Source organism: Lactuca virosa, chromosome 4 (assembly GCF_052849685.1).
Source record: "Lactuca virosa cultivar CGN04683 chromosome 4, Lactuca_virosa_CGN04683_v6, whole genome shotgun sequence".
Taxonomy (NCBI): Eukaryota; Viridiplantae; Streptophyta; class Magnoliopsida; order Asterales; family Asteraceae; genus Lactuca; species Lactuca virosa.
The window spans coordinates 143,894,555-144,038,733 of NC_136429.1; positions in this window are offsets into that span (position 1 = coordinate 143,894,555).

Consider the following 144,179-nt stretch of genomic DNA (forward strand, 5'->3'; position numbering starts at 1 on the left):
CTCAGGAAATCAGTGAAACAGGAAAACATCAGCACTTTGAGGATGGGACGTTAAAGCGTCAAACAGTTTATTTTGTCATCATAATGTAATTAATTTTGAAACATGTAATCATATACTATGGTGTAACCTTTTCAATTATATTTATGATGGTTGTATTTACTTTGAGGACTATTATACTCGTTGTTGTGATACTTTACATGAAGTCCTCCACCCCCGGACGTTTCCGCCATCCTTGGTTTGGGGGTGTGACAGATTGGTATCAGAGCATTGTTTATAGTGAACTAAGTATATCGAACCACATAAGATATACAAACTATAAATGCATTGGGACTAAGGTCTCTGATGTAACATTTTCAAATGACTATACTTTTAGAAATAAATAGTTTCTTGTTAAAAGTATACATGCATGCATACATATTAAGGTCAACATCATTCTAGAACAAAACAAAAGTTGTGATTGCTGAATGGCACAAGTAGGCTTGGGGATGTATGGTCAGGTCTGGGGATGACATAGCCTGATCAACTATGCCTAACCCAGAAGTGATTAGCATATGCCCGAGAATGGTTGTGGCGTTGCAACAAGTCTAAAAACTTACCAATTCCATCTACAAACGAACGTTGAAAAACATAGATCAAACATTAAAATACTATAGGAGTATTTTATGATACTATAACCAACTTACATGAAAACTAAAGACCCCTATTAGTAGGTCTATAATGACTGAGTGCATACGCCAAGGTTATACATAATTAAAGATATTATAGACTCATAATCTATGATTATTGCTCTACTTCCTGTTCCTTGTTTGGTTGTGGACTTAGAGTAGAGTCATTTATTCGAAGGTCTATTCTATCTCAGATTACGTATAACTGGTATGCACTACGTGATTATAGACGTGAGTAATAAGAATCACCCCTATAAGTAATTATAGGATTAGGCGCCTATTAATTATCTCTTCAACCCCTATTCTCGCACGAGCAACGTGATGGGTAAATCTTAACGCCCGTACAAAACCTACTTCTACCCACCGCCATAACTCCGTCTCCGGGACGTTAGCAGAAACACCGAGAATAGTTCTGTAAAGTACGAAATTTATACGTGTGTATATAAATGGTAAGAGTATAACTGGAAGATATCAATAAAAATTGGCAAGCATTTTATTTCATTGGGAGTTTACCACATATATCATAACCTGTTATTACAAACAATTTGCTTATGGTAACTCTAAGATTACTCAATGTATACCTCAAAGTTATGTGTAATTAAAAGGCGATCGGCTTAGAAATGGTAAGTCTGCCTTAGGTCCTGTTCCTTGTTTGGTTGTGGGCTTAGGGCAGACTCATTTAGTTCAACGGCCTATCGGACCTTAATGACACACAACTGGTATACATTGGGTGATCTTAGGGGTGGATCGGGCATGGAACAAATCACAAGATTATAATCGAGTCATTTCTACTAAATTCATAAGTTTATTTATATAGACCTCTGGTATGAATTGTTTTCCACATTCGAAGAATCGGGAAATACTATACTTAAAAACTAATAACCATTACTAAATACGTCTTTGAAATTCTATAACAGAAAGATGCCGCCTCGAAGGTCTGTTAGACGCACTAGCAGAACGCAAACAAATCCACCACCGCCGCCTCCCCAATATGATCCTGTTATGTTCCAAGCTGCCGTAACCGCAGCCGTAACTGCCGCATTATCGCAAATTGGTACGAATGGTACCGGTGGTGCTGGATCTGGAGCCACAAACTCTAACCACGGGGACAGTACGGGACGTACGAGGGAATGTTCGTACAAAGACTTCACTAGTGCCAAACCCGATTCTTTCGATGCAAGCGGGGGCGTCATCACCTTGATGCAATGGTTCGAAAAGACCGAAATGGTCTTCGAAATTTGTGCATGCCCCGAAGCAAACAAGGCCAAATTTGCAACTTACACTTTCTCTGGTCGGGCCCTCACTTGGTGGAAAAACCACGTTAAGACATTAACGCTTGCAGTGGCTAACTCGTTAAGCTGGGAGGACTTAAAGACAATGATGCTGAAGGAATATTGCCCAAGAGGCGAAGTGCAAAAGCTGGAGCAAGAACTGTGGGATCTTAAGATGACAGGCTCTGACCTTGCAACTTATACCGCCCGATTCTGTGATCTAGCACTCCTTTGTCCCGCTATGGTCACCCCGGAAGACAAAAAGTTGGAGCGATACCTCTGGGGATTGTCCTCCCAAATTCAAGATAGCGTGTTGGCCTCAAGACCAACTACCTTTGAGAGTGCCAAGGAATTGGCACAACAACTCATCGACCATCGTGCCAGCCATGACACTGCGACAACCACCCCTGATCAAGCAAGAGGAGGAAACAACAAAAGGAAGTTCTGCGACAACAAGAAGGACCAACCAGCCCAGGCTTTCACTAAGAAGCAACAGATCATTGCTGTTCATGTTGCCACAACCCACGCCGCGCCAGCACCCATAAATCGTTATGCTGGAACTCTTCCGAAATGCAACAAGTGTAGCTTCCATCACACTGGGGCTTGCCGGGAGTTGCATTGCATAAATTGCAACAGGAAGGGACATACTTCCTGTTTCTGTAAGGCACCAGCACGACCCATCAAGCAGGTCCCCGGCATTGGAGCAAGCCCAGCTTGTTACGAATGCGGTGAAACGGGACACTTCAAGAGAGACTGTCCAAGGACAAGGAATGTCGGTGATGGTGGAAGGGTGCTTGCGATCACCGCAGGAGAGACCACCCCGAAACCTCCCGTAAATATCAGTACGTGCTTCTAACATCGACATTTAAATTCTAAATTCCTTTTTATTACTAAAACTATCATCGATTCAAGTATATCAACCATGAATATCGAGAACACGGCAAAACCCAAATAAGTCTTATCATCTATATAAAAACGCAGGTTTTTTAACTAGTGAATCTATGATGGCTAGTGTAAACATTATGGTCATATATCATTAAGATTCTATGGACTTAGAATGTCTGATTCCGCCTCATTTCCTGTTCCTTGTTTGGTTGTGGGCTTAAGGCGGGGTCACCCATTCGAATGCCTTTGCATTCTTAATGATATACGACTAGTTTACACCAAGCGATTATAAAAGAACTGGTAGGGCTTGTAATACAAATTTCATCACAAATTGTTGAAACATTCGTAATGCTGGAACTCGCTAACTACATTATAAAATATTCGAAGTAGTAATACCAAGTATAGAGCGGAGAGCATAAAGGCACACATTGAATACATTATCATTCCAAAACAATAACTCCTTTTAAATCGACTCAGCTCAAGTTACAATAAGAAATTCCAAGGTCGTCATGTGACATCAGGCGGGTTGTTCCTCACCGTAATCAATTTCTTGTACTACGAAAAGTTTCCCCCATATTTCCTCCGAATTCTTGAAGTCCCAGTCGAAACACTAATTTCGGGACGAAATTCTTTCTAACGGGGGGATGATGTGACAACCGTCAATTTTTAGCCAAGTCAAAGTAAACTAAAGTCAACAAGTCAAACCGGTCGACTCAATTAGCCCTTGCGTATTAGGGTTTACATTATGTAATTACTGTACAACTCGCTATGTTAATAAGAAAACATCATTTGGAAAGTTCGTGTGTTTAAAGTTCCTAAGCCTTAAATGCGGTAAACGATGAACCAAAGCGATAAAACACTATTGCACACTCATCGGGAGTATGTTGGTCACAAAAACATGGCTTAACGAGGTTTACAAACCTTGCGTTACAAAGCCAAACACTCAAAAAGGTCACAAAAGAAGTCTCTCCAAATCTCTTTCACTCTAACTCTCCCAAAACTCTCTAAGTAAGAGAAATCTCTCCAAGAAGGTGAAATCACTCCCAAATCTCTCTCTGTATGAGAAATCTCTCCAAGAATGTCAAATCTCTCCCAAATCTCTCAAAGAATGTGAAATCTCTCCCAAATCTCTCTCTGTATGAGAAATCTCTCCAAGAATGTCAAATCTCTCCCAAATCTCTCCAAGAATGTGAAATCTCTCCCAAATCTCTCTCTGTATGAGAAATCTCTCCAAGAATGTCAAATCTCTCCCAAATCTCTCCAAGTATGTGAAATCTCTCCCAAATATCTCTCTGAATGAGAAATATCTCCTAGTATGTGAAATCTCTCCCAAATCTCTCTAAGTATGCCAAATCTCTTCAAGTATGACAAATCTCTCCCAAATCTCTCTCAAAACCTCTTTTGATCTTTTTGTAATCATTTGGGGCATCCCGACACTTGACTTGGTGAAAAACCATGCGAAACGGGAAGATACCTTGGAAAATAGCCTCTTAGGGCCGGAGCCCTTCTATAGGGATCAAACCCTCCTTGAACCGGAGTCTCCTTGAGGAGCCGCGACCATCTAGCCGCAGCCGCAGCCAGCAAGCCGCAGCCAGCAGCCGCCGACCGCAGCCACCGACCGCAGCGGCATGGAGCCCGCATCCGATGTTCGCCTACGGTTCTCCTGACTTCGGACCGCAGCCTCTTAACTTCGGACCGCAGCGCCTTCCTTCTGCATCCGCGATTGAGCTCCACTTCGGGTCCACTTCAGCGACCAAGACCGGAATCACCTCCTGACTTCGGATTTTGCGTTTTTCACCCGGTTTTCGACTAGTTTTGCGTTTTAAGCCCGTTTTTAATTATTTTAACGCGGGATTTTCTCCAAAAATAATATTTTAACATATAAGACCCTAAATATTCATAATTTAAATATATTTTTATAGAAATCTTTATTTAAGAATAAAATCTAGTGGGTGAATAATTGAGGTGGAGTGTTGACTTCTCTTTAGTTTATGACACAAGCAACCACCCCATGCCCACTCCATGACCAGCTATTGTCCTTACACCATACCTGGTCATTCAAGAGTACTTTCCCCACGATTTGATCAGGCACACTATTGGTCAAGGGTTGGAAAACCCCCTCTCTCCTCACACTTCTCTCCTTTTCACACCTTCCACCAAAGATCAAACACATCTTTTCTCTCAAACTCTCTCTCTCAATTTCGAGATTTCCAAGGCATTTTTCAAGCTCTCTTCCACTCTTGGTAAGTATAATTCATTCTTCTTATGATTATTTCACTTTCTTTTTCCCAAATCATAGATTGCTTACACAAATTCCATCACATTTGTGTTAGATCTTCAAATCTTCAAAGCATCTCCCAAGTCTTCTTGAGTTGAACACTTCTTTTCCCCATCATCCATCTACTGAAAACACTCAACGTGAGTTCATAGCCCTATCTTTTCATGTTTTCTTAAGTTTTAAGGGGGGGGGGGGGGAATACAAGTTAAAACACTAAGAACACAACTAAACTCACTTAACAGCCTTCATCAGAAACGTTTAACTCCATTCACGGACTGTTTTGGTCAACTTAAACATTTTAGTTTTCAAAACTGTATTAGGTGCAAATAGTTCAGGTTCATACCTTTACAATGACTATTTGCACATCCCCATACGATTTTTCTACGATTTATGGTGATTTTTATAAAACTAGCTATCATTTCAAGAACAAATTCGGACCAGTCTGTGATTATGGACTTTTTCACACAAGTTGGAAGTCACTAAAAATCATGAGAAAATTTATGAACAAACTAGACAAATTTTCTAAACTCTCAGTATTTACGGATTTTGATTTCGACCTTTGATGATTTGTCTATAAATTTTCTAAGCACAGGAATAGAAATGTTATAACTAGAAAAATGCCATCAATTTCATTCACACCTTGTAATTTGTTGAGCAAGGTGTGTATCATTATGTGATTAAATATTATTAAATTATATGTCATTTTGCCTTGGTATGTAGACATACATCAGAAAACAAATGGGTTTTTACTATATTAAGTATGGTGAAATGATAAATTGTCATAAACAAAGTTTACATCCGTTACATACAAACGTTTAGTAAGCCATGACAAGAATAGTACTAATTGAATACATGTGAATGATAATACATATTATTTACCTTATCTTGAAGGTATGAATCGTATACCAAGGTTGCCACTACTACAAGTAATTATAATAAACTATAATAAGTGTACACTACCAACAAATACGCTAACTATAGTAGGTATAGTTAGGTTGCATTACATTACAAACAATATGATAAACTATAATAGGTATAGTTTATGTTCACTATCACTACCACTATTTGATAAACTATACTATGCATAATTCATGTTCACTATCGCTACCACTATTCGGTGAATTATGATATGTATAGTTTATGTTCACTCCCACTACCACTATTTGATAAACTATACTATGCATAATTCATGTTCACTATCGCTACCACTATTTGGTGAATTATGATATGTATAGTTTATGTTCACTCCCACTACCACTATTTGATAAACTATAATATGCATAATTCATGAGCACTATCACTACCACTATTTGGTGAATTATGATATGTATAGTTTATGTCCACTACCACTACTTGATGAATTATGATAAGCATAGTCTCGGTCTTTGGTTTTAAGACTACATTCTATCTAGCATTGTTAGTTTTCAGCCATAATTATTAAGTGTATATGCTAGAGTTATATAGAATTTAGTCATGATCGACTTAGAATTGGTGGGCCCGCCTCATCTCCTGTTCCTTGTTTGGTTGTGGACCTAGGGCAGACCCATTATATTCAACGGTTTATTTAACTTAAATTTTATACAACTTATATACACTTAGAGATTATAGAAGGAAACCATAGGAAATTCTAGCATGCACTATTTATTAATATAGAAACTTACGATTCACTCTTTAAGGAAAATATCGGATTTTCTTTAGAAACACCTTACTAGTATGAACATATTAAGTACAAAACACACACACACACACATTTTCGGTCCTAGGATTTAGGACTACATAACTTTTATAAAGAAAATATTGGATTTTCTGGAAACATACTTTGTCGCTTTTTCAAGGAAAACGGTTTCTTTCTCCAACAAAACTCTTATGAACTCACCAACTTAATTGTTGACACTTTTCAAAACTACTTGTATTCTCAGGAAATCAGTGAAACAGGAAAACATCAGCACTTTGAGGATGGGACGTTAAAGCGTCAAACAGTTTATTTTGTCATCATAATGTAATTGATTTTGAAACATGTAATCATATACTATGGTGTAACCTTTTCAATTATATTTATGATGGTTGTATTTACTCTGAGGACTATTATACTCGTTGTTGTGATACTTTACATGAAGTCCTCCACCCCCGGACGTTTCCGCCATCCTTGGTTTGGGGGTGTGACAGATTGGTATCAGAGCATTGTTTATAGTGAACTAAGTATATCGAACCACATAAGATATACAAACTATAAATGCATTGGGACTAAGGTCTCTGATGTAACATTTTCAAATGACTATACTTTTAGAAATAAATAGTTTCTTGTTAAAAGTATACATGCATGCATACATATTAAGGTCAACATCATTCTAGAACAAAACAAAAGTTGTGATTGCTGAATGGCACAAGTAGGCTTGGGGATGTATGGTCAGGTCTGGGGATGACATAGCCTGATCAACTATGTCTAACCCAGAAGTGATTAGCATATGCCCGAGAATGGTTGTGGCGTTGCAACAAGTCTAAAAACTTACCAATTCCATCTACAAACGAACGTTGAAAAACATAGATCAAACATTAAAATACTATAGGAGTATTTTGTGATACTATAACCAACTTACGTGAAAACTAAAGACCCCTATTAGTAGGTCTATAATGACTGAGTGCATACGCCAAGGTTATACATAATTAAAGATATTATAGACTCAGAATCTATGATTATTGCTCTACTTCCTGTTCCTTGTTTGGTTGTGGACTTAGAGTAGAGTCATTTATTCGAAGGTCTATTCTATCTCAGATTACGTATAACTGGTATGCACTACGTGATTATAGACGTGAGTAATAAGGATCACCCCTATAAGTAATTATAGGATTAGGCGCCTATTAATTATCTCTTCTACCCCTATTCTCGCACGAGCAACGTGATGGGTAAATCTTAACGCCCGTACAAAACCTACTTCTACCCACCACCATAACTCCGTCTCCGGGACGTTAGCAGAAACACCGAGAATAGTTCTGTAAAGTACGAAATTTATACGTGTGTATATAAATGGTAAGAGTATAACTGGAAGATATCAATAAAAATTGGCAAGCATTTTATTTCATTGGGAGTTTACCACATATATCATAACCTGTTATTACAAACGATTTGCTTATGGTAACTCTAAGATTACTCAATGTATACCTCAAAGTTATGTGTAATTAAAAGACGATCGGCTTAGAAATGGTAAGTCTGCCTTAGGTCCTGTTCCTTGTTTGGTTGTGGGCTTAGGGCAGACTCATTTAGTTCAACGGCCTATCGGACCTTAATGACACACAACTGGTATACATTGGGTGATCTTAGGGGTGGATCGGGCATGGAACAAATCACAAGATTATAATCGAGTCATTTCTACTAAATTCATAAGTTTATTTATATAGACCTCTGGTATGAATTGTTTTCCACATTTGAAGAATCGGGAAATACTATACTTAAAAACTAATAACCATTACTAAATACGTCTTTGAAATTCTATAACAGAAAGATGCCGCCTCGAAGGTCTGTTAGACGCACTAGCGGAACGCAAACAAATCCACCACCGCCGCCTCCCCAATATGATCCTATTATGTTCCAAGCTGCCGTAACCGCAGCCGTAACTGCCGCATTATCGCAAATTGGTACGAATGGTACCGGTGGTGCTGGATCTGGAGCCACAAACTCTAACCACGGGGACAGTACGGGACGTACGAGGGAATGTTCGTACAAAGACTTCACTAGTGCCAAACCCGATTCTTTCGATGCAAGCGGGGGCGTCATCACCTTGATGCAATGGTTCGAAAAGACCGAAATGGTCTTCGAAATTTGTGCATGCCCCGAAGCAAACAAGGCCAAATTTGCAACTTACACTTTCTCTGGTCGGGCCCTTACTTGGTGGAAAAACCACGTTAAGACATTAACGCTTGCAGTGGCTAACTCGTTAAGCTGGGAGGACTTAAAGACAATGATGCTGAAGGAATATTGCCCAAGAGGCGAAGTGCAAAAGCTGGAGCAAGAACTGTGGGATCTTAAGATGACAGGCTCTGACCTTGCAACTTATACCGCCCGATTCTGTGATCTAGCACTCATTTGTCCCGCTATGGTCACCCCGGAAGACAAAAAGTTGGAGCGATACCTCTGGGGATTGTCCTCCCAAATTCAAGATAGCGTGTTGGCCTCAAGACCAACTACCTTTGAGAGTGCCAAGGAATTGGCACAACAACTCATCGACCATCGTGCCAGCCATGACACTGCGACAACCACCCCTGATCAAGCAAGAGGAGGAAACAACAAAAGGAAGTTCTGCGACAACAAGAAGGACCAACCAGCCCAGGCTTTCACTAAGAAGCAACAGATCATTGCTGTTCATGCTGCCACAACCCACGCCGCGCCAGCACCCATAAATCGTTATGCTGGAACTCTTCCGAAATGCAACAAGTGTAGCTTCCATCACACTAGGGCTTGCCGGGAGTTGCATTGCATAAATTGCAACAGGAAGGGACATACTTCCCGTTTCTGTAAGGCACCAGCACGACCCATCAAGCAGGTCCCCGACATTGGAGCAAGCCCAGCTTGTTACGAATGCGGTGAAACGGGACACTTCAAGAGAGACTGTCCAAGGACAAGGAATGTCAGTGATGGTGGAAGGGTGCTTGCGATCACCGCAGGAGAGACCACCCCGAAACCTCCCGTAAATATCAGTACGTGCTTCTAACATCGACATTTAAATTCTAAATTCCTTTTTATTACTAAAACTATCATCGATTCAAGTATATTAACCATGAATATCGAGAACACGGCAAAACCCAAATAAGTCTTATCATCTATATAAAAACGCAGGTTTTTTAACTAGTGAATCTATGATGGCTAGTGTAAACATTATGGTCATATATCATTAAGATTCTATGGACTTAGAATGTCTGATTCCGCCTCATTTCCTGTTCCTTGTTTGGTTGTGGGCTTAAGGCGGGGTCACCCATTCGAATGCCTTTGCATTCTTAATGATATACGACTAGTTTACACCAAGCGATTATAAAAGAACTGGTAGGGCTTGTAATACAAATTTCATCACAAATTGTTGAAACATTCGTAATGCTGGAACTCGCTAACTACATTATAAAATATTCGAAGTAGTAATACCAAGTATAGAGCGGAGAGCATAAAGGCACACATTGAATACATTATCATTCCAAAACAATAACTCCTTTTAAATCGACTCAGCTCAAGTTACAATAAGAAATTCCAAGGTCGTCATGTGACATCAGGCGGGTTGTTCCTCACCGTAATCAATTTCTTGTACTACGAAAAGTTTCCCCCATATTTCCTCCGAATTCTTGAAGTCCCAGTCGAAACACTAATTTCGGGACGAAATTCTTTCTAACGGGGGGATGATGTGACAACCGTCAATTTTTAGCCAAGTCAAAGTCAACTAAAGTCAACAAGTCAAACCGGTCGACTCAATTAGCCCTTGCGTATTAGGGTTTACATTATGTAATTACTGTACAACTCGCTATGTTAATAAGAAAACATCATTTGGAAAGTTCGTGTGTTTAAAGTTCCTAAGCCTTAAATGCGGTAAACGATGAACCAAAGCGATAAAACACTATTGCACACTCATCGGGAGTGTGTTGGTCACTAAAACATGGCTTAACGAAGTTTACAAACCTTGCGTTACAAAGCCAAACACTCAAAAAGGTCACAAAAGAAGTCTCTCCAAATCTCTTTCACTCTAACTCTCCTAAAACTCTCTAAGTAAGAGAAATCTCTCCAAGAAGGTGAAATCTCTCCCAAATCTCTCTCTGTATGAGAAATCTCTCCAAGAATGTCAAATCTCTCCCAAATCTCTCCAAGAATGTGAAATCTCTCCCAAATCTCTTTCTATATGAGAAATCTCTCCAAGAATGTCAAATCTCTCCCAAATCTCTCCAAGAATGTGAAATCTCTCCCAAATCTCTCTCTGTATGAGAAATCTCTCCAAGAATGTCAAATCTCTCCCAAATCTCTCCAAGTATGTGAAATCTCTCCCAAATATCTCTCTGAATGAGAAATATCTCCAAGTATGTGAAATCTCTCCCAAATCTCTCTAAGTATGCCAAATCTCTCCAAGTATGACAAATCTCTCTCAAATCTCTCTCAAAACCTCTTTTGATCTTTTTGTAATCATTTGGGGCATCCCGACACTTGACTTGGTGAAAAACCATGTGAAACGGGAAGATACCTTGGAAAATAGCCTCTTAGGGCCGGAGCCCTTCTATAGGGATCAAACCCTCCTTGAACCGGAGTCTCCTTGAGGCGCCGCGGCCATCTAGCCGCAGCCACAGCCAACAAGCCGCAGCCAGCAAGCCGCAGCCAGCAGCTGCCGACCGCCGTCACCGACCGCAGCGGGATGGAGCCCACATCCGATGTTCGCCTCCGGTTCTCCTGACTTCAGACCACAGCCTCTTAACTTCGGACCGCAGCGCCTTCCTTCTGCATCCGCGATTGAGCTCCACTTCGGGTCCACTTTAGCGACCAAGACCGGAATCACCTCCTGACTTCAGATTTTGCGTTTTTCACTATTGTACACTCCTCGGGAGTGTGTTGGTCACTAAAACATGGCTTAACGAGGTTTACAAAACTTGCGTTACAATGCCAAACACTCAAAAAGGTCACAAAAGAAGTCTCTCCAAATCTCTTTCACTCTAACTCTCCCAAAACTCTCTAAGTAAGAGAAATCTCTCCAAGAAGGTGAAATCTCTCCTAAATCTCTCTCTGTATGAGAAATCTCTCCAAGAATGTCAAATCTCTCCCCAATATCTCCAAGAATGTGAAATCTCTCCCAAATCTCTCTCTGTATGAGAAATCTCTCCAAGAATGTCAAATCTCTCCCAAATCTCTCCAAGAATGTGAAATCTCTCCCAAATCTCTTTCTGTAAGACCCTAAATATTCATAATTTAAATATATTTTTATAGAAATCTTTATTTAAGAAAGTGGGTGAATAATTGAGGTGGAGTGTTGACTTCTCTTTAGTTTATGACACAAGCAACCACCCCATGCCCACTCCATGACCATCTATTGTCCTTACACCATACCTGGTCATTCAATAGTACTTTCCCCACAATTTGACCAGGCACACTATTGGTCAAGGGTTGGAAAACCCCCTCTGTCCTCACACTTCTCTCCTTTTCACACCTTCCACCAAAGATCAAACACATCTTTTCTCTCAAACTCTCTCTCTCAATTTCGAGATTTCCAAGGCATTTTTCAAGCTCTCTTCCACTCTTGGTAAGTATAATTCATTCTTCTTATGATTATTTCACTTTCTTTTTCCCAAATCATAGATTGCTTACACAAATTCCATAACATTTGTGTTAGATCTTTAAATCTTCAAAGCATCTCCCAAGTGTTCTTGAGTTGAACACTTCTTTTCCCCATCATCCATCTACTGAAAACACTCGAGGTGAGTTCATACCCCTATCTTTTCATGTTTTCGTAAGTTTTAAGGGGGGGGGAATACAAGTTAAAACACTAAGAACACAACTAAACTCACTTAACAGCCTTCATCAGAAAATTTTAACTCCATTCATGGACTGTTTTGGTCAACTTAAACATTTTAGTTTTCAAAACTGTATTAGGTGCAAATAGTTCAGGTTCATACCTTTACAATGACTATTTGCACATCTCCATACGATTTTGCTACGATTTATGGTGATTTTTACAAAACTTCCTATCATTTCAAGAACAAATCCGGACCAGTCTGTGATTATGGACTTTTTCACACAAGTTGGAAGTCACTAAAAATCATGAGAAAATTTATGAACAAACTAGACAAATTTTCTAAACTATCAGAATTTACGGATTTTGATTTCGACCTTTGATGATTTTTCTATAAATTTTCTAAACACAGGAATATAAATGTTATAACTAGAAAAATGCCATCAATTTCATTCACACCTTGTAATTTGTTGAGCAAAGTGTGTATCATTATGTGATTATATATTATTACATTATATGTCATTTTGCCTTGGTATGTAGACATACATCAGAAAACAAATGGGTTTTTACTATATTAAGTATGGTGAAATGATAAATTGTCATAAACAAAGTTTACATCCGTTACATACAAACGTTTAGTAAGCCATGACAAGAATAGTACTAATTGAATACATGTGAATGATAATACATATTATTTACCTTATCTTGAAGGTATGAATCGTATACCAAGGTTGCCACTACTACAAGTAATTATAATAAACTATAATAAGTGTACACTACCAACAAATACGCTAACTATAGTAGGTATAGTTAGGTTGCATTACATTACAAACAATATGATAAACTATAATAGGTATAGTTTATGTTCACTATCACTACCACTATTTGATAAACTATACTATGCATAATTCATGTTCACTATCGCTACCACTATTTGGTGAATTATGATATGTATAGTTTATGTTCACTCCCACTACCACTATTTGATAAACTATACTATGCATAATTCATGTTCACTATCGCTACCACTATTCGGTGAATTATGATGTGTATAGTTTATGCTCACTCCCACTACCACTATTTGATAAACTATAATATGCATAATTCATGAGCACTATCACTACCACTATTTGGTGAATTATGATATGTATAGTTTATGTCCACTACCACTACTTGATGAATTATGATAAACATAGTCTCGGTCTTTGGTTTTAAGACTACATTCTATCTAGCATTGTTAGTTTTCAGCCATAATTATTAAGTGTATATGCTAGAGTTATATAGAATTTAGTCATGATCGATTTAGAATTGGTGGGCCCGCCTCATCTCCTGTTCCTTGTTTGGTTGTGGACCTAGGGCAGACCCATTATATTCAATGGTTTATTTAACTTAAATTTTATACAACTTATATACACTTAGAGATTATAGAAGGAAACTATAGGAAATTCTAGCATGCACTATTTATTAATATAGAAACTTACGATTCACTCTTTAAGGAAAATATCGGATTTTCTTTGGAAACACCTTACTAGTATGAACATATTAAGTACAAAACACACACACACACATTTTTGGTCCTGGGATTTAGGACTACATAACTTTTATAAAGAAAATATTGGATTTTCTGGAAACATACTTTGTCGCTTTTTCAAGGAAAACGGTTTCTTTCTCCAACAAAACTCTTATGAACTCACCAACTTAATTGTTGTCACTTTTCAAAACTACTTGTATTATCAGGAAATCAGTGAAACAGGAAAACATCAGCACTTTGAGGATGGGACGTTAAAGCAACAAACATTTTATTTTGTCATCATAATGTAATTGATTTTGAAACATGTAATCATATACCATGGTGTAAACTTTTCAATTATATTTATGATGGTTGTATTTACTTTGAGCACTATTATACTCGTTGTTGTGATACTTTACATGAAGTCCTCCACCCCCGGACGTTTCCGCCATCCTTGGTTTGGGGGTGTGACAGTTGGCGTCAATCTCCACGACTCGGTCGATAGTTGCTCGACCTTGCTCGGCGTTCCGAGAAATCCTACGGACCATGATGGGCAGGACACGATCAGCTGAACCTCCCTCGGTGAGGTTGTAAAAGCTTCTATCTCCATTGTAGGGCATGGGTTGACCCTGTTCCTGACTCCATCTGTTCAAGTTTGTGGCCCACAAAGGTGTGAGTCCTTGAAATGCTGGACGAGGGTTCGGGTTTGGGGATTGAGCAGCTGGGGGTAGGTTGTTGACTTCAGGTTCTGAGTCAGAACCATCAGAAAAACCCTCAGCATAGTGATCATCCAAAGGGATTGAGTGATCATCCTCTGGCTCTTCTCCAAGCCATCCAGCATTGTCGTGGTTGGGATAGTACGGGTCTCCGGGAAGATTGAATCCAGCCATGATATCTATGCGAGAAAAGGGGTATAAGAAATAAGCACATAAGTAATTTATAGTAACACAAAATATTCCTATAGTATTTTAGGTTTATGTTCTGTTCTAATGTTTTCATTGTAGTAGTGTTGGTAAGTTTTTAGACTTGTTGCAACCTCACAACCACACTTAGGCACATGCTAGTCACTCCTCGGATAATATAGTTGATCAGGCTATATCTTCCCAGGGTTGACCATATGTCTCTAAGTCTGATTGTGTTGTCCAACAATCGTAATACTTTTGTTCTGTCCTAGTGACACTGATTTTAGTATGAATGCAGGTATGTATACTTGGTTAAATATTTCATTTTTTAAAAGTATAAACTCTTTATCAGAGTATTTTTAAATCCCGTTGTGTTTATAGTTCGTATATCTTTTATGGGTTGATATACTCAATTCACTATAAACAATGCTCTGATACCAATCTGTCACACCCCAAAACCGTTACGGCGGAATCGTTCGGGGGTGGAAGACGTCATGTTCAGTATCACAACAATGAATAGTAGTAAACAAGCAGCAACATCATCCATTGCATTAATAATATAATTTAATACAAGTGTGTTCTGTCAATTTAATAGACACCAAAAATATAAATCAAAATAAAAGATGAGTCTTCAACGAGCTCCATCTTCTCAAAACCTGGCACCGGTACCTATCTACTGGTGACCTGAGAATACAAGTTATTTTGAAAGAGTTTATTAGCTTTAAAGCTGGTGAGATCATAAGTATATTAGTGTCTATGTTTGTATGAAAGTGTTTGTAAGTATGTGATGTACAAGTTTGTAAATGTTTGTAAAGGTTTGTAAGTGTTTGAACTCTCCTAGAAAACCCTTTGTTTTCTACTAAAAGTAGCCTTCTACCAAGGCATCAACTTTTTGTATGTAAGACTCTTGTAAGAGTATGTATTTTCCCAAATCTGACTATCATTAACCAAAAATATAGTTTTTACATTACTGTTCATTGTGTGAAGGTCACAAAGTGAATGTAATGGGGAAATAAAATAGTACTGTAGTGTTGTATTAAGTAACTACTTCTGTACTAACTACCTTAAACCATGTGTTATTTAAAATACCATGTGATCAGCCTGTACTATACTACCGACTAGAAACCCGACGATGTAAGACGTCGGAAGAAATGACGTTTGGCACCCGTAGACTTGCAAGTCCCACTGTAGCGAGCAGCAAGGTGTAGGATAGTCAATCCAGTATCGATCTATACACAAACTCAACGCTCTCCACTTAAGGAGATTTTGGATACAAAACGAGCCATGACATATGATGCCATGCCTCGTTACGTGGCTCACATAACTGTAGTAGTGTTCTTGTATATGTATTGTGTGTACTAGCTGTATTGTATGTTCTCTCTCTGTCTAGTATGTGTGTATGTTCTCTCTGTTTCTCATAATAGTATGTTCTCTCTGTATGTTATCATTTGTTTCTCGTTATAGTATTCTCTATCTGTATGTTATGTTTGTTTCTCATCATAGTGTGAATTGACACATGTATGAACTGACTCATTGTATATTTCACTGTTCTAGTAATAGTATTGTAACTTCCTAAACTATACCTATTATAGTTTACTAGTGATGTTGTTTGTATGTATGAACATGTTTGGATACCTTTGCTACCCAAAGGTATTGAATAGAAAGAACGAACTTTTATATCTATATACATATACATAATATATAATTAGGATTCAAACGACCTTCAGACAAATAACCGATACCCTAAGTCCACAACCAAACAAGGAACAAGAAGCAAGGTGAGCTATCAGTCCTAAGTCCTTTCAATCCCACTTACATAACTATATCTATATAGATATACATTTGACAAAGTATAAGTTTAAAAGAGATTAAATAAAAGTATTTAGTATGTAAAAGAGTTTGTAAAAACAGTTTGAAGTAGTTTGTTTGATAACACAGTTTGAATAAGTAAGAAATCCACTTGTTTGGTAGTTATTAATCACATGTGATTGATATAATAACTATAATAGTTCAACTTGTATCCCCCCCCATAAAAGCATTTAAAATCATTTAAAAGGTTGATTAAGGGGTACGAAGTCACCTATAGTGAGTGGTTTGGATGAAAGTGTTGGATAGGATGCTAAGTGTCAAGTGAAGACTTGAGCACACACGCGGATCCTAGTTAACATATAATGATACATATATGAAAACAATTAGTGCTTATAACAACTAATTATTGAATTGGAACCACCTTAGGGACTAGTAAACACTTATTTTGAAGTGTTACAACCATATATGATTGTATATAAGGGGTATATGGCTATACAAGGGAGTGTATGGTCAAAATGCACAATATTTGTGTGTGTGCGGCCAGGGTGTGCGGCCAGGGTGTGTGTGCGGCCGCACACTCCCTATGAAATGTGCCAAAACGTATTTTAAGGCTTTAGGACTCATCTAGGAAAGTTTCTTACTTCATGCTTTAGCCTTATATGGACTTCATTGCCATTTTTGGACCTAAAAAGGGTGTGTGCGGCCACCATGATGTGTGCGGACGCACACCCTTTATGAAGATGATAAAATCGTGTTTTTCTAGTATATCATCAAGTGTTATTAGCATATAACAAGTTATGATAAGTGTATACACGTTACAGAGGCTTGAAAGGGTGATTAAGGTCCAAAACTAGTGTGTGTTCTTGGTGTTCTTGGTGTTCTTGACTAAAGATGGATGTTTTCATGGATCAAAACAAAGGGTTTTGCTAGTTAGGGTCGTCTATCAACAAATCAAAAGGAAGAATTTCTTACTTTTATGAAGATCTTGATGAAGATTTGGATGATACTTGAGAGGATTTCGAGTTCTAGTCTTGAAGAAGTGGAAAAGTGTTCAAAAATGACTAAGTGTTGAATATATAGGGGAGAGTGTGCGGTTGGGAAGGGTGTGTGGCCGCACACACCTTGTGTTGGTGTGTTTGGCTCATTTGCAAGGTGTTACACTCACAATACTCATCCCACGACTCATACCTTGATTAAACTAGGTTTTAAACACTCTAATTGACTCCAAACAGTGCTAGAAGAGAGCAAAAACGAGTCCAACCTTGATTGATTTGAAAAAGTGTACAAGATAAAAATTTCGGGTTGTCACAAGGGCCGACCATAATCACTCACAAACTCCTTTTCTTGTCAAATAGCAGAATCATGTCGTCATCTTGAGGTAATCAGCCGAACGACAAAACCCCGATCTGTGACAACCCGAAATTTCCATTTCTACAAACCCTAAAGTCAAGCACTTCAATTAAAAGTCAAATTCATTTATGCTAATTTTTAGCTCGGTTTAAAGTCCGTTTGAGTATTTTTAATATTAATTCTTCGAGAGAACCAATGAAAGGAAGTATTTTCTAGGATTATTGTGTAACAAATAAAACAATTAACACCTTAATGAGGTGTTCACGGCGAAACATGAGGGGTTTGGGCCGTCAACTCCCCTTTGGCCGTGAACTCATGCTTAAGGCATGAGTTTACTCCTTTCTTTCCTCATTTCTCACTTCCAAGCTCAAGAACACCCACATTCTCTCTCAAGTATCATAAGATCTTCTTCCAAATCTTTCAAAAATGTAAGTGTTTCTTCTCTTGATTTGTTGATACAACACTTCATCTAGTAGTTATACATGATTTCATCCCTGAAATCTTCTCTTTTTCATAGATCTTCAAAGTGTTCTTCATTTCACCAAGAACACCAAGAACACACACTAGTGTTTTTGGATCTTAAACACTCTTACAAGCTTCCTATAAGTAAGTACACCCCTCTTAACTAGTTATGTGCTTAAATTACTTGTTAAACCATTGAAAAACACCAAGAATCCCTAAGAACAAATGGGTTTACGGCCAAGGCAATCTCCTTGGACCGTAAACACCATTAGGTGGTGCATATGTGCCACCATTACTTCCTAGGGCTTGGATATTGGACTAGAACCTTTCATGCATGAGCTAAGGACCTTAAACCACGAAATGATAGGAGTTACCATGGGTTTACGGCCGTAAACCCACTAGGACCGTAAACCCTAGGCCGTAAACTCCATGGGAGTTGGTCCTTGGGCCGTAAACTCTAATAAGGGGGCCATTATGAGCCCTAGTCCCTTCTAAAGCCTTGAAACCAAGTCTAGAACCCTTCCAACACGAACTAAGGACCTTGAACATCAAAATGGTAGAAGTTACCATGGGTTTACGGCCGTAAACCCATTAGGGCCGCAAACCCTAGACCGTAAACTCATGGAGAGTTTACTCTTGGACCGTAAACTCAAAAGCAAAGCCCTACAACCCTTTGATGCAACCCTATGACCTTCTAACACTTAAACCAAAGTGTTTTTCCACATTTTAGGGTGTTTATACATGCTTAATTAGTGTTATAATCACTAATTAGATACATATATATGTCTTTATATGTTAAATAGGATCATTCTGTGTGTCCAAGTCTTCACTTGACACCTAGCACCTTGTCCAACACTTTCATCCAAACTACTCACTGCAGGTGAGTTCATACCCCTTAATCAACCTTTGAAATGATTTTAAACGCTTTATGGGGGGGGATACAAGTTGAACTATTAAGTTATTATATCAATCACATGTGATTAATAACTGTTAAGCAAATAGATTTTTGCATGTTAAACTGTTTTATCCAGCTAAAGGTTTTCAAATCTTGTTTTCAAATCTCTTTTAAAATACTAAAATATCTTTTTAAATTACTAAACTTTTATCAAAGTCTTTTAAACTTATATTCTTGTTAGATTCATGTCTATATAGATATAGTTATATAAGTAGGATTTGAAGGACTTAGGACTAATAGCCCGCTTTATTTCGTGTTCCTTGTTTGGTTGTGGACTTAGAGTATCCGATTATTTGTCCGAGTGTCGTTGAAATCCTAGTTATATATATTATGTATATCTATTTAGATATTAAAACTATTCCTCCAGTTCAGCGCCTTTGGGTAGCAAAGGTACCTAGATAACCTCTCAAGTAAACTATAATAGGTATAGTTTAGAAATCAACAATAACTTTTATGAAGAGAAACTAGCTATATCAATATTCTAAAACATGTACTTTTAGTAAAAAGAAACGTATATAGCAATCAAAACACGGGATACATCCTCATGATGCGGATTTCACCGTTGTCGAGTTGGTAACCAGAGTCTCCTGGAGGGAGAGCGGGCATTGTTTGTATAGATATATACGGGACAGACCATCCCACATTCCGACTGCTAGCTACAGTCCCGGCCGACCAAGCCAAGGGGTGACAAATGTCACCTTTATTTCGACGCCAGCAGATCGTTGTGTTTACATCCGTCAATCAGTATGGTTACGAGTATCTTCACATTTACCTTATAATTCATGGCCTTAAGGTAATTAGTACCACGATAGTTTCTACATATAAAACTACGGTACGATAATAATTTCCCTAATACATTAAACTTAGAACATTTTTGACATAAAACGATAATGTAAAACTATATTTTTATAATGATAGTAACATTGGGAAAAATGCTCTTTAAACACAAAACAGTCGGGTCTTGGTAGAAGGCTGCTTTTAGTAGAGAAAATCATTCTTGTAAACATGAAACAGTCGAGTCTTGGTAGAAGACTGCTTTTAGTAGAGAAACTCATTCTTGTAAACGTGAAACAGTCGAGTCTTGGTAGAAGGCTGCTTTTGGTAGAGAAACTCATTCTTGTAAACATGAAACTGTCGAGTCTTGGTAGAAGGCTGCTTTTAGTAGAGAAACTCATTCTTTTGAACATGAAACAGTCGAGTCTTGGTATAAGACTACTTTTAATAGAAAATATAGGATTTTCTGGAAGGAATTCAAATACTTTATAAACTTTTATCATCATCATCTAATGAGATTATTTTGAGAAAAAACATGTATTATTATCAATGTCATTAAAATACTTATGAACTCACCAGCATTAAAATGTTGATCCTCTCTTTCAAAATAACTTGTATTCTCAGGTCGTCAGTAGACAGGTACACTCCGGGAGCTTTTGCGAAGTCAGCCTTGTACCGAGCTACATATTATGTTATTCTCTATATCTACTTTTGATTTGTTGCTAAATGTAACCTATGTAAAAACTTATACTATTAATGCAATGGTTGTTGTACTTTGATTACTATACTGCATGTGTTGTGATACTTGACATGACGTCCTCCACCCCAGAACGTTTCCGTCATTCCGGTTTTCGGGTGTGACACGATCCTTCATATAGACACTGCCACCTTCCAAGCAGTGGTAACAGCTGCCGTGACAGCTGTCCTTGCACACCTCAACACTAGTAACAAAAGCAAGGATGTAAAAGGTGTTGACAGTTCAAATTGTTGTAACCACCCGGGAAATCAACAAAGGATAACTGTTACGAGCACCCAAAGCTGCAAAGCAGAGGGTAAGAAACGAAGGCGTCAAGCCTACAAGGAGCGCAAACGATTTCAAAAAGTTGCCAAGCAACAGCAACAAGTGGCAACCCCTGCCACTTGAACACCGTTCAGACCATATGAAGGAAAACTCCCGAAGTGTATAAAGTGTACTTTTCATCATACAGGAGTTTGCCGTGATCCGCAATGCATAATTTGCAATCAAATGGGGCACACTATTGATGTCTGTAGGGCGTCAGCACAAACCGTCTTCCAAATCACTAACATCGGGGTCAGCCCGGCTTGCTATGGTTGTGGTGAAACAGGGCACTATAAAAAGGATTGTCCAAAAGTGAAGAACAACATAAGCGCTCATGTCCACATAACTCCGACCCGACACTTCACATCCACCACCGATGCTGGTGCAAGCCAGATTTTCCATTTATGCGGTCAGAGAGGACATCTTAACAAGGATTGCCCAATAACAAAGAACTCTGGCGCAAATGGGAAGATACTAAGGATCACTGCTAAATGAGAGACTACTCCGGACCCACGTTGAAATTCTAAGGCGTTCTCGTTATATTAGACTTATAAACTGTTAAAAAATAGTGCAACTCGAGTCATATCTTTTGTGAGATCCTGTCAGTCAAGGGACTCTCGTGCTGCGTGTACTTGCTTTTGTAGTATACCTTGTTCACTGCAGCAGTCTTGTAAGATAAAGCTAAAGTACTGAAACTCAGTCAAGTTGCACCATTATGTTTTTGTAACACCTCTATAATCTAGTCTAACGCCTTTTATTTCGAGTAGTCCGACAGTATCATGTAACATGAGTCAAATCGATCCTCACAGTGCCGGTCTCGTGCGAAAATCCTTTTCCCCATAATCTCCTTTCTAGCGAAACCGTCGTTCCAGATCTCCGAGATACTCATGCGAAGGGTATCATATGTTTCGTATCCTTCCTGAAGAAACCTCCCCGGAATACCACTCGTGCAGTACGTCAAGTTGAATCCGAAGACCCATACAGTTAATCTATCGCTGAGGAATGTATACGCAAGGGTGGTATATAATCAAGGTTCTACAGGCTTAGAATTGATGATTCCACTTTAACTTCTTTTCCTTGTTTGGATGTGAGCTTAGAGAAGAATCAGTTATTCGACGGCATTTTCAATCTTAATTATATACGACTCATGTAGGGTTTACATAGGTTACATTCTGGGGTGGAGGACGTCATGTCAAGTATCACAACATATGCAGTATAGCAATCAAAGTACCACAACCATTGCATTAATAGTAATAAATTTACATAGGTTACATTTAGCGACAACATCAAAAGCAAATACAGAGAATAACATAAAATGCAGCTCGGTACAAGGCTGTCTTCACAAAAGCTTCCAGAGTGTACCTCTCTACTGACGACCTGAGAATACAAGTTATTTTTGAAAGAGAGTATCAAATTTTTAATGCTGGTGAGTTCATAAGTATTTAATGACATTGGTATAAATACATGTTTTACTTCAAAATAACCTCACTAGATAATATCGATTTGTGTTTATAGAGTATTAGAATTCTTTCCAGAAAATCCTATATTTTCTAATAAAAGCAGTCTTCTACCAAGACCCAATTGTTTTATGGTTAAGGAGTAATTTCCCCAAAGGTAACTATTATTATCAAATATAGTTTATACTTTAAGAAATATGTGAGAAGATCACAAGCAAAGGTAATAGGGAAAATACTATTTTACTTCAGCAGTAACGTTGCAGACTAAAAGTGAATAAAACATAGACTCCAGGTGGTATCGAATGAACCATACATCTCGGAGAGTCTAAAGGAATGAAGTATAGACTCCAGGCGGTATTAAGTGAACAATACGCCTCGGAGAGTCTAAGTGAATGAAATACAGACTCCAGGCGGTATTAAGTGAACAATACGCCTCGGAGAGTCTAAGTGAATGAAATACATACTCCAGGCGGTATTAAGTGAACAATACGCCTCAGAGAGTCTAAGTGAATAAAATACAGACTCCAGGCGGTATTAAGTGAACAATACGCCTCAGAGAGTCTAAGTGAATGAAATAAAGACTCCAGGCGGTACAAAGTGAACAATACGCCTCAGAGAGTCTAAGTGAATGAAATACAGACTCCAGGCGGTACTAAGTGAACAATACGCCTCGGAGAGTCTAAGTGAATGAAATACAGACCCCAGGCGGTATTAAGTGAACAATACGCCTCGGAGAGTCTAAGTTAACCTTTAATCCTAAGTAGGTCCGTTTAAAGGTTTAATATGAGGCCTAGTGTATAACTAGGAAAATATATTATGATGGTTTCATATGTAGAAAATACCGTGACAACACTTATTACCTTAAAGCCATGAATTATAAGGTAATTGTAAAGATACTCGTAACCATATTGATTGACGGATGTAACACGACGACCTGCTGGCGTCAAAATGAATGTGCATTTGTCACCCCTTGGCCTGGTCGGCCGGGACTGTAGCTAGCAGTCAGGATGTGGGATGGTCTGTCCCGTATAGATCTATACACACAATGCCCGCTCTCCCTCCAGGATACTCTGGTTACCACTCGACAACGGTGAAATTCGCGTCATGAGGATGTATCTCGTGTTTTGCTTTCTATATACCCTTCTTTTCTACTAAAAGTACAAGTTTTTAGAATATAGATATAACTAAGTTCTTCTTCATGAAGGTTATCGTTGGTTTCTAAACTATACCTATTATAGTTTATTCGAGAGGTTATCTAGATGCCTTTGCTACCCAAAGGTGTTGAACTGGAATAAGAGTATTAACATGTAACCAGATATACGTAATATATAACTAGGACTTCAACGACACTCGGACAAATAACCGGATGCTCTAAGTCCACAACCAAACAAGGAACAGGAAATAGAGCGGGTTATTAGTCCTAAGTCCTTCAAACCCTACTTATATAACTATATCTATATAGACATGATTCTATCAAGAATATAAGTTTAAAAGACTTTGATAAAAGCTTGGTAATTTAAAAGAGATTTTGGTACTTTAAAAGAGATTTGAAAACAAAATTTGGAAACCTTTAGCTGGATAAAGCAGTTTAACATGCAAAAATCTATTTGCTAGACAGTTATTAATCACATATGATTGATATAATAACTTATCAGTTCAACTTGTATCCCCCCTATGAAAGCATGTAAAATCATTTAAAAGGTTAATTAAGGGGTATGAACTCACCTGAAGTGAGTAACTCGAAAGAAGGATTGATATAGGATCGTCGGGTGTCGAATGAAGTTGTGAGCACAAACGGATCCTAGTTTAGCATGTAACAACACATATATGAATACACTTAGGGTATATAACCACTAATAGACACATGGACACACTTTAGGGACATGAAAACACTTAGAAATAAGTGTTACAAACACCTATTGAAGTCCCTAAATGAGTGTAGGGCATTAGATTTGAGTGTAAGGCCACCAAACTCAACCTTTGTGAGTGTGCGGCCAGGTGTGCGGCCAGAGTGTGCGGCCAGGCCTGTGTGCGGCCGTACACTCCCACCTAAATGTGCCCAAATCGATTTTCCAAGGCTTGGGGATGATCCTAAGAAGGTGTTTTGGCCGTTGCTATGCTTAAAGGAGTGTTTAAGTCCATTTTAGGGCCAAAAGAGGTGTGTACGGTCACACATGATGTGTGTGCGGACGTACACACTTGAAGACCCTCTATAATGATGATTTCATGGATCAAGTTCGAGGAAAAGGCCTTCTAATGTGTTGTATCAATGATCTAAGGATGAATACTCACTTGTTTTGCTGATTGGAGATGAAAACACGAAGGATTCTTGAGAGAGAATATTCCAGCTTTGAAGGAGTAGGAAAAAGGGGTGTAAGGTTGGCTAAGTGTTCAATATATAGGGTCGAGTGTGAGGCTGGAGGGTGTGTGCGGCTGGGTGTGCGGCTGGCTGGCCGCACACACGGGTGTGCGGCCGCACACACCTTCTTTGGTGTGTTTGGCCCGATTTTGTGATGCTACACACTTTCTAACCCTTCCTAAGGCTCATATCTAGGTTATACTAAGCCTAGGACACTCATATAGACCCACATTTTTGTTATAAGATAGCAAAACGAAGGCTGACACTCGGCTGAGGTGAATAGTTGAACTTTACAAGATAAGGATTTTCGGGTTGTCACAATAAACTACAGAGCCAATCATAAGCCTTTCCCGTCAATCGAAACAAGAGATTCAGATAGAGCAGAAAACTCCCAGGATTACCTCCGTAACGTCATGTCGAGTTCAGGGTCGACTTAGTTCCAGGGGCTACCCCAGTAACCAAATCGCCCTATCGTCTAGCACCTGCATAGATGCAGGAACTGTCCGATCAACTTAACGAACTGCTCAGCAAGGGCTTTATAAGACCAAGCTTCACACCCTGGGGAACTCCGGTCTTGTTCGTCAATAAGAAATACGTATCATTTCGAATGTGCATCGACTACAGGCAGCTCAACAAGCTAACCATCAAAAATCGTTACCTTGTTCTTAGTATAGACGATTTGTTCGACCAACTTCAAAGGGCGAACTTCTTTTCAAAAATCAACCTAAGATCCGGGTATTACCGGCTACGAGTATTAAGGGAGGATGTTCCGAAGACAGCCTTCCGAACTCGTTATGCATGCTACGAATCCGTAGTGATACCGTACGAATTATCAAACGCGCCCGCGGTATTCATGGATTTAATGAATAGGGTGTGTCGTCCTTACTTGAATCAGTTCATCATCGTCTTCATCGATGACATACTTATCTACTCTCGTAGTAAGGAGGAGCATAGCCAACATCTTCAGCAGGTCTTGGAAACATTACGATCGGAGAAGCTCTACACGAAATTCTCTTAAATGAGAGTTTTGGATTCGAAGGATCAAATTCCTGTGTCACGTTGTTAGTGAAGAGGGAATTCATGTAGACACTTCCAAAATCCAGGCGATTGAGGTCTGTCAGATCCAAAGACACCTACAGAAATTCGAAAATTTCTAGGTCTCGCAGACTACTATAGTAGGTTCTTTCAGAACTTCTCTCGACTCGCGAAGCCGCTTACAACTTTGACCCAGAAGGGCGTGGCCTTTGACTGGGAAGAGAAGCAGGAGAGAGCGTTCCAAACGCTAAAACGAGCTTTGTGCACCGCACCGATACTATCCCTCCCAAAAAGAATAGAAGGCTTTGTAATCTATTGCGATGCATCCAAATCCAGGGCACACTTGCATTTGGTGCAACGAGGTAAGGTCATTACCTAAGCCTCCCGTCAGTTTGAGACACTCAAAGCTAGCTATGAAATACACGATCTAGGGTTAGAGAGAATCGATAGAGAAGATCGTTCAGATTAGTGGACGATTGAAAGCCTCTAGAGACCGACAGAAAAGTTTCGCAGGGCTTTTCAAAATTCTCGCTAGAATCGGCCATGTAGCTTACAGACTCAACCTGCCCCGCAAACTTAGTAACGTACATTCTACTTTCCACATCTCGAACTTGAAAAAGTGTCTGTCCGACGAGACTCTTGTAATCCCACTCGACAAGATCGAGATCAACGAGAGCCTCAACTTCGTGGAAGAACCTGTAGAGATCATGGACCGAGAGGTCAAGCAAAGGAAACAAAGCCAAATCCCGATAGTGAAGGTTCGCTGGAACGCCAAGCGAGGACCTGAATTCACTTGGGAGCGCGAGGGTCAGTTAAAACTGAAATACCCTCATCTTTTTATTTAGTTATTTGTAACTACTTATTTGCTTAAACTCTAATTTCGGGACGAAATTCCCTCTAACGGGGGGATGATGTGATAACCCGAAATTTCTATCCTGTACAACCATTCACTTCAATAGAAGTCAGTCTAATTTCTGCTAACTTTTAAGTTGTTTGGTGTCAGTTTGAGTGTTCTAAAGCCTAGTACTTCAAGAGCTAATTATAGGAAGTATACTTTAGGGTTAATTGTGTGACATTTAAGTCCCAAAACTCCAAGAGTTTTGAGTTTACGGCCCAAAATAGTGTTAGGGCCGTAAACCCTAAAGGGTATATAAATGACACATAGTCATTTTTAGCCATTTTTACCATTTCCAAGTCAAGAACCATTCTTTCTCAAGTATCATCCGAATGATTGTCAAGATCTTCAAGATTGTAAGTGTTTCCTTCCTTGTTTAGTTGATCTCTTTCATTATCTAGTGATCTTACATGATTTCCTCCATGAAATCATTCCATTTTCTTAGATCTTCAAGTGTTCTTCATTTCCCCAAGAACACCAAGAACACACACTAGTGTTCTTCGGCCGTGAACCCCCTTACAAGCCTCTATATTGTAAGTACTCTTACCTTGGCTTGATATAGTCTTGTTTCACTTGTTATTCATCTAGAAAACATCAAGAAACACAATTTCATAAGGTGTTTACGGCCAAGACATTTTCTTGATCCGTAAAACCTAATAAAGGGGGCATAGTGAGCCCTAGTCCCTTCGTAAGCCTTGGATACAAGTCTAGATCACTTCCTTGAAGAGTTTAGGACCTTAAACATCAAAAAGATCAAGAACACATGGAGTTTACGGCCGTAAACTCATGGGGAAATGACCATGGGCCGTAAACTCTATAAAGTGGTGCAATTGTGCCACTATGACTTCCTATGGTTTTGACTTGATCATAGAATGCTAATCCTTGACTTATAAGACCTTTAAACACAAAATGGTACATAATACCATGAGTTTACGGCCGTAAACTCATGGGGAAATGACCATGGGCCGTAAACTCAAGTGCTATGACCATTGTGGCCATAAATTCAAATGTGAGGCCATACTCCCTTTAGATGTAACCCTTTGGTACTACTAGTACTTGAATCAAAGTGTTATCCACGTTTTAGGGTGCCTTTACTTGAAAAATTAGTTGTTAATTGACTAATTGGATACATATATGTGTTATTATATGTTAAATAGGATCCGTGTGTGTGCTCAAGTCTTCACTTGACACTTAGCATCCTATACCATCCGTTCATCCAAACCACTCACTACAGGTGAGTTCATACCCCTTAATCAACCTTTAAATGATTCTAAATGCTTTTATGGGGGGGATACAAGTAGATACATTATAGTTATTATATCAATCACATGTGATTAATAAGTATCAAACATATGGATTTTGTTACTTTTCAAACTGTATTATCAAACAAACTACTTCAGAATGTTTATCAAACTCTTTTACATGTTAAACTCTTTATCAAACTTTTTTCTTTATGCCCAACTGCTTTCAAATCGTTTTATGAAAATAACATCAAGTCATCAATGGTTATTTAAACTCTTCAAAAGGTTTTACAAAACTTCTTTGTCTTTTAAACTAATATATTGTTGTTAAATGTGTATCTATTTAGATATAGTTATATAAGTAGGATTCAAAGGACTTAGGACTGATAACTCACCCTACCTCCTGTTCCTTATTTGGTTGTGGTCTTAGGGTATCGGTTGTTTGTCCGAAGGTCATTTGAATCTTAGTTATATATTATGTATATGTATATAGATACAAAAGTTCCTTCTTCAGTTCAATACCTTTGGGTAGCAAAGGTATACAAACATGTTCATTTATACAAACAACATTGCTAGTAACTATAATAAGTATAGTTTAGGAAGTTACAAATACTATTACTAGAACAATAAAACATACAATGAGTCAGTTCATTCATGAGTCATAACATATAGTGATGAGAAACAAAAATAACATGTAGTGATGAGAAACAAAGATAACATGTAGTGATGAGAAACAAACATAACATGTAGTGATGAGAAACAAACATAACATGTAGTGATGAGAAACAAACATAACATACTAGACAGAGAGAGAACATACAATACAGCTAGTACATACTATACATTATACAAGAGAACATACTATTATGAGAAACAGAGAGAACATACATACATACTAGACAGAGAGAGAACATACAATACAACTAGTACATACAATACAATACAAACATAACATACTAGACAAAGAGAGAACATACAATACAGCTAGTACATACTATACATTATACAAGAGAACATACTATTATGAGAAACAGAGAGAACATACATACATACTAGACAGAGAGAGAACATACAATACAACTAGTACATACAATACATATACAAGAACATTACAACAGTTATGTGAGCCACGTAACGGGGCATGGCATCACTTGTTATGGCTCGTTTTGTATCCAGAGTCTCCTATAAGGAGAGCGTTGAATTTGGGTATAGATCTATACTGGATTGACTATCCTACACCTTGCTGCTAGCTACAGTGGGACTTGCAAGTCTACGGGTGCCAAATGTCATTTCTTCCGACGTCTTTCATCGTCGTGTTTTTAGTCGATAGTATGGTACAGGCATATCACATGGTACTTTAAATAACAAGTGGTTTAAGGTAGTTAGTACAGCAATAGTTACTTAATACAACACTACAGTACTATTTTATTTCCCCTTTGCATTCACTTTGTGATCTTCTCACAATGAACAGTAATGTAAAAATTATATTTTTGGTTAATGATAGTCAGAATTGGGAAAATACATACTCTTACAAGAGATACACATACAAACATTTTCATACAAACATTTGATGCCTTGGTAGAAGGCTACTTTTAGTAGAAAACATAGGGTTTTCTAGGAGATACAAACATTTAAAAACATTTACAAACATTTACACACTTATACATCTAGTACTTACAAACACTTTCATACAAACAATGACACTAAAATACTTATGATCTCACCAGCTTTAAAGCTGAAAAACTCTTTCAAAATAACTTGTATTCTCAGGTCACCAGTAGACATGTATCGGTGCCAGGTTTTGAGAAGATAGAGCTCGTTCAAGACTCATCTTTTATTTTGATTTACATTTTTAGTGTCTTATACAATTCACAGAACACACTTGTATTAAATTATATTATTAATGCAATGGATGATGTTGTTGCTTGTTTACTACTATTTATTGTTGTGATACTATACATGACGTCCTCCACCCCCGAACGTTTCCGCCGTTCTGGTTTTGGGGTGACAAAATGTGAAATCACCTATTCTGAACGAAATGTTTTAAGTTCTGATAACAAACGTCTCAATGCAAAGATAGATGCTTTGAATAATTCTATAGAATGCTTGAAGAGGACATTCAGATGACTCATAATTTTTGTCATCCATGGTCTAAAGTACCTGGTCTCGGAAGCGAGTTTCCAAAACCAATTGTTAGTCCCCTGAAGGAATTGAAAATTCTGACATTCATGGGAGAGGTTCCGAACATCAAGCATTCGGACACCCCTGTTTCTCCCTTGTCCCTGCTTCCTGAGACTACAGACCATTTTGAGTCCATAATCCCTGAGTTCAAACCAATTGTTGTCAAGTGTCCTGATTCCACGCCACTTCCGCCTCTGATAAACCTGGACCTGAATCGGACCACGGAATTTCATCACAGTGTTTCAAATTGCATAGATTATGTTCCTAGGAGTAACCCTCCCAACAACTGTGTTGTTGAAGAAATTCCTTCCCTGACAACTGAAACTGTTGCCCCTGAGTTTATATCGGCATCCTTAGATGATAAAGTTGAAGTCTCAAGTTATGTGTCCTCTGATTCTTGCGAATCGGATTCCTTAATCATCTCAAAAACAAAATTGGTTCCCATTACTCCTGAGTTTAGTAATCCATCTGTAGGACAAACCTCAAAATCCTCATCTCATCCTTAGAGAAAACCAATGCTGAATAGGAAAGATATTTAGATCCCAAAGTAGAAGCTCGAAATGCACATAAAAAGGAAGTTAAGACTAGACAAAATTCCAGGTTCATTGAAAACTCCAAACGGAGTATATCCCGGAATTCTCATGCATCAACCCATAGTCAAAATTCCTTTGTTCCCACTAAGATCCTCAAAAGACCTTCTAAATCTCCTAGTCGTGTAGAACCCAAGAAAGTAGACAGTTCTACTCAGCCTAAATCTCGTGTGAATCCCACAACAGTCCAAAATACTTCTCCTCAGACTGTTTAATCTGTTTTTATTGCAAAATCTGATGGCACAATTTTTAAACCCAATCTTTCAAAAATAAATGTGTCATCAAACAAATCCACAAATGCAAAGAAAACAAGTTTTTCAAAATCTTCAAAGAAAAGTCTTGTGTGGAAAATCAAATCTCCCATTGATGAAACAACAATTCCGGAGGTTACAAATGTTACCAACACTCCGGATGTCAAAGGTCCGAATACGACCGTTCGAAATCTCCAAGTCATTGAATATGACTACTGGATAGATGAAAAGACATTAGCCTTCTGTCTGTTTCCAAAGAATTCAAAGAATACCACCCAGAAACACAAAGTTGTTCCTAAGCCACAATCAAAGTCCAAAGCCCGTGCCTACGTCCCAAAGTCTAATTCGGAGCCTAAAAACTCCATTACTCACTAATTTTGTAGGAACTTTGTGCTTCGGAGCAAGAAACAATATGGTATGTTTTTAGTGCTTGCTTCATGCACATGACGGGGCAGAAAGATTTTCTGTGACATCTAAAGCTTTCTCCAAACGCTGGTTACGTGACATATGGCAACAACTCCAACTCTCAAATACGTGGTTATGGGATCCTCACCAATGGAAACTTCTCTATCTCACATGTGGCTTATATAGCTGATCTAAAACATAATTTTGTAAGTGTTGCTCAGCTCACTGATTCAAATCGACGTGTGGAATTTTGCAAAGAGTACAGCTACCTAATGATTGAAGACCGGAAAGAGTGCATAATCAAGTCACTGCGCAACAAGAACATGTACCCGCTCGACATTAACATGATTGTTGGCAAACCGCAACTCTGCCTTCTTACCAAAGTTGTTCATGATCTCAGTTGGTTATGGCACCGAAGGCTCGCTCATCTAAACTTCCGGTACATGAATGATCTCGTATCAGGTGAAATGGTGAGAGCTTTACCTCTTCTCAAATTCGAAAATCATCACTTGTGTGCTGCTTGTGAGTGTGGTAAGCAATCGAAGAAGGGTCATCCAGGTATCATTGAAAAATCCATTTAAGAACCATTGGAGCTTCTACACATTGATCTTTATGGACCATCCACTGTAGAAAGTCGTCATCATAAGAAATACATTCTTGTGATTGTTGATGATTTTACACGTCATCATAAGAAATACATTCCTAAGGCTGAAATCCGAAACAGCCTCAGATCTCATCAATTTTATCAAAGGAATAGAAGTTCTTATCAAACTCCCAGTTAGGAGAATCCGAAGTGATAATGGATCGGAATTCACTAATTCCACCATTGAGAAATTTCTCACTGAAAAAGGAATCAACCACAACTTCTCAGCTCCTTATACTCCACAACAAAATGGTGTAGTCGAAAGACATAATAGAACTCTTGTTGAAGTTGATCGATCCATGATGAACTTTGCAAATCTACCCCTCTATCTTTGGGCCGAAGCCGTATCCACTGTCTGCTTCACTCAAAATCGGAGTATCATCAATCGACACCTCAAGAACAACCGTGATCAGCTTACCAAGTTCCAACCTAAAGCTGATGAAGCCATCTTCCTTGGGTACTCCTCAAAATCGAGAGCTTACAGAGTTCTTAACCGGAGAACTCGTGTTCTGGAAGAAAGCTTTGACATTACTTTCGATGACAACTTCGTTCAGAATTCTGGCCCAAATCACATTATAACTCACATTATGGAGTCCGATGCTCCTCCTCCAGGATGTCCGAACCCCCAAACAATTCTTGAAGTTGACTTTGGAAGTCTCTTTGGTCCTTCCGAAACCGCTCTTGATTCGGAATCTCGAACAAGGCCAACTCTCATTCCAATCTCTCATTCGGAAGCTCCTGTTTCGCAACCTCCCTCCATTTGATTCCGAACCATTTCAACCTTCTTAGGTTCAGGGGAGAATGCGCATCCCTCTCTTGAATCAAATGTGGATGGCTTCCAAGTTGCAGCTGCTGATTTCGATGACTCCAATCCTCTCAACGTTGATGAAAATGAAAATTTATTTGAGTTCCCTTCTGATGATGATGTCAATCTCTCTGGTTCAGAAGTTCAGTGGGAGCATCATCCTCACATTCAAACCATTCAGGATTAGCAAATCAATTCCACTGTTGAGATCGGATCGACGGCTGCACAAGAACTCCCAAGGTTACATGTTTGGACAAAGGATCATCCTCCAAACCAAGTAATCCCCAATGCTGGTGTACAGACTCGTTCTGCTACAAGTATCCAAAATGAATGCCATTTTTCAACATTTATATCCATGGTTGAACCCAAATCCATTGAGGACGCATTGGAGCATGCTGACTGGATTACAACCATGCAAGAAGAACTGGCAGAATTTGACCGAAATGAAGTTTGGATTCTCGTGCCTCCTCCTCAGAATCATCCCATTGTCGGTACGAGATGGGTATTTCGCAACAAGCTAGATGACGCAGGAGTTATTATTTGACATAAAGCAAGATTGGTGGAAAAAGGATTTACACAGATTGAAGGGCTCCACTACGATGAGACATTTGCTCCCTTTGCACGTCTTGAAGCCATCAGAATCTTTCTTGCTTATGCTGCTCATAAAGGCTTCAAAGTTTACCAAATGGATGTTAAGAGTGCTTTTCATAACGGTGAACTTGACACTAAAGTGTACCTTCAACATCCCCCCAATTTTGTTCTTCTCTCCTTTCCGAACTACTGTTACAAACTCTGAAAGGCTGTCTACGGACTCAAGCAGGCTCCTCATGCATGGTACGAGACCCTCACTGATTTTCTCAAATGCTCCGATTTTCGAAGAGGAATTCTAGATCCTACCCTATTCCGAAGATAAAATGGAAAGCATCTTATGCTGGTACAAATTTATGTGGACGACATCATTTTTGGATCTATGGATTCATCTATGGTTGCTGACTTTGCTAAACTTATGGTCAATCGATTTCAAATGAGCATGAATCCAGAGTTAAGCTTCTTTCTTTGCCTTCAAGTCAAACAAACTAACAGGGGAATCTTCATTCACCAAGAGAAGTACATTTCAGAACTCCTCAAGAAATACTCACTGGGCACCTGTGCCTCAGCCAAGGTACCCATGGGCTTCGGACACAAGATCTTTGCCGATCCTTCAGGTGTTTCAGTTGATGAAAAGAAGTATCGCAGAATGATTGGATCCCTACCCTATCTCACAGCAAGTCGTCCTGATATCATGTTTTCCACATGTTTATGTGCCAAATTTCAAGTCAACCCAAAGATGTCTCATCTCTTGGCTGTGAAACAAATTTTCCGATACCTCAAAGGTACAAAGAGTCTTGGAATCTGGTACCCAGCAAACGAGAGCTTTCTACTTCCAGCCTATTCAGATTCAAACTATGGTGGTCTTCAACTCGATAGAGAAAGCACTTCAGGTGGCTGTCAATTCTTAGGTGGTCGTTTGGTCAGTGGGTCATCCAAGAAACAGAACTGCATTGCACTATCTACAGCTGAAGCCGAATACATTGCTGCTGCCAGCTGTACATCTCAGGTTCTGTGGATGAAATCTCAACTCTTGGATTATGGTTACCACTTTCAACGCATTCCTATCTATTGTGACTCTCAAATTGCCATTGCGATTTCCCATAATCCAATTCATCACCTAATGACTAAGCACATTGATATAAGGGTACCATTTCATAAAAGATCATGTACTAAATGGTAACATTGAACTCATTTTTGTTCCATCTGACGATGAGATTGCTGATGTCTTTACCAAGGCATTAGACGAAACCAAATTCAATGGTTTTCTGAACAAGAAGGGTATGATGATACCAGATCCTCAACTCTTTCAAGAGATTTGTTCTCTCTGATAGACGTACTCGAAAGAAAAATAGTTCCGATCTAAATTTTTCATCTCGGTACTACTTTCTCTCTGAATACATAGGATTATTTTACTTCTCTTTATTTCTGACCATCACTTGAGTTTTTAGCTGTACAGTTCGTCCTGATTGTTTGTTATCTAAAGTCCACATTATCATAGTGCTCAAATTTTCCTCTCAGAATATACTTCATAATGGCATCCCAGAATTCCACTTCGGAAAGGTATTACGTTCTGCACTCCGGAATTTCAAAATTCACTCCGGAAGGTTTCTCATATCTGATCCTGGAATGTTTTACAAATCTTGGTCCGGAATTTTATTTAAAATCTCACTCCGGAATGCTTTCCCAATCATGTGGAAACTTTTTCAAATTCACTCCGAAAATTCCTGAAAATCACTATTCCGGAATTTCTGCTCCGGAATCATCAACCTTTTTCAAAATCAAACAGAATTTATGTTCCGAAATCACACAATATTTCTCATTCCGGAATGAGACTAAATTTTTTACTCCGAAATCGAAACTCTCTCCAGATTATTTCTCATTCCGAACCCCTTTTCAAAACTAGCATGTTCCGGAACACATCTCCTTATCCTCCGGTTCATACTCTTTCTGGAACCGCTCATCCGGAATCCCAAAGGTTAATAAGGTGAAACGTTTGTTCAACGGTTACTTTTTAGGAATATCCTTATCCTATCTTCCTCGAATTACGTGACACGATTGCACGCCCCCATAAAGCAACCATCGAATCGCCGGTTAGGGTTTACCATTTCAAGCTACAAAACACCTCACCTTTCACCTCCCAGGTCAACTCAGCCCCCTAATCTAGTCCCTCATTTAATGCAACCCGTTTCAAACTCGGATCCTCATCATTACACCCATCGACCCGACCCACTTCCGTTACCTAAAAATACCATTTAACACCCCCTTTTACCTCTTTACGCGCCCAATACTTCCAAAACCCTCAATTTCTCTCTTAGTTCTTCGTGTTCATCAAGCATTCATCATCCTGCAACATTGGCTTCCCCTCCTTCACCACAAAAAACTCCTCCAACCGCTTCCACTCCCAAGAAATCCATTTCCAAGAAGAAATGATCAAAGGGTTCATCTTCATCAACCTCCCCTGAACCGTTTCTAATGGACACGACGCAACTGTTTTCCCTCAACCCTGAAGATTACGATGAATCGATTCGTGTTATGGTGGAGTTCATCGCAAATCATACCATCTCCATCCCTCTCACTAAAGTTCCTGAGCCACCTCTTCCACTTCATCATCTTCACAGGGCTTTCACAAGAAGCAAAGAAGTCGACAGTGCATTGGAGACGCAAATCATTGGAGATCGAATCGTTCCCATCTACAAATCAACCTTTCTCAAGGCCATCGGTGCTAAACCAAACCCCAAAGGATTCACAGTCCAAGAACCAACCACTGAAGAGTTTCAGACCTTTCTAAATCACATTGGCTACAATCAAGTTAAAGGGCCAAAGACTTCAAGAAATCAGCCGTCTCAGGAATCTGGACTGTGCTGATGCACTTCATCATTCGCGAGCTATCGGGTAAGCACGGAGGAACTGATACACTTAGCAATGACTGGCTTCATGTTGTCTATAGCATCTAGTCCGGACGTGACAACACGGTTGATCTTTCGGAGGTCTTATGGCAAGATTTCTGCAAGTTTTCCATCAAAAGGAAGGACAACGAAATTTCGAGCCCTAGATTATGGGCATCAACGATTCAACAAATCTTCAATGAGCTTTCCGAACCAATTCCGGTCTCCACAATTCCTCCGGAGGTATGTGTTTCCTTCAAAGTTGTCAAGGACTATAGAATTCCGGACCAATCCTCTTGTGGTCTGGTTAGACGACCTCCGGACCACATGTTGTCCTTCATCCCTTCCGATTCCATTTATCTAAAACAACACTTAGAGACTTCGGTTTTGTTTGACCCAACACAACTTGCCGCAATCTCAGTTGAGCCCACTTCGGAAGAGGCCAATCCTACCACATCCGGACCTAAGGTTAAGAAATCTGCCAAACGAAAGAGTTCTCCTACCAAGCCAAAGCCTAAAAAGAGAACCAAAGTCAGTTCTTCCTCTCCAAAGGAAGATGCTCATGACATTCAGGCTGACTCTGGCCGTCCGAACACCCCACCTGCCCACTCATCTGAGGTACCCCTTAATGTTTCAACATCACCTGCACACACTCACGGGGAGTCTCCACACAATCCACCCTCACCTTCCCAAAAAGGTGATGCCGGTGTTGACAATAGTTCCTTGAAGCCCCATGGAACACACCCACGAGTATCATTTGATATCCCTATCGTTTCTCACACAAGCACACACTCCGGAACCCCTGTTCCGGACCCTAAGCACTCCGGAGCTGGAGCAGTCCCTCCGATTCTGGATGCCCCAACTGGTATGATACCCGGAAGGTGTACAAGATGACCAGGTGCTAACGATCCTCAATGGGAAGACTATGTTAACAGGAATGTTTCGAGATGTCCGGATCTAACTAGAGCTCCAGTGGAGGCCACTCTCACTTCAATGTATAATAGAGCTCATCAAAGCAATGTTCTGTATGTTCCTCGTACAGATGATGATGCCAATCGGGAACTTGATTCGGAACAACCTCCCATCACCACTCACACCAACGTATTCTGAACTGATTCAGATCAAGAAATTTCCAAAGAAATAATGATCACTGATGAATGCAACTATATTTCGGACCCCAAATTCATGTCATCCATCCGTTTTCAATCCAAACCATCCACTTCCAAGTCTGCTTTTGACTTCATATCATCGTCTTCAACCACTCCGGATGGTGAACCCAACTCCAAACTACATGACGATGATGCTATCACCGAACCTGGTCCCTCCACACATACTTCATCACATCAAGCTCCTCCGTAAGACTCAGAATCTGACTCCGAATCCTCTGCTGGTGATCACATTGACCCCTTTTCTCTTCTTGACATTCAAACCAATGTGTCAGATATGATGAAAAAGGTCTCCTCAATCAAAACATCAGTCATAGAGCTCAACACAAAGCTGGATCAAAAGGTTTCCGGACTGGATTCTAAACTCGATGCCATCCTTTAGTCTCTCTGACAACAGTCCGGATCTTCAGTTGCGGAATAAGAAGCCCAACTTGATCAATTAATTTATCTCTGGATCAAGCACTCCATCGAGGAAGTTGAATCCAAATATGATGTCGTGGTTTACCTCTATCTCGACACAATCACCTCTATGATCAAAGTCCATGACGACTTGGTCTCTGCTACAAACGATCTCATCAAGAAGACCCACATTCGTCATGAGAAACAAATCCAAAGGATGGTGAAGGAGATCAAGAAGAAGGATGAAATGAACTTGATCATTCAACAAGTCATCATCAAGCTTCTTCGCTCCACTTGGAACATCGTTTATGTTCCGAATTGGAAGTTTGATGAGATGATAGTTATTCTTAGTCATTTGTTCGATCACCTTGCTGCTCAAGCCCCCACGTCCGCAGCCTACGATACCCTCACTCTTCAACTCAACACGGGCCATCAGAAAGTCTTCTCCAAATTTGACGATCTCGAGGAAGCTTTAGTACTTGCACCGGTTCCGAGATCCACCGATGCAAGAGGGGGAGAAGGTCCAAGCAAACCAGGGAAACCTGCCTCGGAGTTTACACTCCGAGATGAAGACTTGAATTCCGACGATGAAGTCCAAATTGTGTTCGGACTTCTAGGAAATTCCTCTGCTGATGATGAAGAAGACAGTGACGAAGAAAAAACAGTCACCAACGGAGTTCTAGGGCTTGAATCTCCAAAGAAAATATTTCCAAAGGTGCTGACTAAGGAAGAGAAGAGAATATGGTCCACAACCTCTTGGCCATCCTCCTTACCAAATGCTCTTCAAAAGGCCATTCAAATGGCCAAGGCAAAATCTCTCCTCACAGCAGAAGCCTTCCGAACCACTCCTTCTATACTCCCACCTATTCCGGCTCCAAAAATTGCTCCATTAGACCAGGGCTCTCCACTCCGGATCCCTGATGACATTCCGGAAGATCCTCTTCCGAATCCCACTACAGAATTTGTGGTGGATGAAAACATGAAGCTCATCTTGGGCGCTCTAAAAAGAAACAAAGGCAAAATGCCAATGACTGCTGAACAACAATCCTTCCACTCCAGACCTCATCTCAAGCAAAAACAAGGATGGTCTCATACGGAAATCAACAAGGCGTTAGAGGACAGCATCCAGATTCAAGCTCTTAAGGATAATCCTGATCCGATGCGTCGCATCTCTCCTCTTTGCCGTGAAGGCATTCTCCGGGATCACGAAATTGTTCCGTGTATGTTCTGTGATGTTCCTACCAACGATTTTCTAACAGCTCGATCTTCCTTTCTCTCCATAAAATAAGTATTACATCAAATTTGCTCCTCTTCACGCAAATGATGATCCAAAAGTGATCCTCTGGACTGAAAGAGAAAGGCTTGAGACATTCTACTCCAAGAATGCTCAACTACTTAAGGAAGTTTGGACTAGAAAGAGAATCACCAAAGTCCATGGATTTGCAAGAAAAATCCTAGTGAAATTCGAACTCAACTGCCCATTATTTCGATTTCACGTCTTCCGGAACAAGCCTAACTACCAAACCAATACTGATGCTGACTTCCCTTCCATGAATCCGAATGACATTCCGACTCTAGCTGCTCACTTTCAAGGAATGAAAAACAACGATATCGGCATGGGTGCTTTCCATACTGCTCTAAGCTTCCTCAATGATTATGTCGCGGAATTTTGCAGATGCGACTATGAGCTGGCTCATCTCTACGGAACTGAAGACTACATTGCGAAGATCACCTATGTTCTTTCGGAAGCTGATCTGCTTGAAGATGGTCCAATTGATGACCCGGTTCTAGGGTTTGTCCATACAACCAAGAAGACAAACAAGAAGGATGTTTTTCGTGTCCTTGACAAACACCTAGTCCCAACCAAAGCACTCCGGAAGTTCATCTCTCGAGCATCAAAGTCTAAAGCTTCAGAACATGTCAAAGCAAAGTTTGTAAATCAACTGACCTGGTACATTGAAGTCAGAGAATGGTTGTTCCGAGCTTTCACCTTCATCAAGGAAGAAGCAGTGTAATTGGATGGATTGCTAAGTTCACTTAGGGAGAGATTGTTGGAACCTGAAAGTGAACCTCTACCAATCCTGAGTCCGGATTTGGAAGTACTTGCATTCCAAAACAAATGATCCGGAGTGAAATGTGAAGAGTGGTCCGGAATCTGTCCGGACCAGGAAAAAAGAAGATGCGAAGCTGAAGGCATGCCGAAATGACTCTTATGTCCGGAATGGATGCTGATCCAGAGCAACTCTATTTGTCTTTGTGTATTTATTAAGTTTGTCTTTGTATTAATATTACATTTCATAGGACTCAGTCTTTTGTTGTATTAGGCAATCAGAATATCAGAAACATTTCTATTTTCCAGTCCTATGTAAGTACTCTAGTTAATTCGCTATAACCTTCACTCCTATTTATAGGAGCATTCAATACATGTCAACTACGGATCTTTCACTCAACTTTTGGCATTTCACTAAGTTTTTTTAAAACATTCTTCTTGTTCTTCATTTATTAGCTTTGCCTTGATCGTTCATTCTCATTCCCCATTTAATGACTTGATCATTTGTTGGATATATTATCTAATACTTGACTGGTCTTTCTAGGCTTGACTTTAACATCTATTAGCAAGCAGACATTGATCTTAAGCATTCACTCATGGTTTGAGTTCTCAAACCTTTTCCCTGCGCATCAGATTGATCTTGAACTCATAAAGGTTATATATAGTTGAGATTTTAAAGACATAGAATTAGTGATTTTCACTCTACTTCCTTTTCCTTGTTTGGATGTGGTTTTAGAGTAGGATCACTTATTCGAAGGTCTATTTGGTTTGAAATATATATAATCTTTATACACTAAGCGATTTAGAAAGACCTAGTAAAGATCATCCTCGTAAGAATCTATTTTTAATAAAAGAGTTTTATTAATCTCGTAGATTCTTTAGACATTTCTATTTTTGCAGAACCGATAAACCTAGACCTCGCAATCAGCCAACAGAGGAGTCGAGACTGAACCAAAAGAGGGTTTTCAGGGAGAATTCTGAGAAAGGATCGAACGAAGAGAAAAGTCCTAGAGAAATCATTATCAAACCTTACCTTATCAGGAATAAAATAGAAAGTACCGTATACAACATACTAATAAGTAAGAAACTAATTTAACTTAGTAAGTTAGTGATTACACTGCTCACATCAGGTGTTAAGTTCATCACGTATTTCATCACAACTAGTAGTTGCAAATCAAGTCACGAAACTTCCGTAAGGGTATTCCTTATTTAAAAATTCATAAGTTTATGTTCACATAGACTTCTCTATTATGAATTAATTTGTAAGCACTTTCGGAACATGATACACTCAATATTCTGGTATTATATCATTCGATTTATACTACCAATATCTTTCCAACCATTCATCTTTAAACTTACAGAAAGGTGCCACCTCGTATAAATATCAGGCGTAATAACAACACAACCACAAATCCACCACCATCACCTCCACATTATGATCCTATTATCTTCCAGGCTACGGTGACTGCCGTCGTAACAGCCGCCATGTCTCATATCCATGCAAATGGTACCAATGGAACTGGAAGTGGTGCCAACCCGTCTAACTACGGAAATATCCACGGACTCCTTAGGGAGTGTACATATAAAGACTTCCTGAATTGCAAACCCAAATCCTTTAGTGGAAATGGAGGAGTCATTGTTTTAATGCAATAGTTCGAGAAAACGAAGTCGATTTTCGAAATTTGTGCGTGCCCAGAAGGGACCAAAGTCAAATTTGTTGCCTGCACTTTCTCCGATAGAGCCCTGACATGGTGGAATGGCCATGTCAAGTCACTGACCCTTGCACTGGCTAATTCGATGAGCTGGAAGAACTTAAAGACAATAATGATGAAAGATTACTGCTCGAGAGGCGAAATATAAAATCTAGAGGAAGAGCTTTGGGTCTCACCATGACGGGCTCAGACATAGTGACCTACACTAATAGATTTAGTGACCTAGCGGTATAATGCCCCGAAATGGTTACCCCGGAGAGCAAGAAGATAGAGAGGTACATCTGGGGATTATCTTCCCAGATTCAAGCAAGTGTTTTAGCCTCCAAATCAACTACTTTCGATAGCGCCGACCAATTGGCACAGAGTCTTATGGACCATGGGGTTCACCAAGGAATAATGACCCCCATTCCTGAGCCAACAAAAGAGGGCAACAATAAGAGGAAATATGGGAACAAGAAGAAAGGACAGCCAAGACAAGAGGTTTCGAAAAGACAACAAATTGTAGCTGTTCATGTTGTTACAACACCTGGAATGCCAACGCCAGCACGACAATATGCGGGGAATCGCCCAAAATGCAATAACTGTAACTTCCATCATTATTGAGCATGCCGAGAGTTACACTGTAGAAATTGCAACAGAAAGGGGCACACTGCCCGTTTCTGTAGGGCACCAGCACAACCCCTTAACCAAGTCCCCGATATTGGAGTAGACCCGACTTGTTACCAGTGCGGTGAAGTTGGACACTTCAAGAGGGATTGCCCAATAAGTAAGAATGTTGGCGGGGATGGAAGAGTATTGATCATTACCGCAGGAGAGACTGTCCCGAAACCCCTGTGAACAGTGGTATGTTTTCCCAATGAAAATATTTTTTAAACTTAAGACTTTTTATAAATAACTATAAATAATTGAACAAAATACATCATTCATAAAAGAAACTAAAAACCCTTTGCAGGTAAGCTATGATGGCTTAGTGTATACATTAGGGTCAATTATAATTATGATTTGTAGGCCTAGAGTGAGTAATTCTGCCTTATTTCTTGTTGCTTGTTTGGTTGTGGATTTAGGGCAAAATTGCTCATTCAACTGTCTTTCCAATCTTAATTATACATGACTTGTATACATCAAGCGATTATAGAGAGATCTGTTAGGGATTATCTTATGAAAATTAATCAGTCTCGAATATCAGAACACTCATACAGCTAGTACTCGCTTAATGCAATACAAATTGTTCACAGTAATAATAACAAGGATAAAAACGGAGGGCACTGAAAACACATACATAGAATAGTACGTCATTCTATTCGACTTAACAAGCTGTCACGATAAGAAGTTTCGATGTCGTCTTTACAAATATATTGATTTGGTCCATACCATACCAATTTCTTGTGCTACATAAAGACGCTTCGCTTTAATCATCTGTCTAACAAAATCCTTTCAATCTATAACAACAAACTTGACACGAACCTTCGTATCATTTCTTGTTTCAAAAATCAGAATTACCCATGCGAGGGGTACCACGTCTTTCTAGTTTACTCCATAGACAAGGAGCTTGAAGGGAGACACGGAAGATATTCTGAAAATCTCCATTTCTTCCACAGTATTTCAATAGATCTCCTACGAACGCAACTTATACAGCAAGTCAAGTTCAAGCACAGAGGCTATGGACAAATACGGTTAACCTACCACTGTTAAGTATATACGCGAGAGTGGTATATAATTAAGATTCTATAGACCTAGGATGTGTGTTTCCGCCCTATCTCTTGTTCCTTGTTTTGTTGTGGACCTGGGACAGAGTCGCACATCTGACCATCTTACTAATCTTAATTATATACGACTTATATACAAGAGATGATGATGGATGAACCAAGTATGATTCTTACCATGAACTTCAGGACAAAGCTATCTAGAACTACGAGTAGACATCCTACCAGTTGGATAAACGTAGTCAAGCAAGCCAAACCCGCACACTCTCTACCATTTAGAACAGAAGATCAGATAGAACCAAAGTACCCATCTTTTTCCCAAATTCATGAGTAAGCACTTAGAATTTTGAATTGCGGGACAATTTCCCTTTAACGGGAGGATAATGTGACAAACCAAAAATTTTATTCTTGAAAAATTTCTGTTTGGTCAAACTCATTCCTTCCAATATTCTAAAATTTTGATGGGTTATAAGTATTGAAGCCTAGTTAAATAGGTGTGTTATTGTTTGGAAGAGAAAACCAAAAGGAATTGAGAAGCTTCGCATGGCCGCAAACAACTTCGGACCGTGAACCCTCAGTTCACGTCCGTGAACGAGGCTTCAGCCGTAAACAAATCTTCGGCCACAAACGAAGCTCTAGTCGTGAACGAAGCTTCGGCCGTGAACCATTTGCCGACTTCGGACCGTAAACCCCTCCTGGCCGTGAACCCTCGCATATATATATATATATATATATATATATATATATATATATATATATATATATATATATATATATATATATATATATATATATATATATATATATATATATATGTTTCAGCTAGTTTTTACTTCATTTCTTCACTTTCACACGAGATTACAACCAATTCTCTCTCAAGTATCATCTTCCAAACCTTCAAATCTTCTTAGATTATTGTATGGATCTTTAAGGTATTCTTCATTCCTTCAAGAACACCAAGAACACACACGAATCTCCAGCCTAAAACATTTGAATCCTCATCATCCTTTAAGAACAGCTGGCCGTAAACTCAAGAACACTTGGTGCTCTTGGGCCGTGAACCCTCCTTAGGGCCGTAAACACCTGCAGGTGACTGTGAACTTGATGGGTTTTGAGCATTCTGTGACAACCCGAAATTTCTATCTTGTAAAGCCATTCAATTGAATCAAAAGTCAGACTTGTTTCTGCTATCTTCTAGCATTGTTAAGGGTCTGTTTTTTGTGTTCTAAGCCTAGTACATTAAAGGATTGGGTGTTAGGAAGTATCTACTAGAGTTCATTATGTAAAATTCAAGCCCGAAAACTCCATGACATGGAGTTTACTGCCACAAACTAGAGTTTACGGCTGTAAACTCTTATTGGTCGTGAACTCTTCTCCTTAAGTATGATTTTCCTTCATTTTTCTTCACTTCTCACATCTCCAAATCAAGAGCTCTCATTTCTCTCTCAAGTATCATCAAGATCACTTCCATTTCTCGACAAAGTTGTAAGTGATTCTTTCTTTATTAGTTGATATCCTTCTTGATCTAGTAAAACCCTATGATTTCATCGGTGAATTCATCTCTTTTGGGTTAGATCTTCAAATCATCAAGAACACCAAGAACACACACTAGTTCTTGAATTACAACCAAAAATTAACCACTTTAGCATGAACATCAAGATTTTACGGCCGTAAACTCTCCCTTAGGTCGTAAACCCTTCTTAAGATCATGATTTTGGCCGTGAACCTTCTTAAGAGCAAGATTAGGAACGCAAAAACTTCATAGACGCAAGTTAGGGCTGCAAACCTTTCTCAAGATTAAGTACTTTGGCCGTAAACACACCTTTGGCTGTAAACACTTAAGGTGTGGCCGTGAACTCCCTTAAACCAATCATATGTGATTAATACACTCCATTGTGAGTGATTCCTAGTTCCTAGGGATGTTTCCAAAACATGATTAGTTGTTATGTACACTAATTATATACATAAATGTGTTATTATGTGCTTATTAGGATCTGTTTGTGCTCGGGACTTCACTTGACACTTAGCATCCTATATCGATCTTACATTCGAATCACTCACTGTAGATGAGTTCATACCCTGAACTTATCTTTTAAATGATTTTAAATGATTTTATGGGGGGGGGGGAATACAAGTAGAAAACATTATAGTTATTGTATCAATCACATGTGATTAATAACTATCAAACAAGTGGATTTCTTATACTTCAAAACTGTGTTATCAAACAAACTATTTCAAAACATTTTATAAACTGACATCAAGTCATATAACCATTCAAATGGTTAAAACTCTTTTATATGCTAAACTATTTATCAAAGTCTTTTAAACTTATATATTGTCAAAATCATGTCTATATAGATATAGTTATATAAATAAGGTTGAAAGGGCTTAGGGCTGATAACTCGCTTTATTTTACAGTTCCTTGTTTGGTTGTGGACTTAGAGTATCGGTTGTTTTTCTGAGTGTCGTTTAAATATTAGATATATATTATGTATATGTGTATAGATATAAAAGTTCTTCCATCAGTTCAATCCCTTTGGGTAGCAAAGGTGTACAAACATGATCAGTCATTCAAACAACAGTACTAGTAAACTATAATAGGTATAGTTTAGAGGATTACTACTCACTATTTCTAGAACAATGAAACATACAAGAATCAGTTCATACATGAGTCAGTTCAAACATAATATAACGAGAAATAGAAAGAACATACTATAACGAGAAACAGAAAGAACATAATATACACTAGAACAGAGAGAGCATACTATACACTAGAACAGAGAGAACATACTATACAAATACAAGCACAATATAACATTAATGTGAGCCACTCCTTCATGGCACGGCAATGTACTGCTGTGTCACGTTTTGTAACCAGAGTCTACTGGAGGGAGAGCGTGAATTTGTGTATAGATCTATACGGGATTGACCATCCTACACCTTGCTACTAGCTACAGTGGGACCTGCAGGTCTACGGGTGACGAATGTCATACCATTTCGACGTTTTTGATCGTCGTGTTTACTAGTCAATCAAGTATGGTTATAATCTCATCACATTTTACCTTAATTAAACAATTGGTTTAAGATAGTTAGTACATCTGTAGTTACTATATACAATACTACGGTACATCGTCATTTTCCCATTACATTCATATTGTGATCTTCTCACATAAACGGTTATGTAAACTATTTTCTAGTAATGATAGTCATACTTGGGAAAACACTCACTTTTACAAAAGAACAAACATACAGAACAGTCGAGTCTTCGTAGAAGACTACATTTCATTATAAGTAGAAAATATAGGATTTTATATGAGATACAAACATTTACATCAAACTTATACAAACATTCACACTAAAATACTTATGAACTCACCAACTTAAATGTTGATCTACTCTTTCAAAATAACTTGTATTCTCAGGTCACCAGTAGACAGGTACCGATGACCAGGTTTTGAGAAGACGGAGCATGTTCAAGACTCGTCTTTTATTTTGATTCCTATTTTGGTGTCTTTCAAACTTTACACAAAACACACTTGTATTAAATTATATTATTAATGCAATGGATGATGTTGTTGCTTGTTTTACTATTATGCATTGTTATGATACTGTACATGACGTCCTCCGCCCCCGAATGTTTCCGCCGTTCTGGTTTGGGGGTGTGACACATTGTAACACTCCTAAGGTGTACATGCAACCCTAGAAACCTTGGATCTATGTTTTCTCTAATATTCATGCAAATAAGAATTTTCGAAGCTTTACATCCTAACTAGCTTGGCATGGGATAGTTGTAATATAAAACTAGTAGAATGACATACCTTTGTAGTTGCTTGGATTCCTTAAGACCTTGTGAGCCTAGCACCCGAAATGTGATGCCTCAAATGTTTCACACAACACCCACAACTCTTGGAATAACTTGAGATATGAATACTTTGATCACAAAATCGGCTAGCCCTCCTTGTCTTGTAATAGTGGCCGACTTTTCTAGCTATGGAGCTCTTTATATAGTGTGCCACATGTAGGGTTACACCATGTAAACCCTAATGTGCATGACTTTTCATTTCCTCCATTATACATGGGTTATAACCTCCATGGATCATCCATGGAGCACCCAATGGGTCCTAGCCCAATCTAGTGAATCATGAACCATACATAAGAATGAATGATTTACAAATCAATCCCCATATATTTAATTAGTTATGGACTTATACACCTTATCCAACAGTCTCCCACTTGGATAAGTCTAATAACTATAGTTACAGGTATGACTTCAGGAATCGACCAGCAATCGTAGCTCTTTCAAAGTCTCGTGGAACTGAGATGATGATGCACCATTTAAGATAAGTGATCATATAATACTTTGTTCTAGATATCAGTCGGACAAATACATGGAACAATGTCGTACATATTGTCTAGCAGTTTGTTTCCCGATTTCCGATTTTTTTGACATAAAACTAAACTGAACACATCAATTTGGTTCTGACCGGGTCCAGTACATGGGTCAAAACAAAATCATCGAGGGGACCAGATATCGCTTCTAATCCTCCAAGGGCAAGAAGGAACAGATAAACTTCGACTCATATACTTGTACTAACCACTTGTTGAATCATACACAAAAGCACGTTTTATAACATCGAGTTACCAATGCATTTTCATACAATCAATGCACAACCAACTCGTAATCAATAACTCATATCTATAGGTTTGAAGACTTATATGATATTACCGTCTCACGATCACTCGAGATAAATTCCATGACGTGATACAAGTGAGCGTGGGTTGAATCTAATACTTAGAACTTATGAGCACTCATAAATGTTGTAGCAACCATTTGCTATGTCTAGCACCTTAGACATCTACAAACCCAATTCATGACAGTCTTGATTCATATCTACTTCCAACATATGACTGACTGTGGAGAGTTTGAATAAAGTAATTATTCTGGAAGTCAAAACATGCAAAGTTGAAACAATAGTAAATAATTGACACAAGATAGCAACACTTTACTTAAAAATAAACAACAACTTTTATTTAATCATCAAATGTCAATTTACATTTTACAAGTTTCAGAAATAACTATCTAATCTGTAAAACTAATATCATCCTTCAGCCCGATGTGCCTCGCATGCTGCAAATGCTTAACCCTACACATTCCCTTCGCGAGGGGATCTGTTGGGGTCTCATCCGATGATACCCTCTTTACCACGAGGATTCCTTCTTCTATCCGATGTCTAATGAAATAGTATTTTCTGCCGATGTACATCGATCTCCCGTGATCCCTAGGTTCCTTAGCTAAGGCAACTGCACGCTCATTGACACAGAAAATCTCCGTAGGCTTCTTAATAGCTGGTACATCTCCAAGGTCTCCAGTGAAGTTCTTTAGCCATATTGCCTCCTTTGTTGCCTCGCTTGCCCTTATATACTCTGATTCGCAAGTTGAATCAGCCAATGTTTCATGTTTGGAACTTTTCCAAGTGATTCCTCCTCCATTTAGGGTAAAGACCCTGCCCGACTGAGAGCGGAATTTATCCCTATCAGTTTGGAAACCAACATCACTATACCCCAATACTCTCAAGTCATCACTCCCACCAATGGTAAGGACCCAATCCCTAGTCCTCCCTATGTACTTGAGAATATTCTTCACCACAGTCCAGTGAGCCTTGTCCAGATTCCCTTGATATCTGCTGACCATTCTCAAAGCAATGGCCACATCAGGTCGAGTACAAGTCATAGCATACATGATTGAGCCCATAGCGGAAGCATATTGTACATGAATGATCTCAGCTATCTCAGCCTCTGTACTCAGACTCTTAGTCTTACTCAGTTTGGCATTGCTCTGGATTGGTAAGTCACCTTTCTTGGAATCCTGCATGCTGAACCTTTTCGGCACCTTATCCAAGTAGGTACTTTAACTAAGTCGAATTAGTCTCTTACTACTTTCTCTCAATATTCTTATGCCTAGGATATAGGAAGCTTCTCCAAGGTCCTTCATAGCGAAACACTTCCCAAGCTAGGACTTAACTTCCTGTAGGGTTTGGATGTCATTTCCTATGAGTAGTATGTCATCCACATACAATTCCAAAAAGATAACTATACTCCCACTAGCCTTAACATATACACATGACTTATCTTCGCTCCTCGAAAAACCAAACCCTTTGACTTTCTCATCGAAACAAAGATTCCATTTGCGAGGTGCCTGTTTCAATCCATAGATGGATTTCTCAAGCTTACACACTCTATTAGGGTGCTTTGCATCGACAAAACCCTCTGGCTGACTCATGTAAACATCCTCAACCAACTTTCCACTAAGGAAAGCGGTTTTGACATCTATTTGCCATATTTCATAATCATGAAATGCAACTATGGCTAGCAAAACCCTATTAGACTTAATCTTCGCTACTGGTGAGAAGGTCTCACCATAGTCAACTCCTGGAGTTTGAGTAAAGCCCTTCGCAACCAGTCGTGCTTTATAAGTGTGTACATTTCCATCCATGTCGGTCTTCTTGATGATCCATTTGCACCCGACCGTCTTACGACCTGATACATTGTCAACCAAGTTCCAAACTTGATTGTAATACATGGACTGAATCTCGCTGTCCACAGCCTCTTTCCATTTGGCGGACTCAGGGTCTGCCATGGCTTCCTTAAAGTTGTTAGGCTCATCCAAATTTACCAGTGTCCTATCACTGATAAATTCATCACCTTCCGCAGTAATATGAAAACCATAGTAACGCTCAGGCGGATTCCTAACTCTTGTGGAACGCCTTAGAGGTACGGACTCATCAACATGAGTTTCCTCCTCAGGTTGATCGATAGGGTTTCAGGTTCCTTCATCGCTTGACTCTTGAAGTTCTTCAAGGTCAATTTGCCTCCCACTGTTTCCTTGGCTTATGAATTCTCTCTCACGAAAGACCCCTCTTCTTTCCATAAAGACAACATTCTCACTGGGTCAGTAGAAGAGATAACCAAAGGAATTATGTGGGTAGCCGATGAAAATACATCGCTCACTTCAAGGTTCGAGCTTATCCTGAGTCTCACGTCTTACGAAAGCCTTGCAACCCCAAATCTTGATGTGGTCTAAATTGGGAACTTTCCCAATCCACATTTCGTGAGGTTTTTTGGCAACCTTTTTAGTAGGGACTAGATTAAGGATATGGGCGGGAGTCTCTAAGGCATACCCCTAGAATGAGATTGGTAACAAAGCTCGAATCATCATGGAACAAACCATATCCAACAAGGTTCGATTACGCCTCTCAGACACACCATTAAGTTGTGGTGTTTTGGGAGGTGTCAATTGTGAGACAATCCCACATTCCTTAAGATAGTCAAGGAACTTTGTACTAAGATACACACCATCTCGATCAGATTGAAGCATCTTAATGTTCCTGCCCGACTGATTCTCCACTTCCTGTTTAAACTCTATTAATATTTTCAAAGGTTTCTGACTTATGCTTGATTAAGTAGACATAACCATATCTACTATAATCATCAGTAAAAGTCACATAGAAGCGGTTAGCATCTCTTGTGGCGGTCCTGAAGGGTCCACACAGATCTGTGTTCATGAGGTCCAACAAACCTTCACCCCTTGCACAAGTACCAGTGAAGGGTGACTTTGTCATTTTACCAAGCAAACAAGACTCGCAACTATCATCTGACTTTAAGTCAAATGACTCCAAGACTCCAGCCTTCTGGAGTTGGTGTATGCACTTCTTGTTAACATGTCGAAGACGACAATGCCACAAAGATGCTTTATCCAACTACTGGAAGAATGGATATGTAATACATTATTTCCTAAGTTGTCTACAACCGACATTGTTTCATATACACCATCACAAGGTAATGATTTAAAATAAAGAACATTATTATGAAAAGCATTAATACCACCAATTTCATTATCAAATGGAAAAGTAAATCCTTGTTTTTACAAGCCATGAAAGGAAATAATATTTTTCGCCATTTCAGACGAGTAACAACACTTATTCAAATCTAACACAAACCCACTATTTAGCAACAAATAATAAACTCCAATCTTTGTGACAGGAAAAGCTTTCCTATTACCCATGATCAAGTTTATCTTTCCATGCTCCACATCCTCACTTCTTCTTATGCCCTGCAAATCAGAACATATATGAATACCACAACCTGTATCAAGAACCCAAGAAGTAGAATGTGATGAGTTATTATACAATATAGTGTAAAATCCTGGATGCGTAGGTTTGACCTTCCCATCCTTAACATCTTGCAGGTACTTGGGGCAGTTTCGTTTCCAGTGCCCTTTTTACTGAGAATAGAAGCACGAGCTTCTTTTGGGTTGGAAGAAGGAGTGGCAGAACCACCTTTGGTTCCACTTAAAGAGGAGCCATCAAGAGACTTTCCCTTGGTACCCTTCGAAGGGTTCTTCCTCTTCTTCCCTCTACTTTGCCCAATTGCCAGAAAAGGGGCGGCGGTAGGAGTAGGAGTAGTAACAACCAATTTGCCCTTAAGACCAGTTTCAGCAGTCTTCAAGAGCCATTGAAGTTTTCTTAGTGTGACCTCCTCCTTGTTCATGTGATATGTCATTCGGAATTGATCATAACAAGTAGGTAAGGAGTGCAGTATGATATCAATAGCCAAATCCTCGGGAAAGTTCACATTCAACTTGAGCAAACGGTCCACAAATCTTTTCATTTTCTGCATGAGGCCCGTGATGGGTTCACCATCCTTCATCCGGGTTGTTATCATGGAAGAGATGATTTCATACCTCTCTTGACGAGCACTTTGATGGTAGCGGTCCATCAGGTCCATGTGCATCTCAAAAGGGTAAAAGCCAACATGATACATGCCACCTTGGTAGCATCTCTCTCATGTGCCCTAAAGTCAGCGATCTCATATGGATTAGCGGTAGACTCATCTATTTCCTTCAGCTCCTTGTCGAGGACATATTCCTTGTCCTCGTAACGAGTGACCATCCTGATGTTCCTGATCTAATCATTAAAGTTTGAACCATCAAAGATGACTCTCCCACAAAGGTTCATGAGATAGAAGGAGCCGATAGGGATTGAGCCAGAAGCAGCATTGTTGGAAGACATCTGAAAAGAAGAAAGACACGTTTAGATTAGATATAGAATCCTTAATAAGACACTCAAATGTAATATTAAGTCTAGGACCCAACACTATACTTCATAACTCGGAAGAGGGATGCCGTAATCGAAGCTATGAAATATTTGAAGATAGTTTAATGACTATTCACCAATTTACACCATGAAAAACAAAATGAATTATTAGGTTTTAATTGGATTGAAACTCCTAGATTCTTTTGAGATTCAATGAAGTTTTCAATGGCATGTTTAAATCTCGATTGTGCCCTCTCATGTTTGTGACTGGGATGCCGAGGATCACAAACAAGGTGTGAATAACCATGCAAATTTACTTGGTACCCTTATACTTTATCACCTAATCGATGTGCCGGTTACCCACATGCGCTCCACCGATCTATGATAAATATTAAGTCATCCTTTGCCACTCTTACTAGTCCATGTTAGTGTGTCGGTTACCCACACACGCTCCACCAACGACTTGGTAAGGTACAAAGTGTAAATTCATGGGTTAGCACCAATTTCACATTTTCCTAAAGTAACTAAGATCAGGAATTTATAGAAGGTTTAGTTTCTTTATTATTTATCATTTTACTTTTAATGAGAATTATAGTCCTTGTCCTACCCGTTCGGCTAACGACCCTCCACCAGTCAAGGAAGCGGTGGGTGAGAGTAGACACCCATTAACTTTTAAAACTCTAGGGTTTGGAATTAAAGTTTTAAAAAAGACTTTACAAATTCCAAAACTTGAGGGCAAGTTTTGAAACTATTCAAAACCTTTCATGTTCATAACTTATGGGTTTAATGGTTTATCCAAATGAGGACTCTTCGTATTATGTAACTTATGGCTCTTTAATGACATTTTAAAGAAGTGACTTTTGGTAATCCATAACTTGAGGACAAATTATGGACACCATCAATAGGCATCAAGATCAAGAATTACACTAACAAACAATTTGCAAATCATTCCTATGATCTTCTAAAACTCATAAGCACGAACATTCATATCAACAATTTCAAGAATTATATAAACACATATAAAACTTAAAATTTTGATAATAACCATTGTAAATACAAAGAAAACAAGCCTAGGCTCTGATACCAATGATGGGTTTTGAGCATTCTAACACTCCTAAGGTGTACATGCAACCCTGAAACCTTAGACACCCATTAACTTTTAAAACTCTAGGGTTTGGAATTAAAGTTTTAAAAAAGACTTTACAAATTCCAAAACTTGAGGGCAAGTTTTGAAACTATTCAAAACCTTTCATGTTCATAACTTATTGGTTTAATGGTTTATCCAAATGAGGACTCTTCGTATTATGTAACTTATGGCTCTTTAATGACATTTTAAAGAAGTGACTTTTGGTAATCCATAACTTGAGGACAAATTATGGACACCATCAATAGGCATCAAGATCAAGAATTACACTAACAAACAATTTGCAAATCATTCCTATGATCTTCTAAAACTCATAAGCACGAACATTCAATTTCAAGAATTATATAAACACATATAAAACTTAAAATTTTGATAATAACCATTGTAAATGGATTAGCATAATCATTACCACATCAAAAACAGGTTTTACAAGCCCAAAATAGTTTAGGGTAACGATTCTGGTCCATTTCCAGCAGCAAAACTCGAAATTATGCGCACAGGGGCTCCTACTCGTCGAGTGCAAGAACCTACTCGACGAGTAGGCTGCATTTTGTCATGGACTCGTCGAGTCCCCCCATGGACTCGGCGAGTTCACTGTTCAGATTGCAGAATTCTCGACTTTTTCAAGCAGTTTGCATCAAATACAAAGAAAACAAGCCTAGGCTCTGATACCAATGATGGGTTTTGAGCATTCTAACACTCCTAAGGTGTACATGCAACCCTGAAACCTTGGATCTATGTTTTCTCTAATATTCATCCAAATAATAATTTTCCAAGGTTTAGATCCTAACTAGCATCGCATGGGGTACTTGTAATATAAAACTTGTAGAATGAAATACCTTTGTAGTTGCTTGGATTCCTTAAGACCTTGTAAGCCTAGCACCCCAAATGTGATGCCTTAAATGTTTCAGACGACACCCACAACTCTTGGAATAAATTGAGATATGAACACTTTGATCACAAAATCGTCTACCCTCCTTGTCTTGTAATAGTGGCCGATTTTGCTAGCTATGGAGCTCTTTATATAATATGCCACGTGTAGGGTTACACCATGTAAACCCTAATGTGCATGGCTTTTCATTTCCTCCATGATCCATGGGTTATAACCTCCATGGAGCATCCATGGAGCACCCAATAGGTCCTAGCCCAATCTAGTGAATCATGAACCATAATCCCACTACAGAAGAATGAATGATTTACAAATCAATCCTCATATATTTAATTAGTCTCCTTTTGATCACAAAATTAATTCCAAATTAATTCTTGATCAATACTAATTAAATAATATGATTTCATATTAATATATTAAAACTTATAATATATCAACAAATCGTAAGCGTCCTTTTTCTCATTTTGTCTATCTAACAGTTGAGATGAAGATGCAACCCAAATGGACCATGCCAAGCCGGGTCAAGTACATATCAAATATAGTTATGGACTTAGATACCTTATCCAACAGAACTCCATTTCAGCCTCCTAACTTGCTTCTAACACTCTTTTGGTGAGTTATTCTAACATCCTATGTTGTTTCCTAAACACCTTCATAGTTATATTCAATAACTATATACATATATGTGTCATAATATACTAAATAGGACTCGTTTGTGCTTTGGGATTTCACTCGGGAAATTTCCAATCTATACCAAATCTTCTATTTGAATCCCTCAAATAAGGTGAGTTCATACCCCCATATTTTCCAAGCTTTTTAATGTTTTAAGGGGGGGGGGGAATACAAGTAAAACACAAGATTGCTTGTGTTTAAAAACATAATTTACTTATTACGTTTTCTTACCGTTTAAATGTATTTGAACTTGAAACATGTTAAAGTCATAGAAATCAACTTATAAACTATAATAGGTATGGTTTATGGACCATAGGAACTATTTTACAAAAATCCAGATTAAAACATGGAAATGAACTTATAAACTATATTAAGCATAGTTTATGAAACAAAATGAAATCTTTTTACAAAATTACTTGTTTAATTACAAAAAGGTTTTAAATTGTATGTAGATAATTAATACAGGATTGTGAACCACTAGATGTACCACTCAGGGTATGTTGGATTAATGTCTAAGTCCATAACTATATTTGGTATGTACTTGACCCGACCCGGCATGGTCCATTTGGGTTGCACTTCACCGGCACAATTTATATGGATAGTCTTTTGAGAATAGTATATTTATGATTTATATTAATATATTATAAGTTCTAATATATTAATATGGAATCATATTATTTAATTAGTATTGATCAAGAATTAATTTAGAATTAATTAAGTGATCAAAAAGAACTAATTAAATATGGACTCTTATATATATGGAATGGGCCAAGTTCATTTAGGTTGGACTAAGCTTTCATGGATGGTCCATGGAGCTTTTAACCCATGGATCCTATGTAAATGAAAGGTCATGGGTATTAGCGTTTACATGGATGTAACCCTAATCCTCCATAATATATAAAGGGGTCCTTGGCTCACAAAATTGGCACAAGTGTGTGAAAATAAGAGTGGGCCGATTTTAGTGTGCATACATATTCTCTCAAGTTCTTCCAAGGTGTTTTGGTGATTTGTGATTCCATTTGAGGCTTCCACACTATTGGGGCTAAGCTCTTAAAGCTTGAAGACATCAAGCTACATCAAAAGGTATGTTATCTAACTAGAACTTTGTAGTATAGGTGCTTCATAATATGCTAGTTAGGATGAAACCTTGGAATAGTTAATATTTGCATGTATAATAGAGAAAACATAGATCCCAGGTTTATAGGGTTGCATGTACACCATAGGAGTGTTAGAATGCTCAAAACCCAACAGTGGTATCAGAGCCATGGGTTGTTTTCTGTTATATTGATGCAAATGTTTTATTTTCAAGTTGAAAAAAAAAGGAAAAAAAAACATGACGTTTGTCAAATTTTAAGATAATTACTTGTTTTATGAAAAACGAATTATTTGTAAAATTTGAATCATTTGTTATATGAGTTGAATTGGGTCAAATTTAGTAAAAGATAATATGATATGATTATTTTATTAGTTTTAAAAGTTTGATCTAAATGTTTTAAGGAGTTACATATTTTGTCATAAAATTTTGGAGCTCAAAAGTTTTTTTTAAAGTTGTGATCTTAAGGGTTTTTGAAACTTCCATAAGTTATGGATATGAAAGTTCTTTTAAAAAAAAAATTGATTCAATGTTTTTATGGAGTTACAAAATTTGGTGTTAATGTTTTAAAGAATTCCATAACTTGTTCTTAAGTTATGGAACATGGAAAGTTTCATCATAAAACACCATTAATTCCATAATTTATGGAATCCAAAGGTTTTCAAGAATTACAAAACTTGCCCTCAAGTTTTGGAATTTGAGAAAAGTTTTTTATGAAAAAAAGAATTGAATTCTAAAACTCTTGGTTTCATAACTTAAACAATTAATTAAATGGTTTTAATTTTGAGTTTAATAATTGGAATTATGATCTTTTGTTGAATAGTTCAAATTAACTCTTATGGACTTTATTAATAGTTAATTAAAGCGTTTAATTAAAAGAGTATTATTAATCCATAAATATATGGTTTGAGTTTAATTAAATTAAAAGTCTAGTTTAATTAATAGATTAAACCACCAAGTATTTTTAAATGTCTAAAATACACCCTTATACTATTATAATATTAAAAGTTTAATATATTATATGTATAAGAGCAAGTCGTCTTACCATTAGTAGGCCTCATTCACGAAGCCGGTCTATAAGGGGGGTATAAGGTTACTGCCTATAAAATGATAGTTTAATGGGTGTCCACTCTCACTCACCGCTTCCTTGACCGGTGGAGGGTCGTTAGCCGAACAGGTAGGACAAGGACTATAATTCTCCCTTCATTATAAGTATAATGATAAATACTAAGTAACTAAACACTTATAAATTCCCAATCTTAGTTACTTAGGAAAATGTGAATAAGGTGCTAATCCATGAAATTACACTTTGCACTTTGTTTAAGCTGTTAGTGGAGCGTGTGTGGTTAACCGGCACACTAACCTGGACTCAACAAGGTAGGCAAAGGGTAACTTAATGTTTATCATAGTATCGTTGGAGCGTGTGTGGTTAACCGACACATCGATTGAGGGGTAAATATTAAGGGTACCAAGTATATTTGCATGGTTACTTCACACCTTGTTTTGTGATCCTCGGCATCCCAGTCACAAAACCTGAAAGGCACACTCGAGATTGAAACATGCCATTGAAAAGTTCAATGAATCTTAAAAGAATCTAGGAGTTTCAAAACCAATTAAAACCTAATAATACATTTCCTTTATCTTGGTGGAAATTGGTGAATCGTCATTCACCTACCTTCAAATATTTTATAGCTTGGATTACGGCATCCCTCTTCCAAGTTCTAAAATAGTTTGTTGGGTCCTATCCTTAATATATCATATTGGGTGTTATATTAAGGACTTAAATCAACTTTACGTGAATTTCTCCCATTGTTGATGTCTGGTTTAGACAACAATGATCTTCCCAAACCAAGCTTTCCTAATGAATATGACTTCCCGAGTTTGGCTCATGGAAGTCATACTTCTCTTCCTCCACCTCCTCCAATTATTCTCCCTAACCCACAAGTTCAAGGTCACTCAAGCCCTAATGGCAAGCAAGGTCTATGTGTGATCACATCTTAGAGATGAAGTCATATATTGACAAGTCGGGAGAGTTGGGTGTCAAAGTCTTGAGAAAGTTGGATGTTCAATCACTTTCTAAGTCACATAGTGAGTTCCTTTGGGACTACTATGAAACAGACTATGACATGAACCTTAATGATCATATCTATTTGCTTGGTGCTGCTGAATCAACAATGATTTGGAACGATAGTAAAGCAAATTTGATTAGAAGATCAACTTCCCAAAAACTTTATGGACAGTGACAATGGTGACACTGGAAATCCAGAAAAAGCATTCTCTTCCCAATGGAAAGGGATTGTACATAGTCAACCCGGTTGACCAAATGGTAAAGAGAAAGGCTAAGTCTGAGATAGTCCCATTACCAAAGGGTCCATATGTTTATTTTGCCAAAGGAAGGGGCGTTGATTGCAAAGCTGCCAAATTTACCTAAGGATGTTAAAGTCAATAAGTTTGACTCTACATCAGGTAGAGCCCATTATCTAACTCTGTTAAGTTCTATTCTGAGATCCTCATTACATGATGTGACTGGGTCACATGTTGATGTTTTAAGAATCAAAGAATAGAGAGAAATCTTAAAGGAAGTATATGTTGATTCTGATCGCGAAGGTGGATTTCGATCGCATCAGAATTTTAAGCAGTTGCTTAAGAAGTTATAATATATTGCTAAGGAATAGATAACAACAATTTTCCATGTGGATTGTAAGGATAAGTTTTTCCGCAAAGTTTTAAAAGAAAAGAAAATTGTTTAATTTTATTTATTTGAAGTATCCTTACAATGGCATTTGTGGAAAATTGTTGCTTATATGATTCCACTGACAGCAATATTGGAAAATGGATTTCATTCTTTCATTTGTGGTAGTGTCTAAATTTACCAAATCAGGAAAGTTCGTCATCACCCAAGTTTCAATTGGAACGAAACTTGGAATCATGCAAGTTGAATAGTATGATGAATGAGAACTTTCAAGCATTGGAAAATCAAGACTAATTACTTGTTCACATGGATGTGTGAGTCAAGTGAAGGACTAAAGGGATCGAGTACACATTCTTGTGCACTGGTCATGTCCACCACAAAGCTCGTTAAGACTATTTGATTTACTAAAGTTTAGTAAATATGGTTATACTTACAAGTTTAAGTATAATTCTGAAACATTGGAAAAGTCTCAATGTATGGCAGAACGAATGGAAGAATCAAATTAGGCAGAAAGATAAAAGTTTCTCAAATCTGAAAAGATGGGAGAGTACTTTAGTATCATGTTTGTGATCATCTTAATGATTTAGAAATCATATCACAATTAGTCCTCTAAAGGTCATCTTAGTGCATTCTTATGACTAAGAAGAGGAGTCATGAATTGTTGAAATGGTTAGATCAGGAAGATGAGTCATACTTCGTTCCAAAACAATTCTTAGAGTCATACTCCAAGATTGTAACTTGAGTGACATATCTTAAAGAAAGGTTTAAAACACTTGTCAAATGTAAGAGTAAAAGTGTCCTACTCTTGTACATTTGAAATTGGTAAGTTGTGATGTTTTGGATAAAACAAAGACCAACTAAGGCCAATTGTGTGAAGTGTTTGTCTTGATAAAGAATCCACACTATCTCTTGAATATTTGGCAAGATAGTCTTATATGTCAAGACGATAGTGGGAGTCTTAAAGATCCTAAAAAGAATTTCAAGAACTAATCAAGAATAAAACCTGAGGTTCTTCACTAGCACACGACTTGAGGTTTATAACCTATCGTGTTGACATATTTTGTGCCCATTCCAGTTAAAGTTGGCTTTGCATAGGAGTTTTGAAAGTTCTCAATTGGTTGCATAACAACTTGGAAGCAATGGCAGGCCCTGTACTGCCAGGTGGCAAGAAGTTAAGATTGCATAAGTTCAGTCCATATGAGTTTGGATTTGTCATTATCCTTGTCTTGTGACTATGGTTTTGACGATTCACATGGATAAGAACACATACACCATAAAATCTAAGGGTCATAAGGTTTCTCTCCGATTCATGAAAATGATGGTGAGGAAACACTTCCACTAAGTAGATTTGAAGCAGATGGCAAAAGGTCTAAACAATTGAGACTATGATTACGGCATCCCTTTTCATAGTTCTGAAATTGTTTAGATACACATGCATGCTATCTAAGGAAAGGTGTATGATTTTGATAAAGTTTTATCAAAGCATCTCGTATCAGAAATCTGAACTTTGGTAAGAAAGTCAATAAATTATTGATCTCTAGAAGTCCAACTGATTTCTGAGTACATGTCAAAGCTAGTGGGAGCATAAGTGTTATGCTAATAATCATCATGTTAGTGGGAGCATGATAATTATTGTTAGTGTTGTGTGACAACCGTCAACATTCGAGTTAGTTCTAGATTTGATAAACTTAGTTGCACATATAGGCACAACACATATTAGACTTAGTAATTAGAAGCTAAGTTATAACCTACTAGAAACTTGGAAACAGATAGAAACAATGGATGGTGTACTTAGATTTCACCTTGATATGTGAATTCTACATCTACTAAGCTGTAGTGACTATCCATATTTGGATCACTCTTTGACTCGAACAATATTTCATGAATCATGTACACACATCATTCACTTGACCTAGAAGTAGAAGTTAGTTCAAAGTCTCATAGAAACTTAAGTCAAATTTGAAGACTAGGACTAGTATACTTGATTCCTCAATTTCGCTTGAATCTCGGAATCACTACATAGAATGCCAATAAACCGATAAAAATAAATTACAAACATTATTTATAACTATAAAAGAGTTATAATACCATAAGATAATTTAAAGTCTCAAATATTCTATTTATTTTGATATTCAAAGTTTATTAAACTCCAAAACCCTAAAAGCCCTAAAAACTCATATTTATAAACTTTAACCTTAAAAATCCTATAAAAACAATTATGAACCTTATAATATTATCTTATCATAATAATTATTATGAAATAAAATTCAATGAAAAATAAAGATTTAGTTATTAACATTTACCCTTGATTTATAAGTCAAAAATCAAGAGTTTTATGCATAAAAACTAGGTTAAGGTGCACATTTTATAAAAAGTTGGATATTTTTATAAAAGATTTGAATTTTTATAAAAGAAACAAGAGAGAGAGAGCCTCTCCTCCCCTAAAATCGGATCCCTCTCTCCCCATATCTCTCTCACACTCTCATTCTCCAACATACATACATCTCTCTTCTTTCTCTCTCTAGAAAACTCTCTCTACTTTTTCTCTCCAAACACCACTCCATTCTCTCTTCCTCCCTCTAAGAACCAAGAAATTTTCCAGAAAACAAACCCAAGAACACTCCTCATACTCGAAATCTTCATCATCTTGTGGTATTCTTGAAGGTAAAATCGATTTCTACTTCACTTTTCCTTCAAGTTTTGCTCTTTTTCTTACACTTTCTCCTTCTTCATCTTCTTCAAACTTGTTTTCTTTTTGTTAAAATGGTTTTTACAACATGATGGATGTGTTTTAACCCCATGCATGTATGATAAACACGGTTGCATGTTCATGATCTTAGTGCCAAAAATCGATTTTAAGGAGTAAAACATCAAACTCAAGTTAAGAGTTTTTGAGAAACAAAATTTTGTTCATAAATGCATGTATACATTTTGATAAGTTTTAATCTTTTGATCTGTGAAAACATGACTAAAATATGAGTTTATTATGATATATCTAAAATACTTGAAAAGATTTACTCAAGGAAATGATGAAAACCCACTTTTCTAACCAATCATCATGCATGCAATCTACCAGATTTCTTTACCTGACTTTAAACTGTCATATCTCACTCATTTCTTAGCCAAAATTCGTGATTATTTTTCTGAAATATAATATTTTGAGTTAGCTTTCAAACCTATCTGACCTCACTGGAAAGTTCCAATATTTCGATTTTTACCAATTTTTACAAAACTGTTGCTCAAACAGCACTTTCCTTATGAACATTTGTTTTGTGTTGCATGTTCAAAGGACTTATTCATCACTACAAATCATTCAAAAATTATTTTAAACTCTTAATATCATGTATTAATAGGAACAAAAAGATCTTGATTCAAAAGTCTTTGTAACATGTTGCAAAAATTGTCAAAGTAACATCAATAATCTTTACATAAATCACAAGAACCAAGTTTTATCTATACATTTTATTGAGTCTTTAGGCATGGTTTTCAACATCAAAAATAAGAAAACAATTTTTCATTGTTGTTAAATTGTATGAAGATGCATTCTGGAAATTTTCAGCTCAATATATATTTTCTTTATTTTTATATGAAAATAATAAGAAAATAGAGTGTTAAATCATATAAAATACTTACACTAGTAAATAAATTCTGGAAAAACTTCTTGGATGGTTCTTTAAGTAAATAAACATCTCCCATGAAGTTTCAATGACTTTTGTTACTGTTTAATATGGTTTTGAATTTTCTTTTTGTTTAGCCCCAATAAATCATAAAACCACTTTAGACAATTGGAAAAGGCTGTATAACAATTTTCGCAGCTTCTACCAGAGGTATAAGACTTAGAAAAATATTTTCAGAATTTTTCATAATGCATTCCTATTTTTCCCCGATTTTTGTATTTATAATGACCTAAAAATAGAAAAAATAGTTCTGCTCACCCAAAATTCATGAAAATTTACCAGAACACTTTTTAGGACATTAGGAGGCTACATAAAATTTTTGATGATTTTTCGCTTTTGTATACTGTTTTTCTCCTATTTTCTAAGATTAAATACACTTAAATACACAAAATCGGATTTCAGTATATAAAAACCACATTTGGTATTTTTCCCAGATTATTTACTCTGTAAATGAAGTGTACAAAAATTTTGGTAATTTACTTTAACTGTTTGATAATTATTCTCCAATTAATGATTATTTAAGAGGATAAAACAAAGAAAAATAGAAAGACTAATTGAAAAATATATTTTATATTTTTCACAGCTTCTACATGTATAAGAAAAGTGTTACAAAAATTTTGGGCAATTTTGGAAACTGTTTTCTATTTATTTCAATTTTTATTAGAATAAATGCTCAAAAATCATAAAATTGGGTTAAACAGTTTAGAAATCAATTTTTATATTTTTCTCAGCTTAATAATGTTTAATAACAGTAATACAAAAAGTTTGGGTAATTTTGGAAACTGATTTCTATTTTTCATGAATTTGTATCTATTTAGAGAATTAAATATATGAAAAATGGTTATACATATTCATACTCCATGAATATTTATCTAGAAGTCTTTTAGTACATTTAGAACCAAAATCTGAAATTTGGTAATTTTTATTAACTGTTTAGTATTTTTCAAGATTTTATGGTTATTCAAGAAACTAAAATCGTGAAAAATAGTCAGACAAATCAAAAATTCAAGAACATTTATCTTGAGGTCTTTCACTTCAATTAAAACTGAAATGCAAACTTTGGGAAATTTTAGAACTAAATTAATTTAGTTTTTGAATATTTAATCATTGGAACACCTCTTAAATTGTTAAATATTAGCATTTCAATAATGAGAAATTTCCACTTAAATTGTTATATAACAATTGATTCATTGAAATTTAATTTTCACAGAAAAATGTTTGTAACTTATCAATATTAAATTTTGACACAATATTGACATAATTCTATTGTAGTAGTAAGTATACTAGTGTTAGATTTCGATTAGAGACTAACTAGCGAATACCATTATTGTAGGAATCGATAGTGGTACAAGTGGAACTTAGCTCAAGGCATCATTTGCATCATCTCAATGCATATTGTGAGTATTCACCACTCCCCTATTTTCGGTTTTTATGTTTTGCGGTGGAAAAGCATGTCCCGAAAAACTATTATTTGAATGTTGTATTTAAATTGATTTGTATCAAACATGATTGCTATTTTATTGCTATGTCTCTCTATGTATGTCTATGCAACACGGAACATGAGAACTTATCGTACTAAGGCCCTTCCCTTATCTCTAACCATTAACTCTTTGAGCCAATGGTCATTATGGATAGCGCTATTAGGAATTGACAACTCCTCACTCGCCCTATTGCTGGAGTGCATGATACCATATTCATCTATGGAACGATAAGCATAGATCTTGATAGGGCTTCAGTCATAGGTTTGGTTGAGACTCATTGTTTGCTCATACACATACAAACTCGTTACTTATTATAACAATAAACATGTTTATTAATTATAGCAATGAACTTTGTTTCTCATTACAACAACGAACTGTTATTACTGAAAACTTATATACATGTTTTAGCAATGAAATTGTTTGCTCCTTGTAGCAACGAAATTGATTGCTCATTTTAGCAATGAAACTTGTTTACTCGTTTGAGTAACGAACTTTATCTTCCATGAGAATATGAATGTTGCATCTTATTTGGGCAACATACCTTATCTCTCATGATGACAAAGAACTTTGTTTTTACAAACTTATTTACCCATCTTAACAATATACTTTTATTATTGGAAACTTTTATCAAAACTTTGATTTCAATTCATGGAACCAGTATTATTTTGTTTATCTGTGAGTACTCACCAACTATTTTTATAGTTGACGCTCGTTTTACATGCTTTTTCAGGAATCATCGAGTAAGTGGCACTTAGGGACACTTCACTTTTACGAGCATTCGCATGTGTTGTATTTCAATTTACATTGTAATTTCTTTTAAAAGTTGTTCAAACCCATTGTGAATTTCTAATGATTTTTAATACTATGGTTGGTGTTGTCTTTTAACTTTTGCGATGAAACCCTTTGTACTGCCACGCCTGTGTTTCCGCTTTAGCGGGGTGTGACAGGAAATGGTATCAGAGCCGAAGGTTATAGAGAATACCGGTTTTCCTTTGGAGAACCACAACTATAGCCAAAATTTTTCAAAATGTTTTTAAAATACTGAACATACTACTGGTATAACTAATTCGAGTACGCATTATTGGACTTTAATTAAGTATAGCCTGGCCAACTATGCTTAATTAAGGAAACTTAATGCGAGGCTTGAAACGGTTATAGTAGAATTATGTTCAAAACAATTTTCAACTTAAACTTTTGAAAAACAAAATTTTTTAGTGTGCGTACGGGCATTGCTTATTATAGGCATTCATCTAGATACACTTAGAAACCAAGTTCACTGTTATATCAATGCCCTTATTTAGAAATATTCTTATCCCTTATCAAGTGCTAGGTTAACCACTTAGGTTATATCACTAGCCACTCTAAGAGCAATGCACATAGTACTGATAATGGGTATTCCTCGGTAGCTATTGACTTTAGATATAAGGTTAGTAGTTAGATATACACTAGTAATAATCTTAAGTCGAAACCAATACCAGTTATCCCTCAATACCTCTTGATCCTTTTCGTACTAGAGTTACAACTAGGAAAAAGCGTTTCGATACCGACACGAATGATAATTGGAGCATCGCGTAAGGAGGTAGATGAGTCTCCACTAAATAATCACTTGGATACCATTGGCGGGCATTCCGGATTCGACTCACAAGGAGACACGGAGGTTTAACCTATATGTGAGATCTTATTTCTACGCTACGATTTAGGTCTAGGTTGTTTCCACCTTGAGGTTAAAACTTAACATATGATATCCCTTTGACCACTATAAAAGGTCGTCAACTGCATTGACGCCATAAAATGTTTTTCAAACAATTTTTCTTATCCTTTATCTTAGGAAAAAGACATCGGTACTCGCCTTATACTCGTCTTATACTCTCCTTAGTATTTAGGTACGATCAGCTACACTAATCTACTTATTCCTTAATTCTTAATCTTCCATCGAAAAGTTATTTCGTTTCATCGGTTTTATTTATCATCGATAAAATACTTTATAACCACTTCATACAACTTACTAGACCTTTCCTAACAATTTAAGCCATATTCTCGATAAAAATCTTTTGACAACTTGCTTTAACTTAACACTTTTCTTCAAAACTCAATTTAACCAATATTGGTTTTTTTAACATTGCTATTTCAATTTCAATTCAAATCCATTTCAACGGATAGATATGCTTTTAAGGGCATATAAACCATTTTAAACCTTGCTTACCATTTTGACACGTTTTCGAAAAACTTAGAAACATTTTCTTTTATAAAAGTGTTTAAACTCTATGCTATAAAACTTAAACATATGACATTGAAGTTCATATTATGTGAAAAAGTTTCATTGAATCTTCAAAACACTTTTATTTGACTTTTTAACAGCTTTCTCATTTAGACATTGTAATTTACTTTAATGTGTTTTCTCGAAACCCAACATGATATTTATGAAAATTTCTACTTCAAACATGTTTATAAGACATCTCTAATGCTTGTATTTCAAAACATAGCTTATTTGTGTACTTTGCTTCAATATGGTTTTATAATCTATAACGTTTTTAAAATTTATTGCATTTGAAAACTTAGTGCTCACTTTTAAAATTCCAGTGACGCACTTTCGACAATGCACAATTATTCATCTAAATATGTAAGTTTTTACCTTATCCGTTTTAACCATTGTTGGACCCCAGTCAAAAAAAAGTCAAAATTGTCAGATTTTCAATTGCCATTTGTAGGGCTTTTTTTTTCACAAATGTAGTTTAACTTAATATGTAACTTATGAATTTTTAGCAATCCTTAGCAAACACTTTAGAACTCCCATATGTCTATTTAATCATCAATATACATCAAATATTGAAGTTTGAAATATATCTCAACTTGGTTTTTAATCTACCTATAGGTATTGTTCTTATAATTTTAACAATAACAATCATTGCCGCCGCTACCTTCCTTTTTCTTTCCCCCGCACTTGATTTCTTGCTCTCCTTATGATTTTAGATCTCGCACGCCCATAATAGTAACATAATACATTGTCTAATTTTGTTTCTTTCTCTTTTGCTTCTCCTAGTATCATGTTCGTACACATACAGACTAGAAGTCTACCCTTTTCGTTTTGAGCGATTTATACGTGTATAATTGTGAGACATAATTTTGATTTAGTCAACTTTGATATATTCAATTACGCCTTTTACCATATACATCTTGTTTTTATTTTGAAATCTATAATAAACAAGTATTCCTTATTTACATTTGCCCTTTCGTTCTAAATTCGGAAACTTGATTTAAAATGCAAGTTTCATTGTATTTTTCCTTATAAGTAATACAAAGATGAATACCCTTATGCTTATAATTTTTCTATATCTGAAAAATATATGTGAAGGATATATTTCCTTATGTTTCTTCTTTTCTTTAAATACATCAAAAGTTTTGAATTTTACGATTATCTATTCTCTAAATGATTGTTTTTGTAGAAACACTAAACTATGAATGCACTATTTTCAAAGATTAACATTTTTACACCTTTTTAAAATAGTATTTTACTTTGCAATTTTCAGTGAGTCCCTAAACTCTCAAACTTGTTTTCATAAATAGTCTGACCCGTAAGCTTGAATTTGTCCTGACTTAGACAATTGGACAATTTCTCAAAAGTTTAATACAAATGTTTCTATATAAATTCCTTTAATGACGACTTAAACCTTTAACCTTAATTAATCTTTATATTATTTTACTACTTTGTTGGATCGCCACACATGTATCTTCATTATCTTGGAATTATTACACATTTTGATAATAGTGAGATTAATTATCATTTTTAAACACACATTTTGATAACAGTGAGATTTTTATCACTTCTAAACACTTAAAATGCTATCTACACAATGTGATTTAACTTATCATAAACTTTCATCGCTTCCATTTGCAACAATGACTCTCTAAATATATTTATTCTTCGAATAAGGTTTTATTATTGTAAGAGTAACCGTAGTAGTAATTATAGCCTCGGAGATGCTCAATCATTTCGTAATTTATTTTGTCGACGACACTTAATTAGCCTTTACATTTGAGATGTACCAAAACTTCGTTGCCTACCCTTACTACGTATTTTTAGGAACTTACCCTCGACCGCTTCTCTTTCATTCGTGGTACCCCTTCTTATTTTGGAATATATCTTTTCCAGATTTAGTAGCCAACCCGAAAGTGAACAAATTGTTCCTAATCTCTTCTTTTTTTTTAAGCGGCGAAGTTACACTTAGTGTTAATTTAGAATGCGACTTAAGCATCAATGCAGATTTAACGCTCAGTGCAGTTGGTGCTTCAACAAAACTTATAACATTCTTTTAAGTTAGATAATATCTAACTATATAATCTTTTTCAACTAGGTCGCCATGGTTGGATCATGATTTCCATGATCCTAATTTCTCGCAATCTAGACTGTAGAACTCGAATTAGGGAACCATTAATTTGATTATAGCTAAAGAGTTGGGCTGTTCCCTTGAGGAATTAACCCGAAATAATCAAAGAGCTCTTCTTGTCATCATCTCTCCAATTATACAATTGTATTCGGCTGAGTTCTAATAGAATGTGTCACGAATTGAATTTCGGGACGAAATTCTTTCAACCGGGGGAAACTGTGACAACCGTCAAAATTCGAGTTAGTTCTAGATTTGATAAACTTAGTTGCACATATAGGCACAACACATATTAGACTTAGTAATTAGAAGCTAAGTTATAACCTACTAGAAACTTGGAAACAGATAGAAACAATGGATGGTGTACTTAGATTTCACCTTGATATGTGAATTCTACATCTACTAAGCTGTAGTGACTATCCATATTTGGATCACTCTTTGACTCGAACAATATTTCATGAATCATGTACACACATCATTCACTTGACCTAGAAGTAGAAGTTAGTTCAAAGTCTCATAGAAACTTAAGTCAAATTTGAAGACTAGGACTAGTATACTTGATTCCTCAATTTCGCTTGAATCTCGGAATCACTACATAGAATGCCAATAAACCGATAAAAATAAATTACAAACATTATTTATAACTATAAAAGAGTTATAATACCATAAGATAATTTAAAGTCTCAAATATTCTATTTATTTTGATATTCAAAGTTTATTAAACTCCAAAACCCTAAAAGCCCTAAAAACTCATATTTATAAACTTTAACCTTAAAAATCCTATAAAAACAATTATGAACCTTATAATATTATCTTATCATAATAATTATTATGAAATAAAATTCAATGAAAAATAAAGATTTAGTTATTAACATTTACCCTTGATTTATAAGTCAAAAATCAAGAGTTTTATGCATAAAAACTAGGTTAAGGTGCACATTTTATAAAAAGTTGGATATTTTTATAAAAGATTTGAATTTTTATAAAAGAAACAAGAGAGAGAGAGCCTCTCCTCCCCTAAAATCGGATCCCTCTCTCCCCATATCTCTCTCACACTCTCATTCTCCAACATACATACATCTCTCTTCTTTCTCTCTCTAGAAAACTCTCTCTACTTTTTCTCTCCAAACACCACTCCATTCTCTCTTCCTCCCTCTAAGAACCAAGAAATTTTCCAGAAAACAAACCCAAGAACACTCCTCATACTCGAAATCTTCATCATCTTGTGGTATTCTTGAAGGTAAAATCGATTTCTACTTCACTTTTCCTTCAAGTTTTGCTCTTTTTCTTACACTTTCTCCTTCTTCATCTTCTTCAAACTTGTTTTCTTTTTGTTAAAATGGTTTTTACAACATGATGGATGTGTTTTAACCCCATGCATGTATGATAAACACGGTTGCATGTTCATGATCTTAGTGCCAAAAATCGATTTTAAGGAGTAAAACATCAAACTCAAGTTAAGAGTTTTTGAGAAACAAAATTTTGTTCATAAATGCATGTATACATTTTGATAAGTTTTAATCTTTTGATCTGTGAAAACATGACTAAAATATGAGTTTATTATGATATATCTAAAATACTTGAAAAGATTTACTCAAGGAAATGATGAAAACCCACTTTTCTAACCAATCATCATGCATGCAATCTACCAGATTTCTTTACCTGACTTTAAACTGTCATATCTCACTCATTTCTTAGCCAAAATTCGTGATTATTTTTCTGAAATATAATATTTTGAGTTAGCTTTCAAACCCATCTGACCTCACTGGAAAGTTCCAATATTTCGATTTTTACCAATTTTTACAAAACTGTTGCTCAAACAGCACTTTCCTTATGAACATTTGTTTTGTGTTGCATGTTCAAAGGACTTATTCATCACTACAAATCATTCAAAAATTATTTTAAACTCTTAATATCATGTATTAATAGGAACAAAAAGATCTTGATTCAAAAGTCTTTGTAACATGTTGCAAAAATTGTCAAAGTAACATCAATAATCTTTACATAAATCACAAGAACCAAGTTTTATCTATACATTTTATTGAGTCTTTAGGCATGGTTTTCAACATCAAAAATAAGAAAACAATTTTTCATTGTTGTTAAATTGTATGAAGATGCATTCTGGAAATTTTCAGCTCAATATATATTTTCTTTATTTTTATATGAAAATAATAAGAAAATAGAGTGTTAAATCATATAAAATACTTACACTAGTAAATAAATTCTGGAAAAACTTCTTGGATGGTTCTTTAAGTTAATAAACATCTCCCATGAAGTTTCAATGACTTTTGTTACTGTTTAATATGGTTTTGAATTTTCTTTTTGTTTAGCCCCAATAAATCATAAAACCACTTTAGACAATTGGAAAAGGCTGTATAACAATTTTCGCAGCTTCTACCAGAGGTATAAGACTTAGAAAAATATTTTCAGAATTTTTCATAATGCATTCCTATTTTTCCCCGATTTTTGTATTTATAATGGCCTAAAAATAGAAAAAATAGTTCTGCTCACCCAAAATTCATGAAAATTTACCAGAACACTTTTTAGTACATTAGGGGGCTACATAAAATTTTTGATGATTTTTCTCTTCTGTATACTATTTTTCTCCTATTTTCTAAGATTAAATACACTTAAATACACAAAATCGGATTTCAGCACATAAAAACCACATTTGGTATTTTTCCCAGATTATTTACTCTGTACATGAAGTGTACAAAAATTTTGGTAATTTACTTTAACTGTTTGATAATTATTCTCCAATTAATGATTATTTAAGAGGATAAAACAAAGAAAAATAGAAAGGCTAATTGAAAAATATATTTTATATTTTTCACAGCTTCTACATGTATAATAAAAGTGTTACAAAAATTTTGGGCAATTTTGGAAACTGTTTTCTATTTATTTCAATTTTTATTAGAATAGATGCTTAAAAATCATAAAATTGGGTTAAACAGTTTAGAAATCAATTTTTAAATTTTTCCCAGCTTAATAATGTTTAATAACAGTAATACAAAAAGTTTGGGTAATTTTGGAAACTAATTTCTATTTTTCATGAATTTGTATCTATTTAGAGAATTAAATATATGAAAAATGGTTATACATATTCATACTCCATGAAAATTTATCTAGAAGTCTTTTAGTACATTTAGAACCAATATCTGAAGTTTGGTAATTTTTATTAACTGTTTAGTATTTTTCAAGATTTTATGGTTATTCAAGAAACTAAAATCGTGAAAAATAGTCAGACAAATCAAAAATTCAAGAAAATTTATCTTGAGGTCTTTCACTTCAATTAAAACTAAAATGCAAACTTTGGGAAATTTTAGAACTAAATTAATTTAGTTTTTGAATATTTAATCATTGGAACACCTCTTAAATTGTTAAATATTAGCATTTCAATAATGAGAAATTTCCACTGAAATTGTTATATAACAATTGATTCATTGAAATTTAATTTTCACAGAAAAATGTTTGTAACTTATCAATATTAAATTTTGACACAATATTGGCATAATTCTATTGTAGTAGTAAGTATACTAGTGTTAGATTTCGATTAGAGACTCACTAGCGAATACCATTATTGTAGGAATCGATAGTGGTACAAGTGGAACTTAGCTCAAGGCATCATTTGCATCATCTCAATGCATATTGTGAGTATTCACCACTCCCCTATTTTCGGTTTTTATGTTTTGGGGTGGAAAAGCATGTCCCGAAAAACTATTATTTGAATGTTGTATTTAAATTGATTTGTATCAAACATGATTGCTATTTTATTGCTATGTCTCTCTATGTATGTCTATGCAACACGGAACATGAGAACTTATCGTACTAAGGCCCTTCCCTTATCTCTAACCATTAACTCTTTGAGCCAATGGTCATTATGGATAGCGCTATTAGGAATTGACAAGTCCTCACTCGCCCTATTGCTGGAGTGCATGATACCATATTCATCTATGGAACGATAAGCATAGATCTTGATAGGGCTTCAGTCATAGGTTTGGTTGAGACTCATTGTTTGCTCATACACATACAAACTCGTTACTTATTATAGCAATAAACTTGTTTATTAATTATAGCAATGAACTTTGTTTCTCATTACAACAACGAACTGTTATTACTGAAAACTTATATACATGTTTTAGCAATGAAATTGTTTGCTCCTTGTAGCAACGAAATTGATTGCTCATTTTAGCAATGAAACTTGTTTACTCGTTTGAGTAACGAACTTTATCTTCCATGAGAATATGAATGTTGCATCTTATTTGGGCAACATACCTTATCTCTCATGATGACAAAGAACTTTGTTTTTACAAACTTATTTACCCATCTTAACAATATACTTTTATTATTGGAAACTTTTATCAAAACTTTGATTTCAATTCATGGAACCAGTATTATTTTGTTTATCTGTGAGTACTCACCAACTATTTTTATAGTTGACGCTCGTTTTACATGCTTTTTCAGGAATCATCGAGTAAGTGGCACTTAGGGACACTTCACTTTTACGAGCATTCGCATGTGTTGTATTTCAATTTACATTGTAATTTCTTTTAAAAGTTGTTCAAACCCATTGTGAATTTGTAATGATTTTTAATACTATGGTTGGTGTTGTCTTTTAACTTTTGCGATGAAACCCTTTGTACTGCCACGCCCTGTGTTTCCGCTTTAGCGGGGTGTGACAGGAAATGGTATCAGAGCCGAAGGTTATAGAGAATACCGGTTTTCCTTTGGAGAACCACAACTATAGCCAAAAATTTTCAAAATGTTTTTAAAATACTGAACATACTACTGGTATAACTAATTCGAGTACGCATTATTGGACTTTAATTAAGTATAGCCTGGACAACTATGCTTAATTAAGGAAACTTAATGCGATGCTTGAAACGGTTATAGTAGAATTATGTTCAAAACAATTTTCAACTTAAACTTTTGAAAAACAAAATTTTTAGTGTGCGTACGGGCATTGCATATTACAGGCATTCATCTAGATACACTTAGAAACCAAGTTCACTGTTATATCAATGCCCTTATTTAGAAATATTCTTATCCCTTATCAAGTGCTAGGTTAACCACTTAGGTTATATCACTAGCCACTCTAAGAGCAATGCACATAGTACTGATAATGGGTATTCCTCGGTAGCTATTGACTTTAGATATAAGGTTAGTAGTTAGATATACACTAGTAATAATCTTAAGTCGAAACCAATACCAGTTATCCCTCAATACCTCTTGATCCTTTTCGTACTAGAGTTACAACTAGGAAAAAGCGTTTCGATACCGACACGAATGATAATTGGAGCATCGCGTAAGGAGGTAGATGAGTCTCCACTAAATAATCACTTGGATACCATTGGCGGGCATTCCGGATTCGACTCACAAGGAGACACGGAGGTTTAACCTATATGTGAGATCTTATTTCTACGCTACGATTTAGGTCTAGGTTGTTTCCACCTTGAGGTTAAAACTTAACATATGATATCCCTTTGACCACTATAAAAGGTCGTCAACTGCATTGACGCCATAAAATGTTTTTCAAACAATTTTTCTTATCCTTTATCTTAGGAAAAAGACATCGGTACTCGCCTTATACTCGTCTTATACTCTCCTTAGTATTTAGGTACGATCAGCTACACTAATCTACTTATTCCTTAATTCTTAATCTTCCATCGAAAAGTTATTTCGTTTCATCGGTTTTATTTATCATCGATAAAATACTTTATAACCACTTCATACAACTTACTAGACCTTTCCTAACAATTTAAGCCATATTCTCGATAAAAATCTTTTGACAACTTGCTTTAACTTAACACTTTTCTTCAAAACTCAATTTAACCAATATTGGTTTTTTTAACATTGCTATTTCAATTTCAATTCAAATCCATTTCAACGGATAGATATGCTTTTAAGGGCATATAAACCATTTTAAACCTTGCTTACCATTTTGACACGTTTTCGAAAAACTTAGAAACATTTTCTTTTATAAAAGTGTTTAAACTCTATGCTATAAAACTTAAACATATGACATTGAAGTTCATATTATGTGAAAAAGTTTCATTGAATCTTCAAAACACTTTTATTTGACTTTTTAACAGCTTTCTCATTTAGACATTGTAATTTACTTTAATGTGTTTTCTCGAAACCCAACATGATATTTATGAAAATTTCTACTTCAAACATGTTTATAAGACATCTCTAATGCTTGTATTTCAAAACATAGCTTATTTGTGTACTTTGCTTCAATATGGTTTTATAATCTATAACGTTTTTAAAATTTATTGCATTTGAAAACTTAGTGCTCACTTTTAAAATTCCAGTGACGCACTTTCGACAATGCACAATTATTCATCTAAATATGTAAGTTTTTACCTTATCCGTTTTAACCATTGTTGGACCCCAGTCAAAAAAAAGTCAAAATTGTCAGATTTTCAATTGCCATTTGTAGGGCTTTTTTTTCACAAATGTAGTTTAACTTAATATGTAACTTATGAATTTTTAGCAATCCTTAGCAAACACTTTAGAACTCCCATATGTCTATTTAATCATCAATATACATCAAATATTGAAGTTTGAAATATATCTCAACTTGGTTTTTAATCTACCTATAGGTATTGTTCTTATAATTTTAACAATAACAATCATTGCCGCCGCTACCTTCCTTTTTCTTTCCCCCGCACTTGATTTCTTGCTCTCCTTATGATTTTAGATCTCGCACGCCCATAATAGTAACATAATACATTGTCTAATTTTGTTTCTTTCTATTTTGCTTCTCCTAGTATCATGTTCGTACACATACAGACTAGAAGTCTACCCTTTTCGTTTTGAGCGATTTATACGTGTATAATTGTGAGACATAATTTTGATTTAGTCAACTTTGATATATTCAATTACGCCTTTTACCATATACATCTTGTTTTTATTTTGAAATCTATAATAAACAAGTATTCCTTATTTACATTTGCCCTTTCGTTCTAAATTCGGAAACTTGATTTAAAATGCAAGTTTCATTGTATTTTTCCTTATAAGTAATACAAAGATGAATACCCTTATGCTTATAATTTTTCTATATCTGAAAAATATATGTGAAGGATATATTTCCTTATGTTTCTTATTTTCTTTAAATACATCAAAAGTTTTGAATTTTACGATTATCTATTCTCTAAATGATTGTTTTTGTAGAAACACTAAACTATGAATGCACTATTTTCAAAGATTAACATTTTTACACCTTTCTTAAAATAGTATTTTACTTTGCAATTTTCAGTGAGTCCCTAAACTCTCAAACTTGTTTTCATAAATAGTCTGACCCGTAAGCTTGAATTTGTCCTGACTTAGACAATTGGACAATTTCTCAAAAGTTTAATACAAATATTTCTATACAAATTCCTTTAATGACGACTTAAACCTTTAACCTTAATTAATCTTTATATTATTTTACTACTTTGTTGGATCGCCACACATGTATCTTCATTATCTTGGAATTATTACACATTTTGATAATAGTGAGATTAATTATCATTTTTAAACACACATTTTGATAACAGTGAGATTTTTATCACTTCTAAACACTTAAAATGCTATCTACACAATGTGATTTAACTTATCATAAACTTTCATCGCTTCCATTTGCAACAATGACTCTCTAAATATATTTATTCTTCGAATAAGGTTTTATTATTGTAAGAGTAACCGTAGTAGTAATTATAGCCTCGGAGATGCTCAATCATTTCGTAATTTATTTTGTCGACGACACTTAATTAGCCTTTACATTTGAGATGTACCAAAACTTCGTTGCCTACCCTTACTACGTATTTTTAGGAACTTACCCTCGACCGCTTCTCTTTCATTCGTGGTACCCCTTCTTATTTTGGAATATATCTTTTCCAGATTTAGTAGCCAACCCGAAAGTGAACAAATTGTTCCTAATCTCTTCTTTTTTTTTAAGCGGTGAAGTTACACTTAGTGTTAATTTAGAATGCGACTTAAGCATCAATGCAGATTTAACGCTCAGTGCAGTTGGTGCTTCAGCAAAACTTATAACGTTCTTTTAAGTTAGATAATATCTAACTATATATTATTTTTCAACTAGGTCGCCATGGTTGGATCATGATTTCCATGATCCTAATTTCTCGCAATCTAGACTGTAGAACTCGAATTAGGGAACCATTAATTTGATTATAGCTAAAGAGTTGGGCTGTTCCCTTGAGGAATTAACCCAAAATAATCAAAGAGCTCTTCAAGTCATCATCTCTCCAATTATACAATTGTATTCGGCTGAGTTCTAATAGAATGTGTCACGAATTGAATTTCGGGACGAAATTCTTTCAACCGGGGGAAACTGTGACAACCGTCAAAATTCGAGTTAGTTCTAGATTTGATAAACTTAGTTGCACATATAGGCACAACACATATTAGACTTAGTAATTAGAAGCTAAGTTATAACCTACTAGAAACTTGGAAACAGATAGAAACAATGGATGGTGTACTTAGATTTCACCTTGATATTTGAATTCTACATCTACTAAGCTGTAGTGACTATCCATATTTGGATCACTCTTTGACTCGAACAATATTTCATGAATCATGTACACACATCATGCACTTGACCTAGAAGTAGAAGTTAGTTCAAAGTCTCATAGAAACTTAAGTCAAATTTGAAGACTAGGACTAGTATACTTGATTCCTCAATTTCGCTTGAATCTCGAAATCACTACATAGAATGCCAATAAACCGATAAAAATAAATTACAAACATTATTTATAACTATAAAAGAGTTATAATACCATAAGATAATTTAAAGTCTCAAATATTCTATTTATTTTGATATTCAAAGTTTATTAAACTCCAAAACCCTAAAAGCCCTAAAAACTCATATTTATAAACTTTAACCTTAAAAATCCTATAAAAACAATTATGAACCTTATAATATTATCTTATCATAATAATTATTTTGAAATAAAATTCAATGAAAAATAAAGATTTAGTTATTAACATTTACCCTTGATTTATAAGTCAAAAATCAAGAGTTTTATGCATAAAAACTAGGTTAAGGTGCACATTTTATAAAAAGTTGGATATTTTTATAAAAGATTTGAATTTTTATAAAAGAAACAAAAGAGAGAGAGCCTCTCCTCCCCTAAAATCGGATCCCTCTCTCCCCACATCTCTCTCACACTCTCATTCTCCAACATACACACATCTCTCTTCTTTCTCTCTCTAGAAAACTCTCTCTACCTTCTCTCTACTTTTTCTCTCCAAACACCACTCCATTCTCTCTTCCTCCCTCTAAGAACCAAGAAATTTTCCAGAAAACAAACCCAAGAACACTCCTCAAACTCGAAATCTTCATCATCTTGTGGTATTCTTGAAGGTAAAATCGATTTCTACTTCACTTTTCCTTCCAGTTTTGCTCTTTTTCTTACACTTTCTCCTTCTTCATCTTCTTCAAACTTGTTTTCTTTTTGTTAAAATGGTTTATACAACATGATGGATGTGTTTTAACCCCATGCATGTATGATAAACAAGGTTGCATGTTCATGATCTTAGTGCCAAAAATCGATTTTAAGGAGTAAAACATCAAACTCAAGTTAAGAGTTTTTGAGAAACAAAATTTTGTTCATAAATGCATGTATACGTTTTGATAAGTTTTAATCTTTTGATCTCTGGAAACATGACTAAAATATTAGTTTATCATGATATATTTAAAATACTTGAAAAGATTTACTCAAGGAAATGATGAAAACCCACTTTTCTAACCAATCATCATGCATGCAATCTGCCATATTTCTTTACCTGACTTTAAACTGTCATATCTCACTCATTTCTTAGCCAAAATTCGTGATTCTTTTTCTGAAATATAATATTTTGAGTTAGCTTTCAAACCGATCTGACCTCACTGGAAAATTCCAATTTTTCGATTTTTACCAATTTTTACAAAACTGTTGCTCAAACAGCACTTTCCTTATGAACATTTGTTTTGTGTTGCATGTTCAAAGGACTTATTCATCACTACAAATCATTCAAAAATTATTTTAAACTCTTAATATCATGTATTAATAGGAACAAAAAGATCTTGATTCAAAAGTCTTTGTAACATGTTGCAAAAATTGTCAAAGTAACATCAATAATCTTTACATAAATCACAAGAACCAAGTTTTCTCTATACATTTTATTGAGTCTTTAGGCATGGTTTTCAACATCAAAAATAAGAAAACAATTTTTCATTGTTGTTAAATTGTATGAAGATGCATTCTGGAAATTTTCAGCTCAATATATATTTTCTTTATTTTTATGTGAAAATAATAAGAAAATAGAGTGTTAAATCATATAAAATACTTACACTAGTAAATAAATTCTGGAAAAAATTCTTGGATGGTTCTTTAAGTTAATAAACATCTCCCATGAAGTTTCAATGACTTTTGTTACTGTTTAATATGGTTTTGAATTTTCTTTTTGTTTAGCCACAATAAATCATAAAACCACTTTAGACAATTGGAAAAGGCTGTATAACAAATTTCGCAGCTTCTACCAGAGGTATAAGACTTAGAAAAATATTTTCAGAATTTTTCATAATGCATTCATATTTTTCCCTGATTTTTGTATTTATAATGGCCTAAAAATAGAAAAAATAGTTCTGCTCACCCAAAATTCATGAAAATTTACCAGAACACTTTTTAGTACATTAGAAGGGTACATAAAATTTTTGATGATTTTTCTCTTTTGTATACTATTTTTCTCCTATTTTCTAAGATTAAATACACTTAAATACACAAAATCGGATTTCAGTATATAAAAACCACATTTGGTATTTTTCCCAGATTATTTACTCTGTAAATGAAGTGTACAAAAATTTTGGTAATTTACTTTAACTGTTTGATAATTATTCTCTAATTAATGATTATTTAAGATGATAAAACAAAGAAAAATAGAAAGACTAATTGAAAAATATATTTTATATTTTTCACAGCTTCTACATGTATAATAAAAGTGTTACAAAAATACTGGGCAATTTTGGAAACTGTTTTCTATTTATTTCAATTTTTATTATAATAAATGCTCAAAAATCATAAAATTGGGTTAAACAGTTTAGAAATCAATTTTTATATTTTTCTCAGCTTAATAATGTTTAATAACAGTAATACAAAAAGTTTGGGTAATTTTCGAAACTGATTTCTATTTTTCATGAATTTGTATCTATTTAGAGAATTAAATACATGAAAAATGGTTATACATATTCATACTCCATGAAAATTTATCTAGAAGTCTTTTAGTACATTTAGAACCAAAATCTGAAGTTTGGTAATTTTTATTAACTGTTTAGTATTTTTCAAGATTTTATGGTTATTCAAGAAACTAAAATCGTGAAAAATAGTCAGACAAATCAAAAAATCAAGAAAATTTATCTTGAGATCTTTCACTTCAATTAAAACTGAAATGCAAACTTTGGGAAATTTTAGAACTAAATTAATTTAGTTTTTGAATATTTAATCATTGGAACACCTCTTAAATTGTTAAATATTAGCATTTCAATAATGAGAAATTTCCACTTAAATTGTTATATAACAATTGATTCATTGAAATTTAATTTTCACAGAAAAATGTTTGTAACTTATCAATATTAAATTTTGACACAATATTGGCATAATTCTATTGTAGTAGTAAGTATACTAGTGTTAGATTTCGATTAGAGACTCACTAGCGAATACCATTATTGTAGGAATCGATAGTGGTACAAGTGGAACTTAGCTCAAGGCATCATTTGCATCATCTCAATGCATATTGTGAGTATTCACCACTCCCCTATTTTCGGTTTTTATGTTTTGGGGTGGAAAAGCATGTCCCGAAAAACTATTATTTGAATGTTGTATTTAAATTGATTTGTATCAAACATGATTGCTATTTTATTGCTATGTCTCTCTATGCATGTCTATGCAACACGGAACATGAGAACTTATCGTACTAAGGCCCTTCCCTTATCTTTAACCATTAACTCTTTGAGCCAATGGTCATTATGGATAGCGCTATTAGGAATTGACAACTCCTCACTCGCCCTATTGCTGGAGTGCATGATACCATATTCATCTATGGAACGATAAGCATAGATCTTGATAGGGCTTCAGTCATAGGTTTGGTTGAGACTCATTGTTTGCTCATACACATACAAACTCGTTACTTATTATAGCAATAAACTTGTTTATTAATTATAGCAATGAACTTTGTTTCTCATTACAACAACGAACTGTTATTACTGAAAACTTATATACATGTTTTAGCAATGAAATTGTTTGCTCCTTGTAGCAACGAAATTGATTGCTCATTTTAGCAATGAAACTTGTTTACTCGTTTGAGTAACAAACTTTATCTTCCATGAGAATATGAATGTTGCATCTTATTTGGGCAACATACCTTATCTCTCATGATGACAAAGAACTTTGTTTTTACAAACTTATTTACCCATCTTAACAATATACTTTTATTATTGGAAACTTTTATCAAAACTTTGATTTCAATTCATGGAACCAGTATTATTTTGTTTATCTGTGAGTACTCACCAACTATTTTTATAGTTGACGCTCGTTTTACATGCTTTTTCAGGAATCATCGAGTAAGTGGCACTTAGGGACACTTCACTTTTAGGAGCATTCGCATGTGTTGTATTTCAATTTACATTGTAATTTCTTTTAAAAGTTGTTCAAACCCATTGTGAATTTGTAATGATTTTTAATACTATGGTTGGTGTTGTCTTTTAACTTTTGCGATGAAACCCTTTGTACTGCCACACCCTGTGTTTCCGCTTTAGCGGGGTGTGACATGTTGCAAGTTAGCAGTGTTAATTATAGAAAACAAAAGTTTCAATTCGTGAGGCTGCAGGGATTGAAAAAGTTGTTTTGCTATAATTAAGGGAGAGGATATACTTCATTTCAGTTCTAAAGGCTTAGATTGAGACCTTAATCATCTTTAGTCAAGAATATATATATGAATTTCATGTTGGATTGGTTAAACTTAAGGAAATTCTATATATTGCGTTCTCAAAATTCGATTATGATTACGGCATCCCTCTTCATAGTCAAATTTTGAAAACATGACAAATAAAAATATTGTAGCAAAAGACTGGTCTAGAATCATGTCTTTATGTGAGACATCATGAATCGTGTACCATTTGCCTTGGGTACAGGATCGATTGCATGTGCTATAATATTTGTCATTTCTAAATTTTTCCAAATGTCCAGAGGCATTAAGAAGGGAAAAGGTCTAGAATTGGATATGACTAAAATGATTAAGCAATTGTCGAGGACAATCTGAGGTTTACCAAAGATTGGTTGCTCAGGGACAGTTGGAAGTATAGTGCTAATTTTGGAAGGACCATATTGACATATTCTGAAAAGAGGCATCTCTTGTTCAGAAGTGATAGTCAAAATGAGAATATGGAGTTGTCTCCATAGGTGGAAGTTATCTGTGTAAGATTAGAAAACTTAATGCAAGAAGCATGTCCAAAGCAATGTACTTTGAATATGAGACTTAGTTTCCATGGAGTTGATCTCCATTGGAATACCTTATAATGACTGTTGACAAGTCTTTGTGACTTTGTACATATTCATTACAGGAGGGTCAGTGCATATAAGTTTAAAATCTAAACAGATTTCGATAAATGATAGGAATTTGAAATTCTCACATTTTTCGATAAGGATTTGGGAGTGTGAAATTAGAATCTTTGAAATTATGTTCAATTGGTTTATTTGACAAAGTAAGGATCATAGACAAACATAGAGTGCATACTTGGTGTATGGCAAAGCTATTGTTTAAGAAAAACATAGTGTACATGCTTGGAGCATGGGACAACTAGTGTTTTTAATTCAAGTATAAAGTTGATAAAACCGAAACAATGAATAATGAGTAATCAGTATGGTGATAAATAAAAGTGTTTATTTATATTCATAGGGTTTGATACCATATTTGATTCATTTATTATTGTGTTTCACTTTGCATGTTTTGACTTCCAGAATAACTAAGTCGCTCTTCCTGAATGATTAAGTTATTCATACCATCCACAGTCGGTCATATGTTGGAAGTAGATATGAATCAAGACTGTCATGGGTTGGTTTGTAGAGGTCCAAGTTGGTGGACAAAGTGGTGCTACAACACTCATGAGTGCTCATAAGTTCTGAGTATTGGATTCAACCCGCGCTCATTTGAATCACTTCATGGATTTTATCACGAGTGATCATGAGACGATAATATCTTATATTCTTCAAACCTAGAGATATGAGTTGTTACTATGAGTTGGTTATACATTGATTGCACGAAAATGCATTTGGTAACTCGATGTTATAAAACGTGCCTTTGTGTATGATTCAACAAGTAGTAGAACAAGCCATATGAGTCGAAGTTTATCCATTCCTTTTACCTTCGGGGTAAAAGCGATATCTGTGGGCCCCTCGATGATTTAGCGATGACACATGTGAGTGCTTGGCCAAGCCAAGACTGATTTGATTTGTTCAATCAGTCAGTCATCATAAATCGAAAATCGGGAAACAACAAATAGACAGAGAGAATGATTATAATCCATGTCTCAGTCCATATGATATCTAGAATGGATGAATATATGATCCCTTATCTAATGGACAAGTCATTGACAATGTTAGAGTTCGACAGCGGCTTTAAGAGCTACGATTGCCAGTTAGGTTTTGAAGTCATACTCAATAATAGTTTTAGACTTATCCAAGTGGGAGACTGTTGGATTAATGTCTAAGTCCATAACTATATTTGGTATGTACTTGACCCGACCCGGCATGGTCCATTTGGGTTGCACTTCACCGGTACAATTTATATGGATAGTCTTTTGAGAATAGTATATTTATGATTTATATTAATATATTATAAGTTCTAATATATTAATATGGAATCATATTATTTAATTAGTATTGATCTAGAATTAATTTAGAATTAATTAAGTGATCAAAAAGAACTAATTAAATATGGACTCTTATATATATGGAATGGGCCAAGTTCATTTAGGTTGGGCTAAGCTTTCATGGATGGTCCATGGAGCTTTTAACCCATGGATCCTATGTAAATGAAAGGTCATGGGTATTAGGGTTTACATGGATGTAACCCTAATCCTCCATAATATATAAAGGGGTCCTTGGCTCACAAAATTGGCACAAGTGTGTGAAAATAAGAGTGGGCCGATTTTAGTGTGCATACATATTCTCTCAAGTTCTTCCAAGGTGTTTTGGTGATTTGTGATTCCATTTGAGGCTTCCACACTATTGGGGCTAAGCTCTTAAAGCTTGAAGACCTCAAGTTACATCAAAAGGTATGTCATCTAACTAGAACTTTGTAGTATAAGTGCTTCATAATATGCTAGTTAGGATGAAACCTTGGAATAGTTAATATTTGCATGTATAATAGAGAAAACATAGATCCAAGGTTTATAGGGTTGCATGTACACCATAGGAGTGTTAGAATGCTCAAAACCCAACAGGATATCCGTTCGAATCTTAATTATAACCACAGTCTTCATAAGGGAGAGCGCTAGTTGGTGTGTAGATTTATACGGGACTTACTTTGCATTAGTATGCTTATAATGAATATTCACAATAGTATTAACTAATTATTTACATAAAGATATGCTTTTCTTAAACTTTCTCAACGAATACTAACTATATGATTTCTCAGTATATACAATAAGGTTAGATAAAATTGAAGTCTGATAGACAGTGGAATGTGTGACTTCCGCCTCATTTCTTGTTCCTTGTTTGGTTGTGGGCTTAGGGCAGATTCACCCATTCAACTGTCTATTCGATCTCGGTATTATATAACTCGTGTGTACTAATTGATCATAGGAGGGTAGTATCGTCACGTCGAGTTTTCAGGGTAATTACATGTTCAGATAGGGTTATTGATAAACAAAACTGAGTATCATTAAGCTATGTATGGTAATTATACTTGTGCTTCTCGGTCTTGGAGCGTTAAAGACTACAAATCGGTTTTATAGAAAGTATAGGATTTTCTATGGTTTACATCGTTATTTTGGAAGATAAACTTATTTACAAAAGGTTTAATATTTAATATTAAACTAGTATTACGTAAAGGACCCTTATGGTTAATTCTATAATTCTTTAGTTTATACATTCAAATTATATATAAATAATATCTGATAGGTAGTGGAATGTATGACTTCCGCCTCATTACCTGTTCCTTGTTTGGTTGTGTTCTTAGGGTAGATACACACATTCAACTGTCCGTTCGATATTAGTTTATATATAGTTGGTATAAACTTAGTGATTATAGAAGGAACTATTGTGGTTACCATTTTACCAGAGATTCGTTAATTATGTAATTACTTGATGAATACATTACGATTATATATAATAAAGATCCGATAGACAGTGGAATGTGTGACTTCCGCCTCATTCCCTATTCCTTGTTTGGTTGTGGGCTTAGGGAAGATTCACACATTCAACTGTCTAATCGATTTGTATTATATATAATTAGTATTCATCGAATGATTACAGACGGATTAACTTCAGTCATTTTACTTATTAAGAAAATATAGGATTTTCTTAAGAAACGTCTTCAAATTAAAGGATCATTAAACGTAATGCTAAATGTACTTAGTGAATACGTCAGGGTTAGATACATAAAGATCTGACAGATAGTGGGATGTGTGGAATCCGCCTCATTTCCTGTTCTTTGTTTGGTTGTGGCCTTGGGGCAGAACCACACAGTCAACTATCTGTTTGATCTAAATGTATATGACTTGTATTTACTAAGTACTCGTAGATGGAACAATCATGAGTCATTTTACTTATCATTTATCAGCAGAAAATATAGGATTTTCTGGAGGAACTGGCGAACTTATCAAGAGAATAAAGGATATACTTTCTATAAAAAAAATACTTATGAACTCACCAACTTTAATGTTAAAACTTTTTCAAACCATATGTATTCTCAGGGTCGTTAGTAGACAGGTACTCTCTTCTAGGTTTTGCGAAGACGGAGGTTTACGTCTTATCTTTTGTTGTACTTTTTATGTATTTCAAGTAATGTTTTGAACATAATGTAAATATTATATTAGCAATACGATGGTTGTTGTTACTTTGATTACTATGATGCATGTGTTGTGATACTTGACATGACATCCTCCACCCCCGAACGTTTCCGCCGTTCCGATTTGGGGTGTGATATATGGACTTAATACGAGTCTTAATCTATTAAGTTAAAAACTTGGCCAAAAAGCATAAAATTAACCATTTCACCTATTAGCCAAAATGAATCTTCTCATGCATTTCTACTCTTCAACTAACTTATCTAATCTCATATAAGTGACTTAAGCTAATCTTATCCATTTTCATGAAGTCACAACTTCATAAATTTACAAAATCCTCTTTAATGACCATTTTGTCCTTCTGGTCAATATTTGAATAAAAGTCAACTCTCTTTAAATGTTGGGTTCTTACAATATTTATGGGACCCTCGATGATTTGGTGTTGAGATATGAAGTGTTTGGTCGGGCCCTAACTAAATTTATGTGTTTGATTTAGAATTTAGATGCATTGTCACAAATCGTTATTTGGAAAATAGAATGTTAAATGTTGAGATTAACCCTTATTCATGTCTCTTCTTCATAGATATATCTAGAATGAAGGAATAATTAATCACTAGTCTTAAGGACTGAATTTTGGTTTCTAATCAGAGTTTGGTAGTTGCATTGGATGACAACTCTTTGTTGATTGTTTGTGAAAGTTTTTTATACTAAAAAGATAATGACTTGTCTAAGTGGGAGACAGTTAGAAATAGTCTCAATGGTCATTAACAGTTTTTTTAATATTTTTAATATTAGTAGGGCCCTTTTGGGTTGGGCTCGGGGCCCAAGTAGCAATTAGGAAATAGGGAAAAATAAGTTTTTAGTTTTTAAGGAATTAATAAATTAATTGGAAATTATTTTGGAATTAATTAAACTGATTTAATTAATTAAAGAACTTGAATATGAACTAATTTGTTGTGATGAAATGGAATATTCCACATGCTTCAAAAGCAAAGAGGTGGATGGTTTTGGCTAGCTCCCTGATAGGGATAACTCAGATTTGAATCAGATAAGGATTAACCTTAAGAGTTTCAATCCTTCTAGGATTCTATCTGTAGCGTAGAAATAGACTTCTAGGGGTAAATCCTAGAGTTATTGATTCCTCTCAAAATTTCATCCAAACTCTATCTCTCTCTCTCTCTCTCTCTCTCTATATATATATATATATATATATATATATATATATATATATATATATATATATATGTATATATATATATATATATATTGTAACAAGTGACCCTCTTGAACTTCAGCCACCGCAACCCCTTACCGCAGTCAACTTCTTCACCTTCAACCGCAAGTGGAGTCTCTTCATACCGCAGTCACTTTAACTAGATTACTTTACTTAGTCTTTATTTCTGAAACACTCTCTATTGTCCAGTATGCCTTGCATGGCTACTCTTAGAGAGGTAATCTAGTGTACATCGTGAGTCTCTATAAATAGAGCTCATACTCTTTGTATTCAATATACTTACACGCATCTATCTATTCTGAATACACTTCTCTGAAGTTATATTTTCTATCTCTCTATCTACGCATCACTTCTTACTCTCAATTCTAACTAGAACATAACTGATTATAACCTCTCTCCGGAGCAAGTCCTCTGTGACTTAATCACTGAGATTGATCTTCCTTATTAACTTGGTTTGAATGCATTCCATGTTATGAATCAACTTAAGTGTATACTTGATATAATTATTGTTGTCATTTCTATTACTTTACTTTTCCGCAACTAAATCTCTAACTTATTAATATTATTGTTGAGCTTTTAGATCCTTCGAGATTAACCATTCCGCAATACTACTTGTTCTAATGTTTGTTCAAGTGTGTCTCTAAGTTTTTCTCTCAATAATTGGTATCAGAGCCATAGTGGTTGCTTTTTGAAAACGGAACTCTGATTTTCAAAGGGCCTTCTATACCACTAAAAAGCTTATTTCTTCAAAAAAAAAAAAACAATTTCAAATGGCACAATCGTTATCTCTAAATGTTTCCAACAGTGTTGGCGGTTCTAACCGAACCCCAATACTGGTAGCAAATGAATATCATCACTGGTCACAAAGAATGGAAAGATACTTATGGAGACTTGGTAGAGATGTATGGCGATCCGTAGAAGACGGACCACATGTCCCAGTCCTTACACCAGTCCAAACTGACAGCGCTACAACCAGACTAGGAGGAGGACAACCAGTTATGAGCCGTCCCACCAAGGATGATCTCGATAAAATGGAAAATGATGTTGTTGCTTTTTATGAAATCTCCTGTGGAGTTGCTCCTGACAACTTCGATATTATCATAAATTGCAAATCAGCAAAAGAGATCTGGGAAGTTCTCAAGAATCTATACGAAGGCTCAGAACAAGCACAAGACAAGAAGCTTACTACCGCACTCAATGAGTTCAACAACTTCAAAGCTCATACCGGCGAAAGTTTGGAAGACTCCTTCAAAAGGTTCAATCTGATAGTCACAAAGTTATCCAATGCGGGCACCATCCGCAGTAACCATGAAACAAACCTTCAGTTTCTTAATGGTTTTGGAAGACATTGGACTACGGCTAAGATGATAGTCCAGGGCAATAGAAAGATTCACTCATTATCACTCTACAAGCTCTATGGAGAGCTGCAAGCACAAGAATCCACCGTACTCAAAGACTGTGCTGACTTCGGAGGACCACTTGCTCTCATAGCACAGGCCCCACCGCAGTCACTCTACTCTCCCTCGTATGACACTCCACCGCAGTCATACGAAGCTGATTCAGAGTATGATGATGAAGAAGAATTTCAGAAGGCAATTGCTCTGGTTACCCAACAGTTCAACCGTCTACCACCTCCTTCCTTCCGTAAGAATCAACAGTTCAACAAACCTCCATTTAACCGTAACTTCAGTTCCCAGAATAACCATCCTCGATATCCCAAAAGTCCTCATCCACCACCACAATCTCAAAATAATCAACCAAAGGAGGTACCGCAGTCTACTCCAACCACTGACTCCGGTACTACCTCTGAAGACAAGACTGATGTCGCGATTTGTCATAAATGCAACAAAGAGAATCACTTTGCAAGAGACTGTAAGGCCAATGTAGTAAAAGATAGAGCATTCTACCTTAGAATGGCTCAAGAGTTGGAAGATAAGGAAAAAGCAAGGGAATACGTAGCCAATGTCAAAAGAGACCATCAAGTTTGGTCATCCAGAGACGAAGATGAAGCCATCAGCAGTGTCAAAGGAAAATGGAAGATCTGCATGCTGGCAACTGCGGATGATGATGGGTCTACAAAGCTGGAAAAGAACTACTGCTACATGGCAAAGGATGGAACTCTAAGCATCGTCGAACAGGTAAAACTTATGATCCAAACTCTAAACTATAGCATGCATGACTGTCAGCCCTACATAGATGATCTTAATGACACTTGTGCTGCCGTCCTTACAGACTATAACAAAGCCTTAGATGAGAAGAACATTGCGTCCCAAGAAATGATCCATGTGAGAGGACGCCTGGATAACAAAACATTCAAAATGGCTATGTTAGAAAAAGACTTAGAGTTAGAGAAAGATGCAAGAATGCTGAGTGAAACGCAATTAGAGATAACTTTGAACCAAAAAGATTTAGCTCATAATGAAATTGTATGCTTAAATCTTTTAATCGAAAAACTGTTCAATGAAAGTGAAGCTATTGAAAATTTGGTAAATAATGGCACTGTGGACAATACATACAATTGGGGTTGGTCAAATGGATATCCTACCGCAATGGATTCCTCACCCCGGTTCAACAAAGACAGACTGTATGTCCCTCCAGACCCAGAATTTCATTTCCCAGTCAATGACAAGACCTTCCCCGAAGACATCAAAACTCACTTCGGTAGACTCCATAATCTAAGAAATAATTGTGTCATTGAGGAAATTGTGCCTGAGGTTTCGGGTCATACAAGTGATCAAATTCCTATCTGTGGCACCATTTACCCAAATTCTCAAACCTCATCCGTAGTTGATGAAGAAATTGTCATTGAGGGCCCCAAAATCTCAAAAGACTTTCCATCTCTGCCCTCAGACAGCAAGTCCCACTGAAGTCCCAACTAAGACTTACTCTGTAGTAGTCAAATCTCCACTACCGCAGTCCTCAGTAAAAGGAACCGTGACCCTTCAGGCGATTCATCATGAATTACCTATAGAGAACTTTGAAGTGGGTCAATGCTCACAGACCCCAGAATCATCAAGTTCGGATGACTCAAGCCCACGTTTTCAAAATCATTCTAAGAATTCCAGGAAACCGCAGTTGAACAACAATGACTGCGGTTCACCAAAATCCTTGGCCAAAAAGGCCTTCAAAGAGGAAACTAGATCTCGAAGCACAAATAGACAAACTTTTTCAAAAAATAAGAAACATGTCAGAATTCCAAAGTCCAAGAGTCCAGAAAAATTTGTTTTCTCACACTACTTTTCAAAAATCTCTCCCTCCAAGAAAACAAACAAAAAGGAAAGTCCAGCTTCAAAAGTCACTCCTGCTTCTTCTGACACAACCCAAAAGGGTGTTCAGTCTTTTCGAAACAATGGTTTTCAGGTCTATTCCTCAAGTGATCCTAAATGGAAAGGGATTTTACCCACTCCAACACTTTCAAAGTCACGTCAAAATTTCAACAAATGGAAGGGGATTCTACCAAATCCACCAAAAAGGACTCAAAGATTTGCACGTGCCAATCCTTTTCAAAAACAAACTTTTTCAAAACCCAACAACTGTCATGTCAGGGATCACCAACCTCGGACCGGTAACAAGTCCAATTCATCCTATAAACCGCTGACCAAGAATAGTGTCAGATCAAATAACAAAATCTCTTTTTGTAAATGTCAGTGTAGTTGTCAAAAGGATTCATCTCATGTCAAATCTAGTCGGAGTCAGAAACCTCGTACTTTTTCTAAAACTCACAACACTCCAATTCCACACAAACATCCAGGACTAGGATTAAAAGTTGACAACAGACCCATCCCTGCAACCTCGGTCCATGCATCATTCTGCAACTCACCAATTGCCCTAGGCTCCAAACTAGTTTGGATGCCTAAACTAACCGTGTAATTCTCAGGCTTTGTGCAAAGAGGAACAAGAAGAAGAATGGTTAATTGACAATGCCTGCTCCTTGCACATGACCGGAAGGTTAGAATACCTTCGGGATTTGAGGCCTATATGCAATGGTGGAAATGTCACGTTCGGCAACAATGCGAATGGGGTCATCCGAGGTTACGGTGTTCTCACTACGGGGAACTTTTCTATTCAGAAGGTTGCCTATGTAGAAAGCCTTAAACACAATCTCATCAGTGTAGGCCAACTATGTAAAGCAGGACATCGAGTTGAATTTGATGATCAATTTTGCTACGTAATGACAAGTGATAGGAACACGTGTCTGATCAAATCCAGATCCGAAGGTACTATGTATCCTTTGGATGTCTCTCAGATCATTGGTCGACCGCAGTTGTGCTTCCTATCCAAAGCCGTATCCGAAGTCAGCTGGCTATGGCACCGCAAGCTAGCCCATCTCAACTTCAGGTACATCAACAACTTGGTCACAGGAGAACTAGTCAGAGGTCTCCTTATTCTCAAATTTAGCAACGATACTCTTGGTCCGGCTTGGGAATGTGGTAAACAGTCCAAAGCAAGTCACCCTCTGGTAATGGACTCCTCAATTTCTTAACCACTGGAGCTATTGCACATTGATCTCTGCGGTCCATCTACCGTAGCCAGTCTCAATCATAAAAAATACATACTGGTTATTGTAGATGACTTTACACGCTTCACATGGGTCTTCTTCCTCAGACTCAACTCAGAAACATCGCAGATTTTCATCAACTTCATCAAAGAGATCGAACTTCAGATCAAGCTTCCAGTAAGAAGGAACCGCAGTGATAATGGAACCGAGTTTACTAATCATCTCTTCAACAGTTTCTTGGTGTCCAAGGGCATCTCTCACAACTTCTTAGCTCCCTACACACCGCAACAAAATGGGGTAGTAGATAGAAGGAACCGCACTCTAGTAGAAGCAGCCAAATCTATGCTCAACTTCGCACACCTTCCTCTCTACTTCTGGGCTGAAGCTGTAGCCACCGCATGCTTTGTTCAAAACCGAAGCATTGTGTGCAAACGTCTCAACAAAACACCTTATGAGGGCCTTAACAACCGCAAGCCAAATGTTCGCTTCTTTCATATCTTTGGGTGTAGATGTTTCGGGATCAAGAACCGAGATCAGCTTAACAAGTTTGCACCGAAGTCTGATGAAGGCATCTTTCTTGGTTATTCCACCAATAAGGTTGCTTATAGAGTGCTCATCAGACGTACAAGGCTGATCATTGAAAGCTTTGATGTGAAATTTGATGATTCTCACATCCGCAACGCCACTCCATCCACTGAAACCACCGCAATCATGGAAATCGATATTCCTGCCTCTTCAGGTCCTTTAAATGTAGTTGAAGTCAATTATGACGATCTTTTCGATCCTGTTGAAATGGCGAAATTATCCGAAGTTCTTGTGTCACCCGCAGCTCAACAACAACACGTTGAAGTTTCTGGACCATCTCTATCTGAAGTAGCATCTCTCAATACTTCCACCTCTCCAGTTGAGGGGGAAAGCTCTACTCCGGATCAAGCAACAACCGTCGAGGTTCCAGTACTTGATGCTGCTCAAGTTCCTATCCGGAGAGAATCATTACCATCAAACGTATCTTCAGATTCGGATGATGAACTCATAGAGAATATTGACACGAGATCCGACCCAAGGATTATCACTCTCCCATCCACCGTCCAGGGGGAACCTTCTCAGGTTCCAGAGGAACTCCCATCCGCAATCCAGGGGGAACCTCTTCCAACTGCTCAAGAAAATTCCATTCTCGTTCCAACAAACCAAGATGACTCAGCAGGATGTTCTCAAGTCCAGGGGGAACTGCCATCTCCAACCGCAGAATCTTCTGATGTTGATGATATTCCCTCTACCGTAGCTGCTGATCATATGCAGCCCCATCTACACGTATGGATGAAGGACCACCCACCAGGTCAAATCATTGGCAACCCATCCGCAGGTATCCAGACTCGGTCTTCCAAGGACCTATCTGACCACTGCCATTACGCAGCATTTATGTCCTCGGTAGAGCCAATAACGATCAAAGAAGCTTTGCTCGAACCAGACTGGATAGCTGCAATGCAAGAAGAGCTAGAAGAATTTCAAAGAAACAAAGTTTGGCAGCTCGTTCCGAAGCCACATGGTCACACCATTGTTGGCACTAGATGGGTGTTCAAAAACAAGCTGGATGAATCTGGTGTGGTAGTCAGAAACAAGGCAAGGCTAGTTGCAAAGGGGTATAGTCAACTTGAAGGCATTGACTACGATGAAACGTATGCTCCGGTAGCACGCATGGAAGCTATCCGGATCTTCCTAGCATACGCAGCCCACAAGAATGTCAAGGTACACCAAATGGACGTTAAGAGTGCCTTTCTCAATGGGGAATTAAAAGAAGAGGTTTACCTTCGGCAACCTCCAGGTTTTGAAAATGTTGAATTCCCAGACCACTGCTACAAGCTTGAAAAAGCAGTCTACGGTCTGAAGCAAGCCCCAAGAGCATGGTATGAGACTCTTTCTGAATTCCTTGTCTCATCCGGGTAAAAGAGAGGAGTGATTGACCCCACATTATTTAGAAAAGCAAATGGTAACCACCTTATGCTCGTTCAAATATATGTGGACGACATCATCTTCGGATCAACTGATCAAGAAATGGTGAATGAATTTGCTAAGCTCATGACTAACAAGTTCCAAATGAGCATGAATAGAGAGATTAACTTCTTTCTAGGTCTTCAAGTGAAACTAATCCCACAAGGATTTTTCATTCATCAAGAAAAATACACCACTGAACTGTTAAAGAAATATTCTATGGACAATTGTTCTTCGGCTAAGGTCCCCATGGCATTTGGTTATAAGATATTTGCTGATCCCTCTGGAGAACTTGTGGATCACAAAACTTATAGAGGTATCATTGGCTCTCTAATGTATCTCACCGCAAGCCGACCAGACATTGTGCTTGCAACATGTGTATGTGCAAGGTATCAGGCTGACCCAAAAGTGTCACATATGACTGCAGCCAAATAGATACTACGGTACCTGAAAGGAAGCAAATCTCTTGGTCTATGGTACCCCGCAGGCAACGACTTCAGCCTGCAAGCTTTCACAGATGCGGATCATGCCGGATACATATTAGACCGCAAAAGTACCTCAGGAGGATGTCAATTTTTAGGTGGAAGACTCGTCAGCTGGTCTTCAAGGAAACAAAGTTGTGTATCTATGTCTACCGCAGAAGCTGAATATGTGGCCGCTGCCAGCTGTTGTTCACAAGTCCTATGGATGAAGACACAACTTATGGACTACGGATACAGAATGTTGCGGATACTGATATATTGTGACTCTGAAAGTGCTATTGCTATTTCTCACAATCCTATTCAGCACTCCAAGACTAAGCATATTGAACTACCGTATCACTTCATCAAAGACCACATCTTGAAAGGTAACATTGAACTCATCTTTGTTCGTTCTCATGAAGAGATTGCTGATGTATTCACAAAAGCGCTCGACTCCACTAAACTTAACACCTTCCTGCAAATGTTAGGAATGATGAATCCCAACCCGCAATTCTTTTTGAATTGATAGATACCGCAGACCATCCTTGGTCTCCGTTGCGGTTCTAACTGAAAGTTAATTATGATAGATGGTTTTGGTACCGCAGTCTAGGTACCGCAACCATATATCATACTTATTTTTCATGGGTCCTTATTATTTCTTATTACTAACTTCTTGTACAAGTGCTCTCCTCAGTTTCTTCTACTGCAGTCATCAATGAAGTTTCCAACCGCAATGAAGTTTCCAACCGCAATGAAGTTTCCAACCGCAATGAACTTTCCAACCGCAATGCAGTTTCCATCCGCGATCACTTTGATAATTTCTCAACTGTTTCATCAACCTTTGAATCTTTGTATGCTATTTAATGATCCTTCATTAAATAAAACATTAAATAAAAAAAAACATTCCCTTGAGAAACTGTCTCATTCTCTTTCTGAATAAACCTTGTGTCAGACCTATTTTTAGGCATGATGACAAAAAGAACGTATTTCATAATCACATCCTTAATTTGTCTTTTCCGCTTACCCAGAACGTCCCATCCGTTACAACTTCCTTTCCCTTCACCCCACGATCACCTGACGTATTGATGCACGTCTGACGTTACATTAAACGCAAACCCTCATTTGTCAAATCTCAAAAAAAATCCTTTTAAATCATTTCTTTTTTGTGGCTGAGATTTAATCTTCGATTCAAAAGATTCCCTCCAAACGACGTTTACCTTATTTTTTTTATCTAGGGTTAAAAAAAAATTTCATCCCTTTATAAACCCATCTTCTTCCCCAAAATCACTTTACGCTTTCTGAACTCTGAACCTTCCCTCTCAAATCCTTCAAGAACTCTGTTTTTTCTACTTCTTCTCTCAAGCTCCTAAAATGGTGAAATCCGGTGCATCCAAGAAACAATCCAAGGCTTCAGGTTCAGTGAATCCTACTGGTTCAGATTCTCCAACGATTGCTTCAAGCAACTTTCGAGCAGTGTTCGAAGATCATCCATCCTAGAATCATCCCCTGTTTGGCCCCTTTGATGCTTTCACAGATGTTGTCCCAATATCAACCCTTTTCAAATGTGCATTCTCTGCTTATCGCCCAATCGAAAACCCTCAAGAAGTTCATCTTAACCTGATCAACGATTCTTTGGTCATTCTGTCCAAAGAAAAGTTTCTTTCTTCAATAAACCTTCTGGTTCATCCCTCCATCAAGATTTTCTCTCCTTCCATGACGGACGTTACCTCTGCCCTTTACCAAATGGGCTATCAGAAAAAGATAAAAGGAATTGGTGAATTCAAGAAAAACCAATTACCTGCGGTCTGGCAGTTTGTTTGCCACTACATCATCCGCAGTCTATCCGGCAGAACCGGAGGCACAGACAATATGGGACTCAAGCTTTTGGAGCTAGTGTGGAGCATATTCACAGGACACGATGTAAATTACGGACAGATCCTATGGGATGACTTTCTTCAATACATTCCCAAAGAGAGCCCAAGGGAGAACCCAACCGAGCTCACATTTGCAAGGTTCTGGTCACTCTGCATCTCAGACCTTCATGCGGACGCTGGAATCGACATGGGCAGTGACATCAATTTCTTTGTCACTAAGGATCTTAAAAGATACAATCCATCTTCTGATCAATCTCTTTTTGGACCAATTAGAAGACTTCCCACCCACATTCTTTCTACTCTGGGTCTTGAGACTGCTGATGTCTCAGACCATATTGAGGCTACGGAAGGTATTGCCCCAAACCTTCCTACCCCGCCTCTTCAGAACCCATCCGCAATCATTAACCCTGAAGGTACCGCAGTCCCTTCTTCCACTACTCTCTCCAATCTTTCTCAAAGAAGAAAGCAATTGGCCACCAAGAAGAAACAAAGAACTCCCAAGAAGGATGCTCCCAAACGAACCACACCCACCAAGAAACGTAAAATCAAACCCACCGCAACCACACCTGATAGTGATTCTGATGAGGATAGGCAACCAATTGCTATCCTTAAGAAAAGAAAAACCGATACCTCTGGCCAAATGCGTGACCGGACTGATACTGAAGCCTCTCAAAAGGCTCAGGTAGTCCTTGGGGTGGCCGCACACCCATTCAACACCACCATCATTTTCCAATCAGACTCAGAAAGTGAGTCTGATTCGAAACATCGTGGAGAGTCCCCCACCAGTTCACTCCCACGAGGATGACACTGGTGCACGCCCTAAGGTCTCCAGGGCTTCCCGACTGCATTTCTTTTCCCCTGAGGAGTTACACTCCATCCTTTTGAATGTCACCCAAACACTTCAAACACCTTCCCAACCGCAGGGCACTTCTTCCGCCCATGCCAGAACTGAGCCGAGGCCAAACTTGACCATGGGTCAAGGAGACCAAGAAAGCTTAGGAAATCCTACTCTGCTTACATCCACAGCAGGTGGTTTAGGCACGGTGGGCACAAACGTGCAAGGATCCGTGAACCCGAAGGACACTTCGGTGCGTTTCCAAGGTTTTGACGGCGATGAATCCAATGACTCATGGTTACGGTACAATCCGGTAACTGAGTCAGAAATCAAGAAATATGCTGCTTTCAGGAGGGCATTCCAAGCCCGCAAGGAACAACAGATCAAGCATCAACAGCAAAATGAGCAAGAAATCCAGTCAGTGGCAAAGTATTGGGCAAATGCAATCAGCAATGCCAATACCGTAGCCACTATTCAAAAGGTTCAAGACTGGATGACCGATATGGCTGAAACGATCCTTAAAGCTCAAGCAACAGGTGAAGCTGCAGGCACCTCCAGAGTAACTCCAACTCCTACTCCAACTCCAAATCTAATTCCCACTCCAACAGTCCATGAATCCCAAGACGAAGGAACCGCAATAGAAGTCAGTTCTGCTCCCACCTTCGGTCTTGATGATGAAGACATTCAGCAGGTAAACAAGCCAAGTCCTTCTGATGATGACCTCATGATGTTCGATGAGGAAGAGGAATCCAGTGGCTCTCACCATTCGACTTCTAAACCCAAAGAAAAGAAGAAAAAGAAAAAGAATGTTGTCACCAGAAAAGAATTTTTGAGCTTACAAGCTAAAGTCGATCAGATCTTAGCTGCGGTCAAGCCAACTCAACCGCAACCAGACGATACCCCCGGGCCGCAGTCACTGATCGAACGTATAGAACGCTTGGAAACAAGGGAGCGCTTGGCTGCTGAGAGAATTTCTCTCAAACTGGAAATGGGGATCCGGTCCCTTGACAACAACCGCAAAGCAGATCATAAGGATTTTATGGCTGCTACGGATAGCCTCATCACTGAGGTGACCGCAATCAAAACGGATCTCCAAGCAGCCATTGCGGATCAAGTTACACAGTCTCAAAAACTGATAGCTGAGACTCACACTGCGTATGAGTCCACTATCTCAGTTCTTCAAGCCACGATCAACAGACTGCAACGATCCCTGTCCTCTAACTTCCATGGTCCCGAAATTCTTCAGCTCACCAAGGACATTCACAAACTACTCTTCAACCCCTCTATTCCCAATAATCAACAGTTGGCAGATGCTCTGAAAGCCCAATTTGAAGAAGTCTACGCCAAGGTTGGTGGCCTTAAAAAATGGCTTGAGGAATCCCCTACGTTAAATTCCTCAAGAGGGGGAAGTGAAGAAGAAGAAGAGGTCCATCACTCCGACCAATCAATCTCTCAACATCAGAGCCCCCCGATCATCACAGAGAAAATTCCTACACCGCAGCCTTCACCACAACCATCTTATCATACTCCACCTCCTCATAACACTCCACCGCAAGAGAAGGTCACTCCTGAAAAACCAGAGACTCCCCCTCACTTCAAAAACCTGGTAGAACACATGTCCTCCCCAAGCTCAACTGACTCTCCTGCCACCACCCAAAGGAAGAAAGATTGGAAGGCAGCCAAACATGCAGAGCTTATATGGAGAGAATGCGGTTTTGATACAATGATGGACGAATCCTTGATAAACTCTTGGATCAATCCTCACCGCAGACTGTTGGACGAAGATTACAGACCCCACCTCACCTATGCTGAACCCCTTACTGATGGCTACTGGAATGCCCCAATTTCTCCAAATGCCAAATACTTCATAGTATTTGAGCAATTCGACCGCAGCCTTCCTGAGCACAAAAGACTGCCAATGGAATTTGAGAGACTTAGTCTTTTTCATGCTAAACATGCCTCTTCCATTGAAAATATATGGTCTAACGATAGACCATCCGCAGTCAAGAACTACAAAATCCGGAAGTTCATGAAGGCTGACTACATCCAGTATACCCTCACTAAAAGGGAGCATGAATATATCCGCACCCAGGCAGACTTTCCCTGTATGAATCCGGAAGAAATCTTTCTTATTGCCAAGGTGTTCCAAAACAAGTCAGAAAAGCACCTAAAAATGAAGATTGCGCTTGAAAAGGCCAATACTTTTCTGAAGGAAACGGTCTGTGATTTTGCCAAGATCGATGCAGATATCTACCCTATCATTGCCAAGAAGTTTGATCTACCTCCTCTCGATCCTGCACCGATGCCTACCGAAGGTTATGAAGAAAGATCCTTAGGTGCAACCAACTTTCCTGAACTTGGAGTCATTTTCAAAAGGAAGGGTGATAATGTCAAATACTTCATTCCAATGACTGCCATGCATCGTCTCACCAAGAAGCAACTTGACATCTGCCGAACCGCAGTTGAAAGATCGAAGCACACTACCGCAGAAGTCAAGTTTGAAATCTTAAGAAGAATCACTTGGTTGGAGAACATCAGGAAGTTTTGGTGGATCCTGATCAAGTTCCTCAAACTTGATAGCTGAACAAAAGTTAAAGAGGTCACTTAGGGGGAAATTGTTGAATCATAAAAAGTGACCCTCTTGAACTTCAGCCACCGCAACCCCTTCAGCTACCGCAATCAATCAGCACCCGCAGTCAACTTCTTCACCTTCAACCGTAACTGGAGTCTCTTCATACCGCAATCACTTTAGCTAGATTACTTTACTTAGTCTTTATTTCTGAAACACTCTCTATTGTCCAATATGCCTTGCATGGCTACTCTTAGAGAGGTAATCTAGTGTACATCGTGAGTCTCTATAAATAGAGCTCATACTCTTTGTATTCAATATACTTACACACATCTATCTATTCTGAATACACTTCTCTGAAGTTATCTTTTCTCTCTTTATCTACACATCACTTCTTACTCTCAATTCTTACTAGAACATAACTGATTATAACCTCTCTCCGGAGCAAGTCCTCTGTGACTTAATCACTAAGATTGATCTTCCTTATTAACTTGGTTTGAATGCATTCCATGTTATGAATCAACTTAAGTGTATACTTGATATAATTATTGTTTTCATTTCTATTACTTTACTTTTCTGCAACTAACTCTCTAACTTATTAATATTATTGTTGAGCTTTTAGATCATTCGAGATTAACTATTCCGCAATACTACTTGTTCTAACGTTTGATCAAGTGTGTCTCTAAGTTTTTCTCTCAACAAATCTTAATTGGGATTAACAAAGTGGTAAATATTGTAACAAGGTTTCTAAAAATATAAAGAACACTAAAATCCGAGTTATAACGAAGAAGTTATGACCAATCAAAGATCCGCGACAAAACCGGCAAAACACTGTTCATCATAAAAAGTGAGTTTTCAATAAAATGCTTTTTAGCCTTAACAATCTAAATGAAAGTTGTAGAATATGTTAAACCGAGAGCTTTTTGATAAAAAGAACGTCAAAATCTTACTTCGTATGAGGAAGTTATGATTTTTCTAAAGTTTAGTATAGCAGTATACAGCTAAAAACTCGAAATAAAGATTAAATGATTTTTAACCGACACAACCTCAACGAGAATTAAAGGTCTCGTCAATCGTAGTACAACGGTGAAAAGACAGACGAAAACAGACTTCGAATAAAGAAGTTATGAATTTTTAACGGATTTTCCTGTCCCGGTCTGTTAAAAATAATAATATTAAAAATAAACTCAAAATTAACCGACAAAGTCTTAACGAAAGTCGTACAGTATAATCTCACATCCGCGTGCATATAAAGAACGTCGAAAACGTAGCTCGTATGAGAAAGTTATAAATTTCGCAAGTTTTGGGCACAAAAACCGAAAAATCTTGAAAACCGGGAAAATTCGCATGGTGTATAGGCGGCCACGTCACCTCGCATGCGAGATTGCCTCGTGTCGCCTCGTGTCCGCCTGCTGATTCGACCGAAGGCGTGGCCCACTCCGGTTCCGACGCGTGGCATCGCGCTGGCTTCTTCCGAACTCCCAAATTTCACACTTTTTCACACTTTCTACCCCTACAAACTTCTTTGCCACCCCCTGAAGCCCCGGTATCATATCCAACATTTGAAAGAGATCCCGAGACGCAAGAAGTCGGCGAAAATATATTCTTTCGGTTTCTAAATCTTAACCCTCGCAAGGCCCGATTTTCAGAAATAATGCTTTTCTAGCAACGAAGTGCTACTCAATTCTTCACTACTATCAAGTGAGTTCATACCCCCATATCTTTCTCCAACTTTTTAATGTTTTTAGGGGGGGTAATACAAGTATAACACAATGAAAATTGTTTTAATATCTAAAATGATTTTAAATGTTTTTAAAGTATTTTAAATTGTTTTAATTATCAAAAATTGCATACTTATATATGTGTAAATTATAAAAATTGAATTCAAAACATTTAGATTATATAATTTGACCTCATTTCCTGTTCCTTGTTTGGTTTTGGGCTTGGGGTAAAGTTATATAATCGAAGGTCTAATTAATCACATTTATATAAATATTACGTTTATATAAATATAAAATGGTTTTCTAACTGTTTGGTACTAGTTGGTACAAACAGTGAAATTTCTGGAATAACAGTATTACCGATTATTACCACAGTTAAACTATAATAGGTATAGTTTAAAGAACTCATTCATTGGTACTTAACAGAATTCAAATAGAGTACTTAACAGAAAACGAGTAGAAAACATTCTTCAGAAAACAACCATATAAACTATATTTTATATAGTTTATGAAACTGACCTACTGAGTGTTTATTGCCTAGTAACGTATCAATATTCTATACATAATCATCAATATAGCACTTGTGAGACTACCTTCATGTACTTATTTAAGTATAAAACAAAAGTCCTGCAAATTATAACCAGGGTCTCCTTGAGTGAGAGCGTGACAATTGTGTGTGGATCTATACGGGACTAACAATCCCGCACCAGAGCTTCTTGCAACAGCTAGGTCGGCAGACCTGTGGAGACAACTGTGGTACCATATTACGACGCCTGAATAACGTCGTGTTCAGGCGATCCTAGGTCATCAAGCATGGTTATAATAACTCACAATTTGGTATTGAATTTAATTATTAGTGTATGAATAAGTAAAACTTCACAAAGTTTTATTTTTATAAAACTATAATACAATATTTTACCAGTTTAAATACGGAAATACTATTTTCGTATTGGAAAACGTCTTTTCTTTATCATTTTATATAAACTATAATACAAACCAGAAACTTTTACCCTGTTTGCTTATCGTATATTAGATCAGAAAATATAGGATTTTCTAGGGAAAAAGGTGTTTACCTTGTCAAATAACGAGAAAACGGATTTGAGTTATAAACTAATACTTATGAACTCACCAGATTAAATGCTGATTCACTCTTTCAAAATAACTTCTATTCTCAGGAATCCAGTAGACAGGTACACTCCCGGAGCTTTTGAGAAGACGGCCTAGTACCGTGTTGCGTCTTTTTTCTTTTACTACATCTACTTTTGATGTTGAACATCTAGTATATGAACACTTATGTAAAAACTTATACATTATTAATGCAATGGTTGTTGTACTTTGATTACTATAATGCATGTGTTGTGATACTTGACATGACATCCTCCGCTCCTGAACGTTTCCTCCGTTCTGGTTTGGGGGTGTGACAGATTGGTATCAGAGCATTGTTTATAGTGAACTTAGTATATCAGTCATAAAAGATATACCACTATAAATACATTAGCATAAAAACACTCTGAGCAAGAGTTATACTTTAAAAATATAACAATAGTTTATAAAAATATAAGTACATGCAGAATATATATATATACTAGAATGAGTATCACAAGAAGAACAAAACAAAAGTATTTGGATGTTGGACATTGCAATTAAACCTGGACAGTTATGTAATTATATCTGGGATCAATATAGCCTGATCAACTGTATTGATTTGAGATATGACCAACATGTGTTTGGAAGTGATTGTAGTGTTGCAACAAGTCTAAAACTTACCTAGGTACCAGAAGAATTCTAGAACCAAACATAAAGGTTAAAATACTATAGGAGTATTTTAGGATGCTATAATGATCAAACTAAAAATTTATTAACTTCTCATATCTAGAAGTTCAAGAATCAAATATATAATTAAAATACCATAGGATTATTTTAGGTGCCATAAATAAACTTTTGGGAAATTTTATAAGATCTTTTCTGGTAAGTATATAAATACTAAGTGAATACGATAAGGTTCTATATAGTTCGGATTTTATAGACTTAGAATATGTGATTTTAACTCTACTTCCTTTTCCTTGTTTGGATGTGGTTTTAGAGTCGGATCACTTATTCGAAGGTCTATTTGATCTGGATCATATATAACCGGTACACACTATGTGATTATAGAAAGACCGGAAAGAATCATCTTCATAAAAATTTAATTTTTATTAATCTCAGAGATTCTTTAGACATTCCCATTCTCGTGTTAACCACTTAGATACATGTAGCCACTCCAACAATCAACAGAGGAATCAAAGAGGATCGAGCAGAGTTTCATTAGGAGAATTCCGAGAAAGAAACATATGAGAAGTAATGAAACTATAGAAGTCATTTAGTACCCTTACCTTATTAAGGACACCGCTGAGAATTTCCCATGAACTTCCGGGATTCGAACTCTCCATTATGAAGTAATGGGGATCAGTGTCCAAACTGGAAGTAAGACGGTACATAAATTCAATATACCTACAGAAGAGAAGGACACAATATAGATATCAGGAGAGAACAAATCTTTACCGCCAGGAGTAGAACATAGAACAGAGGAAAACCACGTGTAATACATGCGAAGTATTTGAGTACTTTTTCGTCACTCTAATAACTAATAAATTGATACAACCTAGTGAGTTAGTATTTATACTACTCACGTTAGGTATTAAGGTTATCGCCTTTTCCCGTCACGACTGATAATAGTAAATCTGATCACAAAATCTCAATCGAGAGTGATTATTTCTACAAATTCATAAGTCTATTTCATGTAGACACTGTTATGAATTGTTTTCAAATCTTCTCAAAATTTGGAACATGATATCCAACAATCCAAGATAACTTAGTTCGGACAATACTCGGTTTATAATCATTCTAGAAACTTACTTCTACTCTTTACCAGGACTGCATCATAGGGATGTAGGTCGAATCATTGAGAATAGTATAACAAAACGAAAAATTTATATGTAGATATAAATGATTAGAATACATCTAGAGAAAACTATCATTGCTCACACGTTCATTTATTTCTCATCGTTTAACAGAATCATGTCTCCGAAGAAACGTAACCAACCTTCCGGTAAAACACCAATACTTCAGATAGATTCAGCTACATTTCAAGCTGCAGTCACAGCAGTCGTAGCAGCTTTCATGGCTTACCTTAATTTTAGCAACACAAATATTAGTGGGAATGTAATCGACAATCCCGATCGTGGTGATAACCAATTTCAACAACAAATGCCTACTTGTAAAGACACTCCGGACATCAAACCTAATATCCTAAAACCAAAGTTCGAGAACGGGAAAGGGAGTTGTTCAACTCAAGAACCTACCGAAGGGCAACAAACTAGGGCAGTCAATACCCCCATCAACCCTGCTATCCCAACACCCACCGCACCATACTTAGGAAACCTTCCACACTTCAACAAGTGCAACTACCATCATCATGGAGTCTGATGAGTGCTGCATTGCAATAGATGCAACATGAAGGGGCACACCGCCCGCTTCTGTAGGACTCCGGTCGAGTTCATCACTTCAACTACCAATGTTAGAACGAGTCCAATATGTCATCTTTGTGGTGAAATAGGACATTACAAGAGGGACTGTCCAATAGAGAAAAAAGATGGGGGAGCAGGAGGAGTTTGACCCCCAGAGAATGGGGAAGCATCAAAGAACCCTGGTATATTTTTTGTATGCTTCTAAACCCCAATAATTAATTATAATTATAATTACTCTCTCGTTCGAACCAAATTGCAGCGTTCATATAAAAACTGAAAACCCTAGCAGGTAAGCTATGATGGTTTCGTGTATACATTAAAGTCATTTATGATTAAGATTTGTAGATTTAGAGTGAGTAATCCCGCCTAATTTCTTGTTCCTTGTTTGGTTGTGGATTTAGGGCAGGGTTGCTCAGTCAACTGTCTTACCAATCTTAATTATACATGACTTGTGTACACCAAGCAATGATAGAGAGACTTAGTAGGGATCAATTCATGAAAGTTCATTATTTCAAATTATCAGAACCCCCATATTGTTAAGTACTTGGCAATTTCGAATCAAAAAGGGGTTCGCAGCAATAATAACAGAATAAAACCGAAAGCGCTGAAAACTTATGTACATAGGATAATTCATCATCCTAGAAATCATTTCTTCCAGAACGACTTAATATCTATTTCGTTAAGAAGTTCCGATATCCTCATCCGACATGGTTTCGCTTGGTCCTTACCATGCAAAATTCTTATTTTGTGTAAAAAGAACTTTATCCCTAATCAGCCGTCAGATGAAATTCTTCCAATCCATAACGCAAACCCTTATATCACTTCTCACTTCAAAACCTCAGAAATATCCATGCGAGGGGTACCACACCTTCTAACCCGCCCAATAGATAGGAAACTCGATGTGAAAAACACCAAAGAAGTCTTAGAAGTCAGTAACCACCCGTGGAATACCCAATAGACCTCATAGGAAGACCACTTGTGCCGTAAGTCAAGTTCGAGAATAGAGACTAAGAACTCATGAGGTTAATCTATTGCTGCTAAGTGTATACGCAAGAGTAGTATATAATTTAGACTCAACAAGATTTAGGATGTGTGATTCCGCCCTATCTCCTGTTCCTTGTCTGGTTGTGGACCTGGGGCAGAGCCACCCATCCGAACGTTTTGTCAATCTAAATTATATACGACTTGTATACACGAGGTAATGGTGGGTGAACAAAGTATGATTCTTATCATGAACTTCAGAGCAAGAGCCCGCATGCTTACTACAATAACCTGAGATACCTGAGTGGAAGTGGTAGCGGATTGGAATATGGCTTTATAATCAAGTAACCCAAGACAACGGGTGGACTTAATACCATTTTGGGTGATCGTCGACAGATTAACCAAGTCCGCGTACTTCCTACAAATTGAAGGAAACATGCAAAATAGAGAAACTACTAGAACATGTGTCCGAGAGATTAGTTGACTGCACAATGTTCCATTATCTGTTATCTCCGTTTGAGATAGTAGAATTATCTCCCACTTTAGTCAGTCAGTTCAGAAATCTCTGGGAATGAGGCTAGTGTAACAAATCGTAATTTCAAACATATGTAATAGTTTAGGTCAATGTATAGTTCTTTTTATAATAATAAAGAGAAATTTTAGCATAATGTGCATATTTACATAATTGACCCTCAAAAATAAATTATTTAGCAATCTCGATTGGGATGAACCAAGTGATGGAGATTGTAATAAGGTTTCCAAAAACATAAAGAACACTAAAATCCGAGTTATAACGAAGAAGTTATGACCAATCGAAAATCCGCGACAAAACCGACAAAACACTGTACAGTGTAAAAACTGAATTTTTGATAAAAGGCTTTTTAGCCTTAACAATCTAAATGAAAGTTGTAGTTTATGTTAAACCGAGAACTTTCATAAAAGGAACGGAAAAATCTGACTTCGTATGAGGAAGTTATGATTTTTCTAAGTTTCAGTATAGCAGTGTACAGCTAAAAACTCGAAATAAAGATCGAGCGATTTTTAGCCGACACAACCTAAATGAGAATTGAAGGTCTCGTCGGTAGTAGTACAACGGTAAAAAGACAGACAAAAACGGACGTCGGATGAAGAAGTTATGAATTTTTAACGGATTCCCGTACCGGTCTGTTTAAAATAATAATATTAAAAATAAGTTCAAAATTAGCCGACGAAGTCTAAACGAAAGTCGTAGATTATGATTTTACCTACGCGTGCATATAAAGAACGCCAAAAACGGAGCTTGTATGCGAAAGTTATGATTTTCGCAAGTTTGGCACAAAAATAAAGAAAAAATGGGAAAAAAACCGGGCAATTTTGCATGCCACGTCACCCTCGCACGTGGCAGCTGCTGAGTGGACCGAACCCATGCGTGGCACTTCCTGATTGGACCGCAGCTGAGGTCCACTTAGAAGCGAACAGCTTCGCAAGAGATGCCCCGGAGACACCCCTCGCACACACCTCGGACCCTCCCCTTCGCACGTGTCTCCTTCCCATTGGACCGAGGGTTGGTCCAATCCGAGCCAGCCAGCAGCGAGCCTCCGGTCCGAAGAAGCCCCCTCGCCTCGCTACCTGTCCGACGCGTGTCACCTTCGTGCAGCTTCGGGTCCGAACCTTCGGACTATATATAGCATGCGAGGGTTCCAGATTTTTTACACTTTTTCACCCCAAAAATTATTCTCTTTCACATTTTCCACTCCCCTAAGCTCATATACAACCCCTAAAGCCACGGTATCAAGTCTCGAACCCTAAGCAAGCCTCGAAGCCTCGAGATTCCCGAGAAGTAACCTCTCTCCTGTCGAAACTCTGCCCAATTTGAGCCGGTTTCTCAACAAATAAACTCCTTTTCGTGAAACGAAACTCTGTCCGGTTTAGCATCTATCAAGTGAGTTCATACCCCCATATTTTCATAATTTCTACTGTTTTAAGGGGGGAATACAAGCATAACACAAGAACTTTGTGTTATAAAATCATGATTCAAATCATGATAAAATAACATTAAATTATCTAAAAATACTCAACACATCAAACTCTTTTATAATCTTATATTTTTCCCCAAAATTCATATTTGTATATATATATATATATATATGTATATAAATAAGATTTAAAAGGCTTAGGACTGATAACTCATTCTGGGTCCTTTTCCTTGTTTGGATGTGGGCTTAAAGTACCGGTTACTTGTCCGAGTGTCGTTTAAATTTTACTTATATATAAAATTGTATATGTATATAAATATAATAGTTATTTCATCAGTTTAACTACCTTTGTAACATGCTGAGCAAGGTATTACATGCAAACATGGTTAAATACACAATCAGGGAGTACATATAAATTATAATAGGTATAATTTATACATAGAACAATAATTCATGATACAAGTATACTAGAATACACAAGAAACTAGGGTTTTGATACAGAACGAATGAAGGCTTACACTTATCAAATACATGTTTGGAAATACTAATTCAAGGACATACTGTCAATCATTATTTCAGAATGATTGGGTTTTGATTCAAAGAATATACTGTCAATCATTATTTCATAATGATTGAGTTTTCAAACTAATATACATGTAACGTTTATATGCTTTTTATGAGACACTATATTCAGGTTGTTTAATTCATTTTAGACAACATAGAAAAGTCCTGACATTATAACCAGAATCTCCAGCCGGGGATCGAAACAAGCGTGTGTAGATCTATATCAGAATTGACAACCCCGCACTCAGGCTGCTAGCTACAGTTAGATGAGTGGCAATTGTTATCACCAGTTTAAACGCCCACAAAGCGTTTGTTTCAGGCCATCAGTCATAGTATGGTTATAATAACTCATTAAAAAGATATTAACAATACGTTAGTGTATAAATAACTAAACGAAAGTACACCTTCAAAGTACTAGTTTACAGAATACAAAATACAAAGATTCAATACAGTTTTCAACAACAGCTGGTGGAGCCAGGCACACTCTCAGTTACAAGTTTTCATAAGTAATACAAATACAAAACATTAATACACAGAGAAGGGTTTTATGGGAATAAAACTACTTTTCATATACAAATAGAAAATATAGGATTTTCTGGAACAGTTTACATATACAAGATACAGAGATACTCTTTCAAACATAAACATTTATGCACTCACTCAACTTTATGTTGATACTCTCTTTTCAAATTACTTGTATTCTCAGGGAAATAATACACAGGTACTCCCCGAGCTTTTGAGAAGATGGAGCTTTGTTGAGTCATATCTTCTTTTGTATAACTATATTTTGGTTCAATATACAATGATTGAACACATGTAAATATTTATATTTATTAAATACAATGGTTGTTTCTACTTTGATTACTATGATGCATGTGTTGTGATACTACAATTCAAGTCCTCCACCCCCAGACGTTTCCGCCGTCTGGTTTGGGGGTGTGACAGCTAGTCATGAGCATAGCCTACCATATTTAAACCGACAGACGGAATGAGAGAATGATTCAAGCATTAGAAGATATGCTAAGAGCATATATGATCGATTTTGGTAACGCTTGAGATACCCATTTACCACTTATTGAATTTTCATAAAACAATAGCTACCACACCAACATCAAAGTTGCTCCATTTAAAGCTCTCAATGGCCGTAAGTGCAGCTAGTCATGAGCATAGCCTACCATAGGGGTCGAAAACGACTTTTCGACAAAAGATTATTTAGAATAAATAATCTTAACCAAGTTGTAGAATATGTCTCAAGGTTTCCGTACATATAAAGAACGCCGAAATCCGAGTTATAACGAAGAAGTTATGACCCGCGGAAGTTTTACGGCAAAACCGGCACGGCACCGGGAGACGTAAATAGTGAATTTACGATAGAGCGAGTTTTAGCCTTATCGATCTAAACGAAAGTCGTAGAAAACGTTAAACCAAGAGCGTCCATCAAAAGAACGCCCAAATCTGACTTCGTATGAGGAAGTTATGATTTTTCGAAGTTTCGGCTTAACATTGTACATCCCGAAGTTCGAATATTAGATCGAGCGGTTTTTAGCCGACACAACCTAAACGAGAATCGAAGATGTCGTTAATAGTAGCATAATGATAAAAAGACAGACGAGAACGGACGTCGGATGAAGAAGTTATGAATTTTTAACGGACCAATCCTGTCCCGGCCTTTTAAAAATATAACTTTTAAAATAAAGACAAAATTTGCCGACGAAGTCTAAACGAAAGTTGTAGATTACGTTCCCGCCTACGCGTGGATATAAAGAACATCAAAAACGGATCTCGTATGAGGAAGATACGAATTTTTGAAGTTTGGAATCGAAATCACGAAGTCTGATGAGAGATGGATGATGTGGCCTCATCGCAGCCGTCCATCGCTGATCGCAGAGCACCCTTCGGATCACGCCACGTCGCTTCGCACTACGCCCCGCGTACGAGGTCCGGTACGCCCCGCGTACCTTCGGTCTTATCCGGGTTCTGTCCGAGTGAGAGCCAACTTGAACACACCTGGCACCCTTATCCGAACTACGCCCAACGTAGTTGAGTGGTACGCGCAACGTAGGTCCGAAGTTCGGCCCTATAAATAGGCTGCGAAGGGTCCTGGATTTTTCACACATTTTCACAACTCTTTCTCTCTCTACTTTCTCTCACTACCCCTTTAACCCCCTAAAACCCTAGGAAAAACCCCTAACACCTAAAGGAAGCCCCGAGACTCCCGGAGTCCCGAGAAAAAGGGTCTTTCGGTTCGGAAACGCTGCTCCGAGCCAAACCCGGTTTTCTTTAAAATTCGCTGTAAGTGAGCTACGCCTACGTAATTTTTAATATAACTTTTAAATAATTATAGTAATGTTATTAGGTCCTTAAAATAATTATTTGGGCTATTATTATGAGTTATATTGAGTGTTATTTAACGCTTATATAATAATAATAATATCTAGACTATTAATTAGTCGCGGTTAACGTTAAAACTAAACCCTAGTGGTATTTATAGTAGGTTTTGTCGAGGGAAATTGTTTTAAGAAGTAACGAAGCGCTGTTCGAGTGCAGAGACACCACCTTCCAGGTGAGTGCATAGTTACTTTCATCTTACACATAAATATGAAGTATTTTATATAAATTACGTGCTATGCGTGCATATTATCGGTATACTTGCTATCTATGCTGGATGAACGATTTTATACATGTTTTAAATGATTTAAACTGTATATATGTATATATATATATATATATATATATATATATATATATATATATATATATATATATATATATATATATATATATATATATATATATATATATATATATATCTACGAGAATATGTTGGGTAAAACATGGGTAGATGTAATAGATGGAATATGAGTTGGATGATGACTTGAGAGGTTTTATAGACCACGAGGTGAGTGTGAGAGGTGGACGATGTGAGAAGCCTTTCCCAAATGATGGCCCCGTCATCTAGCAGAGTATGGATGACAACCACGGACTATTCTAGACAGTCCAGTGGAACACTGGCAGGCTCGCAACCTGTAGGTGATGTGAACAATGTGTTCACCGGTGTACTCTAAAAACCCATTGACATGTATTGCGAGTGGACTCTCGAAAACGATACTCTCAATAGAAGAGATAACCCTAGAAGCTGTGCTCGAAGGACAATACTGGTAGCTGCGCCTCACCTAGAATGTCACAGTTCTGGCAGCTGCGCCTAAGTGATAGAACTAGCAGCTGTGCTTGACAGCTGTGTCATTGACAACGATGGACTTCGTGCCGATTCCTTAGGATGATCCTTAGGAATGAATGAACGAGGAATAATTGATTCTTAGGGTAGATCCTTAAGAGTAAAGAAGATAATGGGGATGGGTAATTGGGTTGATTGTTTGATGTTTAAACATAATAATTATATTATTGTGGGTTGAAAACCCTATGTACTCACCAGGTTTCCCAACCTGACCCACTCAGTTTATTTGTATCACAGGTGTCAATATGAAGTTACATTACACTAAGAGATTTAAAAGAGATGTAGATCAGTAGTGTAAATGAATGTAAGTTCTGTTTATGCTTATGTTTCTGTATTAACGATGACATCCCAAATGTTTTAAAATGAATAAAAATACATTTCTTCGGAAATGCTTTGATAACGTATTAATCATGTTTTTCTGGGAACAAATTCTGCAAGATTTTTATTAAAAGAAGTACTCTGATTTTTATAAAGCATAAATAAATCGGTCTTTTATGGCTGTGAAAATGGGGATGTCACAGTTTGTATCAGAGCATTAGTTTAAGCGAACTAGGAATATAGATTTATTTCTAGACTTAAACTTAGAATGCTATGTAATGATTGTGAGGAGTGTGTCTTAGGTAATACACCTGAATAAACACAAGCACTCGCTTATTTAGGGAAAATGCCTAACATGCTTTTATGTGCTAAATGATTTATGATGCTTTTTGATGCTAAATGTATGATCGCATCTATGGTCTATTGCCGAGCGGGTCTGGAAACTTTACGTGTTCAGACTTCTAAACGTTTAATTACGGTATTAGAACTGGCATGTAACTTTTCGAAGTAATAAAGAGATTTACACGTCGATCGTAAATAAAATCTTCTCTATCTTAATTCTCGTCACTGCACGCCAAACATCCGACTTGGTGTATAGATTGACATGATGAGCACTCGAAGCAGATTTGAAAGCGGTAACCCGCAGACCGAACCACAAGTGATTGAGCGTGTGCCAGATGTAGCAGCTGCACCCAAGACGATCACGATGGCAGGGGTACAAGCAATGGTGCAGATGATGTTGGATCGTCAGATGGAAGAGACAAGACGATTACTTCAACAAAGTAAGGACGAACTTACTGAGCCAGTACGCCAGACACCTACTCTTGAGGCAGCCATCTGGGTAGAGGTTGGCAAAAAGAGGAAATTTGAGGGAACTGCAAGGTCCAATAGGAACAACATGTTCTCACAGTCCGGAGGAGGAAGAGGTAAAGAAAAATGGTGTAACAAGTATGGAAGGAAACACAACGGGGGATGCCATAAGGAAGTGACCTGCTTCAAATGCGGGAATACTGGTCGCTATGCCCCCAAGTGCTAAACCAAGGAGGAAGTTTGCCTTAAGCGTAGTGGAAAGGGACACTTCAAGCAGGATTGTCCGATAAGGGCTACAATGCCAAATGTACCGCTGAAGCACTATGAGAGATACGACGAGGAAGTGACTTGCTACAAATGTGGAAAGAAAGGGCATTACGCCAGCAAGTGCACATCCAAAAAGAGGGTATGCTACGGATGTAACAAAGAAGGGCATTTATCTAGGGACTGCCCGAAGAAAAATGAAGCAGCAAGAGCGGATGCACCTCCGAATCCAAGAAGCATCCTTGACGAAGCAGATAACAATGCAAGGATTCAGGAGTGAAGGCTTAATATCCAAAGATCGAGTTATGAAGTAACCAAGGGATAGTATCGTATAATGTAACCTCTTAGAGGCATAGTATAGGATGAACTCGAACACCTATGTAATAGTTTCAAGAAATAATAAAGTCTACGTTTTGTTATCTGGTGTGTTAAACTGTTATGTGATTTTCTTGTATGGTGACTTGGGGACTGCGAGACAATACTTGGGACGAGTATGAGTAGGTGTGAAAGGTAGTAGATGCATATACTACCGGAAGCACATGACTCACGCTTGGATCAGGGAAAGTCGCAAGGTTACCAAGAAACTAGTAATTGATTCCGTTTTATTCGAACATGTTGTTACCATCGATTCGGTAATGACTAAGAAGATTGTTGTTATTCTGACCCTAGTGGTCATATCGAATTGAGTCCGACTACGGTGAGTACGTTACGTGGTTCAGAGAACGAAGTTCGATGTAGCATCTGACTTAAGCCGGAAGATTGAAATGAAAGATAATCAAAGCGATCAGTACAAGTATCACGACAGATTCTTGTAGCTAGAAATGCTACCTTTTAAGATGAGATTAGAACATGAAGGAAAGTATAGTGTGTTCTAGAAGACTCTAAGAGACTTGAGTCTAAGCATTGCAACATACGATGATAGGTCATTAGAATATGACACATCGTTCCATTGTAGTAATAAAAGAACTCATCTTAAGTTCGTATCCAATGAGGATCGAGATTGTGACTTGAAGGTCATAATTTGGAGTCTAACGTGAGATAGGGAACAAGTGCAAGATCGAGCACCGCCTGCAGTCAAAGAGTCCAAGAGTTAGATACTCATTCGAAGAAACAAGGAAGTAAAAATTATTACCTAGGATGAAGAGATAACGTATGGAGTCATCATGTGAGCCCTGTTTCGTTGATGATTCCGGGACGTAATCATCCTAAGGGGGAGATAATTGTAACGCCCATAGATCCGAGATAGTCAATTTAGAGATAATAGGGGTCGAAAACGACTTTTCGACAAAAGATTATTTAGAACAAATAATCTTAACCAAGTTGTAGAATATGTCTCATGGTTTCCGTACATATAAAGAACGCCGAAATCCGAGTTATAACGAAGAAGTTATGACCCGCCGAAGTTTTACGGCAAAACCGGCACGACACCGGGAGACGTAAATACTGAATTTACGATAGAGCGAGTTTTAGCTTTAGCGATCTAAACGAAAGTCGTAGAAAACGTTAAACCAAGAGCGTCCATAAAAAGAACGCCCAAATATGACTTCGTATGAGGAAGGTATGATTTTTCGAAGTTTCGGCTTAACAGTGTACAACCCGAAGTTCGAATATTAGATCGAGCGGTTTTTAGCCGACACAACCTAAACGAGAATCGAAGATCTCGTTAATAGTAGCATAACGATAAAAAGACAAACGAAAATGGACGTCGGATGAAGAAGTTATGAATTTTTAACGGACCAATCCTCAACCGGCCTGTTAAAAATATAACTTTTAAAATAAATTCAAAATTTGCCGACGAAGTCTAAACGAAAGTTGTAGAGTACGTTCCCGCCTACGCGTGGATATAAAGAACATCAAAAACGGATCTTGTATGAGGAAGATACGATTTTTTGAAGTTTGGAATCGAAATCACGAAGTCTGATGAGAGATGGATGACGTGGCCTCATCGCAGCCGTCCATCGCTGATCGCAGAGTACCCTTCGGATCACGCCATGTCGCTTCGTACTACGCCCCACGTACTAGGTCCGGTACGCCCCGCTTACCTTCGGTCTTATCTGGGTTCTGTCCGAGGGCGAGCCAACTGGAACACGCCTGGCACCCTTATCCGAACTACGCCCAGCGTAGTTGAGTGGTACGCGTAACATAGGTCCGAAGTTCGGCCCTATAAATAGGCTGCGAAGGGTCCCAGATTTTTCACACATTTTCACAACTCTTTCTCTCTCTACTTTCTCTCACTACCCCTTTAACCCCTTAAAACCCTAGGAAAAACCCCTAGTACCTAAAGGAAGCCCTGAGGCTCCCGGAGTCCCGAGAAAAAGGGTCTTTCGGTTCGGAAACGCTGCTCCGAGCAAAGCCCGGTTTTCTTTAAAATTCGTTGTAAGTGAGCTACGCCTACGCAATTTTTAATATAACTTTTAAATAATTATAGTAATGTTATTATGTCTTTAAAATAATTATTTGGGCTATTATTATGAGTTATATTGAGTGTTATTTAACGCTTATATAATAATAATAATATCTAGACTATTAATTAGTCGCGGTTAACGTTAAAACTAAACCCTAGTGGTATTTATACTAGGTTTTGTCGAGGGAAATTGTTTTAAGAAGTAACGAAGCGCTGTTCGAGTGCAGAGACACCACCTTCCAGGTGAGTGCATAGTTACTTTCATCTTACACATATATATGAAGTATTTTATATAAATTACGTGCTATGTGTGCATATTATCTGTATACTTGCTATCTATGCTGGATGAACGATTTTATACATGTTTTAAATGATTTAAAATATATATATATATATATATATATATATATATATATATATATATATATATATATATATATATATATATATATATATATATATCTACGAGAATATGTTGGGTAAAAAACATGGGTAGATGTAATAGCTGGAATATGAGTGGGATGATGAGTTGAGAGGTGTTATAGACCACGAGGTGAGTGTGAGAGGTGGACGATGTGAGAAGCCTTTCCCAAATGATGGCCCCGTCATCTAGCAGAGTATGGATGACAACCACGGACTATTCTAGACAGTCCAGTGGAACACTGGCAGGCTCGCAACCTGTAGGTGTTGTGAACGATGTGTTCACCGGTGTACTCTAAAAACCCATTGACATGTATTGCGAGTGGAATCTCGAAAACGATAGTGTGAATAGACGAGATAACCCTAGAAGCTGTGCTCGAAGGACAATACTGGTAGCTGCGCCTCACCTAGAATGTCACAGTTCTGGCAGTTGTGCCTAAGTGATAGAACTAGCAGTTGTGCTTGACAGCTGTGTCATTGACAACGATGGACTTCGTGCTGATTCCTTAGGATGATCCTTAGGAATGAATGAACGAGGAATAATTGATTCTTAGGGTAGATCCTTAAGAGTAAAGAAGATAATAGGGATGGGTAATTGGGTTGATTGTTTGATGTTTAAACATAATACTTATATTATTGTGGGTTGAAAACCCTATGTACTCACCAGGTTTCCCAACCTAACCCACTCAGTTTATTTGTATCACAGGTGTCGATATGAAGTTACATTACACTGAGAGACTTAAAAGAGATGTAGATCATTTTAAAACGATGACATCCCAAATGTTTTAAAATGAATAAAAATACATTTCTTCGGAAATGCTTTGATAACGTATTTATCATGTTTTTCTGGGAACAAATTCTGCAATATTTTTATTAAAAGAAGTACTCTGATTTTTATAAAGCATAAACAAAATCGGTCTTTTCTGGCCGTGAAAATGGGGATGTCACAGCTGAAGTGGGCAATACGCAACTAGCTAAGAACCAAGTACCCAACAGTACTCTAACCGAACCTGAGATCATTCGAGAGACCACAAAAAAGATTGTACAAATCCGAGAACAACTAAAAACTTCTAGAAATAGACAAAAGAGTTATTCAGACAAACGACGAAAACCCATGAAATTCCAGGTTGGTGACCGTGTCTTATTTGTCTTACCATGGAAAGGCTTGATACGTTTCGGCAAACGGGGGAAACTAAATCTGAGATACATCGGACCATTCGAGATGCTTGCTAGAATCAGTCCAATTATTTACAAACTTAAACTACCACAAGAACTTAGTAACATACACCCTACCTTCCACATATCTACTCGAAAGAAGTGTCTATCCGATGAAACACTTATTATCCCACTCAATGAAATCAAGTTAAATAAAGGTCTACACTTTGTAGAAGAACCAGTAGAAATATTGGATAGGGAAATCAAAAGAACCAAGCAAACTCGTATCCCGATAGTGAAGGTTCGTTGGAATGCAAAATGAGGACCTGAATTCACTTGCGAACGAGAAGATCAAATGAAGCAAAAGTATCTACATCTTTTTCCCTAGTCCTAGATTACCTCTATAGTTATAATTTCGGGACGAAATTCCGTCTAATCGAGGGATAATGTAACACCAGTCAAATTTAGGTAAAAAATAAATTGTTCAATAATCTTAATTGGGATGAACAAAGTAGTAGAGATTGTAACAAGGTTTCTAAAAATATAAAGAACACTAAAATCCGAGTTATAACGAAGAAGTTATGACCAATCGAAGATCTACGACAAAACCGACAAAACACTGTTCAACATAAAAATTTAGTTTTCAATCAAATGCTTTTTAGCCTTAACAATCTAAATGAAAGTTGTAGAATTTGTTAAACCGAGAACTTTCATAAAAAGATCGTCAAAATCTGACTTCGTATGAGGAAGTTATGATTTTTCTAAAGTTCAGTATAGCAGTATACAGCTAAAAACTCGAAATAAAGATTGAATGATTTTTAGAAGACACAACCTAAACGAGAATCAAAGGTCTCGTCAATAGTAGTACAACGGTAAAAAGACAGACGAAAACGAACTTCGAATAAAGAAGTTATGATTTTTTAATGGATTTTCCTGTCCCGGTCTGTTAAAAATAATAATATTTAAAATAAATCAAACTTAGCCGACGAAGTCTAAACAAAAGTCGTAGAGTATAATCTCACCTACGCGTGCATATAAAGAACGTCGAAAACGGAGATCGTATGCGAAAGTTATGAATTTTGCAAGTTTTGGGCACAAAAACCGAAAAATATTGAAAACCGGGAAATTTCGCATGGTGTATAGCCGGCCACGTCACCTCGCATCCGAGATTGCCCCGTTTCGCCTTGTGTCCACCTGCTGATTCGACCGAAGGCGTGGCCCACTCCGGTTCCGACACGTGGCATCGCACTGGCTTCTTCCAAACTCGGCCTCGTGGCCTCCTACGAACCGAGACACGCGTCTCTTCTCCCCCCATCCCTTCGGATCCGAGGCTTCAGCCCTATATATGTGCGAGATTAACCGGTTCCAACACCAATTTCACTCCTAATTTCACACTTTTTCACACTTTCTACCCCTACAAACTTCTTTACAACCCCCTAAAGCCGCGGTATCATATCCAACATTTGAAAGACATCCCGAGACGCAAGAAGTCAACGAAAATAGAGTCTTTCGGTTTCTAAATCCGAACCCTCGCAAGACCCGATTTTTAGAAATAAAGCTTTTCTAGCAACGAAGTGCTACTCAATTCTTCATTACTATCAAGTGAGTTCATACCCCCATATCTTTCTCCAAGTTTTTAATGGTTTTAGGGGGGGAATACAAGTATAACACAATGAAAATTGTGTTAATATCTAAAATGCTTTTAAATGTTTTTAAAGTATTTTAAATTGTTTTAATTATCAAAAATTGCATACTTATATATGTGTAAATTATATAATTTGAATTCAAGACATTTAGAATATATAATTTGACCTCATTTCCTGTTCCTTGTTTGGTTTTGGGCTTGGGGTAAAGTTATATAATCGTAGGTCTAATTAATCATAATTATATAAATATTACGTTTATATCAATATAAAATGGTTTTCTAACTGTTTGGTGCTATTTAGTACAAACAGTGAAATTCCTGGAATAACAGTATTACCGATTATTACCACAGTTAAACTATAATAGGTATAGTTTAAAGAACTCATTCATTGGTACTTAACAGAAATCAAATAGAGTACTTAACGGAAAACGAGTAGAAAACATTCTTCAGAAAACAACTATATAATCCTAGGTCATCAAGCATGGTTATAATAACTCACAATTTGATATTGAATTTAATGATTAGTGTATGAATAAGTAAAACTTCACATAGTTTTATTTTTATAAAACTATAATACAATATTTTACCAGTTTAAATACGGAAATACTATTTTTGTATTGGAAAAGTCTTTTCTTTATGATTTTATGTAAACTATAATACAAATCAGAAACTTTTACCCTGTTTTCTTACCGTATATTACATAAGAAAATATAGGATTTTCTGGGGAAAAACGTGTTTACCTTATCAAATAACGAGAAAGCGGATTTGAGTTATAAACTAATACTTATGAACTCACCAACTTAAATTCTGAGTCTCTCTTTCAAAATAACTTGTATTCTCAGTAATCCAGTAGACAGGTACACTCCCGGAGCTATTGAGAAGATAGCCTAGTACCGTGTTGCGTCTTTTGTCTTTTACTATATCTACTTTTGATGTTGAACATCTAGTATTTGAACACTTATGTAAAAACTTATACATTATTAATGCAATCGTTGTTGTACTTTGATTACTATAATGCATGTGTTGTGATACTTGACATGAAATCCTCTGCCCCCGAACGTTTCCGTCGTTCTGGTTTGGGGGTGTGACATATATATATATATATATATATATATATATATGTATATATATATATATATATATGTATATATATATATGTATATATATATATATATACATATATATATATATGTATATATATGTATATATACATACATATATATATATATATATATATATATATATATATATATATATATATATATACATGAAATTTATAGCCACTAACTGAGGGTTAGAGAATTTCGATTAAACCCTTGCCTAGGGTTTGTTCCTTCTGCTTTTGGTGTTTGTGGGTCTGACGTCACTAAAGGGATCTACTTTAGACCTTTATCCATTGCAGTGTTGGCACGTACGAGATCCCAATAAACTAATGTAGATGTTAGAATATCATTCTATTTGATTTTTAAAGTTTTTTGCTATAACTATTAAAACCTACATCGACGTTGCATGTAACTGAGGTATTTCTTTTGATTGTTTCGGATGTCTTAAGATAGTGTATTGATGCTAAGAAAACCCAACAATTTAATCACTCTAAAATATATAGTAAGCTATTATTATGGGAACAATAATCAAGTAAGAGTAATATGAATAGGATTGGTTGACAAAGCGTTGTCCCCAAATTCATAGGTACTTGCTAGAGAACAAGTATTGGATATGACATGTTTAGGATTACTTCATGAATCACTATCATGAATTATACTTGATAAAAGTAATATCTTTGTATCCTTAATACCAAAGATACATATTTGGGACTTAAGTGCGGGAAATGCTATACTTTAATGTAGTGAAATTTTGTTCTTTGATGGGAGGCGTATCTAGTCGAGATGAGATTTATTCCTTTTATGTGTTCAGAGTTAGACGTCTAAGGTATCTTATCAAAAGTTAAACACCAAATGATGCAGATTGTTATCCGTATTTCATATTCAACATGATGTTTATGTGACAACCCGAAACTTTTTCCGTTATCCTTACCCACTTTCCGTTAATAAAACTTGGGTTTTTATTTAATTCCGTCAAATTTCTTAGTTTGGGAAGGACCATACGTTTTAAATAAATCAATTCGGATTTATTTCCGTTCACTTTAGTATTATTTTTGGTCTAACGGAATATTCTAAGCTCAGTTCAATCGAGTTTTGGATTCAAAAACGAGGTTTTCTAAGTCAAAGCATAGCATCCAGGCCAAACAACGCTTCGAGAGGAGTTTACGGTCGCAAACTCAGTTTACGACCGTAAACCCTGTTCACGGCCGTAAATCCTCCACCCCACCCCTTGGCCGTAAACTCACCCCTATATAAGGGATGAGTGGCCTTCATTTCTCACTTTACACATCCCAGGAGCTTTCTCTCTCTCTCTCTCTCTCTCTCTCTCTCTCTCTACAAACTTCGAATTTGCTCAAGGATCCACAAGAATGTAAGTGATTCTTCACTTTGATTGTGTTTCTATCCTTATTCTAGTGATGAATCCATGTCTCATCTCCTAAATTTCATCATTTTCTAGATTTTCTCTCTCACCAAGAACACCAAGAACACACACTAGTTCTTGGTGGCTAAAAACCTCATTCCAAGCTTCTTAACAGTAAGTAACTACCATCTGTACTTGATATCTACTAGAAACCATCGATTTTCGCCTAAAAATCGACCTGGAACGTATGAACTGAGTGTTTACGGCCGTACACCCTTCAATGGCCGTAAACTCCATTTTTGGTCGATTATTGACCTTTAAACTCTTCCTTGAGCTGGGCACGAGGCTTAGGACACTTCCAGAAGGCTAGAAAGGACCTTGAAACACCGAAAATTGCATCTTTCACCAAGTGTTTACGGCCGTAAACACATGGGCCGTAAACCCATAGGCCGTAAACCCATGGGCAGTAAACCCATGGACCGCAAACACTTGGGCCGTAAATATATGGGCCGTAAACCCTATTGGGCCGCAAACCCTAGTCCTTAAGGTGGTTCTTTCCATAACAACTAATGTTATGCCCTCACCTAATGCATATATGTACTTTTACATGCTAAATAGGATCCGTTTGTGCCCAAGGCTTTATTTGACACTCAACAATTCCTAACAACTTACACTCGAATCCCACATCAAACTGTGAGTTCATACCCCTACGCTTTTTCCGACTTTTTCATGTTTTCAGGGGGGAATACAAGCAAAGTATATTATTTTGTTTAAAATAATTATATGTTCAGTATGCTTTTAACACAAAAAACAGTTTTACCAAACGATTAAGAAATCAACTCGTAGAAACAGTTTTCAAAACTAAAGCACCGAATTTGTGAATCATATAGTAAAATGTGTTATTTTATAAAGGATTCATACAAAACGTAAACATGATTTTTAGTATTATTACATGCAAATTGTTAGTCTAAAGTCTGTAACTTTCCCGATGTTTTTCTCGAAGATCTCCCGGGAATCGCTCCCGAGCGCCAAGTCGAGTTTCGCATCGACTTAGTCACCGGAGCTACCCCCGTAGCTAAATCCCCATACCCATTAGCACCGGCAGAAATGCGGGAGTTATCCAGTTAGCTCAATGAGCTGCTCGGTAAAGGATTCATCAGACCGAGTTCCTCACCCTGGGGAGCCCCGATCTTATTTGTGAAAAAGAAAGATGGATCCTTCCGGATGTGTATTGACTATCGTGAATTGAACAAACTCACAGTCAAAAACTGTTAACCTCTTCCTCGAATCGATGACCTCTTCGATCAACTTCAGGGAGCCAGTTACTTCTCCAAAATAGACCTAAGATCAGGGTACCATCAGTTGTGAGTTCACGAGAATGATGTGCCCAAGACAGCATTCTGAACTCGTTATGGACACTACGAATTTGTAGTAATGCCCTTTGGTCTAACCAACGCACTGGCAATATTCATGGACCTGATGAATCGGGTGTGCCGTTCTTTCCTGGACAAGTTTGTAATCGTGTTCATCGACGATATACTTGTCTATTCCAGAAGTGAGGAACATCATCGACAGCACTTGATAACGGTGCTGGAAACCCTAAGGACGGAGAAGCTGTACGCAAAATTCTCCAAGTGCGAATTCTGGATTCGAAAAGTAACCTTCCTAGGTCACGTGGTAAGCGAGGAAGGCATACACGTGGACCCCTCTAAAATCAAAGTGATAGAGAACTGGTCAGCACCGAAGACGCCCACAGAAATCCGTCAATTCTTGGGTCTCGCTGGCTATTATCGCAGATTTATCTAGAATTTCTCCAGAATTGCCAAACCCCTAACCACTCTGACTCAGAAAGGTGTACCTTTCTATTAGAGTGAAAAGCAAGACACTGCGTTCTAAACGTTGAAGCGGGCCCTATGCTGTGCACCTATCTTGTCTCTGCCCGAAGGGACGGAGGAGTTCGTTGTCTACTGTGATGCATCCAATCAGGGCCTAGGCTGTGTGCTCATGCAATGGGGAAAATTTATTGCTTATTCCTCAAGACAATTGAAAACACATGAAGTTAACTACACAACGCACGACCTGGAATTGGGAGCAGTGGTCTTCGCATTGAAGATATGGAGACATTATCTCTACGGAACCAAGTGCACTATCTTCGCTGACCATAAAAGCATGCAACATATCTTCGACCAGAAAAAGTTGAACATGAGACAACGGCGATGGGTTGAGCTACTCAGCGATTACGAGTGTAAAATCCGCTACCATCCCGGCAAGGCCAATGTGGTGGCAGATGCCCTCAGCCGGAAGGAGTACTCAGGTCGTAGAGTGAAGGTACTGACCATGACTATCCATTCCCATTTATCCGCGTAAATCAAGGAGGCTCAGCTGGAAGCCTTAAAACCAGAGAACATGCAGGGTGAAGCCTTGAGAGGAATGGAAAAGAACTTAGAGATCAAGGGAGACGGAGTCTACTATCTAATGGACCGGATCTGGACCACAAAGTTCGACGGTTACAGAGAGGTTGTAATGAACGAAGCTCACAAGACTATATACTCTGTTCATCCAGGTTCGGACAAGATGTACTTCGATCTCAAGAAACTGTATTGGTGGACGAACATGAAAGCATAGATCGCTACCTTCATGGGCAAGTGCCTGACTTGCGCCAAGGTGAAGGTCGAATATCAGAAGCCCTCAGGTCTACTCCACCAGCCGGAGATACCTGAGTGGAAGTGGGAGAGAATTACTATGGATTTCATCACCAAATTACCCAAGTCTCCGAGTGGGCACGACGCCATTTGGGTAATTGTCGACCGACTAACTAAATCTGCCCACTTCCTTCCGATCAAGGAAAACTTCAAAATGGAGAGACTCACGCGAATCTACATCCGAGAGATAGTTCGACTACATGGTGTACCTGTGTCCATTATCTCCGATCGAGATAGTAGGTTCACTTTGAGGTTCTGGCAGTCACTGCAGAAGGCTCTTGGAACTATGCTGGATATGAGCACAACTTACCATCCTCAGACAGATGAGTAGAGTGAGAGAACCATCCAGACCTTGGAAGACATGTTGAGAGCATGTGTCATTGACTTCGGTGGGTCGTGGGAGACCCATTTGCCCTTGGTCGAGTTTTCCTACAACAACAGTTACCACACCAGCATCAAGGCTGCGCCTTTCGAAGCCCTCTATGGTCATAAGTGCAGATCCCCTCTGTGCTGGGCTGAGGTGGGCAACACGCAGCTAGCCAAGGGAAAAGTCCCTGACATCACTCTCACTAGCCCAGAAATCATCCGCGAAACCACGGAAAAGATCGTACAAATCCGGGAACGACTAAAAGCTTCAAGAGATCGACAAAAGAGCTACGCCGATAAACGACGAAAACCCTTGGAGTTCCAGGTTGGAGACTGTGTTCTGTTGAAGGTCTCGCCCTGGAAAGGCATGATACGCTTCGGAAAGCGTGGAAAGCTAAATCCAAGATACATAGGACCCTTCGAGATCCTCGCTAGGATCGGTCCTGTAGCCTACAAACTTCGTTTACCTCAAGAACTTAGCAACATTCATCCCGTATTTCACATTTCGAACCTTAAGAAATGCGTATCCAACGAAACCCTTACGATTCCTCTCGACGAGATTGAAATCAACGAGAACCTGAACTTCGTGGAAGAACCAGTCGAAATCATGGATAGAGAGATCAAACGAATGAAACGAAGTCGCATCCCGATAGTGAAGGTTCGCTGGAATGCCAAGCGGGGACCCGAATTCACTTGGGAGCCCGAAGATCAGATGAAACTGAAGTATCCGCATCTCTTTCCTAATCCATGATTTGTATTCTATGTTCGAATTTTGGGACGACCCAAAACTTTTTCCGTTATCCTTACCTAGTTTCCGTTAATAAAACTTGGGTTTTTATTTAATTCCATCAAATTTCTTAGTTTGGGAAGGACCTTACGTTTTAAATAAATCAATTCGGATTTATTTCCGTTCACGTTAGTATTATTTTTAGTCTAACGGAATATTCTAAGCTCAGTTCAATCGAGTTTTGGATTCAAAAACGAGGATTTCTAAGTCAAAGCATAACATCCGGGCCAAACAACCCTTCGAGAGGAGTTTACGGCCGCAAACTCAGTTTACGACCTTAAACTCTGTTTACGACCGTAAACCTTGTTCACGGCCGTAAACCCTCCACCCCACCCCTTGGCCATAAACTCACCCCTATATAAGGGATGAGTGGCCTTCATTTCTCAGTTTACACATCTCAGGAGCTTTCTCTCTCTCTCTCTCTCTCTCTCTCTACAAAATTCGAATTTGCTCAAGGATCCTCAAGAATGTAAGTGATTCTTCACTTTGATTGTGTTTCTATCCTTATTCTAGTGATGAATCCATGTCTCATCTCCTAAATTTCATCATTTTCTGGATTTTCTCTCTCACCAAGAACACACACAAGTTCTTGGTGGCTAAAAACCTCATTCCAAGCTTCTTAACAGTAAGTAACTACGATATGTACTTGATATCTACTAGAAACCATCGATTTTCGCCTAAAAATCGACCTGAAACGCATGAACTGAGTGTTTACGGCCGTACACCCTTCAATGGCCGTAAACTCCTATTTTTGGTCGATTATTGACCTTTAAACTCTTCCTTGAGCTGGGCACGAGGCTTAGGACACTTCCAGAAGGCTAGAAAGGACCTTGAAACACCAAAAATCGCATCTTTCACCAAGTGTTTATGGCCGTAAACACATGGGCCGTAAACCCATAGGCCGTAAACCCATGGACCGCAAACACTTGGGCCGTAAACACTTGGGCCGTAAACATATGGGCTGTAAACCCTGTTAGGCCGCAAACCCTTGACCGTACACTCCTTTTACGACCGCAAACTCCCCATTTCCAAATCACATGCGAATTTAACACTTATTTTTAAGTGTTTCCTAGTCCCTAAGGTTGTTCTTTCCATAACAACTAATGTTATGTCCTCACCTAATACATATATGTACTTTTACATGCTAAATAGGATCCGTTTGTGCCCGAAGCTTTATTTGACACTCAACAATTCCTAGCAACTTACACTCGAATCCCACGTCAAACTGTGAGTTCATACCCCTGCGCTTTTTCCGAGTTTTTCATGTTTTCAGGGGGGAATACAAGCAAAGTATATTATTTTGTTTAAAATCATTATATGTTCAGTATGCTTTTAACACAGAAAACAGTTTACCAAACGATTAAGAAATCAACTCGTAGAAACAGTTTTCAAAACTAAAGCACCGAATTTGTGAATCATATCGTAAAATGTGTTATTTTATAAAGGATTCATACAAAACGTAAACAGGATTTTTAGTATTATTACATGCAAATTGTTATTCTAAAGTTGGAGACACGTCCTTGGTAACACTCCCCCCGTATTCGAGAGTGTAGGACTAGCACTTGTAACCAGAATCTCTTGTAGGGAGAGCGTGACTGTTGTGTATAGATCTATATGGGACTGACTATCCCGCACCTCGCTGCTAGCTACAGTGGGACCGTCAGGTCTACGGGTGACAAAGTCATAAAAAGATACTGGCCCCGTTACGTGCCATATCAAGTCTAACTACGGTTATGACACTCGCAACCTAGATAACAGAATTTACTTTTGTAATAATGAAACAAGTGAACTAACCTCAAAGTAATAACCGATTCGATTACTAGAGGGTATTGTTAATACCCTTAGGATTTAGTTCACCACTTATTTATTAGTTTTATTTATGTAATAAGTCTAATACAACTCACATGGAATAAACAGGGTTTTTCAAGAAAACTACGTCTAACGATACAAGTATGGTAGATACTTGTACACCTCAGACAAGAACAGATAACCAACTATCAACTTCTAAGGAAAATATAGGATTTTTCCTAGGATAACTCAACCTTACATAAACAGGTTGTTAAACAAACTATGAATGGATAATCAAACATCTTTCATAAGAAAATATAGGATTTTCTTGGGAAACACTTTTCAAAGGATCAAAGAAACATTTCTTTCACAATAGACAGGTACTCTTGCCAACTTTTGGAGAATACTGAGCATTTTGGAGTCACGTCTTTTACTTTTGTTATATGCTGATATGTACAAACTATGTTTTCAAACAAATGTAAATAATCATATTAATGTAATGGTTGTGTTTACTTAGCTTCCTATGATACAACTGTTGTGATACTACGCATGACGTCACCCGCCCCCGGACGTTTCCGCCGTCCGTTCCGACGGTTCGGGGGTGTGATAGTTTATAGCAAAGGGATAACTGATAACGTACCTTACACATCAATTACAACTTTGACCTTTTAGGAAGTGGATGTTGATGAATGGAACCTTGTCATGTATTATTGGGGGAAGTGAAATGTTGCTAGACGTACACCACTTTCTATATCAATTGACAATGATAATTGTACAAGTGGAAGATTGAAAGATCTATATGCTCAATAATGTTTTGAAATGATAATTGTTAATAATATATTATCCTATAGGGTCACACCATATGTAAGTAAACACTAATTGATTATTTATTAAGTAATTTGATTATTAAAAAATTTAATCAACAACTGAATTTAAATGGGAATTGTTGTTTCACGAAAATAATAATTAAAGAGAGCATAACTAGTTATATTTATATGGTATGAATCTATATGACATGTACATGTATTTTGGACACTTGGTTTTTCATTTAAAAGTGACATGTTTCTAGCTACTTATGAGCTTGATTGAAAGACACATAGTCTCACATCACCCCTCAATTTCTATAAGTCCGTTCAGGGAGTGGGGTTGTTGCTTATTTGACTTAGTCTTTCACTATGCCTTCTTCCAAAGTATTGGTCATACGTTTAATGAAAGTATGTAGTTCGCCTCATGCATACCTACTGTTCCGATAATTTTCTTATTCAGGATTATGGATCGTAATTCAATCATGTGAAGGCCTTAGGCTTCAAGGAAGTAAGGTTTATACCTTGTTAGATGCTTATAATATTCATTATATGATCTAAGCCCTTGATTATGTTTTGGAGCCAAGGATAAAATAGGAAAAGTGATCCTTCAGACTTCTTGCATGAATTAATGATTTAGTTTGGTATTTTTTAAGTTAAAAGTATTTAGATAGGGTTGTCAGGCTCGTGAATACCTTTGTGTGCATATAAAGATCACCGAAAACGGAGTTGAAAAGAAGAATTTATGACTGTTTGAATGGTGTAGACCTAGATGAGTTAGTTGATTTTAAGGCCTAGAGGGCCTTGCTAGAGGTAGTGCCAGCTGAGTCGCATGAATCAAGAAGGAAACGACTGTGATGATTGGCTCGAGGATTGCAGCCGTAGGCTAAGTGATTGGCAAATGGATTTAGATATCACTATCTACGACGGGGGTTATGTTCTTCTAGCTTTATGTGCTCAGAGGAAAGAGAGAGTGTTAAAACCACTATCGTGCACGATTTAAACAAATAAAATATAAATAAAACTGCTCTTTTGCACTAACAGGTAGTATTGGTAAACAGGGTCGGATCCTCAGGGACACGTCCTAAAGGCTTTGCCTCTTTGCGTAAGGCACAAACTAAATTTTGACAAATGAATAAAACACAAAGGGGGGGGGGGGGGTTATTTCAGAAAATTGAGTAAAAAAAATTGAAAATATCAAACGAATAACTAAGTTTAAAGTGATGAAAATTCAAATAAGAGAAAGCAATTCTAGTTTCGCGGTGACTCCCCTCATCATATAATTAACCTTCAACATAATATTTGACTGTGCACTTGTTCAAACTGGTACTGAAGTTCATTAACAAGCTCTAATGACCTCTATTACAAAAATAATTTAATCAAAATAAGTTCTTTAAATTAAACGTAACTTTTTACCAAATTAACCAAACAAGCTCTTGATTAACAAAGAAAAGTTGCATTAAACACAATGTAATTCCGCAGTAAATCCAATACTTCTCATAAGCTCAGAGGCGTAAAAACTTGTTTGATCAATCCATATTAGAGTTAACCCTAAACGCAAAATTAATCTAATATATGTTAATTTTTACCAATTAATCTAGACAATTATGGATCTAAACAGTTAGATGACTAGAATGATTCACAAACAATTTAAGTGGCCAACAGAAATTGAAAATAGAGTCTAAACGACAAATCCTACTAAACAATGAAAAGAAATTGAATCGTCTCCTTTAGATCTGTGTTCTTCACTTGAAACCCTCTGAAAATCGCCTTAGAATCGCCAGGAATCGCCAATTAGGGTTACTGGATGAGTATGGGGCTCTATTTATACGTCTGGCTATAAAAACACCGTACCTGCGATCGCAAAGAGCTATACCTGCGATCGCATGTATCACCCAAAAAGTACCACAAGCCTTTTAAATGAAGTACATTACCATTTCGAAGCATTTTGGACTACCTGCGATCGCAAAGGCACAACCTGCGATCACATGTATCTCTTTTTGCAAGTCTAATGAACTTTTGGCACAAAAAAATTACGAAGTGAAGCTGCGACCGAACCTGCGATCGCAAAGGCATACCTGCGATCGCATAGGGACAACATGTGATCGCATGTTGTCATTTTCGCGTCTTTTGACCGTCGTTCCTCCTTCCAAGCATTTCTTGATCATTTATTGGCATCCTTCCTCGGTCTAGACTCCAGTTAAGCTCCAAAGCATCCACTAATGCATCCCGAACTCGTGCAATCATCCATGTGCTCCAAGTACCCTGAAAAGTCATAACAAAAGTGAGCAGTACGGGCATTCTACAAAATAATCACGAAACACGAAATACATAAGAGTAATCGGGAGTTAGTTAGCTTTTTATAACGAAATACCAAGGAGATTGTGCTAAAAGATGCATATAAAATGCATCTAACAAGCATACATGTGATTATCTGAGTTGGGATGTAGACCCAGCATGGGGCTAGATCGTTGCGGTTTTTGGTGGCTAATATGGTAGTGTGTGATTACACAAGAGGATTCTTGTGATATGGTTGCCTTGAAATGAGATGAAGGGTCTACCTTCTTTGAAATTAGTTAGGTTATGTGCTAGTTAATTGTTTCAGGTGATCAAGGGAAGTGAATCAGGAATGACAACTTTTGTTGCCTATGATGTATCTTGACTTTGAGAATTATGCCTCTTGTATTTATGAAGGATTATCGTGATAAATTTATGATTGGGGATTTATATGTTAGGTGTGTAGTAGTCCATTTTTTATAGAAAAAGAATCGATCCTATGAATGACCTGTTAGAATTATTTCTTGTGCATCTACATATGATTCTTTTTATTAGGGGTGGTTATGCTTGGGAAGCTTCCGGGGTCTCCATCTGAGATTTGAAATCTCTTTGAGTTTCGTTGGTCTTTATCTTGAAGATCATCTTGCATTGTGTTATACATTCCAACAGTTCGGGATGGTATGTATCTCGTTGAACCGATTTGAGATCTCATCTGTTTGCAATGTCATTTGGTGGTAGTTCGAACCCTATGTGGGGGAGAAATTGGTATTCTGCATGGGAGATCATTAGTCCATACAATTCTATGTTTTCCGAATAATGACTCATAGGAATCCTGGGTTCGATCATGCGAGACTTTAGCTCAATATTTGGTCAAGACGGAGGTACAGAGCAAGTTCCCATCAAATATATGTGCTCAGGAATGCACGAGTACTCTTCACGGCAGGAAGTTGTTGGATAAGGAGTTCGTTTTAGCTAGTGGTTCCTTTTGGGAATTCTGATAAATAGGTCAATAGGTGTTTTGGTCGCTCAGGTTGAACATCGATTGTTAAGGGATTTATTAGCTCGTTATAGAGATTGATATTTATATTCTAGGATGGGCAGTTTTCTATTAGTCAATCAGCTTCAGAGTTTGGTATGTTTATTTTTGCATGGGATTTGTTCAATTGTGTACTGGATCATTGTATTAGTTATCAATGCATTCTCTATCGTTGGTCATTTCATTCGTTGTTAATAGCAAAAGTTCTTTGAAAGCTTCGAGCTGTATATGTTGAATTTCAATGGATGTGTCAACTTATCGTTAACTTCTGTACATTGTATATTTTGGCTTCTGGTACATTTACAATCACTTCTTGGTTGTGGAATTGTTGTTCAGTGTAGGCTCGAGTTTGGCAGACGTCTGATAGCTTCATTTTATTTACTTGTTTTTATAGTTTATTTTAGCTCATTTCGTTCGCATTTTAGTTAATTTCCATGCATATTTTCCTTTTTGTTATTTTATGACCATTTCGGGTACTTTCTAGTTTCCTGAGCATAATTGCAGATTTTACGGAGACTAGCGGAGCGGAATCTTTGGGAGGCGATTAAACTTGGAGGACAACGAGGATTTTAGGCGTGATGGCTATGGAGATGATTCATCGAGTGGTATTGTCAATTACTTGAAGGCTTGGAAGAATTGAACTTTAAATTTGCAAGGTGCGGGAGAATTTTCGAGTGTGCGGAGGTCAATGATCGGGAGTTTACGGAAGCTTTGATTGATTTGGAGAGGCAATTTGGGCTCAAATTGATGAAATCTTGAAGAAAAATGGACTAGAAGCTGATTAGATTCGAACTGGGCCAATGGAATAGTTGTGGGGACCCAAGACTTGAAGAAGCCTTAAGATTCGTCACACTCACACGGCCCGCGTAAGGTTTCCACGTAGCCCGCGTGGATTCCTGAAGGGGCAATTTCGGGATTTTGTTGAGAGCTCTATATTGGGAAGGTTGGTATGCCTCTTTAGCCTAATCTTCGACATCCGATTTTGACACATTCTCTCTGGAGTTTAGAGGACTTTTGAAGGCCAAGAACATCTCAAGAACATCATCTTTTCATCTCTTGATTCTTGTAAAATGTTGGGTACAATCTTTACTAACTTGTTTTCTTAACTTTAGCCATGCTTGGCTAGACAAATTGTGGTTGACTTTGGTGAAATCCTTTAACTAACTGTTGAATGTTGAAGACTCCATGAATTTGTGTTTGAATCTTTATGAAAATGTTTTTTTTATCATCTTATCATTACTTATATGTTCTTATTCATGAATTTAAATGTGTTTGTGGTGATTAGTTGGCTAATTTATTGATTAAGTAAAGGATCTTCAAATTAGCAACCAACAAGTGATTTTTGTGTTAGTCTTACTTCACACAATCATAAAAACATTTTCTCCAACATGGTAGTGGAAGATTTTGACTCCTCTTGGATTTGGTGACTTTTTAATTCTTAATGCTAGTTGACTTTTACTAATTACATGCTTATTGGAATTGGTGACTCTGACTAAGGAAATTGTTATGAGCTTCTCTAACCATTTCACCAACTAAGAAAAGTCTAGGTAATCTCAAGCTTCTTGGATTACTATAGCCAAATTAAGGATTTAAATCAAGTATTGCACCATTGGATTCTAATGATATGATCTTTAGAAAGTCAAAGTGAGGAAACCTCAAGTCAACCATATTTCTCTTATTGATTTTACATCAAACTCTTATTCTTGTTGAAATTGTCCATTTAAATCTTAGTTTAATTCTAGTTTGTTTCAAGTATTTCAAAACACCAAACCCCCCATTTTTAATTTATTGTCATTTTACAAGTATTTTTACAAAGAGATTTTTCATAGAGTTATTAAATTGAACCAATCTCCGTGGATTCGATCCCTTTACCACTATACACTATTTTAGTGTAGAAGATATAGGGTTATTAATTTTGTTGGCCTCGACAACCACCAAATTTTGACGTCGTTGCCGGGGATTGGTTTATATTTAATCAGTTTTGTTTCTCTATGCCTAGATCTCAGTGTGCAGGTAATCTAATTTAAAACCCTGAAATTAAAAAAAAATATATGGTTCGAAAATGAAAACTCCTTGCACTTAAGACCAACTTTCTGAGCTAGCTCAGTTAGTTATGATGATTGAAAGTGACCAAAGTGTGCAGCCCATGCCTCTTCCTTGCAATTTTTGTGGCCAAAATGGACATCATTCCGACATGTGTCCATATTTAGAAGGAGAATGGGAAGAAGTGCAAGAGAAGGGAAGTTGCTACTGGTCAAACCAATGGAGTTATGATCAACCTAAACATGATCAATGGTGGGACAACAACCAAGCTTGGGGATACAACCAATACCAAAGCCCATATCAAGCTTGGAGAAATGAAAAATACCAACCAACTCCACAATTCCAACATCCATATCCTCCACCTCCTCAACAACCTAAAATTCCAAGCATGTCCTTATACGACATTGTGAAAAGCATTGCCACATCTACCCAAATTTTCCAAGAAATAACCCAAGCTAGCCTCAAAAGCTTAGAGCAACAAATAACACAACTTGCTGAAACAATAAGTATAATGGAAGCTCAAGACAAACTACCATTTGAAGAGAGACCATCTCATAACACATGTGACATTCCTTTAAAATAAGAGAAAAGTTTTGATGGCCCAAGAGTGTTATATGGAGAGGGGGAAGAAGGAGTAAAAATGGACGATGCTGTCAAGGAGGAAGAAGAAATTGAGAAAGATGTCAATGAAACTATAGAGGACGTGTTGGGGGTTAACAAAATAGAGTTTGAGCCACCTACTACCATTTAGAAACTAACTCTAGTGGTATACCAACCACAAGAGTCGAAAACGATAAATCTGTCGGACCCTTTAAATGATACGTATCCCAAGAAGGAAGACGCCCAACCGGTCACCAACTTGACCACCATGTCAAAGAAGGAAGAGTTGGTCACCTTACTAAACAAGTATAAGAAAGAATATGGTTGGATGATTGTTATTATCAAATGTGTAAGTTCGGTATGGTTCTCCCGTAAAAAGAAAGTCAAATACAAGAAAAGAGTCCCAATGGAGGTGTGGAAATTAAAAAATGTTGACACGGGGCAAGCTTTCAAGGTTAATGGACATCGGTCGAAGCCATTCTATGAAGGTTTTGATTCAAAAGTGCAATATGTCGTCCATTTGGACGCCCCAAAGTGTTAAAGTGAAGTTTGGAGGTGTCTCGCTAAAGACGTTAAAGAAGGGCATTTTTGGAAAGCATTGTGCTTTCAATTTTTCCAAATTCAATAAATTATTTTAACAAAGCATTTTGGGATTTTGAAACAAAATTTTTTGAAATATTTCACCATTCAATCCCGTTTTGTTCCAAACTTTTGTCAAATTTTCGAAACCGGGCTTTACGGGAATCATTTTGGCCAAAAATCAAGTTTTTAGAAAATTCTCAAATTTTGAAGTGCAGGAAGTTGTGCGGGTTCCACGCGGCCCGCGTAAGACTTTGTGCGGCCATCGTGCGGCCCGTGCCTTGCCCACGCAGATCCTACAAAGAATTCTTTTTTTGTGTGTTCAACTCATGCGGCCAACATGCGGGTTCCACGCGGCCCGCACAAATTTCCGATTCTTTGCCATTTTCAAGCTTCAGGTCCTGCGGCCCGCGTGCCTCATTCTAAAAATTGTTCTGGCTCTTCTGTTCACTCGAGGGAAAAATAAGGAAAATAGACGCGACAATTGCGTGGCCCGTTCCATGCCCGCGTGAAGTAGTCTTGACCAGATTTTTAAGGAAAATAGACCGGCTGTTGACCACTCTTGAACCTAGATTAAACACTTCCAGCCACCACTCATCTTCTTCATTCAAACCCTGCACAAACTCCACCATTCTCTCTCAAGCTCTCAAGAACACCAACATCCGGCTTTTACAAAAACTCGATTTCCCGTCAAACCGCTGGTCCGAATCACGTGAAACCACCGCCATTCTCTCCCATTTTTCAAGCTCTACAAACCCCACCCAAAAAAACCGGTCCGATATGTTGCTGGAATTCCGGCCTCCACAGACACTTTCCACCGCCCGACCCTCCGATTTAAGTCATTTCCGCCCTTTCCTTAAGCATTGAGGACAATGCTTGTTCTTAAGCTTGGGGTGGGGCATTTCCTTTTCATTTTACTTTTTCATGCATTTTTTTAGTTAGGTTGCATAAAATTTTAGTTTTAAAGCTAATTTGCATTCATTTTTTTTCTAAAATTCCAAAAAGATTTTATTTTCTTCTTTTTCATTTTTTATTTTTGCATAACATTTAGCTTAGAGCATTAGCATTCATGCATTTTTGTTGTTTGTTTATGTCACACACCCAAACAGCAACGGCGGAAACGTTCAGGGGCGGAGGACGTCATGTTTAGTATCACAACACATGCATCATAGTAATCAGAGTAACAAACAACCATTGCATTAATATGAAAGTGTTTACAAAGTATGTGATTCACAAAAGTTAGACTCCAAAAGTAAACAACAAAACAAGACATGAAGCTACTATGCTCCATCTTCTGATTCCCAATGCGCGTACATGTCTACTAGTTTCCTGAGAATACAAGTTATTTTGAAAGAGTAGATCAGCATTTCAGCTGGTGAGTTCATAAGAATTTTAGTGATGTAAGGTAAGTTGTAAGTTCTTTGAGAAAAGTTCGCCTGTTCCTCCTGAAAATCCTATATTTTCTGATATGATGAATGAAAGTAAAAAGACTCTACAATTCCTTCTATGAGTACTAAATGGATACAAGTTATATAGAATCCAGATCAAACAGACAATCGATTGTGTGCATCTGCCCTATGTCCACAACCAAATAAGGAACATGAAATGAGGCGGAAGTCACTCATCCCATTGTTTGTTAGATCTTCATTGTATATAACCCTGGTGTATTCATTTGGTACTTACGGAATTAACTGTAATAGTTCTTTATATTTGATGAAAACATTCTTTAAGAAAATCATATATTTCCTTTAATAAAAATTGTAACCACAATAGTTCCTTCTATAATCACTTAGTTTATATTAGCTATATATAATCTAATATCGAATGGATAGTTAATTGTGTGAATCTGCCCTACACCCACAACAAAACAAGGAACAGGAAGTAAAGCGGAAAGAACACATCCAACTACCTATCGGATATTAATTATATATAACCCTGATGTATAAACTAAGGTATTATAGAATTAACCACTAAAGGTCCTTTAAGTTATACTTGTTTAATAAAATGAATTAAACCTTTTACTGATAAGTTTCTAGTTTAGTCTACTAAATGTTCTATCTGAAAAGAATGTTCTTGTACTAGAAAACGGTGTATTGAATTTGTATACTATGACCTGACCCATACCTGGTACTCCTTATGCTTACTTGGTGTATACGGAATATATATATATAGCTAAGATCGATTAGATAGTAGACTGGGTGAATCTGCTCTAAGCCAACAACCAAACAAGGAACAGGAAATGAAGCAGAAAGCACACATCCTACTGTCTGCCGGACCCGATTAATATATATCCTTGATGTATCTACCGAGGAATCATAAAGTTAGGATTATAGGGACCCCCTCTAACTGAATGTTTCTAAGACTCGACTGTTCTGTTTGTCTTTTGTAATGATGTAAGTTTTCCCAAGTTTAAGACTATCTTTACTAGAAAATAGTTTGCATTACCTTTTATGTGAGATGATCACTATATGATTGTAATGGGAAAATGAAAGTATTCAGTAATACTGTATAAAGTAACTACTGAAACACTAACCACCTTAAAAACAGTTTGTTAATTAAGGTTAAAATGTGATGAGATTATAACCATACTTGATTGACTAGAAAATCACGACGATCAAAGACGTCGAAATGGTATGACATTCGTCACCCGTAGACCTGCAGGTCCCACTGTAGCTAGCAGCAAGGTGTAGGATGGTCAATCTTGTATAGATCTATACACAAACTCACGCTCTCCCTCCAGGAGACTCTGGGTACAAAACGTTACACAACAGTATATTGTCGTGCCATGAAGTAGTGGCTCACATTAATGTTATAGTATTCTTGTATTTGTATAGTATGTTCTCTCTGTTCTAGTGTATAATATGTTATCTCTGTTCTAGTGTATAGTATGTTTTCTCTGTTCTAGTGTATAGTATGATTGAACTGACTCTTGTATGAACTGACTCTTGTATGTTTCATTGTTCTAGAAATAGTAAGTAGTAACTTCCTAAACTATACCTATTATAGTTTACTAGTACTGTTGTCTGAATGACTGAACATGTATGTACGCCTTTGCTACCCAAAGGTATTGAACTGAATGGAAGAACTTTTATATCTATATACATATACATATAATATCACTAAGATTCAAACGACACTTGGACAAACAACCGATACCCTAAGTCCACAACCAAACAAGGAACATGAAATAAGGCGAGTTATCAGTCCTAAGCCCTTTCAACCTTATTTATATAACTATATCTATATAGACATGATTTTGACAATATATAAGTTTAAAAGAGTTTGATAAATAGTTTAGCATATAAAAGAGTTTTAACCATTTGAATGGTTATAGATGACTTGATGTCAGTTTATAAAATGTTTTGAAATAGTTTGTTTAATAACACGGTTTGGAAGTGTAAGAAATCCACTTGTTGGTAGTTATTAATCACATGTGATTGATACAGTAAGTATTATGTTTTTTACTTGTATTCCCCCCCATAAAAGCATTTAAAAATATTTAAAAGATAAGTTAGGGGTATGAACTCATCTTATGTGGGTGATTCAAATGATGATTCGCGTAAGGATGAGAAGTTCCACGAATAAATTCTCATGACACAAACGATTCCTAAATGACATATAATGGCATATATAGGCATGTAATTAGTGTTTAAAACAACTAACATGCACGGAAACAACCTTAGGGACTAGGAAACACTTGTAAGGAAGTGTTACAATCACATGTGATTGATTAAAGGGAGTTTACGACCAAAGGAAGATGTGTTTACGGCCTAGATGTGTTCACGGCCAAGGTGCTCATGGCCATGGGTGTTTACGGCCAAAGAAGTTTACGGCCAACACTTGAAATGGCATGAGTTTACGGCCAAAGATGTTCTTGAGAAGGGTTTACGGCCAAGGGAGAAGTTATGGCCATAAACTCTTGATGTTCCAGCTAAAATGGTTGATTCTTGGACGTATTTTAAGAGCTTCTAATGAATATCAAGTACATGGAAAGGATACTTATGATTTGGAAGCTTGAAGGGGTGTTCACGGCCCAAGAATAAGTAGGTGTTCTTGGTGTTGTTGGTGGAAAGATGAATACTTGAAGATATTGAAGGAAAAGTGATGAATTCAAAGATGTGATTCATAGGATTCATATGATCAAGAAGATTAACTAGTAAAACGGATGAATAACTTACGTTTTTGAAGAGAAATGATGGATTCCCTTGATGATACTTGAGAGAGAATGGAGGGTTTGCGGCTAGGACTTGGAGAAATGAAGAAAAATGAAGAAAAATGAAGCAAACTCTCAAATATGGGTGGTAGTTCACGGCCACCAAGAGTTTACCGCCGTAAACTCCTAGTTTGCGGCCGTAAACTCCTTGTGATGGAGTTTTCCGGCTCGATTGCAACCCAATGAACTTAAGCTGACACAACCATACACCCAATACTTAAGTGTACTAGGGTTAGAACTCATTAGAACGACCCTTACCAAGGATAAAAGATAGCAGAAACAAGACTGACATTTGACTGAATTGATTGACTTTACTGGATAAATTTTTTTGGGTTGTCACATCATCCCCCCGTTAGATGGAATTTCGTCCCGAAATTAGCTTTCTTAGCAATACTCCTGGGGTTGTGCTCCTCTGAATGGCAGAATACCCACTCGTAGGGCATCCTTGCCCTGACGTTCATGATAAGATTTATACTTGGTCCATCTATCATCACCTCGTGTATACAAGTCGTATATAATTAAGATTAGTTAGATTGTCGGATGTGCGACTCTGCCCCAGGTCCACAACCAAACAAGGAACAGGAGATAGGGCAGAAACACACATACTATATCTGCATAATCATAATTATATACCACTCTCGCGTATACACTTAATAGTGATAGGTGGGTTGTACTCGTCCTTAGCCTCTGTGCTTGAACTTGATCTGTTGGACGAGTGGTAGTTCGGGAAGGTCTGCTGAATATACGGTGGCAAGGTTTCGGAAGGCAATGTACGCCTCGCATTAATACTTTAGGGTTTATAAGACAAGAGACAATACTGAGGTCTAGGTTGGGTTGTCGTTACGAATGACGAGGGTTTCATTAATTTGTCGGTTAAGGCGATGAGATTTCGGAATATATGAACTTAGTATGGTGAGGACCATGCCAATCCAGGACGAATGATGACAACGGACTCTTTACAGAAATAAAAGTAGGACGATTTGAAAGAAGCGTTTGTTATACAATGATGTATTCTAAGTGTGCACGACAATGTATTCTGTGTAGACTTTCTAGTGCTTTCTGTTTTCTCCTTGATATTACCACTTCCATGAATCGTACCACGATGAGCGAGTACTTACAGTGAAAGTGCCTTGATAACTAGTGTCGATACTCTATATTATGATCCCCCTCGGTACCTCTATGATCCCCTGGCATATACACGTTATGTATAATTAAGATGAACAAGACAGTCGACTGAGTGACTATGCCCTAAATCCACAACCAAACAAGGACCAGGAATTAAGGCGGAATCACTCACTCAAATTCTGCAAAATCATAGCTATGCACAACCCTGATGTACAAACTAAGCCATCATAGCTCACCTATACGAATCTTTATTTCTCTTATGAATGTTGTGACTTGTTCAGATAAGTGAGTTATTATAATTACTTTTAAATTTTCCCCACATTTTAATCTTATATAAATATAAATTAAAATTTTAAAGTAATTGCTTTATTTCGAAGACGTACCGCTGCTTGTTCGTGATTCTGGGTTAGATTCTCCTCCAGTGATCATCAGAATTCGCCCGTCCACGCCTGAGTTCTTCATTATCGGGCAGTCCCTCCTGTAGTGCCCTTTCTCACCACAGCCATTGTAGGGCTTGTTTACTTCTACTCCGGGGACTTGGGAGATCGGTTGTGCCGGTGCCCTGCAGAACCAGGCAGTGTGCCCCTTCCTATGGCAATTCAGGCATTGTATTTCCCGACATACTCCGGTGTGGTGGTAGGTACAACCATCACACTTCGGGAGAGTTCCAACATATCGACTGGCAGGTGCTGGAGTAGCAGCTGTTGTGGAGGCGTATATAGTACCCATTTGTTGCTCGTGCGGGGTTTTTTGGGTTGTTCGTTCCTTCCTCTTGTTCCCCAACTTTCTTTTGTAGTCTCCTCCTGTTGATGGCTCGGGAACAGGGACCTCCACGCCATGGCGGACTCCATAGTCAATGAGTCGCTGGGCCAGGCGTTTGGCGCTATCGAATGTAGTTGGGTTAGAAGACAATACATCTCCTTGAATCGGGGTAGATAAACCCCATATATCCCTTTCTATCTTCTTACTCTCCGAGGTAACCATCTCAGGGCATAGTGCGGCCAGCACCTTCCAAAATCATCTCTTTTAGGCTCTCCCAACCTATTGAGTTAGCCACTGATAGGGTCAGTGACTTAACATGGCTATTCCACCATGTTAGGGCTCTGTCGGAGAAGGTGTAGGCAACAAACTTTACTTTTCTCCCTTCTGGGCACAGACAAATTGCAAAGATCGAATCTTTTTTCTCGAACCATCGCATCATAGCAATGACTCCCCCATTTCCATTAGAGGATTTGGGTTTGCAGTTCATGAAGTCCTTGTACGGACACCCACGTGACGAACACTCCCGTGGGTGTCCGTGGGTAACTCCGGGGTTGGTTAAGTGGGTACCACTACCAGTTCCATTGGTACCACTTTCGCTGATGTGAGTTAGAGCAGCTACTACTGCGGCTGATATCGCTGCTTGGAGAGCAGCAGGTTCGAATTGTGGAGGAGGTAGTGGAGTTTGAGCTGGAGTTATCGGAGTAGTGCGCCTGTTTGATCTACGAGGAGGCATCTTGCTAAAATAATACAAATATGAGATGGAAATAAGTCTATAGTAGTGGATATAAGACGAAAGCTGAAATGAATATAGTTGATCAGACTATATTGATCCCATATATTATTACATAACTGTCCAAGTTTGACCGCAGTGTTCAACCTTTAAATACTTCTGTTATGTTCTTCTTGTGATACTTGTTTTAGTATGTATATATGTACAAGCATGTATGTATATTTTTATAAGAATATTGTTATATTTTAAAAATATACTTTTTTTCAAACCACTTCGGCCCCATTGCATTTATAGTTGTATATCTTTTATAGGTTGATATACTTAGTTCACTATAAACAATGCTCTGATACCAATCTATCACACCCCCAAACCAGAAAGGCGGAAACGTTCGGGGGCGGAGGACGTCATGTTTAGTATCACAACACATGCATCTTAGTAATCAGCGTAACAAACAACCATTGCATTAATATGAAAGTGTTTACAAAGTATGTGATTCACAAATGTTAGACTCCAAAAGTAAACAACAAAACAAGACGTGAAGCTACTATGCTCCATCTTCTGATTCCCAGTGCGCGTACCTGTCTACTAGTTTCTTGAGAATACAAGTTATTTTGAAAGAGTAGATCAACATTTATGCTGGTGAGTTCATAAGTATTTTAGTGATGTAAGGTAAGTTGTAAGTTCTTTTAGAAAAGTTCGCATGTTCCTCCAGAAAATCCTATATTTTCTTATATTATGAATGAAAGTAAAAAGACTCTACAATTCCTTCTATGAGTACTAAATGGATACAAGTTATATAGAATTTGTGACAACCCGAAATTTCTATCTTGAATAGTTATCCAAATCAATCAAGGTTGGACTCGTTTTGCTATCTTCTAGCATTGTTTAGAGACAATTAGAGCATTTTAAGCCTAGTACATCCAAGAAATGAGTGTTAGGAAATATCTGCTTGGGTCCATTGTGCACCAAGCAAGCCATAAACTTCATCATGTGGAGTTTACGGCCACATCCCTTGAGTTTACGGCCGTAAACTCAAGGTGGCCGTAAACTCATGCCTTAAACATGATATTTCATCCTTATTCTTCATTATTCACCATTTCAACCTCAAGAACTTGATTTCTCTCTCAAGTATCATAAGGATCTTCAAGATCACCAAGAACACCAAGAACACACACTAGTGTTTTGGGCCGAAATCAACTCTTGTTGCTTTCATATTGTAAGTATCCTCTTCCTATACTTGTTATCTAGTAGGAAACCTTGAATTGCACCTTGAAATCATCCAAATCCCATGAACAATAGAAGTTTACGGCCAGGAGCATCTCCCTTGGCGGTAAACCCTTGTTAAAGGTGCATTGGTTGGCCATAAACACCCTAAAGCTAAGCATTGAACCTAGATATCATCCTTGATGCTTGAAAAGGACTTTAAACCACTCTTTGGCACAAGACTTCATGCGTTTACGGTCGTAAACTCATAAGGCCATAAACCCTATGGCCATAAACTCAAGGGTCGTGAACACCTTGGCCGTAAACACCATAGTGTGGCCGTAAACCCCTTAGATGCAACCCTTTGTACTTCTAACACTTAAATATAAGTATTTACTAAGTGCTAGGGTGTTTTTCCTTACATGATTAGTTGTATAAACACTAATTATATACATATATGTATCATTATATGCTTATTAGGATCCGTTGTGCTCAAGCCTTCACTTGACACTTAGCATCCTACGATCCGATCTTTCATTCGTATCACTCACTACTGGTGAGTTCCTACCCCTTAACTTATCTTTTAAATGATTTTAAATGCTTTTCTGGGAGAGAATACAAGTAGAACTTTTATAGTTATTATATCAATCACATGTGATTAATAACTATCAAACAAGTGGATTTCTTACATTACAAACTGTATTATCAAACAAACTGCCTCAAATCGTTTTATAAACTCTTTTACTTGTTAAATTATTTCTATTAAACTCTTTCAAACTTATATTTTTTCAAAAGCGTATCTATATATATATAGTTATATAAGTAGGGTTGAAAGGACTTAGGACTGATAGCTCGCCTTACTTCCTGTTCCTTGTTTGGTTGTGGACTTAGTGTATCGGTTGTTCGCCCGAAGGTCGTTTAAATCTTAATTATATATTATCTGTATGTATATAGATATAAAAGTTCATCATTTAATTCAATACCTTTGGGTAGCAAAGTTGTACAAACATGTTCATTCATACAAACAACATTGCTAGTAAACTATAATAGGTATAGTTTAGGAAGTCACTAATACTATATCTAGAACAACGAAACATACAAGAGTCAGTTCATACATGAGTCAGTTCAAACATACTATAAACAGAAATAGATAGATCATACTATAACGAGAGACAATACTCACTATAAAGAGAAAAAGTTCATACTATAACGAGAAACAATACATACTACACACTATACACTAGAGAACATACTACATGCTAGACAGAGAGAACATACACTACACTAGAACATACTATACAAATACAAGAATACTATAACAATAATGTGAGATACTACTTCATGATTTGGCTATATACTATTGCGTAACGTTTTGTACCAGAGTCTCCTGGATGGAGAGTGTGAATTTGTGTATAGATCTATATGGGACTGACCCTCCTACACCTTGCTGGTAGCTACAGTGGGACCTGTAGGTCTACGGGTGACAAATGGCATATCATTTCGATGTCTCGAACGTCGTGTTATACTAGTCGATCAAGTATGGGTACAATCATATCACATTTTACCTTAATTAACTAAAAATTTTAAAGGTAGTTAGTACATTAGTAGTTACCTAGGTAAAAGTACAGTACATCTTTATTTTTCCCATTTCATTCACATTGTGATCTTCTCACATAAACGGTGATGAAAACTATATTTTGGTAATGATAGTCATACTCTGGGAAAATACTCACTTTTACAAAAGAACAAACATAAAGAACAGTTGGGTCTTGGTAGAAGACTGCTTTAGTAGAAAATATAGGATTTTCTAGGAAGTTTACAAACATTTACATCAAATACTTACAAACTTTTACATCAACCATTTACAAGCACTTTCTTTAACTAATACAAACAATGACACTAAAATACTTATGAACTCACCAGCTTTAATGTTGATATATGCTTTCAAAATAACTTGTATTCTCAGGTCACCAGTAGACAGGTACAGATGACCAGGTTTTGAGAAGACGGAGCTTTCAAGACTCGTCTTTATTTTGATTATTCATTTTTGGTGTCTTATAAACTATACAGAACACACTTGTATCAAAATTATACTATTAATGCAATGGATGATGTTGTTGCTTATTTACTATTATGCATTGTTGTGATACTGTACATGACGTCCTCCGCCCCGAACGTTTCCGCCATTCTGGTTTTGGGGTGTGACAAAATCGAGATTAAACAGACAATCGATTGTGTGCATCTGCCATAAGTCCACAACCAAACAAGGTACAGGAAGTAGTTGACACCCTCAGTTAGGAAAAGTAACTCTAGTCGTAAGAGTCAAAAACATTGACTACG